The 139,178-nt window shown below is 35.3% G+C and overlaps 3 protein-coding genes and 1 long non-coding RNA gene across 16 annotated transcripts; 2 read left to right on the top strand and 2 right to left on the bottom strand.

Annotated features, from left to right (window-relative positions):
- Positions 1 to 6,654: 6,654 nt before the first annotated feature.
- On the bottom strand, positions 6,655 to 22,338 carry C3H3orf38 (chromosome 3 C3orf38 homolog). 2 transcript variants are annotated; one of them, XM_017657222.3, is made up of 3 exons: positions 22,034 to 22,338; positions 19,490 to 19,722; positions 6,655 to 18,070 (listed from the first exon to the last, which is right to left on the bottom strand). In XM_017657222.3, the coding sequence occupies exons 1-3, from the start codon at positions 22,158 to 22,160 to the stop codon at positions 17,390 to 17,392; spliced, it is 1,041 nt and encodes a 346-aa protein (XP_017512711.1). In that variant the 5' UTR covers positions 22,161 to 22,338; the 3' UTR covers positions 6,655 to 17,389. The 2 variants fall into 2 exon arrangements, with proteins under 2 accessions (XP_017512711.1, XP_017512710.1); XM_017657221.3 differs by having other exon boundaries at positions 6,655 to 18,073.
- A 9-nt stretch (positions 22,339 to 22,347) lies between these two features.
- On the top strand, positions 22,348 to 112,517 carry LOC108395164 (uncharacterized). 7 transcript variants are annotated; one of them, XR_012129249.1, is made up of 8 exons: positions 22,348 to 22,487; positions 30,869 to 30,950; positions 91,298 to 91,371; positions 91,969 to 93,555; positions 93,586 to 93,894; positions 103,301 to 103,424; positions 106,165 to 106,204; positions 107,747 to 112,517. It is a non-coding gene; the product is annotated as an uncharacterized lncRNA (long non-coding RNA). The 7 variants fall into 7 exon arrangements; XR_005056861.2 differs by having other exon boundaries at positions 91,974 to 93,894; XR_001852619.3 differs by lacking the exon at positions 91,969 to 93,555 and having other exon boundaries at positions 93,717 to 93,894.
- On the bottom strand, positions 27,983 to 112,851 carry ZNF654 (zinc finger protein 654). 4 transcript variants are annotated; one of them, XM_017657215.3, is made up of 9 exons: positions 112,528 to 112,851; positions 80,793 to 80,938; positions 60,205 to 60,286; positions 47,196 to 47,331; positions 44,350 to 44,552; positions 43,685 to 43,824; positions 36,632 to 36,773; positions 30,899 to 33,230; positions 27,983 to 30,301 (listed from the first exon to the last, which is right to left on the bottom strand). In XM_017657215.3, the coding sequence occupies exons 1-9, from the start codon at positions 112,714 to 112,716 to the stop codon at positions 30,294 to 30,296; spliced, it is 3,378 nt and encodes a 1,125-aa protein (XP_017512704.1). In that variant the 5' UTR covers positions 112,717 to 112,851; the 3' UTR covers positions 27,983 to 30,293. The 4 variants fall into 4 exon arrangements, with proteins under 4 accessions (XP_017512704.1, XP_017512702.1, XP_073087902.1 ...); XM_017657213.3 differs by lacking the exon at positions 27,983 to 30,301 and having other exon boundaries at positions 30,309 to 33,230; XM_073231801.1 differs by lacking the exons at positions 27,983 to 30,301; positions 80,793 to 80,938 and having other exon boundaries at positions 30,309 to 33,230; positions 112,528 to 112,645.
- A 135-nt stretch (positions 112,852 to 112,986) lies between these two features.
- Positions 112,987 to 120,261, top strand: CGGBP1 (CGG triplet repeat binding protein 1). Of its 3 annotated transcripts, none has more exons than XM_073231802.1 (3): positions 112,987 to 113,117; positions 113,789 to 113,988; positions 116,247 to 120,261. In XM_073231802.1, the coding sequence occupies exon 3, from the start codon at positions 116,266 to 116,268 to the stop codon at positions 116,767 to 116,769; it is 504 nt and encodes a 167-aa protein (XP_073087903.1). In that variant the 5' UTR covers positions 112,987 to 113,117; positions 113,789 to 113,988; positions 116,247 to 116,265; the 3' UTR covers positions 116,770 to 120,261. The 3 variants fall into 3 exon arrangements, with proteins under 3 accessions (XP_073087903.1, XP_017512699.1, XP_017512701.1); XM_017657210.3 differs by having other exon boundaries at positions 113,043 to 113,215; XM_017657212.3 differs by lacking the exon at positions 112,987 to 113,117 and adding an exon at positions 113,226 to 113,614.
- Positions 120,262 to 139,178: the final 18,917 nt, after the last annotated feature.

Raw genomic sequence — 139,178 nt, forward strand, 5'->3', positions numbered from 1 at the left:
GACCTGAGATGGCAGTTGGATTGTACCTTTTTTTCTAATGTCAATTGATTAGGAAAGGTGCCTGGAAAAATGTGCTCAAGAAAGCGTAACCTCCTTTGAGCTTGGTGGGAAAGACTGAGAAGACTGATTATTAGTGTCTGCTATGGTTTAGTGGTGGAGCAGGGAGGAGGAGTCTGGAATCAAGTATTTTCCAACCCTACTTAGACCACTGAACATTACAGTCTGTAGACTTGTTTTACCCTTACCTCCACCACCTTGACTAACTATAAAATTTTTACTCATTCATATTTAAATCACTAGCCATTCTTCCAGAACACATTCTCTTCCAGAATACTCCCTCCTACAGAATACAAATTAGTGGTTATTTTAGTGGACAAAATCACTTTTTTTTTTCAGATCTGCATAAGACAGAATGGCATGCCAGTACTGCATTTCAGCATATGGGCATCATCCATCAGCAGCACAGTATTAATGAAGAGGGAATGTGAAATCAACCCAGAAAACATCAATTTGAGAAAGAGAAATCAGAATGACATGAATAGCAACAGTGCAAAAAGAAGAAAAGAAAAGAAAAAGAAGAAATGCTGATAAAGCTGATGCAGTGTCCTCACCCCTGTCTCGGCGGGAGAGATTACAGCTCTCCCTGTGGCAGCCATCAGCACAGCTGACCCTCACTGCCAGCATCCACCACAGCACCGCCTGTGGTTCCTGCACAGTCAGCCCCTGCTGCCACAGATGATTCAGTCATCACACTCAGAGCTGTTCCCTGTGGTGGTCCTGTCAGTCAAAAGAGAACATTGGAAATCTGGCTCCGAAAGACAAATGGCACTTCATGGAAAGACTTATCGCCTTGCTTTAATAGATTTCCTTACTGCACTTAACAACTTATTTTATTTACTAAAATTCTAGTTATATGCAACTCATGTTGATAAAAGAGAAATCAGAAAATAAGGCAATTCTTAAATAATTGTCAAGTTTAGTGATGACTTCCAGTTGACTGATACCTCAAGGCCACTAAAGCTTTTTGTACTTAGGTAAATAAAGAATCTTTTTTTGTAAATGTCCCATTGAGCCTGTGCTATGAATTTCTTTCTTAACCTTCTTGCTCAGAGTCTAACTTGAGGATTTTGCTTTCTCTGCAGCCTCCTCAAGTAGAAGTTATTTTCTCTCCCACATTCCTCTTATCAGTCAGCATGAAGGTGACCATTCTTACTCACTCCTTCCTGGTCTCATGCCATCAAACTATACCAAAAAACCCCTCTTTGTTGCAATTAACTGTACATCCTAGGTTGCTTCCTTTCTTTAAGGATTTTAAATCCCAGTTCATTGTTGTTTTCTCCAACATTTTTTCTGTGATTTCACAGATGAGTACTCCAGTAACCAATAACCATGCAGTTCCTCACCTTCTCCTCGAATGATCTGGACCCCACCCTCCCTCCCCATCTGCTATGGACTGAATTGTGTCCCCCCCGCAAATTCATATGCTCAAGCCCTACCCCTTGGAGCCCTCATGATGGGACTAGTGCCCTTAAAAAGAAGACACCAGAAAGCTTGTTTTCTCCACCTACATACAAGGAAAACCATGTGAGGATACAGGAAGATTTAGCTATCTACATTGACCCTGCTGGCTTTTTGATCTTCGACTTCCAGTTTCTAGAACTATGAGAAATAATTCCTGTTGTTTAAGCCACCTAGTTTATAGTACTGTGTTATCGTAGTCCAGGCTAACTAAGACATCATCCATTCCCATCAGCACACCTTATATTTTATTGCCTATGACTACACCCCATTCTTATTATCAATTTTAGGTATTCTACTTTCCAACTACTATGTATTTCACTCCCTTTAATGCTGTTATTCCAAAAATTCTTAGACCTATAGTAGTTCCTGTATCTTGGGTTGATCTATCTCTATGAGATCATTCCCACAGGGGACAAATTTTCTCTCAACTTTAAAAACCCTTCCATAACCCCACATCTCTCTCAAACTACTACTTTCTTCCATTCTCTTTTGAATTCATACAATTCAGGCTTCTATCCTCTGTCACTACACCCAAGTGGTCCTTGTCAAGGTCCCCAATGATTTATCATTTAAAGCAGTTGCTCACTCCTTCCTCTTTGAAACACTTTCTTCAAGGGGCTTCCAGGATAGCATCTTCCTTTGCTTTTCTTTGTATGTAACTGGCCACTCTTTATCTCCCTTACTGACTGTTCATTTCCCTGACCTCTTAACATTGAAGGGACCCAAAAGTCACCCCTCAGACTTCTTTAGTGCCTAAATTCATATCCTAATGGTCTCAGCCACTCTCAATGTCACTAAAAAAATATCTTTATGCTAATGATTTCCAAATTTATATCATTGGTTGGAGTACTTCAAACACATGCTTTCTTGACAGTTTTCAGACACTAGTTGAGAAACTTAAGAGGTATCATTATTTCATTTCAACTGCAAATTCACTGTCTCCACTTAGTTATCAACAAAGATCTCAAATTAGTGCATTCAAAAACAAGCTCACGGCCTTTCCACATCACTCCTACCCCAACACTGTTCCTCCTAGTTGCTTCCATCTGTAGTTCATCGCAATTCCACCCTTCCAGGCGCTCAGACCAGAAACTTTGGTGTCTGATGTTTCTTCCTTTCATCTTGACATCAGAAAATTCTGTCAGCTCTCCTTTCAAAGAGTATCTTGAGTCTGACTAGTTCAACAACTAGTTCAGCAACAACCTCCACTACTACCAGCTTGATCTAAGCTACCATCATCTCTCACCTGCTTTACAGCCAACAGCTTCCTAACTGGTTCTTCCACCCACCCTTGCCCTTACTCTTTCTCATCACAAGGATCCTCTTAAAAACTCAGATTTAAAAACACACCACTTCTCTCTTCAGGATCCTTCAACGGCTTCACATAGAGAAGTCAAAGCTCTCATGACCAGTAAGACCCTGGCTTTGTGTCCCCTTGGTACTTCTCATTTTCTACTCCTCTACCTCCTGCCCACCGACTGATTCTGGTCACACCCATCCTCCTCCTTACTCCTCAAACCTGCTAACTGCACCCCCGCTCAAGACTTTTATACTTGCTGTTCTCTCTACGTGTCCAGCCACATGATTCGCTCCTGTACCACTTTCTACTCTGTTTAAATGTTGCCATAGTGAAGTTTTTCCCTCATCAGTCTCTATGAAAAATAACATTTCAAAATTATTTTCTCCCTGTACCACTTATCTTTCTTGCCTGCTATTTTTGCCCAATAGCACTTATCACCATCTAACCTATGATGTAAAAACCTGTATTTCACATGTTTATCTCTTTTCTTTCCCTACTAAAACATAAGCTCCATGAGGGTTGAATTTTTTTGTCTCTTTTTTCACTGTTCTCTCATTCATCACCAAGAACAGTGCTTAGAACACAGTAGACACAAAATAAATTTTTAGTGAATAAAGGATTTAATAGGTGAGTAAGTTAACAACATTGCATTCAAGAGGGTATTCTGTTTGGTTGGTTAATCTCACATTTGGAGTAGTGTCTTACTGTTTAAGGCTCTGTATAACAGATTTGGGTCTAATTATGTTTACTAACCCTGGGATAAAATTCATATTAAAAAGTCTTTAAATTTATATTGCTATTAATTATTAACCATAATATTATTAGTTTATGTTTTTAAACCTGTACCTTTCATTCCTAAATTACCACTGCACTCCAGATACATACTGACTCATGTTTAAGCATTGCTATAACCTTTCAACTTGCTTCTCTACCCCAGTTGTTAATACTGCATTCTAATCTATTTAACACACTGCCACCAAATTAATCTTTCTAAAAGGCACAATCATTCCCTGGCTCAGCAAATTACTGTAGCATCTCAATGCCTAGTGTAAAGTTTCTCAAGCTGGTGCTAACCAACCTCTACCAACTTTTCTTCTACTACTTGTACTTCACCACACTGCTCTCATTACTGAGCCTTTGTGGGTGTCATCAATCCTGCCTGTAAAGTCGCTCCTCTAATCAGCAAAGTTTTTGTGTGAAGATCAGGTAACAAATTTATTTTAGGCTTTGGAAACATAGAGGGAGAAAAACTTCTCCCTTCTTTCCTTGAGGTTCTTTGTTTGGTCTATTAATGAAATTGACATAAGCGAGATTAACAAAAGAAAAACAAATATAATTGGAGACCCCTAAGAGTATGAGACCTAGAGGCAGTCAGGCAATTGATGATTATATGCCATCTTGACAAGGGTGGGTATAGGGCAGGTTGAGACTTGAAAGCCGAAGAAGACAGTTTACAGCAGGGTGGGAAGAGCAAACATTCTGTAAACAAATGTTTGCCATGCCATGCAGAGACAAGGGGACACAGAGGAATTTGATCTCCAAGCCTTACAGAGCTTTCCCTCAGTTTACTGCATCTAGCTCACAGCCTTTGTAGTTATCTCTGGTGATACTTGTCTTGCTGAGCCAGGCCCTCTATCTAAATTTTTTTAGGCAAGTAAGGGAGAGGTAAAAAGGTCTTTCTGAGTTTTTTGGGCCTTGACTGACTCAGCTCAAAGTATTCCATATGCCAAAGTGGCACATTTTGGGTAGGCTTGTCCTGAACCCTTCACAAGCCATATATATATATATATATATATATATATATATATATATATATATATATATATAATCTCTGTCACAATTGCTCAACTCTACCCTATTAGAGCAAAACCAGCTCAACAGTAACTGAATGACATAGATGGGCTCCAATAATATACGAATATCACATAATTTTCATGTTATCAAATGTTATTCTTAATTTTTTTCAACCATTTAAAAACATTGAAACTATACTTGGCTCAAGGTATTATACTAAAACAGCTGCTGGGCGGACTTTGGCTCTTGGGCCATAGTTTTCCACCCTCTGTTCTATATGGATCTAAGTCCTGTTCTTTGTTTACAGTTCAATTTATCCTATGAATATTTCCAAATTGTTAGTAACAACTGTGCTGTCTTCTCCTTATTAAATTTTATTTATATAAAAAAACTGACTAGATTCTATACCTACATAGTGCCAAGTTCAATGCTCAATGTCATGCCCATAATATTCAGCATTTGTTTTCTGTCACTAATGATAACATTGATGAACATTCGTCAACATCACATTAAACCTTGCCACATTAAAAAATAAAAATAAAACCTGTTATTCCAAAACCTGTTGTGTATATGTTGTTAGTTTTTTTAATCTTAAGACATTTCCTCATACCCCCAATACACTTAATTTAACATTTCTGACATTGGATTTTTTTCATTCTATATATTCACTGAATGTGATGCTAATTTTTAGCACCAAAAAGTAACTGAATCAATGATGTAGCTTGCAATCAATGGAATCTTGCTGTGACACAAATACAAGGTATAATTCTAATCAGAAAACAAAAAAAATTTCTCCTGAAAATTTTTCTTTTGTCTGTTATAATTTCTAGCCTATGCTTCCTTGATCTAGGAATATGGTTCTGATTTATTCTACAGAGTACTCAGACTTTGTCCTAATTTTAGTTGCAGGAAGAGTTACTACATATCTAAATCACAAGTGAAAATGGTTTTCATTCCAAACATCTATCTGAGTCAATGAATGGAAGGCCAAGTTAAATAATATTAAGTCCTGCTCTTAAAACTTGTTAGCTTACATATCCCCTAAAAGAACAATTACAAATTTTATCCCTTCACAAGTTTTGAGTCAACATCTGAAATACTTCATTACATTAATAAACAGTTGGAAAAAAGTAAATTTCCATTTTTTGAAATAAAAGGGATGTAAATAACTCTTTAATGTATCCAACTTCATTGAATTCTATACTGATGTGTATCTATTCAAACATTTACAAAGAAGTTCTTTACAATTCTTTACGGTGCTCCTTAATTTGTACTTTTATTCCAATTGCCTCAATGTGATATATTTTGCGCTTAAAAGACTTATTGATCACTATACAACACTTCTCTGCAACAAAAATGTAATTCAAAAAAATTCTCCCTACAATGTTTTAAGGGCTAAACATTTCTTCTGGGTTGAATTATTATAATTTTTAGTATTATATAATTGATCAAAACAACTTAACTAGTTCACACATTTTACTGGGAATCCATAATTTAATGAGATGGTTTTATTGTTCGTATAAGTTAGAGTATGTCATCAATTCTGTTTTTCTTTTTTGATATAAGCATAAGAAGTCATACTTACATTAATAAACAGAGAGGAAATAATTGTCACCCCAGTTTTTGAACATATTCCTAGATAAGATTAATATTTTCATGTATATAAATTCTACATCAAAAGGAAAAAATCAGAGCGATTTATTGCCAAGATTTATTTTTAGTGAATTATTTATCAATTAAATTTTTTTCTTTAATTTTGTTGAAACCAAATAATTTTGTTAGCAGCCACCTGACTTGCAAAACTTTTACTGAACAATCATCGTTGTGATTCCTTTTCTTTACACCAACACCAATAATTCAAAATTCTCTATTTACCACCCAAAGGTTTTGATACCACAGAGCAATGCACTATAGTGAAGTTCAGGAGGGGTGAGAAGTAGGTTTTTCTTTTGCCAAGTGGGAGAACGTAGCTATAAAAGGAGGTTGGGGAAAAAAAGAAAGGCAATTGTATATAGTGCCTAGACATGGTTAAGTTAGTGTAGAGAACGGAAACAAAATTGAGGATAGAAAACTGATTGCCTTAAAACTCTATTTATGACCTTAAAATTTCGGAGTCTTCAGGTACTCTCAGAAGTACATGTTTTCTAGTTGAAAGCCCACTAGCACAAAGCCAATTCCTTGACAGACAGACGCTCAAAGAAAAGCCTTGGCCACAAGATGTCACTAAAATTCCACATTCTACTCTAAGGTGTTACCGCAAGCTTCTTTCCTTCAAAATAATCAGCAGAGCATTTGGATTCTAAACAAAAGGAGAATTAAAGTCTCCTTGATTCCTTCTTAATTTTGAATGAAACACATGTGATGGGGGAAAGAACAATGATAAAGAAAGGCAAGGTAGTTTTGCGACGTTACCTCATGCGGAGGCCTTTACAGATTTGTTTTTAGCAAAATGTAATGCAATAAATACATTAAAATTTAATAGCTCAAAATAAGTACTCCAAAAATGGAACTTATAAAATAAACATTTTACTAGAATCCCCAGAAAATTAATATTTTGTGAATAAAAATAAACCTATATTTTAAAGCAAATTTACCTTAGAAAATTTAATGTACAAATTCATGCATCTCCGTAGTTCTATGCAGCCCCTAAAACTTTTTATAATTCAAGTTCACTTATTCTTGAAAAAAATAAGCCAATGCTTATTCAAGAATGATGTATACTTATAGCACTCTGTAATTTTAATGTCTTCAGAACAACATTTATTACAGTTAAAAAGTAAACTCATCACTATCTAAAGTGTAGCAAATGGGAGTAGAAGTATTTTAAAGGCAACTTGTGTACAACTCTTGAGACTTCCCCCAGTGTGCAAATCCAAGGGCATCACAACTTCCACCTTACAAAGACTAACCTATAAAATGAAGACATCAGAGCATGCCATCTGAATATAGGAACAAAAATATGACGTACTTACCCACTTACTAATTATGACAATGTAAAAAAGCTTTATTTTGGCTAGGAAAGAACAACAAATACAAAAATAATTTCATGAAAATCCCCCCTCCCTCCAATATATAGTATAAAAACATGTCCTTGCTCTTGTGCTTCTGGAAAGACTTCCTACTGATAAATGATGTCATTCTTAAAATGCTAGTACTTACTATTCATAGAATGTGAACACAAGGAAATAATTTCTTTCAAAGTTTTTTCACTCCAGTACTGAAAATGTTTCAAACTTTGGGTGGAAAGTAAAAGATAGTGAAATGATCTCTGACAAATGCCAGAATTCTGGAGTTATGAGAACAGAAAGTGCATTGAATGGTTGCTGAAAAATGCAGGTGATGATTTCAGTTTGTGTGAAAAGGTGATTACTGCTTTTTTTTTTTTCTGTAAGTAAGAACAGTATATAAAGTCTGACTAGCATAAGGTTTTAGTATACAACTTGATGAGCCTCTACAGGAATAAGCAGTTTTCTTTTTTCCCATAATTCTGTTCTGTTACCATCTTCATACAGAAAGAGGAAACTTGTGATTGCTCTGATATTCTAAGAATAGGCATATGATTTACAAAACGTGTTTTTCTGATTGATCCACTTATACAATTCTTCTTCAGTTATATACTTTCTTTCACAATAATCTTCAACCTAGTCACCAAAAGAAAAATCTACATGCAGATGGTGTTAAATGGGTTCCCAATCTGTCCTTTGTTTTCAGCTCAAAGAAGTATTTTTCATGTTTTATTGCAGTATTTGGACATGATTTTAATTAAATACCCCCAATGTATTATGTTTCTGCAGTATACCAAGAAAATGAGATGGGGGATGGGAGTGGGGGTAGGGATGAAGCTCTGTAGAACTGAGCCATCTCTAACAAGAGTTGTGTAATCTTAAAATAATCTGATTAACTTGCCATTACAATTCACGTAACAGACCTGGAGGGATGTAGCTTCAAGATGGTACATAGACTGGTTGATATGCCACTCAAAGAAGGCACCTAAATCAAAGAGAAGCCTTTTACTGACATTAACAGTGTTTCAAAAAAATGTTTTTAATCTATGATCTTATCTCAAAACCATGTATGAACACCTTTCGTCTTAATAGACAGTATCAGAGGGAAAAAGTCTTCTAACTTCCTGCCCAGTTTTTCATCATTATAAAAATGGTGTAGACTTAACTGATAAAATGTAACTGTATTTTCTATTGTCTTAAACACTTGAGTCAGCATCTTAATGGTTTATTATTGATACTTAAATGCTGTCTTTTAAGAAGGGGATGAGCTGATTGACTTTTGTATAACCCTTTTATTTACCTAACAACCACCTTCACTGCTGCCCAAAAAGCTGGTGTTCCATCATTACAGATCACGACACATCCTTTTTAGTGGTCACCAAAACTTATTTCCCAGTGTAATCTTCTTTTCTATATTCACGCGTTTTGGGGGATGAACAGAACAAGACGTTGTTAAGGACTCTTCACGCATGTATGTAATACATATATGCCAAATAATGATTCAGACACCTCACATCAGTGGTTCTGTCTGCTACACAAAATACCCTCTACACATGTGATAGGAATTGCTCTTCCATGATGCAACTGAATCATGCAATTCTCTTTTTGACAGATCTTTTCTAATAGCTAGTTTTGTAATCCCTGATTTTATATTATTAATGTTGTGATTTTAGAAGCTTCTCAGCAACAGTATCTTTTTAAATTATTACTGTTACAGACTTACTGATATTTGAACCAAGTTACAAGTTCAGACTGACATGTAAGGATGCTTCTTGGTTCTGAGGCTAATGTGCATTATATCTGAAGATTACATCTGAAGACACAACGCAGATGGAAAATGGACATTATCATTAAGACGAGATGCTCAGTATGCCTAAGTCCAAGTGATGGATCTAAGGCAAGGACCCTTCTGAGGCAGGGTGACTGAACTAAAGTGAGATGGCTTCCTGCCACTATGTGCTTGGTGGGCTGTGTGCCAGGTGTATGGGATAGTAACTGGCAACAGTGTCTTATACTTGGTTTTATTTTAAGGAATGCAACTCTGTATAATGCTTCTGTAATTCTGAACTCTTTCCCACCTTGCATGACAAATTCTAAGCTGGGATATATTGGTTTACAATTATTCAGGAAAAATGAAATTATCTAAATTAATTTACCGGATAAATCAATGTGCTTTAAAAATAACGGGAAAACTTAGATGGCAACATGCAAATATTTGACAGGCCACATGTAACTGCCCTGTGGTGAATGAACTGCAGGTATTCATCATTCCCCTTCCTTATGTAATTCAGCTAATATCACACTCACAAAATCTCTTTCATAACAGATTCTAATTCTGTATTCACACTGAAGTTCTATTATTCACATTATGGCATTATTATGAATGGCATTATTTGTTACTATTTTCATCCTGTTTCAATGAGTCATATTTGTGAATTGAACCTCATATGTGAGTCAACCATAAAATACAAGCAAAAGTTAAAATTAATCAGAAAGTACACAGTGATGAGGACCATCCTGTTGACTTCATGTTGACTGAGGTAAATTGACCAATACAGTCCTTGTTACATATGCACCTAATGATAGAACATAATACTGTTAAAAACTTAATGAAATTTTCCTTACATTTAAAACTGGCAAAATATGTGTTCTGTGCATAAAATCTGCAAAATATATGGGATGTGGAAAAAAATGTTTCAGTGCATTTTTTCCCTCTGAAACTGCCAAACTATTTACCTAAGATCACCATTCTTTTAGCAGCATTGCTCTCATCCAAAAGTTAGGATTTTACCTAGAATTCAGATTAAGCACCAAAAGATACTAGTTACAGCAGTAATAAGAGGATCAATAAGAGATCACAGAGAAACACTTTCTAATAAAATAAACTTTATTAAATAGTAAATATTACTTTATACAAATAAAATGAGAAAAGCTTAAGAAACCAGAAGATATTTTATGTATCATCTTCTGTTAAAATATCTACTACATAGTAAGTGCTCAATAACTGTCTATCAAGTTGAAAGAAGAGCATTTAAGAGAAAATACTGATATATTATTAAAATCAAGTTTCTCAGTCCAAAATTCTTGTGCCATCTTAATGTTATCAGAATTTATAGCTTATTTATTCTGCAGTTACACTTAAATTCCTAGAGAGTCTTATGGATGTTTAATGATTTTATAATTGTTCTATTACTGGTTCCACAGCATTAAATCCCCTGACATGCTTACTTTCTCTATTGCAATCATTTCTGTACCCTAAGCTCATTCTACCATAAAGCTGTATTTCCAATCAGTGCAGTCAGTACAGGAAACTTTCTTGTCTTTACTAAATAAATGTTTTCCGTTTCAAACTTCCTAAGGTAACTTTCAATGACCTTATGAGCAGTAACCATACAGGGCCATACTTCCTACAGAAAAATCCTATCCCAAACCTGCCATTTGTCTCCAATGTCACTCTTATATATTTGCCAATTTCCATTACTCAGTCTTCTTGAAGGAATCAACTATATTTGATTATTCTATTATCATCTTTATTTTTACTGGAGATTACTGCATTTTATAATTTGGCCTTCTGTCAACAACTTTTGACTAAAACGTGCTGTTTAAAATTTAGTTGGGAAGAGTCACAAATTAGTAAACTAACAATAACATGCTAAGCCTCAAAAAAAGTGCTCTAACAAATATTAAGAGGAAGGTCCACTTGGTCACAGAGGACAAAACAAATTATTGAAGCCAAATCATCAAAGATGAAAATGAAGCCGCCACAAAAGAAGCTGGGGAAAGATTCTTATAGACAGATGATATACAAAAAACTCCTACTAAAGAGAAAAAAAATGCTTAACCTAGTTGAAGAAATTTCCAGTTTTTAAACTCAATTTCAACCAGTCCTTTTCTTTCTACCATATATTAACAAACCATCTGCAACATTAAAAAAATTAAAAGTCTACAATTTTTATAGATTTTCCTTGATTTAGTGAGGTCATGTCACCACAAACCCATTGTATGTTGAAAACATCCTAAATTGAAAACTCATTTAATACAACCTATTGAACATTCTAGCTTAGTGTATCCTACCTTAAAATATGCTCAGAACACTTACACTGGCCTACAGTGGGGCAAAACCATCTAACATAAAGCCAATTTCTAAGTGTTGAATATTTCACGTAATTTACTGAATACTTTACCGAAAGTGAAAAGCAGAATGGTTGTAAATGTATAGGTTGTTTTCCCTCCCGATCATGTGGCTGAATGCGAGCTGCAGATGACTGCCTCTGATCAGCATCATGGGGGAGTACTGTGTCCCTTATTCCTCGACTGGGAAAAGATCAAAATTCAAAGTATGGTTTTCACTGAACGTGTTATTTCACTTTTGCATCATTTGTAAAGTTGAAAATCAAACCATCAAATATTGGGAATGTGTGTACTTGCCAAGACAGCAGAGAACTAAGCAAGCACAGGATAAATACAAAGACTATTTAGTAGATGTTGATGGGACCAAACAATAAATGAAAATGAGGGGAATCAAACTTAGATGGTGATGAAAACCAGGGTATGAAGTCTGTGGACTTTATTTTGGAGGTAATACAACACAAGTGAAAGTTCTGAGCATGGACGATATGATGAAAGCTGTACATTTTAAGGAAATTTTAATCTGTTACAAATACATAAAAAATAGTAAAGCAAAGAAATAAATTACTAAAATAAGTCAAGGTTTAGGTAAAGAGTCCAATTACAGCAGCAACTGAAACAGAAAACAATACTGATATGCTACATGTGGGTGTGTGGTAAGATACTCAGTGTGTGAAACAAAGACTATTATGAGATTAAAGGCACATGGTGTCATAAACAGAAAGAGAAGAGGATTAGAGATCTTGGTGGGACAGTGAGTTCAAGAAATTTGAGGTTAAGTTTTAAATAGTTATATTACCTGATTATTATTTTTCACAAGTAATACCATAATTGAACATTCTGCATGTTTTCTCCAAGTGGTTTTAAATTACTACATGAATAACTTAAGAGGTGTAATTTTTTTAAGAGTATACAGTATACATTACATATACATACTGCAGATAATCAGTCAAAAGGATCCATCAAAAACCTACTATATTTAGGAGGCAATATGGAGTGGTTGGTTACAAGGTTCTCAGTTTCAATCTAGGCTCTTCCATTAAGTCTGAAAGCTTGGGAAGTTACTCAACCCTTTGTCTTGTAAAAGAGGGATGTTATCAATCTCATTAGTGGTCCACAGGACTGAATGAGTTAATACATGCAACATACACACAAAAGCAACTGGCATATAATAAGCACTCAAAATTTAGCTACTATTTATCTTGTGCGGGGCATAAGGGGGAAGAAGACTGAAAAAAAATAGAATCACCAGTTCCAGGAATTTATCAATTTAGGGAGGTAAAAGTGACTTACATGTAACAATCTGAGAACTATGATATTAGTAAAGTAAAATATGAAAGATTAATGCAAACTTATTAAACTAAGTGCTTCAAGGAAAAAGGTTTTCCTAAGTAACTGTTTTTTTGTTCAGGCAAACATCAAAATCAGACAAGTAACAGCTGGCAGTGAGCAGTAGGGGATTCCTTCAGTTCTTAAATTAATTAATTCAAATGTAACTAATTTTATACTTGAGATTTAGGGTACCTGAAAAGTGCTAACCAAAGAACCCTCAGTAAACAACTCAGTAAATAAAGGAAATAAATTTGGCAGTACTGGGAATAGAAATTAGGAGGACCAAATTCTAGGCTAGTGATTCTATTAACATTTCATGACTAAGTAATTGTAGAATTTCTAGTTGACTACTTTAGGGTACATTATAACTCATGGTAAATAGCACACTTTAGTATTAACACTTAGCTGAAAGATTACTGGAAAGGTTCAAACTAGAAAAAATAAAGCTAAGAGGATTTAATGCACTCTGAAGGATTTTCCTTCTAACTCTACAGTGGCTTATCAAACTATCCCATATTCTGCATTGATAAAATTAATATGGCTTAGCTAGAGCCATATAGCTTTTTAAAATTTCAATGAAGTGTTTTTTTTTCTGACCATATAAAAGATATAACTGAATTCCTCTGCAAAGGGTGTAAAGTAGTTCTCACCTCTAAATCCAGACAGTAAGATTTGAATTCAATGTAAGTTTATGGAAATAACCTATCGATGCATTATCTTATCTTGCACTTGATTGAGTGACTTACAAACTGAGATTCTCAAATATATGCCAAATAAACTTGAAGCAAAGAACCCAGATCCACAGAGTCATTTCCCAGCATGGCAACTATAATATCTGTACTCAAACTCACTGTATACAGTGGTAATAAACAGGCTTAAAGGAGGTAAGAGGAGTGGTGTAAAGTGACAATATCCATATAGACTCTTCAGAGGAAATGGTCCTATCTTTAAAATACTTCATCAGAATTAGCAATATACAATCATTACTAAACATCATCTAAGGATAAAGTTCTTGTAGAAGTCTTAAGAATATTTTTTCTTCATATTTACAGAGTTCCTAGAGATTACCCTTTCATTCATACAGATTTAGTGCTCTACCTTAGGAATTTTGGTATAAAAGAGTAGTAGTATGGGGAAATAAAACTATTAGAGCAGGATTTTAACTGGATCATAAGGACTCACAAATGTGCTTTAGGGAAGTCCATCAATTCACTGAAACATACAAAATTTGTAATATTTTATGCAAACATACTTTTTCTGGGAGAAAGAACATAGTTCTCAATTTTCAAAAGGTTGATGATCAGCCCCCAAAACCTAAATTAAGAATCAGTGAATAAAAGTACATTTAAATTTGGGAAAAGAGATACTAAGAAAAATTGTTAAAGTATGGTTTTTGTTTGTTTTATGATCTATTTAGACATAAGAGCTCTTTTGTTAAAACACAGTGTTTCTGATTACCTTTTTAAACATTAAACCCTATTCTTTTAATCACTTTCTGGTGTTACTAAAATTTCTTACTGGGACTAGGTATTCAGCCTTCCTTTAGTATAAAAATGTTACTTTGTGAAAACCCAGGAGTATTTTCTTGACTGAGTTTGCCATTTATAAGTTGACTAAACAGAGATGGTATTTTTTTCTGTTACTTGGTATCTTAGTTAATAAAACACATGAAATATTTTTGGCATTCTAGATACTAACAAAATATCACAATATAACCATTACTTTAAGATTTTTTAACAAAAAAGGATACTTGATGTGTACCATTACTAGGCTATAACAAATCAGCCTAGAGCAAATAAAGCCCAGGTAGTCACCGGGTTTCATGAACCAATTAAAATTGACCCTAGAACGACACAGGTTTGAACTATGTGGGTCCACTTACATGTGGACTTTTTTCACGACTTTTTGAAGTTCTGTGACAATGTGAACATTTTCTTTTCTCTAACTTGCTTTTTTGTGAGGACACAGTGTATGATACACGTGCAAAATGTTAACTGAATGTTTATGTTTATCAGTAAGGCTTCTGGTCAACAGTAGTCTATTAGTAGTTAGGTTTTTAGGTATCAAAAATTATATGTGGATTTTCAACAGAGGTCAGTGCCCCTAACTTCCACATTGTTTAAAGGTATTTGAATTATGTGTAGAGTGTTGCATTTTTTACTACTTGACTCCACAGACTTTCCAAATACCAGCTAAATGTAATGAAACAAAAGAAACATAAAGCTGGGATGTTTGACATTCCTCACATAAACAGAGCAACTGGTGTAGTAAAAATAGAGTTCAATCTGCACTGTGTTTCTGGATCTTCTCAAAGGCCTGACCAACCTTTAAGCTTCCTGAGTAAATTTCACTTCCTTCAGATCTTCTTTTCTCTGAAGTAGTAAGTATATATACTTCCCCTATAATGGTTTCTAGTTAGTAATGGGGCCCTCTAGTATATCACACTATGACCTTGGGCTTTTTAAATTAACTAAATTTCAAAGGTAAGTTACAATTTCCCCCAAATGCTCAGTTAGTTTGGGGCCTGAAAGTTTGTGGGTGTCCACATGTGAATTCAGACATTTTTTGATAGGATCAAAAAACCACTGATAGAACCAAAGATATAATCTAGATACACAAAATTCTTGTATACAGTATGTAACCTGTTTCTGCTCATTCTTCGACCCATTCAAGTTAAACATGAGGTCCTACTGTGTGCCCAAGCTATGGGGATTCACAAGAAATAAAACATAGCTCTAATCTTCAAAAGAGATTAAGTCTATCAGGAAGACTTCAAATTTGTAAAGGTGAGTAAAAGAACATGAGAGCATTTGAGCATTACACAAATTCAAACATCCAGTATTGAAGGTAACCATTGGCAATTTCTACCCATCCTGAGCATCTGTATTAGTATTTCTGCAGTACTTGACACCAACAGCACAAAAAACCAGATGTGAATAGTTTTTCATTTTACCCTTTACTTAGGATATTAATCAAGTACATGTCATAAGGATACTTGAAAATTAAGAAAAAGATATACTGGCTTTAAGTCTAAACAATACACTATTGTTAAGACAGACAAAAGGGATTTCCCTCCTTTATTAAGTTCTTATTTTAGAACATCAATTTGTACTCCTCATAAGAGGCATGACATTGAAAGAATAAAAAAGATGAATTTTTTTCCTCTTGCTTCCAAACTTCCTATCAGTCACAGTGGATGATCACAAGCAGTGTTAAAGGTAAAAACATAACAGATACAGTGCCTCATCAAAACATTTCCCAACTGAATTTGTTCCAAACTGCATTTTATAAATTAAAATTACCACCTAGATCGAGGATCAGCAAGTAGCTGCTGGATGATGAGGAATCTCACACACTTTAAGGCAAGTATGTATTATCTGGCAACTTAACTTGGTGTTAATTCAAACCTTGTAAAACAAATTAGAGGTGAAAAATCCTAATAATTTTATGATGTAGGAGTCTGTCTATAAACATGTGTATATATATATGTATGCCCATATTATAATTTGTGGTTATTTTGGTCACCTCTTCCAAGATCAATCAAGAGGAAAAACGGATTCATTTAAGAGCTAGAAACTGGGCACACCTTTTAAAAAATTTCAACAGTATGCTTCCTTTATCTGCTGTTACAATAATTGCTCTATAGAACTGTTAGCTGAACACTTAGGTAAGAATAAGGTTGGAGAACAGCACTTATCATTGCTCAAAGTAGTCCAGAAAACATTGCAGATTATATATTTAGATTGGCCTACAGTACGTGACTGAAAAAATACTCCTCAAACTTCAAAAGGCAAAGTAAATTTTTCTCCACCTGCTAAATTATTGGACTTTTTGCATAAGAATGTCATTCAAGTTTCTAAAATAAGAACTTTGAGTTTTCATTAAACACCTCTAAAATATGTTTTTAAACAATATTGTCATGAGACACCTTTGTAAAATTATCCTGATTTAGATAAAAGTAAATGAGAAACTTGAAAGGGGAAAGCCTTGAACACTATTCTTTCCCACATAAAAAGTACAGATATTAGCACACCTTGACTAAGTAAAATGAAAATATTACCTGGTTTCTAAGGCACACCGTTAGTTAGACCACCTAAAGCGGTATTTATTTGATGAACTGCATTAAGCTCTCAGATCATTTGCTGCAACTCAGGTAGAAAGAAGCAAGTATTCATGTAATGCTAGTCTGTAGTCAGGAAAGATGTTTCAACTAAAATATATCAATCCTTGCATCTGAAATCACTTAGACATTTCTGATGTAGTATTCGGAAGAATTTCTGTATAGGTTTTTTAGACAGACATATAGTGCTCAATGCTTTAGAGGATTAGGTAAAGTCAGTTCTCTCTTGTTCAGCAATGCCTCATTTCCACTACACAAAGTTTGGTCTCCAGTTCCACTATCCAATGCCTGCCTTACACTAAGTTGTACTTCGTTGGTACCACATAAGGTGGTAACATTATAAAAGGCCTCTAAATCACTTGGTTCAAATGTAATAGTTGGTTTCATTAATGTTCCAGGAGCAAGGGAACTCTCTCCAATAATTCTCAGGTTGATAAATTTAATTTTCCAAGTATTCTCCACAAAAGGGCAGCGGATGAGTCCAAAGATTTGTTCAAAAATGCCAAGACAAGTGTTCCCTCGGTGGACAGTCCCAGCAACTCCAACCATAACTAGACCATGGGGAGAAGCAGCACATTTCAGTCCGTGGGAATCTAGATTGGGACTGAGAAAAAGATATTCTTCTTTCACCAGTGACAGCAGACGAAGGCTCACAATTTCTGCTCCATGGTAGTCTATCACATTTTGTTCAGATGTACTGTAATAAAACCTAAGCTTGACATCATGCCAGAAGTGCTGTGGCCCCCATTCATCTTGAGGTGATCCCAGAAAAGGATTCTGGGAATTAAGAAGTTCAAAGAACCAGTGACAAAATTCTTCTCCCAATTGACGAAAATCAACTTTTTCAGCTTTTTTATCTTCTTTCTCATGCTGCTTAAGATAAGTGTAAAACCAAGGTTAGTTCTCATATACATGTTTTTATGTGGCCTGTTCCAAAGCTAAGTTTTAATGTACTGATTACAGCAGAAAGTAACTACATATAAACTCACTGAACCCATCACGCACAGCAAAATTTTTTAGAAAGGGGAAAAATCATTTTAGAATTTCCCAGCTTACACACCTGAAAATTCAGCTAAGAAATTAAGATTTAATAAAGCCTCTTAGAATATGAGCATAAACAACCAATAATGATCTACATAAGCATTTTCTCTTGATTGTGGCAGTGGTTTCAAACTGTCAAAACCATCAAGCTGGGTGCTTTAAATGGATGTCATTTTCTGCATATGAATTATATCACAATAAAGTCAATAATAAATAAGCATTTTCACTATCTTTAGAGAGATATTTCTAATATGACTGAAATAATTTCCTACAATTAGAATATTATTTTTTTTCCAAAGGAAATTTTACTACAAAAACATATCTGATAAGCTAGATTTTATCCATCTATGCATTCCAATTCCAGAGCACAGTTCCTCATTTAGATGGCAAGAAATCTTGTACTTAGTATCGGGGCTGCTGAATATATTAAGCACTGTGCTCAGCACTTTACTGCTATTTCCTTCTATCTTCACAAGCCTTATGACATAGATCTTATCATTATGCCCACTTTATAGATGAAGTACACAGGGCTTAAAAAGGTCAAGTTATACTTCCTCAAGTTCATGAGTTTGATGTCAATGTCTTTTTCATTACATTAAGAAAGCCCTTGGAAGATCCTTTCCTTATTTGAAGGAAAATATCTCTCACTGTAAAACATCATTAATTCAAACTATGTGGTACATGGTTAAAAAATCTGCAAATAGCCTACAGGTTTATTCAACTAATATATACTGACACAGTATCTAAAATGTACAGTGAAAATACAAAGTTATAAAACAGCCAAAGTCAATCAGAGGAAATCATTACAACAGGGTATTTTCTGCTAAAAAAAAAAGTCAAATACAAAAATTACTTCTTTCATGCAATTTTTGCAAACAAATCTTCAAAATGAGAAAGGGCTTACAACAGTATTCTTTAAAGTGGAAAAAAAAATCACAGAAAATTAGAGATTAAATTAAAATTAAATTGATCCTATAATTTATCCATTCTCTTTGAAAACCCAATAGTGCTCATCTGATAAGGTGATAAAAACATTTTCCCCCCACACAAATCAATAGAACATTTTATAAACATAATTAAATATTAGAAATATGTTTTCTTAGATGCTTTATTGGTCTTGCTTTAGGATGCAAAACAATATATAAGTAAAGCTAAAATTGTAAAAAAATTTATTAATCATGTTACCACTGATTTAGGATTAAAGAGTTTCAGACAGAATTATGCTTCAGGATATACGATCTACCTTACCTGCTGAAAGACCCTAAGGTCCTGTGTCTTAACTGGCTCTGGTACTTCCTTCAATTTCAACTGCTTTGTCCAGTATTCCTTTGCATGCTGAATAAGATTGTGTTTTTCAGTATTTGGAGGTATAATAACTCCCTGCGATGCCAAGTACTTAAATATGACTTCTCGGTGGACTTTTTTGCGTCTCAAAAGTTCTTCTACACTTTGGCTGTACACTAATATTGCATGAATGGCATCTAAAAGGAATTGCAAAGATTAACAGAAAATCATGAGTCACATGCAAATTTGTGCAGGGTCAGCAGAAATTCTATCAAGTAATATTTATAAATTCTTGTCAAGGCATTATTGCTTTGCCTAAGATAGCTGTCATCTTTAAAGACCAGGAAGAGGGTTGTCAGGTTTTATGTTTTAAAAGTTTCTTTATGCTTTACACTACCTAAATTTCTTTTTCCTTTGACTTCTCATAAAAGATGGTGACATTTTAGCATTTTCTTTTAAGAACGGTGTTTTAAGAAAAAATTTGAACCTGAGAAAAAATTTTTTCTAATAATGGACATCCAATTGACCTAAAGTCATTTACAACACTTGTAAACTCTTTTTCTAATTTAAGAAATTAAACAGACCAAAGATTATTTTTAACATGTTAGGTATACAGAACAGTAAAATGAACTTCCATATACACATCATTAGCTTAAGACATAGTAAATTACTAGTATTTTTGAGGCCCTCATTTTATAGCTCCCTACTCAACACTATTCTCTCTTCCTTCTCACCCATTGTAAAGGGAGCCACTACCTAAATGCTAACCTTTATAATAACCTTGCTTTTCTTTATAGCAGTACAGCGTAACTATGTATCCCTAAATAATATAGTTTTATATTTTTTGAACATCCTGTAACTTTAATCCATGAATATGTAGTTTTCTGTAGCCAGCTTTTCATTTAATGTTGTTTCTATGATTAGATTAAGCTATGTTACATATGCTGTTCTAAGTCATTTTCAGTGTTGTACATTGTTAATTGACATCACTGTTAATGATGTTAACAAGGTACCTTTCCGTTTATAGACTTTCATTGTGTGTGTCCAATTATAAACACTATATCTGTCGACACTCTCAAAAATGTCTCCCAGAGCAGAAGGGCAAGCAGCATGGCATGAACATCAACTGGGAGCTTGTTTGAAATGTGGAATTTCTGGGCTCACCCCCAGCTACTCAATCAAAATCTGTACTTCAACAAGATTCCAGAAGGATTGACTTATAGGCACATTCAAGTTTGAGCAGCTCAGGTCTAGAATATGAGCGTAGGCATATGTAAATCTTCCATTTTAAGAAATAATGCCAAATGTTTTCCCAAGTTCGAATTTACAGTCTTCCAGCAATTATTGTTAAGAGTTGCTTAACATGATCACCAACAGTTTACAAGTTTAGTTTTTGCCAATCTGGTAGGCAGAAAAAACAGTGTTTTTGGTTTCCATTTCACTGCTTTCTACAGAGGTTATTTTTTCATATGCTTATTGATTTTTTTCCCTGTCTGAGAAATGTCTCAACATTTTGTACCGGAAAGTTTACTTTTCTTATTTGTTTTTAGATCCACCATCAATAAATCCAGCACTTCTATTAAAAATGTTACATTCATTCAGTTAGAAGGTGATTATCATGTAAAATATATATAAATGCTGAAGAACTACATTAGATCTAATACTATTTTCAGGAGAAATTCTTAGAAATTCCTTTTAATGTTCATGGTTCGAAGTTTCAAATAAATGATTTTCTTAAATGGGAAAAATGTGAAATCGACTTTTAGTAGGCAAATAGTTTTAAAAAGCTGAATCTTTTGTAGATACTTAGGGGTATGAAATTTTCACATTTTAAAGTAAAATTCAGCAAATCTAAAATAAAACTACCTAGGTGATATATAAAACGAAGTAAGAGCGTAAACTACGCATTACATTTGCACATCGACTAGTTGCAATCAGGTTGACTATTAATAATCCTTTAAATCTACTCTACCGAAACGTTTTTGGTTCTAAAAATAATGTATTTCTACTACATCTCAGAAAAAATTTGTATCCAAAAAGACACATGGATTCAAACTATCTACTCTCGTATTACAGCGATTGTTTCACCTACGTGACTGAAGTGTTTATGACATAGTCCCTCAAGCGGGAAGAAAAATAACTGAGCCGCAGCTGAGGCTCCTCAGATAGAAACTGGAAACAGAAAGCTCCCCAGAAATGTTTTTAAAGGACTCTTCAGGTACCCTGATCCCTTCGAAACAAGCATTTGCCTATTAACACTCAACGGCTAAAACCTGGAAGCCACGCCGCTTCAGGGCCACCACCTCCCCTGCAGGGCCGCTCGAGGCTGCGTGGTGGTTCAAAGGCCTCGGAGCGGCGGCGGTGGCCGAGAACGCCGAGGGTTCCGCCTAAGCGCGGCGCGGGGCCTGCGCCCGGGAAAGCCTCGGATCTCGTCTTCTACGCTTCCGCAACCTGGGGTCTGCGTGAGGCTAGGGGCGGCCGCCCTGCGGGAGAAGGGTCAACCCTTACCTTGGCGGTCCTCAGGGTGCACCAGGCGGTTGGTGACGGTGTCGCATAGAGCCAAGATCTCGTCGTTGTCCAGCAGGTCGAGCAGGTTACGACAGCCCTCCATCTCTTCGCAGCTGAGCCCCGACATTTCGACCCCCTTCGAGAGGAGGACGCCAACACCGTCTCCCCTTCAGGCCCACCAAGCCGGCGCCTTAGCAACAAACACCGGAAGTACCTTTCCTGTTCGCCGCCAAAGGGCCTCGGGTATTCCGGACCCCTGGGCGGAAGTGATCGCCGTCGAGGTCAGTCAGGAAACGTGAAGCTCGACTTGTTCCGGGCTGGCCCACAGATCTGTTTAGGGAAGCACCACGCGCACACTAAGAACATCGACCTTCCACGAGGGAGCTGGCTGCGGAGGGTGAAGCGCTGAACTCAGGAATCCCTCCTCCAGGAGACGCCTGGAAAAGCAGTGCAGGTGCGTGGAAAGCGGATGGTATAGTCCCCGCGCTCGGCGAGCTCCCGTGATGCCGCGGGGCCGGCCAATGGAGGCGCCTTCTGCCCGCTCGCCGGCCCAGCCCCCGGGAGCTCTTGAACGTCCTCTGCGGCCGCTTCTGAGTTGGGTGCACCTGTAGTTTGATTCTTAAGTTTCATGGTATTGTGTAAAAGTACTTTCGTTTTGTTAAACATTGTATTCTTAAGAGCTACGGAAAAAAATCACCTATCTTACGCCATGCCTGCCTGCTTTTCTCTCAAACAAGCTGGGATTGGCTGCTTCTTCCATTCTGTCCTCTCTGATTTGGTCTTAGGCGAGGAGGTATCGCAAGCAGTTTAAGGTTGGGAACTCTGGAGGCTAGATTTCCCTGGTTTTACCCCGCCATTTACTACCTTATCTGTGGCGTGGACAAGCTCTATACCTTATCTGTCCCTAAGGGAAACTTAGGTCTGGATATGGGAAGTCGGGGGTTACGAGGAGGGGTGAAGGACACAGGTCCTTGGAGCCTAGAAAGAGTTCAATATATGGTAGCTGTTTTTATTATTGTTAATATAACAGCAAATCACATTCATGAGAGAGAAACGGGCTTTGCTGGACCGAGCCTGGATGAGGAATCAGACTTTTATGCACATTGTCTCTTGCCTCTTTTTCCATTTTTGAGCATGATTTTAGATTTGTTAACATTTAATTAGAGTATTGTCATTTAGTAGCTGAAATGTACATTATCTGCAGACCCATGTGAGCAAATTTAACTTTTAAAAAATGTCGCAGCTAAATATCAGTCATAAAATACACTGTAAATATAGACTTTAAAACAAGGCATTCAATATATGGCCAATTTGCCAGTGGATTTTTATTTGGGCTATTTACTCAACAGATAATTTTTCATTTTTCATTAAACATTAATGAGTGCCTACTGTGCAGAGAAATGAAAGAGACCCTGCTTCAAGGAGCTTTTGGCAGAGTTGCAAGAGATAAGTGCTCATAATGCTGGTGCGGGACCATCTGGAAGGCATGCCCAACTTTTTTATTCATTCATCCTTTCTTTTAACACGGGTTTATTGAGCATCTGACTACTTTACAGTTATATACTCTGTGTTGGGAACAAATGCAAGTTCTCGGGGGTTTGCATTCTAATGGAAAGAAACATGCTATGCCAGGAAATGCTATGGAGAAAAATTGAAAGTAGGGTGATGGAGAAGATGTTGCTATCTTATACAGGCTGTCAGAAAAGCTTCTCTAAATGACACTGAAGGAAAGACCTGAAAACTGAGAGGGTGAGTCAGAGAAAGAGTGTTCTGGGAAGAGGCAATAATAGAGGTTCTACAGAAGAAACTGCTTGGCATGTAGGGAGGAGGCCAGAAGGCTGGAGTAGCTTGTGCAGAGAAACAGCACTGAGGTTAGAGTTGCAGTCAGGATTGATCTACAGCAGGGTTTCTCAGTCATGCACTGGGGCAGGGTAGTTTGTCGTGGGGTTGTCCTCTACATTGTACTATGCTTAAGGGTGTCTCTGGCCTCTACCCATTAGATTCCTCCTTCTCAACTGTTGCTACCAAAAATACCTCCAATTTGTCAAATGTTCTCTGGGAGGCAAAATTACCCCCATTTAAGAACCACAATATGGAACCACCTGTCCAAAAGTGCTGAGATAATGAAAATGTTCCACATTTATGCTGTCCAATACAGTAACTATAAGCCAGCCACATGTGGCTACTGAGCTATTGTAATATGGCTAGTACAGCTAACGAATTGAATTTTATATTTAATAACATTTATTTTATTGGTTAGTGGTTATTGTATTGGATAGTACAGATCTAGAATCTTACAGGCCTTTATAAAGACTTTGGCTTTTCTTTTACCTCTCTGTCTTCATTTTCTGTTATTCTTTCAGTCTCTCAATTTAGACTAGTCACAGTGGTTCCCTTGCTCTTTGTTCCTTAAACTTGCCATCCAAGTCCCTGCCTCAGTCTTTGCTCTTGCTATTCTGCCTGACACATCCTTCCCTCAGATACCTGAATGCCTTTCTTTCCCTTAATTAATTCAGGTCCCTAATCAAAATCTGATCAAAGAGGCTTCCCTCATTGTCCTGTTTAAAATCATTACCAGCAATGCCATGCTTACCTTTCTCTACCCACTTAGTTTTTTTCCATAGTATTTATACTATGCTTTTGTTGTCCTCCAGTAGAATGTGAGTTCTGTGAATCAATTCTTTTTTTTTTCTTGGATTATTTCAGAGCCTGGCACATAGTAGGCATGCAGTAAATATTCCGTTGAATAAATGAGTAATTTGTGACACCATTGAAGGCTTTTAAACTGAGGAATGGCATGATATGACTTGTTTTAAACAGTATCATTTTGGATGCTGGTGTGAGGAACAGACAAGGGCATGGTGGAAACAAGGAACCCAATTAGGAGACTGCTACAGTAGTGCAGGTGAAAGAAGATGGTGGCTTGAGATAGAGTGAAGAATTAATGAGGCAGGAATGATGGCAAGGTTTTGGAGGAGGTAACTGGGGTTGTGTTTACTGAGTGGAGGAAGACTAGGAAAAGTAGGTTTCAGTAGAGAAATCAGAAATTATTAAGAGATCAAGGTTTCTGGAGAAATTGGTGATACCCAGGGATTAAGCAAAGGGAGAAGGATATGGCAGAAAGAGGATGAAGATTTGAGGTAAAAGGGAACAGCACAGATTAAGACAGCATGGCTCTTGTTTGGCTGGAGCCAAAAACAGTACGGGAGCCACAACGTGATGAGAAATAGTAAAATCATTACGGTCAGTGCTTTACAGATCTTTGATCGTCTTTCTTACAACTTTCCAAGAACCATTCTCTCCCTTTAACACAGTGCCCTTAATAGCTTAAGACTCCACAACCATAAAACTGTCATACTGGAATTTGAGTACAACTGATCCCCAAACCTCTTTGAGCTGTTCCCGTTAAATTAGGTTCTGGTAGTTTTACTTACTGAATACTTCTTGGAAAAAATAAGAAGTTCTCTAGTTAAGAGTGGGGTTTAGGATATTAGATCTTACTATTAAAATATCCATTCACACAACAGTAGTTACCGAAGTACCTATTAATAGAGGACTTCTTTAAATGTCCCGAAAACTGAGGGTTTTTAAGGTGGCTCTAAATTTAAGGGGAAATAGTTAACCTCCTAGGGAAATATGAATAAGCTTGTTGCTTTAGATCTGTCGTTTTCAAACCTTAGCATGTATCAGAATCAGCCAGACTTGGTAAAAGACAGATTGGTCGGTCCCCTATCTGACCAAAATTTAGCATTTCTAACAAGTTCTCAGGTGATGCTGATTCTGAAACTCCAGGGACCATATTTGTGTAAGAATCACTGCTAATGGAAGAGAATGAAAATGAAACATCAACCAGCTTACTACATCTGTACCACACTTCACCTGTCTCTGGTCATGATCCTCAAACAAGTCTGGGTCTTTTTGGATATATTAGATCCACTCATGTTCTACACTGATAGGGAAAATTGCATGAAAGAATGGAAACTGAATGGCATTATGGTTTTAGGAGGACACATCTGATTTTTCAATCCCACCCTCCATTTATTAACTGAGTGACTTTAGTCAAGTTATTTAACCTGAGTCTTGCTTTCTAAAAAGCAGTGTTCCTGTCTACCTTCCAGTTGTTTAACAATTATGGGTAACATGAAGTATAACTTAGAAGTCATTTCTTCTCTGGTGTGCAGCACCCATAAGTAAGGAAGGGACCTCCCTCCCATGTTTTAGTTTTTATTTCATGTAATACTGGATTGCCTCCATTTCAAATCTTGATACATAACCAAAACGTCTATCCCTCTTATCAGCTAATTCTTGAATTCACTGTGGATCTTATGCTATGAAAAGCAACCTAGTTTATCTTGGATGTATATTTTGTAATAATTTGCTTGATTCCCAGAATTCATTTCAGAAAAGAAAAATGTAAAGACTAGATAACCCTACTAACTTTATCTAAATACCTTAGTGTGTTTATTTAATAGTCTAGGATCAAAGGACTGTAAATCACAGACTAAGGATTCTAAATCTCAGCCGTAGAACACTCCAGTAATTTTTTGGGTAGTTTTCAAAACAGGCTTGTATGTGCAAATAACTGTAACACTGTGTCTGTTCTTCCATTTGCAGAGCTATCTCCTGGCATCAAAGAGACTGTTTTTCTACTTCAGCCCCCATTTTTTCCAGTTGTCAGTTACAGCAAATAATATAGATTTTCCTGTTAGTGAACCAAAAAACAAAAAGCAACTTTTAGACACAGATTGGCTTACACATTTTCCCACTGAAATGCTTCTGTAGGAAGTAATTTTCATCATTTACATCATATTTCTAAGTGACTTCAGTCTTGTTTTTTTAAGTTCCACCAGAGGCTCTTTATTTTTGAAGAGTTACCAGTATCAATAAGTCCATCCACTGTCTTGCTTTTGGAGAGCTCTGAAGTTGTATCTTCCACCCACTAAGTTTGCAGGTACAGGAATGACGGTAGTAACCAGCATTTTGTCAACCTCTAATTCCTCCATATGAGCATAAGTTAAAATTATGTCTAAAAATATCTTACTTTATGTAAGCTTTTATATCTATGTTTCTAAAAGTCATTCAACAATCTGAATATGGCAAAACTAACAAATACCTCATTCTCTTATGAAATGTAATAGAAATTTCTTACTTTATATATCTGAAGCCTAATTCCTTTAGAAGGAATGTACTACATAAAACTGAACACTTCATTACCAACAAGGACAATGTTTTATTGAACAAATCTATGTACAGTATAAAAAACTTCTTGAAATGAGACACTATTGTTGATTTATTGCAGTTCAATGGCTCAGTTTTAATTTGTACTCTTATAAAATGCAAAGTAAAATAATGTTCAACAAGGAAGCACAATTTTCCTTTCTTGCTGAATCTCTAGTATCTTTCACATATTAACAATTCCAAAATGCATATGCAGCATTTAGTCATTCTGAAAAGGTGTTTTACAGTACCAAATAAATTAAAAAATAAACACTACCATCCCTTTTACATTTTTCATCCATAAAAGTTTAAACCAAACATGAAAGGAGTACAGCTGAACCTTCAAGTGTGATTTGCAAAGAATCACAAATTCAGTGTTATAAAGTATCTACTCATTATGTAATTGATGGTTTTAAAAGAAAAAGAATATGGCTAAAGCCCAAAGTACCAGTGTCCTTTTCCACGGAGATTTCCCCGTTCTGCCTCCTCTGTATCTGAGCAGCAAAAATTCAGATCTGCTATTTTTTTGACCTTACTGAAACAGCAGAAAGTTAATACTTAATGTTTTGCAAGAAATTTTTATTTAAAAACAAAGGACTGAAACTTGGTCCATGTAAGATAAACATCCTCAAAATAGAAGGAACAGAAAGGAAAGAGAAGAATCTGAGGAATAAGAAAGCTTCATTTTCTTCTAAATCCCAAATTAGAACTGTTGGAAGTTTATGCACCCAATAAAGGCAAAATGATTAAGTTTATTTTTTATAAGACATACATAATAAAATGTACACATTCTTTCAATAGCAATTATATGAGAAGTATATAAAGAGGTTAGAACAGTGTGGTCAAATAGAATTTTATAAAACATTCCTTGATCTAGTTACGTATAAATGAATTTGATCTCAGCATTTCAGAAAGTTTTCCTTCAGCAACACAAATGTAGAAATAAAACATCAAAATTAAAAAAAAACTGGAATATGTTTAAAACATCTTGGTATGAACTACAAAATGAATAAAAATAATCTGCAGATGTGGACTTATGTCAATAGTTACAACTTACAAAAAATAAAAAGTTAAAAATATGATAAAATGTAAAGTTGTAATTTTAAAACTTCTGGAGAAAGTACAGAGCAGAAATTATAATTTTAAAAAATTCATTTTCCAAATGAACTAATTTCCAAACAGACTTTTTATTGCATGATGTATTTTAGACTGAACTGAAATAGAACTAAAGTGTTAACAAGTATGTTAAAAAAAAACTTTAAAGTTGACCTTTAAGGATTTTAAGATTGAATTGTGTTTATTTACATTATTTAAATGTAAATTCCACAGCCTAATGTAGGCTATATAATAACAGAACAAAAACAAACCTAAATTTGATTGGAATGGACTTATGACTATCAATTGCATAGTAGTGAATGCCCATGATAAATAAATAAAATAGGTAACTATTTTTTTTGGGGGGGGGGTATTTATTATGACCTAGAAATCCTAATTTAATAAAGTCCAGATGCTCCCCCAGAAAAAATGTCCCACTTCATTAGTAACTTCATTCAAGCTTTAATATCCAAAAATCTATCATAATATGGTCTGATAAGATTATCTGCTTTGAACAAAAATGTATCAGTTGGGAGTAACTGGAATATCTGATTGATGTTAGTACATTGGTAGCTCCAGTTCTGAAAAATTTACCGTTGCATTTTTGTTCATGTTAGTCCTGGTATAGATTAACACACGATTAGGTAAAAGATGGTATATAAGCTTCCTCTTTTAGAGAATGTATAAGTGGAACAAATCTGAGGGTATTTTTAATAACATTTTTGTTTTAGCAATTTATTGACTAAGGTTAAAATCCTCAGGGAAATTTCTGGTCATCAAAGAAAATAAATCAGTGTAACTTACTGTGTCTTGGTCTTCTCGTGCAAATTTGTGTAAATATTTTATATATAAAAATTACCATTCAGACCAAATTCTTCACTAATAAATAAGAAAGCATGAGTAGTATGGCTTATTTTAGACTTAACTCTCCAAACTGAATAAAATCAATGATTTCTTGACCTGATTCTTAACTGACATTTCTTTTACAGCCAGTTATTTTTATAGGACTATTCTTCGATAACTCACATTAAAGTCTAAAGGACCTTACTATGAATCATCAAGCAATGTCCTAACACTACTCTATGTACAAATAGAAATATCCCAGTGTGCTTATACCATTATTCACATTGAGGAATTGGCAATTCAGTGTTTTCCTTTAACTAGATAGCCTTTAATGGTCTTAGATTCTTCCAGTCGTTCTCCAAAGTTACTGATGGTACTTTTTCTATTTAATTGACACCGTTGCATTTTAAATATAACTCAATTACAAAAAATGGAAAACGGAAGGTTTTTATCAAGAGCTTATTAGCAAATACTGTTTTAAGCATGCTATTCTTTAAACTTTGATCTGTCTAATCAGTCATCTCTAGGAACAAGTTATAATCTTTTATGGATAACATGGTGGTAAACCAAGTTTTATTTTCATGTATCAGTTTCCAAATTATAATAAACCCAGTAGCAATGGTTCCTTAAACCATATTTGAGCAGAAGGGAGGATATAATCTGATTATGCATGACAAGAAAACAAATCCCATTTGTAGAATACTTTGTTTATTGTAAAACAACACCCCCCACCACCCCTTTTTTAAATAATGGGTTAACTTTTCCCTTTCTGTAAGGCCATAGCTGGTTTTTCTATTTGACTAGTTGCCTGAACATGTTTCTCACATAAGAACTGAGCATGCTGCTATTCATCATCAATTTTTATACAAATGTGGTTTTCTGGATAACTGGTACTTTGGGAGTTTTGTAATAACCCTTTTGGAGTCTAAACTAGCACATCTCCTCTTTGAGCTCATTTAGAAAATGTGCTTTGTCTTTATCTTTAGTAATCCAAGACCGCTCTAAAATTAAGGCCATCAGGGAAATAGCAAACTGGTGATGCATTTCTTGTAGTGCTTTTTTCACACTACTGCTTGATCGACAGATCTTTCTGAAACATTTTTTATCAGGCACCTGTAAAACAGAACATGTCTGTTAATTCAAATTTTATAAATATTCAAATGGAATTCTAAGTCAGATTTCTGTTTAATTATACCCTTACTCTTTCAAAAAATATTGTTATTTGTAGAAAGGCAACCTCTTTGCTCATTTCTGTGGTTCAGTTATTTTCTAGTTTTTACCTATGTTTTTGTAGTAGAGGCTCAACTTACTTGGTTTACATTCTGGCATGCAGATGAAAAACATTTGCATCATCATCACTTTGCTTCCAGAATTTCTATTACATGAAACTTGGAATGAAGAAAAGCCTCAGATACAGTGAAAGAGTATGGTCCAAGACTGTGTACAAGTTCTGACTCCCACAAGTTCATAAGCCTGTACCTATGCAAATTACTTAACTTGTGAATTTCAGTTGACCTATAAAACTGGAATAGCAGTATGACTTCATAGTGGTCATACAGATTAAAAGAAATAATGTATGGGATAGTGCTTTATATGCTATACAAAGTTAACATTGATTAACATTAAAAATGTTAATTTTTATAACCTCATAAAGATCTATGGCATTTTCTATTTCTCCAGATATACCTATTGAGAAGATGGAAGACTTACTTTCATCATCTGAATCAAATCCAAAGAGTGTCTGACATTTCTTTTGTGCAAGGTGAGCCTCAAGTGCTTCTGCATTACAGTAGATGGTCAGGCATTTGCCACATCTTAATCTTTTCACTGATTTTTTACAAATGTTTTCTTGTTCAGAACAGGCATCTACTCTATCAGTCAGAAATTTTCTGCGTTTTGGCATACTAAGGTACTGTTCATCAAGGTAACTGGGAGGCAGTGGTCTGACATAGGGCCTTGTTAAAATTAAGCCATATGAAGTATGTTCACTTGTCAGATTTGGTTTGGAAGGTGCCTGAGATACTGGCAGGGTATTGTGTTCTTGTGGTACAACACTGGGTAAAATAGAACCATTTTCTGTCCTGATTCTGTTTGTATCAATTTTCAAAGCAGGATCTGATGAAACTACAGGTGTCTGCTCTATTCTGTTGTGTCCATTGACTAAATCACTAATATTACAGTTATTTTCAGAATTTGGCTCTGTGTCAGGCATCTTTTGGTCTATCAAACTTGTATCAGAAACAGTGTCATCAGAATGATCATTACCATTCTGAACTAAATTGTCTGTTTTCTTTTCCATACTTTCTGTACACGTCTTTGGTTCTGTAGAATCTTTCCTTGATTTGCTAGTAGAAACTGGTGGACTAATAGTTTGTTTCTCATTACTAGATGAGTCTTTCTCCTGATGGTTAGGATTTGAGTCTGTAAGAACATCCCAAAGAATTGCTTCATTTGGTTGTACAGATGATTCTGGTGTTTTACTTAAATAGTGCTGAGCTTCATGTTCATATAGCAGAGGAAGATCTTCAAAAAGCTCATGACATTCTGGAAAACTACACTGAGCTTGAAATATCCTGTGACTTTTTGTGTGCTGAGCAAGCTGGAATGGCAGCTTAAATGACTCGTTGCAATTAAAATGCAAACAAAAATACACATTTGGATAGCTGTGTCTATTAAGATGATCTATAAAATGTTGAGAGTCTTCAAATTGCCTTTGACAAAATTTACATTTTCCTTTGCTCCACTTCATTACTGTTTGCCGCACATTTAGGTCAGTTGGATGTACAGTCCTTGCATGTTTATTTAGAAATCCAATTTTTTTAAATATCCTGACACAGCCAAGAGCAGGGCACTTAAAGTTTCCTTCTTGATCTGTAGCATATATGTCTTTTGGATGGCACACAGTTCCATTGATTTTATGAAGTACTGAAGTTTCCTGATTCAGGTCATAATCATCTTCTTCATAATCACCTTCTTCATCCTCTTCCTCCTCATAATCACCACATACAGGTAAAGGCTCCACAACATTTGAGATATTATTTAAAGAAGTATCAGGACTGCCATTTTCAATGATGTTTTCAGTAACATCTTCTGATATGGTTATGGGACTTTTAATGATTTCAGCCACATGCGAAGGGCTGGAAGCAGTAACAGTCTCTACTTCCAAATCTTTATTATCAGAATTCCCATTTTCAAATGAAATTAAAGTATCAGAACAATTTATTTCTTCCAAAGCAGGGATTTCCTGATCCTCCTGTTGAGCTGCAGCAATCTGCTGTCTCTGTATTTTCTTAACATGATTCTTTAAATGCTTCTGCATAAGTCCTCTGTTTCTAAATTTTCTACCACATATTACACATGAAAAACTGCCCTTTTTCTGATGAGCCTGGGCATGCCTTACAATGTGACCCCCTAGGAATTCCTTGTTACATAACATACACCGATGCCTTGGGACACTGTGATCTACTTTGGAAGTATTAAGAGCCGTAAGGTTTTTCTTTGTATTAATATGACCTTTAGGTTGCACTCCAGATATATCATCTGGATCAAGCTCTCCAGTGCTCTGATCTGTAAGAGAATCAAGCCCTTCATCTATACCTTGGTGTTCTACTGCTTTTTTTAGATTACCTGCACAATTTTCCAGTGTACTTTCATTTAGAAATCTAATTGCTGATTTATCACTCAGTAATGCTACACAGTTTTTCTTAATCATTACGAAGTTCCAGAATTCAGGATCAAAAAACAATCCCTTTTTCAAAATTGGAAGTAATTCAAAACGAACACGATTTTGAACACTACTTATGCCTTCATTATATTCTTCATCTGGACGTTTGTAAAGCTTTTCAACAGTATGATAAGCTTCCAAGGAGCGCTCAAGAAAAAATATTGACAGTGCGCAAATCCTGAGGATCTCTAAATCATTTGGCAAAAAGTGTGCAATTGTTTTATAAATTAAACATTTAGTCTTGGGATCATCATGAAGGTCTAGTTGTAGAGCACAACCACAAATTTCAACACAAATTTGTAAGCCTTCTTCTTCAACCTGTAAAAAGAAAAATGTTACTACTAAATATCTTTAAAATAATTACTACACTAACTACTTTTTAAAATACAACTCTAAAATAAAAGCTGAATAAACACATATTCTTCATGTACAGTTTTCCTTAATGGGTAGCCTTGTTTAACTTTTAAAAATATATATAAATAAATCTTTTTATTTGAGAGTAATAACTTGTAAAAGATAGCATTTTAGCTCCCAGTTTAATTTTCAAGTTTGACAAGTCCTACTAACCATTATACAAAATGCTTCATAACCTAATGATGGATAAATACAAAATTCTTCATAAATTTATGGTGATAAAAGTTTCTTACAAATCTGGGCCCCCATTTATTATTTTGGGTACCTATCTCATTCTGTGGCATAAGGATTAAATTATATGTATTTAAAACATCAACTTTTGATGTTGAAAAATAACTAGATTAAAAAAACTGCTTATAGAAACTTTCATAAAGCTGCACTAAGTAATATTACTTATTTTACTTACTAAAAGTAATTTTATCCAAATAAAGAGAAAACTGTGACCCCCATGAAGAGGGCAGTTGCAGTCTTTACAAATCTAACAAGGTATGAGAATAATGAGCCTAACAGAAAATACCTGAAAATTACTCAAGCTTTAAAACTTCTGATGATGACTCAGAAATAACTATCAGCTTTTACTTGGGAATTTGTTATCCACACACCTTAATTCAAGTAATAAATAATACTTCTAGTGATTTGGAATGATCTAAATGCTAGTTTGAAGAGAAAATGATACAATAATAATTCTTTAAAACTGTGTGCATGTGTGTGTATATATACATCAGACTGCCTATAGATGGCATATTATAGCTGACAGAGAGAAACACTACCTTGCCAGCCTCATCTTCTCCTAGTCCCCTACCTGTTATATAACCCTACTGAACTATTAACTTGCAGAACTCAAGTAGACCTTAACTTTGTACATCATAATCCTACTTTGTCTAGCTGATAAAGTTCTACCCATCTCCTATTCATTCTTTGAGCATCAGTTCTACTCTGAAGGGTTTTCTCCCCATTCATTTTGACCCCTGTTCTGTATTAGAGTTAAGCACTATTCTTTCCCCTTGAGAATAATTATACTTATTTCCAAAAAGCATGTACATACTGTGTTATGATTATCTGTGTATGACTATGCCTCTACCCTGTAACTTTGAATTCCTGTATCATAGGGACATTATCTCATTTTTTTGTATCCTCCTGTGGTTAGCACAGAAGTTGGCATATAGCAATTGTTTGAATAAATGTTTGCAGAATGAATGAGATCAGATCTATTCCACTGACTTTAGTTTTTTCCTATAAGTCTCTCACTTCCAGCTTGGTATCCTTTCTTTCTAGTTTGTCTGTTATAACTGGATATTCCCATCTAGATTTTCTAGGCATGGCAACTTCAAAATGCACTGCTTCAAAACAATTCCTTCTGTTTCTCCAAAGTTCTGTCTACATCCTCTATCTTGAAAGGATGAAATTATAATGTAGTCAGTTGCTCAAGTTAAAAAATTTCCGGACCATCACAAAAGAGAACAGACTACTTCCTTATCTGACATCCTTAACGATTCCAGTATATTTATGGACTGAAGTTCCAACTTTTAGTGTAGCATTTAAGTCCTTTTAGGATCTTGAGCAAACCTTCCTCACCTCAACTTCCTGCAGTCTCTCCCATTACTTTCGTCTCCCACACACTTCCTCACCTTCCTCTGCCCTATTAATGCCACTAGACAGTTGTTGAGAAACAAGACAAAAAAGTGCTGTGTTAAGTACAAAATCCTCCATAAATGTTACTATTAATGCAAAGTCCAGCTTAAAGCATCTTCCTCTGTGAAGCCTTTTCAGATATGTCATTGGTAATGTCTTATTTTGAACTCACACAGCATTCTCTGTGCTTCTTTTCCCAGCACTGAGGCACATGAATAATCTATTCAATCAAATGAAAACGTTTTTAGTGTGAGTGTAAACAATTAAAAGCACATGTTCCACATTTATTTCATCTTTGAATTTTTCCTCTTATAATGTATTCTTTGATCAGAATCAGAATTGTGAAAAGAAAAAAGGCTCTATGTTTAACTGGCTGAACTTCATCTGTATTGTAAACTTCCTGTAACAGCCTCTCAATTTTTGGTGCAAATGAGAATCATGTGTAAAAAAAACATACATGGCACCTCTATGATTAACTGGCTGAACTTCATCTGTATTGTAAACTTCCTGTTAACAGCCTCTCAATTTTTGGTGCAAATGAGAATCATGTGTAATAAAAACATACATGGCACCTCTTTATTTTTTAAAAATGGTTTATAAGGGATTCTGATACATTTCAACTATTGAAAAGTATTCTATAACATAGTTTGTTTTCTTTCCCTTTTTTGGTGGGGGGAGAGGTTAATTCTGACAATGCAGTGGAATGACATTTCATTATTTAAAAATGAAGTATTAATGCAGTCAGCAAAATAAGTAGGAAGTTAAAAGAAAAACCGTCTGATACAGTGCTACCAACTTTGTATCATGGGAATATGATCACTACATCTAATGAGTGACATGATAATGTGACATATGCATAAATAAATAAGAAAAATTAAAATATATTATTTAATGGATGCCTCTTTATATATTTAAAAGTAACCCATATAAAGATTCAGTTAAGTGGAGCTACCTAAAATATAGATTGCTTTACCTTTCCTATCTCTGTGTTCAAAGTTCTGTTAATATTTGAAAGGAAGAGTTAAAAGGATCGGCAGGATCCACTTTCATGTCTCTAACAGTCATATGTAGAATTGTACTCACTTGCAAGTGGCCCATGAAAAACTTGCTTTAGAACTATTTTTAAAAACAGGTAATGGAGTTTTCTTTTTTACTTCAAATGAACACTTTAAAAATTTGTCCGTAAGTTCCAAAAATGGCTCAGAATTCGTTGTTCCTTTTCACCTAAATACCAGACTTAAAACTATGAACTATATTGCTCTATGACAATGAACAGCTATTACCTATAGATATGCAAAAATTCACTTTCAAATTAGTTAAGATTCTAAAAACAGGACTTAGGATAGTGTTAAAAGTTTGTCAACTCTCCTTATAAAAATAAGAGCTAACAGCTCCCTATGGAAGGTATTATTCCCATATTAAATCTTAAGTAACACTATACTGGCATTTTTTTCTCATTTTTCAGTTATTTCATATATGTATATATGCTCTTTGCACCATGTTGGAATTTGAAGATGGGGAAAGGGGAGGAAGTAAGATATGGAGAATGTGGCCTTAAAATCCTCCTTCTCTTCAATTTTATAATCAAATAAATTTTATCATAAGAGATTCAAGTTTCAGTGAACTTCATTTAAATTTTGTTTAAAATGAAGGGATAAATATATCCTAATTACCTCATCTTTAATGATTTTCATGAAAGGAAATATGACTCTCACATTAGTTGCTGTTCTTAAAAGCTGGTAGCATTGATCTACAAAAACTTGTTTTGAAGGATTAGACTTAAGCTGAAGTTTACTCCATATGAAAATCAACTCCCTGTAAATGAGAAAAAAAAATCAAAGATACAGTTTATTCAAACACACACACACACACAGACATATATATCTTTTGCTAATTCTATCTATGCTATGGCTAGGATGTATACAAAGTGAGTGTAAATGTATTATTATGTTAACTCTCAAGTTATTTCTGCTACCTATATGTGACTAATAGAAGCTGGGGGAAGCACATCAGAAATTTTCATTTTGCAGTGGTATGGGATGAATTCCAATCCTGCTGACAAACCTAAGGCATCTCTAGTACTTGATGAAAACAAATTCTAACCCAGTATACCATTATTAATGATATTACTTTAAAGAAATAAACTTTGGCTTTTAATTAATGCCCTACTTATAAATTTAGAAATAAATATAAACTTTCTGCAAAGATGAAATGGTTCATATTTTCAATTTTCAATCTATTAAAATAACCAAAAGTACTACAGATTAACAATGTAAGACTATTCTGAAATTTTATATTTTAGATCTTCTCTTCCATTAAAAAAATGTAGTACTTTTAAACAAAAGTATACTTTTACATACTTAAATACTATAGAAAACTATAGTATTTCACAGGTAGGTTCTTTTCTAAAATGTGGACAGGGTTACTAGATGAACAAGGGAAGAGCACTGGGTTTTGAGGCAAAGAAAATCACTAGATATAATTGATATATTTGGATATCACATTCTAGCAAAGTAGAATTCTTTAAATTGTATCATAAAAGCTACATAAAATATCATCATTTTAAAAGTATTGATGAAAAAAAGATTTTTTAAGTGATTTGCTGAATATGTACTTTGAGCCCAGCACATACACCTAGTTAAATCTAAGGACAGCTTGACTACTATGGTGAGAGTAAGCTTATTTAGTCCACTTAGGCACAATACAGACAATGCAAACAAAATGACAGCAAGCAACATCCAAGTAAACCCAAAATTCCACCTCCATTTTGTACTTGCTTTGTGGGTGTTCGGAAGTTTCAGTCCATCACCTGCTGTTTTTGCACACATACTCCTTTATAAAGCTCACCAGGTTCACATATTCCCAATTTCCGTGCCTGGTATTTTGATTCAGATTGTTTTCTATCACCCTAACCCACTTAAAACAAAGGATATTCCTGCAAAATTGACTATCTTTTCCAATCAGTTAATGACACTAAAGATTTCTCTACCTATTTGATTCTGACCTATTTATTTTCCCCAGCCTTATATTTTGATTGTATTTTTTCTCATTCTTTCTCAATGCTACCACTGTACGCCATTTAATTTTACATATGTACTTCTGCCAGGGTGGCTAAACTTAGATCTGTTTCCAGCGTATGGGATCATTTCATTCAATGCTTATTGTACATGCTACATAACATTAATAGCAACAGAAACATGGGTTTTAGAGTCAGAAGAATCAGGATTTGAATCCTAAAGTGATAACTACTTCAGAATAGATCTTACTCTTTTTAATGATTGAATGCCTTCGATATACTTCCTTGCTAATATTTTATAGGTTCCGTTTCCCCAACTATTAATACATAGTAAATCTCAGTGACACATTTTATAGTGGAGAGAGTGCCAAGAACGTAAAAATGGGAATAAGATAGACCTAAATCTCAATGGGGCATTATACACTAACTGGTATAGTACTACCCCGTTCACAGGCATCCATTTTTCTGGGAATAGTCCTAAACACAGGTTCAGAACCCCAATGGCCATATCTCCTATGTGACCCTCTTCACCCTTTAGATTTTAATTCAGGAGTAGAAAACTGACCCCTTTCAGGCTAATCAGAGTCCCTAGAATGTTCTCCACTCTAAACTATGAAGCTGAGGAATAGTTGGCATTCCTTCTGGTCTGCACCAGGAAGACTGAAACTAACTGGAAGAAGAAACAAACTTAAAAAAACCCTAGCAATCTCAGTGTCCCTGGCAGCAGTTATCTTTGAAAACCTACTATATATTCCTGCCCTTTAGTTATTACCTTAGTTTATAGTATTCATGAAGGCTTTCACAAGAAGAGGCACTTGATACAGACTTTGAAAGATAAATTAAACTTATTTTGTAAACGAAAAAGTATTTTCCAAGTAGAATTATCAGCATAAAGAAAAGACAGACTAAATGGAGAAGAGTAACCAGTGGTGAGGAGACAAACCTAGAAGAGTACCCAGATTCAAATCCTGATCCTTCTGACTCTGAAACGCATGTTTCTGTTGTTACTAATATTACATGGCATATTGAATAAGCACTGAATGAAATGATCTGGGGAACATGAATTTAGCCACCCTGGTAGAAGTACGTATGTAAAATTACATAGCTTAAAGTGGAAGCACTGATAGATAAATAAGAATGCCCAAGTGAAATGTCTATCACATACTGATATTTAATAAATTCCTAGTTTCCTATATTCTGTCCTTACCAGTCTTCACAGTACCAAGCAGTTATAGTTTTTCAATAAATATTTATTAACAATCTGGTAAAAAATTATACTCCTAAATGCTTTCACCATTTAGAGGAAACCTCTTCAGGAAATACATTAAGGGAAATTGTAAACATGGAATGAGGTGAAAGATGATGGTGGACTTTCTAAATAAGGGGTATGTTATGAACCAAGAGCTATGGAAGAATTCAAACAGTTCATGGTGTATCTCTCCAACAGATTTTTACTCAGTATTATAGTTGAATTCAATGGTACTGTAATTCCATTCAATATTACAGAAATGAATGTCTGACATATTAGAAATGTATATATTTATTCTCTGTTCCCAAAACAACTTGAGACTTCTTACAGACATTCTTCAGTATTAATATTATCTTTTTACTTCCTTAAAGAGAGATCTTTTCTGTCTTTATTAACTCAGGAGGAAACCTGTCAAACAGTATATAATCCCAAGATCCTAATAATGTGCCAGGAGAAAGCTACCAATATGGATTTTAGCTTTCTAAAAGGCAACACATAAGTCTCAGGATATGGTTATGAAACTCCATTTTTATTGAATCCATATAGGGGTCTCAAGTTTTACTTGTACACTGGACTTTGAAGGAAAACAAAACAAAAACAAAAATCAAAACACCCTGAAAACCACTGACATTTGACTTCGTGAAGACCCAAAGAAAAGTTTAGTGAAACTTACATTTTATTTTCAATCAGGGTCCTTTAGAAAACACAGCACCAATTTGGTGCACACACATCTGCCAGGTAGCTAACTACTAATGCAATCAAGTTATCTAGTTGAAGAGAATAGTCTATGACAGGGTCTACAGCCACCCTTACAACACAGATTTTTTTTTTCATACTTGATGCATTTATAGTAAGTAATGTTTAATAGTAGAGGCTGTGAATCAGGCTGCCTGGATTTGAATCCTGACCTCATTATTGACTAGCTGAATGACTTGGCTGTAATATCTGCTCCATAAGATTGTTAGAATAAATGAAAAAATCCATATATAAAGCACACATTATAGGAAGCACTCAGCAAGTATTAGCAGCTGTGATTATTATTACTTTTATTAGTGATGGTCAGAGAAATGGGGTTGTTAGTAGCTTGCTATACTGGTTTGAGAGAGTAAAACTGCACTGTGAATGAGGTTCTATCCACAGATTGAGAGATGAAGTGTAAGCTGGTTAGTAGGGAAGGCCATGATGAAAAGACAACACAGGCCTTGTTGGCTGGAAAGAATCCTGCTTTTCAAGTTGCAATGAAAATCAACTTGTTCAGAAATAGGGAGGAGGGGCAGAAAAAGTAAGAGGGCAAGCAATCAGAATTCAGCCTACTAGAAAGAAAGACAAAGAAGCAGGCTAAAGATTCCTTTCCAATAAGGCAGTTGGAAGTTGTATACCCAATTTCTATTCTTGGCAGGTGACAGTGCCAGAAGCACAAAAGATAGGCATTATTCTATTTTCTATTTGTAGGGTACCTCCATAAAAAGTAGAAATTGGTTAACCAAGAGAAGAAAAAATGTTTTTCTAGTCTTCTTGTTTTGTTTATATGTGACTGCAATTTATTTGTGAGTATATTAAAATGAAAAAACTAAAGATATCCTGTTTAAATAGTTTAATACAGCCAAGGACAGAGAACATTCCTATCTCCATAGGAAAACATCTACTATAACAGTGATGTTTATATTCCATTTCAAAATAACTAAGTATCAGGAAATGACTAATACTTTGTGAAGTATTTAAAAGTGTATGTCTTACCACTGCCTCCTAATCCCCTCACCTCTATTTAAAATTCCAATTTACATAGTAAATATTTGAATAAAAATTGACATAATCTAACTAGAAGTATACTCCCTCAGAAGATAAGTTCCCTAATTTTTAGACTCATCTCTATTTGATTAATACTCATTAGCTGTTTGACTCTTTGAGTCTGAAGATTTTAATCTATAAAACAAGACTATTAAATGAGTTTATCTTTAAATCCCCTTTCCAGCTATTGTTTTAAATATATAAGAATTTAAAATTCAAAAGCATTGATTTTAAAATGTTTATGGTCCATGTCATTGCAGATCATTATGTTAAGCAAATAAAATTTAATTTTCCCTTAAGAATTAATGAAATGTCAAAGTGGTAGGGTTGTCTCTGTGTGTACTGTGTATTCATGTGTATGTGTATTCATAATTTCACCTAATAGCATTTGGAGGGTATGATGTACTAAAAACACTCTCATATCGCATTGTAAATTGCATGATTCACGATTGCTAGGTAGACTTGATGTTTCATATATCTGACCAATAACTTTTAAGTAGCTTTTTAAATATTATAAAAAGCTAATACTACACAATATCATTTATATTAGTGCCCCAAAAATGAAATAATTAGGTATAGATATAGCAAAATATGTATGTACAAGTTCTACATGAGGAAAACTGAAAAACTCTGATGAACGAAATCAAAGAACTAAATAAATGGCGAGATAATGTGTGTTCCTAAATAGAATCACTATGGTCAAAATGTCTGTTCTTCCAAACTTGAATCTGTAGATTCAGTGAAATCTCAGCTGATTATTTTATGGATATTGACAAACTGATTCTAGAGTTTATATGGAGAGGCAAAAGACCCAGAATGGCCAATACAGTGTTGAAGAAGAACAAAGTTGGAGGACTTACACTACCCAACTTCAAGACTTACTATAAAGCTAAAGTGATCAGAACAGTGTTGTACTGGGGGAAGAATAAATAGAGCCATGAAACAGAATAGAGAGCCCAGAAATAGGGCCATATAAATACAGTCAACTGATCTTTGATGAAGGAGTAAAGGCAACACATACAGCAAAAATAGTGTTTTTCAACAAATGGTGCTGAAACAACTGGAAATCCACATGAAAAACATGAATCTAGACAGACTTTTATACCCTTCACAAAAATTAATTCAAAATGAATCACAGATCTAAACATAAAATGCAAAACTACAAAACTCTTATAAACTAACTTAAGAGAACACCTAGGGTGACCTTAGGTATGATGATGCATTTTTAGATACAACACCAAAGACATAATCCGTGAAAGAAAGAACTGATCAGCTGAGCTTCATTCAAGTTTAAACCTCTCCTCTGTGAAAAACAGTATCAAGAGAATTAAAACATAAGCCACTAGGAGAAAATATTTGTATAAGACGTATCTGATAAAGGATTTTCCACAATATACAACAAACTTAAAACTCAATGAGAAAAAAAAAAAAAACAATAAAATATGGGCCAAAAACCTTGACAGACACCTCACCAAAGAAGATCCACAGATAGCAACTAAGCACATGAAAAGATGCTTTACATTGTATCTCATCAGGAAAATGCAAATTAAAACAACAAGGAGATACCACTACACACCTAGTAGGATGACCAGTCTGGAAAACTGACAATAAATACTGGTGAGGATGAGAAACAGGAATTCTCATGCATTGCTGCTGGAATACAGAATGGTCCAGCTACTTTGAAAGACAGTTTGATAGTTTCTTACAAAACTAATCATACTCTTAGCATACAGTCCAGCAATCACACTCCTTGGTATTTACCCAAAGGAATTGAAAACGTATGTCTACACAAAAACCTGCACACACATATTTATAGCACCTTTATTCATGTGACTGTCAAAACTTGGAAACAACCAGATGTCTTTCAGTAGGTGAATGGATAAATAAACTGTAGTAAACCCAGACAATGAGATATTATTCAGCGCTAAAAGAAATGAGCTATCAAGCCATGAAAAGACATGGAGAAACTTTTAAGTGAAAATTAGTAAGTGAAAGAAGCCAAACTGAAAAGGCTACGCTGTATAATTCCAACTTTATGATATTCTGGAAAAGCAAAACTGTGAAGATATTAAAAAGATCAGTGGTTTCCAGAGGTGGAGGTAGTGGGGAGAGATAAACAGGCAAAGCACAGAGGATTTTGGGGGTTTTGAAAATATTCTTGATATTATACTGATGTACTCCATTATCCATTTGTCCATATTCGTAGAATATATGACACCAAGAGTGAACCCTAAGGTAAACTGTACACTTACAGTGATTATGATATGTAGGTTCATCCTTGGTAAAAAACTGAACTATTCTGGTAAGAGATGTTGATAACCTGGAGCCTGGGTAAACGGAAAATGTCTGTATATACCTCTCAATTTGATTGTAAACCTGAAACTACTCAAAAAAAATAAAGTCTTAAAAAATTAACACTTCAAATTTAATTTAAAACATAACTTTCATTGTAACTCATACCTTAAACATTTACACTGTCAATTACTGGTACATGATTACTGTCCTTTTTAATATTTAGGTCTTACAACCTACTATTATTTCTTGCATGATAAAGTGGCTTAATATTTTCACATAACTTTAAAAAAGAGATACATATGAAGTCCAAACTCCACTAACCAATTTTCCTTCTGTTTCCCATCTTACCATTTTAATTTCTGTATTAGGAACACTTACCAGATATAGTACATAGCACCACTCTGGAGCTGTGAAATAAGAAAGGATTCACAGAGTTGCAAGGCTAACATAGTCTTGCCTTCTTTTTCAGTGTTACAGATGATATCAATTCCATTCTTACAGTCAGTTTTCAGTAATTGCTGTAAGAGGAAAAATCAGTTTTATATCATTAAAAATATCTGAAAAGTGGCAATAATTGTTCAAACATTCAGAAGTAGATTCTAGTTTTCTTCTACATACATAATGAATCATACAGAAATATTTTCATGGTTTCATAGTTTCTACTTTTTATCTCTTTAAGGTCCTCAACTTCTGGTAACTAGAGTCCACCTTAGGAAAATATTTTCTTTTAATTTCTTCATATTTTAGGTAAAAGGCGAAACTGTAATATTTCCCGGTTTTTATTTGATCTCCTCTGTCACACCAGAAGCTCAACATGGATAATGCTTATTAATGAACTCTGTTAATTTCATCATTTGTTAACATCAGATTCTGTCTAAGTCAACATGAGCTTAAAGAATGGCACCAAAGAGAACACATCTAAATAATGTATTCTTGAAACCTTTGGTATTAATATAAAAGCAATTTAACAAGAACAGGCTACTTTTTTTTTCTTTAATTGTAAGGTTAAAATGGTAAAAGGCAAACGTCATCTCAGACAGTACCTCCTGGAATAGCTGATCTTCTACAGGTGACATAAACAGACAGGTGAAGAGTGCTTGATGGAAGTACAAGTCTTTACTGATTTTGGGGTGATTTATACAAGATTTAATGAGAGCCATTGCTTCAGGTATGCGTTCACAAGCAATTAGGTATCTGGCACGCAGTTCAAAGAACAGTGGATTTTCAGAACTTAAGTATTTGTTCACTATATTAAAAGGAAAACAGACTCATTATATTCAAAAGATTCAAACTTTGTTGGTGGAAACATTACCACTAATGTTATATAATTAGATTAACTAGTTATTTAATTAGACATTTTCTTCAACAGTTTGTTTGTCAAAAGAATACTCAATTATATGACTGGAAAAATGGAAATAAGAGTAACACCAAAACAGTGCTCAAGAAACATCTGTTGATTTCTTCTGTCTGAAAAGTAAAAAAATAAAATTTTTTAAAGAAAAAAACATGAAATAGTCTTATTTTAGTTCACTAGTATATAAAAATGTTTCAAATAACATGAAGTCTGGAATTGCTTTCTAGTCTAAATATGTACTTTATCTCCTTACTGCCCAATATTTTCCTTAAGATTAAAAGGCTGAATCATTAAAATCATATTCAGATTAATTATAGAGAAATATAATCTGAATTAATGAAAAGGCTAAATTATATAAGAAATATATCTTACTGGTTTTCAACAAAAAACTAAGCCAAAAGAAGTCCCAAATAGGACTTCTTATTAACATATGGTCATGTCACTAAGGATAATTACTAGTTAATACTTGCTTTTATATAATTTAAAAAAATATTAAACACTTTTATCTATATAAGTTTATTTAGACCTAACAACAACCTTATGACCAGTATCATAATACTTGTTTTACAGATCACAAAACTGAGTCTCAGAGAGGTCAAATGACTTGCCCAAGGACACAGAATCACTAAGTGGCAGAGCAGGAACGAGAACTCCTATTTCATTATTTCTAATCGAAAAGTGTTTTAATTAGTTGTATATGTTTAATCAGTAGCTTCAATGCCTATAAGTAGTGTTTGATTTGGGCTTCGATATTTGCCTTGTAATTGTTTACAAAATATAATAAGCAGACACGGATTTGTGTAGTTAGTACAAAGATAAACTTCAGACTGGCCTATACCCTAATAATCACCAACTAAAGGAAAGTCATCCATATTACTGAGTCTCTAAAGCAGCTTTTCCCAAAGTGAGGTATGCTAGTGTAAGTATGAAAGGACTCTCTCCCTCTCTATCTATATAAATAAGCCATTAGCTATTTATCTATCTATCTAAATAAGCCATCCGCCCTGCACCAAACCAACAGGTTTTTCTAGCTCCCATTCAGAAGCATAAAAACTCCCCTAAAAGCCCAAACTTTCTTCTTCCCTGTTCTCACTCTTTGAAGGTATGGCTTTGTCTAGCTCTTATCCCCTCTGGCCACAACACCCAGTCTCCTTAGAGTTTCCTTCAATCTGTTACCCTTACCTTCCCTATATTTGACTCTTCATACTTTTCTTCAATAACCAACTTTTATTCCTCAGTTCCAACTGCTTCCCTCTTCAATTTTTTTTTTCCTTTCTGAAACCCTCCCATCAAGTGCCAGTCTCCTCTGTACCCTGGAGTATATATCACTATACACTATCACATATACCTTAGCTCATTCTCCCTCGTCTTATCCTATTCCCTGTCTCATTCCACCACTTTGCACACTTTCCTGGTCTTATCTCTTTCTTCACCTCTCAAAACTATTACAGTCCTCCACACTTGTATCTGGGATCGGGCTTGCTCTTAGGCCTGATTAGCATAGCCCCTTACCTGTACTCACAACCCACCCCTACTCCTTAACCTGGGACAAATCAAAAGATCCTAACCTCAGTAAAATCTGTTTGAAGTGTCTTTCTCACTACACCAAGGTCTGAATGGTACCAGAGTTGGGAGGTCTTCTCTTCCCTTTGGCCATCTTAGGCTCTCTCCGTGCTTTCAAATGTTTTCCAAACGTGGACACTTACTCTCTACCACTGAGCTTAAATTCTAAGTTTTGGTGATCCAAAATCTTCTAGGGCTCAGGAATAATAAGGCAATTTTTTTTTCTTTTTTCAAAAAGAATTAACTAGAAGTAGTTGACAGGGCCTCCTGCCTCAAATGGGAATTCTGGCCTACAGGAACCATTGTGGATCTAGGTTTGGGAGAAGGTAATGTCAATGAAGTTTACAGGTGGTTAAGGGGATGAGATAAATCTTATACTAATGGATGATGTTTGGGAAACACTGCTCTACATACAATATTTGGAATTGATACTTCTATAGTCATTCAATTAGTCACTCATTCACTTAAGCATTCATCATGTGGTCATTCATTCAATCAGCAAATACTTATATTGAGCACCTTAACTCTGTATCAGGCATTGGGCCAGGTGTAGGATATGTAGTAATGGTGACAAAAATTGAAAGAATTCCAGGCCTCACAGTTTCCTATATAGAGAAATTCCATGTGCTTAAGAAGGATGTTTATTTTTTTTTTAAAAAAAGATGTTCCTACTTAGATTTTTAAAATGTAACTGAAGTGACAAAAGCAAACTCTGTAAGAAAGTAACATCTATATAGTAAATGTGTTAATACTCTTAATTCCCACTGGAATAAATGTACCTAATCTAGTGTCAAAAATTGTTCTTGGGCCAGATTAGTATAATAAATAACTTAAACACACTTTTATATGAAAATACATTACTCTTATTCAATATTACAAAATAAAGAAAAATTACTATTACTGCTCTAGTTAAAAATGAAACTCTATTTGCTTCTCACAAATGTTAGTTTTGATTTGAGTCTCCTGAAGTACCTATCTCCTGAGATGCTGGCTGGGCTTTAAGAACAGCTTGCAACACTGGATCTTCCCATGGGCCACCATCTCTAATGATTCGAGTCACCAGTTCCAGATTCACATTTCCATATCTGCGGAGGTGATTCTGGCATTCCTAGGAGAGAAAAATCATTTTGGCTTTGTGAATTTAAAGGGGTTAAAAACTAAACTTGATCATCATTGTCAATAAAATGACTGATGGTCAATGAGGCAGTTACCAAATTATAAAAGAGAAAGAGTTGCTATAGTAACCTAACTAGGGTGTCAAAATCCCAATAGTAGACAAATAGGCTCTAAGGCCAAAGGTTACACAGTTTGTACATAACTGGACTTAGAAAATCCCATTATAAATAGGGATGAAGTGTAACCTAAGGGAAAAACTTAGGGATGCATCATTTCTAGGAAAAGAACCAGGTTGCAAAAATATAAAAATTAAAACATTCAGTTAAATTTATGTGAGGCCTCATAGTAATTATTAACAATGGCAGGTAAGAGCCTGATAATATATGGCTGAATGAGCCCCTGTCCAGCATAGACTCTGGCTGACACATAGACACAGATCCCCTGCCCTGCTCCCAAATGTATATATAATCTTAGTTGTGATAGAAGGCTAGAAGATGGAAATTCTCTTCCACTTTGTTCTATAAGTAGATTTATAGTTTGAGAATGAAGAAATGACAAGCTAAAGGAATGAATCCAGCCTATATTGTGAAGATTTTGCATTAAGTTTAAGATAAAGATGTATTCATAAGTTGGGCGTTAACTGATAATTTACATTTTCTGATATATTTTTTAAAGATATTTGAAATGTGTTTAGAGAATGTGCTATCTTAGATTTGTGATTATAATATTAATTATATAACAAGCTAAGTTTGTAAATAATATTTAATTTAGGACAACTTGGTTTACTAAATTTATAAATTTGATTTATTAGATATAAATTTACAAGATTTAATTGTTTATACTTTTTTGAATTGTTACATTCTTCAGTGTTGGTTTTAAAAAGTTTCAGGGTACTTAATTTGGTAATTTATAAAAATTACGTGAAGGCCTAGTGAAGATATGAATACATTTATTGTTTTAAGTGCAAACTGAGCTTAAAGGCTTAAGAAAAAAAAAGATATTGAAATTGGAAATGTTAAAAATTTGAATAAAATGCACATCAATTATAACATAATTGCCCCGAATTTCTTTCTGAGCTCAAATCCCTCAGATATTAAAAACTAGTAACAGTTATAAAGCAAAGCTTCAGGATAAAATAGTATATTCACAAATCTTACTTATCAGATAAATAATCAGACTATATATTCCATGTTGCAATAAACACTTTGCTTTTATTAAATTGTCATGAACTTTCATCATTTGAACATTCCAAAGTGATATCTATATGCCAGTTTTCATTCCTTGTTAAAACACACTAGAGATTTTGTTTTATAAGAGAACAAAGCAGTAGAAGAAATCAAGTTTCAAGATCAAGAAATCAGTCAAAGAAGTCCAAAGGATCATTAATTCAAAACATGAAACTAAGTATCTTCTAAATGTTATTTAGGACATTCCCAAATTAAAACCTGCAACCAAGCAAACAAAAATCCTACAAACAATGGGCAAGTTACTTCACCTCTCTGTGCTCCTTCAGTTAACTCATCTACAAAACGGATACTAAAAACACCTTCATAGGATTGTTGTGAGGATTAAATAATACACAATGTTGAAAAGAGTTCTTGGTACAGGACCTAGCACATAGTAAACACTTAATATTATTGTTTCTTCAAGTATTTTTTTTAACATTTAACATGAATATTTATTTTAGGACACTGAAGCCTTTACATAGAATTTCTATGTTTCCGTGTGTCATCATGAAAATAGCGTTCATAAAACTAAGGTATAAAGTTTTTCATCAGCCATGACTTTTTATTAACACATGGAACACAGCAACAATCTGTGGCAACAGCTTCATGGTTAAAAACAATCATCAATTTCAAACCTCAGGGTAAAACAAACTCCTAAATTACTCTAAATACACATACTGCTGTCCTTAAAATTCCACTACAATAAGCTGGCTTTTGATCCAGTCAAAGCACAAGAAATAAGGTGAGCTGGATGCAAGCCCCTGAATCACTGGCAAGCTTTAGCTCCCCTGATGAGTTCTTGGACAACCCCATCTTTCTAGCTGCCTGAGGGTAGGTGAGGCACCACAGCGATTAGCACTGTGGCATCTAGAAATGGATTGAGGCCTAAATCAAGACAGGGTGAAACAAGTCTACTGCTAATTTCCTAAACTTGGCTGGAAATAAACACTTGAAGGTCTTATTAAAAAACAGGTTCCCAGGCCCCTATTCAAACTTACTAAATCAAAATTCCTAAAGGACAGCCCTAATAATTCATTTAACATTTCCCACCCTACTGCACCTTTGGCATACTTTTTGATATACCTTCTACAGTTAGTGTGCACTTTCTTAAATGTTTATGCTATCAATTATACACTTGCACTCCTATCAAAAATTAGTAAATTAGCTTAAGCTCAGGTATCTAAGCTAAACATTATAAATGAAAGCTTTGTTTTTTGTGAGTGTGCACTTTCAGAGTCAAGTACCCCATATTTTGGAGACCACTTCTATAGGAAATAGCTCAGGATAGAAAAGAGAGATGAATAAATATTTCATTTTCGTCTCTTTGAAAAAAACACAGGATGAAAAAGAACAAAAAAGTCTGTAACTGTCTTTTGGCTCCTCCTTCCTTAAATAATATGGTGGCTTTGGGGGATGGTATTTAATTATTACAAAGTGAAAAGGGAAGCCTTTAATCACTGTAGAATTCACATTTTTTCTATAGTATAAACATACTGTATTTTTTAAGAATGTTTACTGAATTAAAAACTTGGACCTGTATTTTATCCAATACTTTACTGAGTCATCTGTGTACTATTGATATCCACTGGACTGTGCTAAATGTAATCCCTCAGAAACTTCCATTCAACCTTGTATTGTTGCCAAAGATAGAAAAAACACAACTCCTTTCCCTCACTCTTTTTTTCAGAATCCATTGTAGGGTGGGCTTCATGTTTTGTTCCTGAAAAATTTTCTTCCCTGAACCCATCACCACTTTAGAGTTGGCTATTACATGTCTGTGACGCTGTTAAATCAGTGTTCTGGCCATTGTACATACTTGGATCTGAATCCTTCAGCAGCTTACCAAAAAAAGAAAGCCATAATGCCCCAACTTCATATTTAAGGACCTCTGGCTTTACCTACCTATTACACATCATCACATCATGAGTCCTTTTATCCAGCCTCATCTCCTCATGTCTCTCTAACTCATCTTCTACTTTCTTGCCTATGTTTTTTCTCTTATCACTGTCTCTTTTCTACAACTTCGTATAAACCTCTAAGCCTTCCTATAAAGTTACCTAAATCCTTTCTTAACTATCTTTCCAAAGTTCTACCTTTCCCTGAGAAGCATCCACGGGCTACCTCAATCCATAAAAAACTTAATTCCTCTCCTGGTACTGAAAATCTATACCAGTCCACTCTTCTAGTATTTATTATATAAGAGAAGGACATTGCATTATTAAGTGCTGGTATCTTATTTCCTACATAGTTAAAAGCTTCAAATAGATCAGCAAAGGAAAGGTAGGTGTACCTTCTCTGGTACACAGAGAAGATAGCTCAATAACAAGTAACTTTTTAAATCAAAATACAGTTTTATGGACATCTGTGCAAATAGAGACACCATGCAGTATGTTGTATTTTGAATGAAATGCAGATTCTAGAGTAAAATTTTATTATACCACGTCAAATTTATCCATTAGCAAGCTATCATAGCAAATCGAATATATAAAAAGTCTTCAATGCGGTTAATTTTAAAATACTTTGACATGAGATAAGAATGATCATGGTATCTTTTATTATTACAATTTCATTGTTTATCTTATGGCAAACAAAAAAATAGTTTAAACGTTATATAATTTTCTTTTACAAAAAGACAGTTATCACAAATTTTCTGTTCATTTCTTTGGTACGTTCCTAAGGAATATTTACCAGACGTTTTTGAGAAAATGAACTTTCTGAGTTTGCCCACATAAAGAGGACATTATAATAGTGAAAACTCACTGCTTTATAAAAGAAATTTCTTAATGGAGAAAATCATTTAAAATGCATGTTTGGAAGTGTTTACATCATTAAATGATTGTTGCCAAAATTGATGTTACCTATAATGCTTATATCTATACCATTAAAAAGCTTAAGAGTTTTCTCTTGAAAAATCTTTCAAATGGAGCATTTTGACAAATTTTCAATTAATTTGTTAAAAACAGTATTTAAGAAAACACTGATTTCAGGAATAACAGAAATTTAGCAGTCAAATTTCAATGAAAGTCTATAAACTTGGTGGAAGGAACTTAAAACTGAGTATCATACTTTAGAAAAGAAAAATTTTCCATTTGGATGAAAAGTATCTTTTTCACCTATGACAGCTATTAAAAACACTTATTAAAGTAAACTGAACTTACTTACAAAGTAAACTTTACATTACTATGTGACTTAGAATGTTTAAAAAATAAAGCATATTCAAAATCACTGGTGTCATTGTTTTATACTGTTAATACATTTTAACTTTTATCAATTTCAAATGTATTTTCATGTTTCATAATGTATGTAGTATTAATAGATGTACATAAATAACAAATATACATATATTACAGATATGAGCGCGATTTCTGTTTTAAAAACCTGGATGGGTGTGATACCCAGCCGAGACTCCTGGTTTTAGGTATTAATTTGTTCTTAACTTGTGTTTGGAATCAAATATAAAGCTTGTCTTCAACTGATCGTAATGTCATGTCAGTTTCCTTTACCATCTCCTGATCTGCTTATTTCTTGCCATTTCTACAGTTTACATTCTAGTGTAGGACTTCATCTTCTAGCACTCAAGAAAACCACATTAAAGTTTCTTCTTCCCTGTCCCCAATAAGGCAGTCAAGTATTTAGAAGATTTTAAAATGTTAAACCATGAGGTCTAAGATAGTAGTATAAATAAAACATTTCTTTGAGCCTCTTATTTTGACATGCATTACTGCAAACACATGGTTACATATTTCATGTAATAGATTGGGGAATAATGGTTGAAAGAAAGACTTAGGCCCTGATTCTGCCTTTATAAACCTTAATTCCATTGGAGCTTAATTTCCTGACCTGTAAAATAAGGGCTTTTTGAATTAAACAATTTCTAAGGTGAGTCCAAGTCTCAAAATTATACAAATACATGAATGCCTATAAATTACACACATATTTAATTTTTAAAAATAACTAGAACCTTAGTCAACTAAGCTGTTCCTTTTGGGGCTTTTGAAAAAAAAATTAAAATGAGTAATTGTATCTTGTTTAATAAAAATAAAGAATAACGTTTTTAAACATTTACAGATTTTTAAGTAATAAATGTAAATGTTAATTAAGTTTATTTCAAGAGGAAGCCAGTGATAGAATAAAACCATCATAAACAGAACATAATCAAATTTTAGTATTAATTGGTAATTGCTATGCTAATGAAGGTACAATCCTATCATTAACATTTTTAAATAACTAATGAAATATGACCGACAGAAGTGCTATTGTTACAGTTCTAGCCTGTAAGACAGACCCCCAAGCAAAATTAAGGTGCACGCAAGATTTGAGCACAGGTTCCCAAATTAACATAAAACATGATTCAGCAGAAAGAGCCCCGGAGTCAGTCAAGAGAACAGGTCACAGTATTGGCAATGCTACAAACTGGGCAAGTTATTTAATCTCCAATAAATATTGCTGAGTGGATGATTGAATGAATTTTTTTAGTCTGAGTTCAGTTTCATTATTTATTAAAAATGCCCTCCACAGGTTGTTACAACTGAATTTTCTATGATCTAGTATTTTATGTGGGGTAATATAAACTACTTCAAGCACTAATATGCTGATAATTCTAGTTTTTACTAGGATACTCTCAGAATCACCTTTAAGTAAACAATGCCTCAGTGATCCTGACTTGCCTTCAGAACTAGTTTCCAGGTGTTGATCCTATCAATTTTGAGAGCACTTACATGCCTCCTCCTAACAACAAGATGGTGAGATGCTCAGAATATAAAATCTTTCTCTACCGTTGAATACTATAATGCAATTATCAATGCATAATTTTTAGTACCCTCTTTTGAGATGACTGTTGTTCCCTGTATCAGCATACTGGCCCTTCTTGAGATATACAACTTACTGATGTTGACAGCTCTCTTTGGAGGCTTGCTCTTGGTCACTTGAGCTGACCTGTCTCAAGTTTATTATATAATTTATGCTTGAAGTAACTGGCTCTTTTATCTCTTCAAGGTGATAATAACTTCAATAATTGAACAAAAGTAAGTAGTTCCTCTCACAAAAGATTATTTAAAAAAATGAAAATATTTCTCAAGTGGTGATATAAGGAATAACAATTTCAAAAACATAAATGCCAGTGGAAAAATATCAAAGCTTTACCCATTTCAATTCAAGATTTATCCAAGGAATATATCTTTACACAATGATTTCAGAATCTGAAACTTTAATTTTAACATCAGCTTTTTTCACTCTAGTCCTAAATATGTGGCACACTTGTCAAGTACGTTTCATTCAAAGACAGTGAAAACTTCTCCCTTTTCTCACAATTAAGCATTCTTCGATTTCTTTTTTTCTACACATTGTCAAAGTAGAACCCACAAGTAAATATTTGATGGTTTCATCCCATGAATACATTTATTTATCTCGCCCCTCCATTTTATAGTGGTAATCAATGGATCATGAATTTCAGACAATATGCCTGTTTCATTTTTTAGAGTTCAGCAAGTATGCATCTCTAAAAGGAATTTTTTTAAAAGAAAGAAATGGCTAGACATCAGATAAGAATGTCTGTGAACTTGTTTATCCTTCATTTGTGTTGGCAAACGTATCAGTACTAAGGCACTGAGACTACTAAGTGTTGGAGACAGGGATGAAAGCCAGCCTCTGCCCACCAGATCTAACAGCAAAGTTGAAGAAACTGTCAAACCACAGATAGGCTATAGAGGTATTAGTGTTTTAGTAGCAGTGGAAAAACTTAGGGTGGAAAAGTGATATGCAGCCAAAATGGAGTAGAGCAGAAAGAGAACTTCTATGAGTAGAAAATTTGGGAACACAGTTTGGAAACTGCTCCTCTCAAAATGTCTTGCTATAAGCTGATACGGTTGTAGTCTTCAAAAGCCTTTTAACCAGCACTACAAAGATGGTTTTGAATGCCATAATTAGGACTTTGCCCAATTAAGTCTTTGAGCAACTTCATTCTAAGTAGTCTAGGGAGTGGACATTGTCCAGAAGGTTTTAGTGGAAAGGAAATAGTTCTAAATGTCTTCACATTCGCTAAAAGTAATAAAATCTGGGAGGTGTGCTGGTTTACTATGTGGATGAGTATACACTGTGACATCTTAAAGGAGACCAACATTTTCCTCAGTGAGACAGGGTGGGCATAACAATTTATTTGAACTCCTCTCTGTCTGGTTCTTTTACTTCTGGTTATTTTTTGCTCTTCTCTTACGATGTTATTGCAGTTAAGATAGCTGTTGGCACCCTCCTGTTTGAGAGGTTATTGTCCCAACCTCCTCTTACCTCTTTCCCTGCTTCACCCAAAGAAGGACAAGAAGGTTAAAAAATAGAGTGGAGTCCCAAGATAGAAAGCTTAACTAAGGCCTACTTCTATTCTGAACAAAAAAGATCTTTGTCACTTATACACTAATTCCAAGGGGTAGGTATAGACTTTTCTCTGAGGTCAGGGCAGGCTCACTGAAACATCTGCAGAACCTTGGCAGTAAAGCTTCTAGATTACAGGCTGGCATTTTGCTGACTACCAAAGTCTCTTTTATTTCTTTCTAAATTGAAAAATAAAACAAAAAAAAACCTTTATAACATCTATTTCTCTCTTGATTTATAAAGTAATACATGTTCTAGGTTAAAAAAATAATAGGGAGATACAAATATAGACTCATGAATCCAACCATCATTGGTCTTTAGTACTTGAATCTTCCAAAGATATTTAAAACTATCATCTAGAATGGAACTTACCTTCTTTCTATATACTGCTTTTCCCTCCATAATCACCACCCACTTAGTGAATGGCACTATTCTATGTGGTTACTTCAGCTTAGATGCCCAAGAGTGTACTTGATTCTTCCGTTTTCCTCACTTCCACCTAATTAGTACCATAAATCTGAGATTTTTAGCTCCAGATTAGTATGTGTGCTTTTATTTACAACTCATATTTTCTTTTTCTGGAATCACTTTTGACATTAATAGAATTTCCATAATAGCCAAATTAACAATAGCCTACTAACTTGTTTCCTCAGGTCAGTCCTGTTTTTCTGTAACACTGCATTTGTAAATTCTTTGTTTTAACCATTTCTAAATCAGCTGGCATATTTCTTCACTTACTTTCCTGATCAAAGACATGTAATTGGATTGTTTTCCAAGTATTTGAACTGTTTATTTCTGTTGCTTTGTCTCAGAAACTATAGGGCGTGGCATCTATTTTAATTTATTAATTTATATTTTTATTATAAATTAATATATTTTATTAATAATAAAAATATTAAGTTTTTTCCCCTTGAAAAACTCCGTAGACATTTATTCTGACATTTGTTATAATGGAGAATATCATTGCCAGCCTGATTTTATTTTTTCCTTTGTGGGAATCCTGTTCTACATGAGTCCTGAATTTGCAGGAACTTCTCTTTATCCTGAAAATTGAAGACTATAGTGGGATATGGCTACAGGTAACTATGAATTAAAAATTAACTTTTAGACATTTCCTTCCCTGATTTGGTTTTTTCCTGGAGCTAATCTTCTGCTGACTACCTTCACTATACTTTTAATTTAGTAGCTTCATCGCCATATAATATTTTACCTACATATATTCTTTGGGGTTATTCCTTCTTTACAATTTCACTTCCAGTTTCATGGAAGATACCCTGATGTCAACCACAGCAAGAACATTAACTGTTTTTTTTTAACTTGACCTGACCATATAATTGATGGTAATTGGTGTTACTATATTCATCTTTACCTAGGATATCTAGAACAGTGAGCTGTTTACTAATGGGTAAGTAGGTCTCTGCCAAATCCTTCAACCCCAGACCAAGAGAGAAGGGAGAATTTATAAGTTTAATATGTTAGATCAATGACCCATGAAGCAATAAAGTGACAACCACACCTCTTTACAAAACTTTCTTACTTCTAGGTATTGGGGTAGGCTGCTTTAGTTCAGGTCATACTCTCATTCTCTTAATAGAAGGAGCATTCATATACAGAAGCATACATCCCATTTTTAATGTAGGTAAAAGTCACATCAGGATTCCTGTTCTATAGTCTCTGCTGCACACCCGGTGCACTTTCAAGAAGCCCCAGGAAGAATGAGATTGGCCAAATACCTAATGCCCCACTGTCTGCTAGTTCCCTAAATCCTGTTGTTATAAGCTAGAGGGAAGGGAGGAGTCATTATTGGATAGCACTGGAAGGTCTCTCTTCTTTCTCTCCATGCCCTTATCTTGCACTTCTCTATTTAATTACCTTCACTTAATCAAGTATTGTTGGGCCCATCCCTCATCTGGCCCCATCCCTGAGTACTTGGTCTTAATCCAAGTTCCAGCATTCATTTAGAATTTCTTTCTCATTTTATATTACTTTTGTCATTTTATTGGGAATTTAGAAGATTAAATTAATGGGTTTTAGAGACCCAGTGCATGAATTCAATCACAAGCCTATGGAAAGCTCAACAATGAACAGATAAAAAATAATCATCAAATAGGTACATCATATAAGAAATGTGTCATCTTTTTGTGTTGAGGTAAAGAACATTATTGGAAGCCAAGGGCTAAGAAAGCAAGTTTATAGAAACCAGTAAATGGAACATCTAGTTCTAGAAATGAAGTTTCCTCTTATTCTGCTTTCAATGGATAAGAAGACTTAAAAATTTGAACAGCTCAGGTTTTAGGAAATAAAAAATTCATGGAAGAATAGAATAAACGTAAGGGCTAGATCTTGGTCTTATTGTGAAAACAGAAATCCAGGTAGTATGATTAAGAGCCCACAACCCTTTATACATAGACTATAAGGCTTACCTTAAGCCAGATCATTGTGCCAAGAATAATGCCAAGCTGATGCCCCTATGCAACAGTACAATACCTGCCCCTGTCTAATAGATGAGGAAGCTTATGCAGAAATTATGTGACTTGTCCAAAGTGACAGAGAGTGAGTGGCATAGCTGGGATACTCACACTTGGAAAACTGGAGATGGAGGGGTGGGGGATACGTGGAACACAGAAGGAATAATTAACTCAAATCCAGCAAAGAAAGTGTGGTCCAGGGACCAGCACCATAGACATCACCTCAGAGCAGTTAGAAATGCAGACTATCAGGCCCTACCCCAGAACTACTGAATCATAATCTGCATTTTAGTAAGATCCCCAGGTACATTAAAGTATGAGCAGTACTGTTTGTCCTACTTATGGTGGAGAAAGAGCATGATCTTAAGCTGATAGGAATCTGTATGAAAGATGGATCAAACTGAACCACTTGGGAAAACAGAGGTTTATACTAGTAGAAAATGGGTGACACTAAGATTGTCATTAGATTATCAAAGGTCAGTCAAAAACCTGGAGAATTCACAAAACTTAGCAATGCAAGGCTTAGGGGAGTGTATAGGATGGACTACATACTGGCCTTTCCTGGGTCCCTGAGGACACAGGCCTGCTTAGAACCAAGAACAGCAGCTCGGTTCAGGCAACAAAGGATGATTCTCCAGGAAAAGCTAAACTAGGAGCAAAAGGTGAAATCTCTCCTAGGTGGCAGGAGTTAGAGGCTCAAAAATTCAAAGTTAAAAAAAAAAAAAAAAGCCACAGCATAAAAATGGCAGAAAGATTTCAAAACAAAGCCAAAGGAGAAGGGGTGGGCTTTAGAATTTGAGCAGGAGAAAGAAAAGGGCATAAAACCATGAATTCTTTCTTGTGAAATTGGTTGTTTTGATAATGGAACAGAAACCCTGCTCATAATAAAAGGTAAATAAAGGATATATCCCTTCAGAAATGTGATGTCACACATTTAAAACAAATGAGAGACAATGTCTCTCATCTACTCTTTAAATATATCAGTGGCTCCAATTGTCAATGTTCAGCTGACATCTCCATGAGGCATTTTCGGACCCATCCCATTTAAAACTGAAATTTCCTTCCCTAATACCACCATGCCAGCATTCAGTAGCTCCCTCACCTGCTTCATTTTTCTCTAAGTCATTTGTTGCTCTCTAAAATACTCTTAATTTACAAAGACTTAATGATTGTCTTTTTCTCTACACTAGAATGAAACTCCACAATAGCAGGGTTTTTACTGTTTTTGTTTACTACTGTTTTTCCCAGAGCTTAGTATCTAGCACATAGCAGGGATTTAATAAATATTTGCTGAGTAAAAGTTAAAGAATGGATTGCCAAGAAGAATACATGTGCCAAAGGAAAAATGGATTGGAAAATTGTTTTAAATACATGAATATAGACTAATTAGAATGTAAGTACCATGAGAACAGGTATTTTTTTTTTTTACTTCTTTTGCTGATTGTAAGAATGGTTAAAGTAAAATGTTCAATATAGTGTACCTAATTTCACTGATTATAAGATGTACTTTTTTTTCGTATTTTTACATGTTTTATATTCAGTGCTATTGTAGAATCCATGTCAGCCTGGTAATGGTCATGACACAGTTGTCATTCAGCATGCACAGACACGCAAAAGGATGTATTGGTGGTTCAGAATGAAATCCAAGAGACTAGCAGAACACTTTTTTAAATCTTGGGAACCAAATGGTGAGGGTAGGGTGCAAGGTGATTAATCTAACACCCCTCAAGCAGGAGTCAAAGTTGGCTGATTAAAAAGAACCGTAAAGCCAGATTAAGCTTTAATACCAATGGATTTTTCTTTCATTAATTATTTTAGGAAATACTACATCACCAACACTTTTGATATACCACTGAAGACAAAATGGTGTAGGAAAACTGATACTGACACTGATGACTCAGTGGAAAAGCAAATCTAGAGTCAGACTGTGAATGTGGAGAAGTTTTAGATATACCTCAGCCAATTAAGTTTGCTTATAATCTTCCTAGTTTGCTTATAATTTTCCTAGTTATGTAGTCCATAAAAAGATTTTATAAAAATCTATTTTAATTCAGTCTAAAAGCTCTCTTTCAATAAATATGAAATAATTTTTTGAGAGAGAGCACTACATGGTTTTTCTGCTGATCTCCTTCCTTAAGGTAGATAGCAGTACTCCTGGTTAACATTTAACAGTATTTGTTAACACTATAGGAATGAATATAAATTATGTGGTCAGAACACTCTACCCCTAGGGGGAGCTCAAAGTACATCTTCCTTTATTTCACCCGAGAGCCTTGCTATGAAATAATGACAAGGACACTTAATAGCCACAGTACTAGGTATTGATTCCCAAACAGTACGGTCAATATTCTTGCACCTATAGGATGGGTCTTGGATCTTGTGTCACTATTGAAATAGATGAGATAATCAGGGTACAGCCAAGAGAAAAAGTGGCATTGGACACCTAGTCTAGGCAACAAGAGTACTTTTCCCTAGGGCTGAGTTCTACATGGGGCCTTGAAACCAAAGCCTTAGCAATAAAAAGTTATTCAGTTATGTCCAGGATGTGCTTAAGAATCTACAAAGGGTGGTAGCAGCAGGTTCTGGTCTAGGAAATGTGGAATTGGAATTCTATCTATGAACTGTTTAGAAATACAACCAAAAGTTAATTTTAAGAATTTTCTTTATCTCCCAGTGTAACAGGATCCTAAACATTGCAATCTTAGTAAATACAAAAACTTACTAGTCATAAATAACCAATATTTTTTCTTAGGGGAGAATAAAGGCATGTTTTAAATGTAGAAAAAATGAAATAATAAACTGTTTTACCTGGAATGATCCAAGAATATCCTTTAAGGGCTCTTCATAAAACTCATCTCTTCCAAAAAACAGCAGCAACTCAAAGAAACTCCTAGAAGAATAAGTGAACGATGACTTTCATTGCTTTTCGACTTTTTTTTTGCCCCAATTTTAAAGATTCTCAAGAGATAACAGCTATGTAGTATCAGGTATTTAGTTTTAAAGTAGTTGGTTTTGAAAAATTTTACTGATCATTTAGGATTCATGTTATTTTTTCAGTAAAATTTTAATGGAAATGTCTTCAAGGAAAATACAAAGAAATACACTGAAGTTCTTGGATCATACAATGAACAATTACATTACTCATGCCTGTCAGTGTTCACTGTGCAAAAAAATGCAATGGAATGCCAGGTGGCAAAAATGTGGCTATGTATATGTCAAGATGATCTAAAAGAATAGAAACATACTAAATATTTACCACTGAGAAAAGGGTGAATTAATTACAATATACCCATATAAAATATAATGCAAGTATTCATGAGAATATTAGATAGAGTATTTACATCTATATGGATAAGGAAAAATTCCAAGATCTATTGTTAAGCCAAGATGTAGAAATACATTCATTACATTATTTGTGCACACATAAACACCAATGCATATTGTCAGCGATATATAACAAATTGTTAAAAGCAGTTGGCTTTAATACACAGGGGAAACACAAACTAGGGGTCAAGGATGAAAAAGAGGATTAACCCTTTTGCAATTATTTTATTATCAGTTAAGTATGAAAATAGTCCCATCAGTATACCTCTGGAATCTTCTCTGTCTCTATTAACAAAGCATTACTTATCTTCTGAGAGACCCTTCCATCTCTAGTCTCCCTATTCTGCACTTACCAAAATTCCATGTTCAACACACAGCTGCCACTGTTACCTTCATAAAACACAATAATCTGACTACTTACAGATTTTACAAACTGCTGTTTAGACTGTACCATCTAAAGCAGAGACTTTCAGCTAACACACTTGTGTATCAACAAAGTATAGTTTTAAAATATTTTCGTTCCTACAATAGTCAATACTTATAAACTTGTAATATTTCAAATTAAATCTAAGTTTCTCTGAGCTTTTGAAAAACAGGAACCTCTGTAACACAGGGCTTACATCTCTCCATGGCAAAATAAGCTGAGCAGCTACTGCCATTAGCCAGAGCATGAACCTCCTCTCCAATTTGCCACTCTCCATCTACTGCTCTTATTTCTCCGACATACTGTCTGCTTGATTTATTTATTACTTACATTCTCTTTTTATTCTATTTAAGTATTTAAGATCACTGATCTAAAGTAGTAAATTCAAATTCTTTATCTTAAGAACCTTTATGTCTGATCCAAGACTACTCTTACACACAGCTTTTATTACAAATTACATATTCTCCAATCAAAGCAAACTTCTTCCCATTCCCTAAAATTCCTATATGCTTACAGTCTTTGGACCTGTTGCTTCCTTAAACCCTATTTTCACAATTTCACCTAGAAACTTGGTTTAATTCTCCCTTCTTTATCTCCAAATCTATAGCTGATTCTTCTGGACTATTATAGTACTATACTTGCATCTATCTCTATTATAACATACTGAAACATGGAGGTATTACATTTGTACTAGTCAGAATGGAGTGAGATTGCATCCTTACATTGAGTAAATAATATTGATTGGTAGGGCAATTAGCTGTACTGAAGGAGGGAGAGGTAACAAAGGTCATAAATTGAAATAAATGTGTTATGGTAGTAAATTTAGAGATGAGTATGCAGAGCAACATGACCTTGTATAAAATCCAACAAAGTATGCAGAATTACATAATGTCTGCATTATGTGAACATGAAGGGGAGCCAACATTATGAAAGAAAGATCTGTGCATGCTCCATGATTTAACTAACTAACTCAGCAAGGTCCAACTCTATGATAATGATATTAAAATGAGGGAAAAAATATGCAAAATAAGAAGTAATAAAGACAAAAAAACACAGTCTAGTTAGCTCTGCCTTAGTGTAAGATTCAGAGGAGTCAACAAATTATTTATGTAGTAGTGAAATGACTAGGGGGAAAAACCTAGATTATATGTAGAAGTAGGAATTCCATGTTTCAAGCTGGCTGTATTTCCTATTGACTAGTAAAGGATTAATTAAATATTTAGAGATCAAGTTGTCTAGCTCTCATGGAAGAAAACTACAAGATGCAAGGTAAGTAAGTCCAAAATAGAACACAATATGGCCCCAAAATATACACAGCAGTCTAAAACAGGGCTAGCAAACTACTGCCCATGAGCCAAATCTGGCCCAAGGATGGCCTTTTTTTGTATAATGCACTAGATAAGACTAGTTAGCCATATTTAAATTATTAAAAAGAGAATAATATTTTCTGACAAAAATTAAATGAAACTGAAATATCTCTCAATAAATAAGGTATTATTGGAAAACAACCACACATACTTACATATTAACTACAGCTGCTTGCATGCTACAATGACAGAACTGAGAATTGGCAACAGAGACCTTACAGCCTAGGCCTAGAATACCTACTCTCAGGCCCTTTACTCATCCATTGTCTAAGGCACAATGGGTTTGAATCAGCTTTACCACTTGATACCAACTCTAGGCAAATCACTTAATATCTCTATGCCTAAAATCCTTTATTTTTAAGAAGAAACAGTAATAGCAGCTACCTCTTATTAAGCACTTAGAACAATCCCCGTAGTGCTATAGGTGTTTGCTAATACATATATAGTATTACTATTCTTATAAACATTGTCACCTTTAATAATCTAAGAGGACACATGAGATATTCACAAATTTGTTCTCAGCTGTGTAATGTGTCAATTTTGTTGAACTATAAAACATAAATTTTATTTCAAACTATGAAGATTTCTAAGATACCTGACTAAATTAGTTTATTAAATAGTAATTATTCAAAATAGAATTACCTACATACACACAATGGAATACTATTCAGCCATAAGAAAGAAACAAATCCTACCATTTGCAGCAACATGGATGGAGCTGGAGGATATTATGCTCAGTGAAATAAGCCAGGCATAGAAAGACAAGTGCCAAATAATTTCCCTCATTTGTGGAGTATAAAAACGAAGCAAAACTGAAGGAACAAAATAGCAACAGACTCAGAGACTCCAAGAAGGGACTAGTGGTTACCAAAGGGGAGGTGGGTGAGGAGGGAGGGAGAAGGGGATTGAGGGGTATTATGTTTAGTACACATGGTGTGGGAGATAACAAGGAAAACAGTGTAGCACAGAGAAGGCAAATAGTGAATCTGTGGCATCTTATTACACTGATGGACAGTGACTGCATTGGGGTATGCATGGGGACTGGATAATATGGGTAAATGTAATAACCACATTGTTTTTTCATGTGAAACATTCGTAAGAGTGTATATCAACAATACCTTAATGAAAAATTTAAAAAAATAGAATTACCTAAACCAAGTTATTTATATAAATATATAAATTATTTGTAGTGGGACAAGTACATTATAGATGATGTCTTTTGAATTCAAAAAATTTTACCATATATAATCTTATTTATTTGACATTCATCTATCAGTATATTCACTCCTGTTAGCCTCACAAGCTTAACTAGAGTACCGCTACAATCTATATATGAAGCAAACTATACTGTCACTGGGCTATTTGGAAGTCAGACCATATTTCCCCATATATTATAAATGGTAATAAGGTAGCAGTCTTCCTTAAAATACACACAGATACACATATGTAGGTTGTTTGGTAGTTATAACCAGAATTACAATCCTTTTTCGGGTCTCTGTAGCATATAAGTAATTTTCACTAAAATACAAGAATGTGGATTTGTGCATTTTTCTGCCATAGGAAATTTCAAATTATGGTTTTTACCCAAATATAGGAAACCTACTTATTAATATAGAGTGCAGTATAGAGATACAAAGAAATGGAAAAATACAAGCAAGAGCAAGAGACAAGGGGAATGTGGTGTACATGTCTAACATGTTTTATCATACTTTCACAAAAAAAAAAGAGAGAGAATGAGGCAAACACAAAAACTGGCTTAAGAATTTTTCATAACTGATGAAAAGATACCAATCTTCAGGTCTAAAAAGCCCAGGACATCCCTGTAAGGATTAATAAAACTAAATTCATACCTAGCTAATCATAGTAAACCATAAAATATAAAATATGAAGAGCAATGTATAAATGCCAGAGTATAGACTGTTTACAAAGAAATGGTAAATTAAATTAACAAGAATCGCACATCAGTAAATATACAGGCTATAAAATTTGACAGTGTGAATCAACAATAATAATCCCATCTGGGTTTCAAAAAATACAGCAATAATATATAACATCAATAGCATTTAAGTTAAGAAGGATAAGTTTCAGCATTAGGAGGACTGTAAAGAGCATAGAAAATATATACTTTAGTAAGTTAAGCATTAAATTCTCCTTAACTAATAAAAAAAATTTACATACAGTAAAAGGACCTTCAAGTTTTTCTGAAGGTAGACAAGTTGATTACAAAGTTGCATGCCTTTGAAAGCTGTGAAACAGCAAGAGCAATAGAAAGGAACTTGCCAATATTAAAACATTTTGTAAAGCCTCTATAATTGAAGCAGCACTGTACAGCCATAAGGACAAACAGTCTAATGAAATGAAATAGAAAATCCAAAACTAGGCCAATCGCATGAGAAAAGTGAGTATGACAAAAGCAACATCTCAAATCAGCAGGGAAAAAGTGGACTTCTTCATACTGGGTAGCCAAATATTAAAAGGTAAATTGATGCATTCCAACTTCCAAACAAAGGAAAAAAAACTAAAATGGATCAAAAACTTACATATAAAAAAACTGAACAATACAAAAATCAGGGAAAAAATCCCCTGTAAACTGATCAGAAAGAAATCTTTCTTATGATTCAAAACTCAGAAACAATAGAGGAATACTAAGTTTTAACTATATTTTAAGTCAAAAAACACCATAAGCAAAGCAAAAGATAAATGAAAAAATATACACTTGCAACTAGCATTGCAGGAAGAGGTTTATATCCCTAATGCCTAAAAAGCTTATAAAAATTGAGAAGAAGTCTAATTTATAGAAAATGGGCTTGAGATATAAAGGTAGCTCATAGAAAATGAAATAAAAATGGTCTTTAAGGACATGCAAGAAGATGTTCAACCTCACAATAAGAAAAATACAAATTAAACATACAATGAGATACCATTTTCTTCTATTAAATTTGCAAAACATCAAAAGTTGGACAACACAAAACTATGGGAGGTCTGAAGTAAACAAGGCCTCATCTTGTGCGTGAGAATGCAAAATGGTACGATCTGTGTACAGGGAACTTAGGGATACTTAGCAAAATTATGTAACTATTCATACTTTGACACAGATTTTAGGAACCTACCCCAGAAATCTACTGGCAGAAATACAAAAATAGGTTTGCAGAAGGAGATTAATCGTAGTCTAAGAGGCTCTAACAAAGCCTAACTCACTCCATTTTGAACCATTCCAAGGCAAAGAAGTTCCCTCCATGCTGCCCTCTAACTGGACTTTTCTGAGTTTCAGGAGTTTTGCCCAGAGTAACCCGAGACCACAGATAGGACCTTCTATTCTTAAGGCAGTTTCAGAGAACACAGCTTCCTTGGTACCAGCAAGTGTGCCTGAGAGCAAATGATTAACTGTTGATTCTGTACATAGTCCCCTCCAGTCTCCTTGAAGTTCCCCTTTAAAACACTCTCAGTCTGAACAGCACTTTGGAAGTTGTCCCGGGACACTAGGCCACAATCTTCCCAGGTTGCTGGCTTCCTAAATGAAACCTCTCCTTTTCACCAACACTTGTTTCAAGTTTTGGCCTTTCTGGCAACAAGTAGCCAAAGTTGGGTTGGGAACTGGGCTAAGGCCCAGTAACAATAGCACTATTATAATTAGGAAAAGAATGGAAACAATCTAAATACTATCATTATAAGACATAATGAATATACTATGGTACATCTACACAACAGAATACTGTAAGTTGAAAAAAAAAAGCTGGACTGTCTGTATCACTATGCAGTGATCTCCAAGATACAATATTAAGTAAAAACACAGTAGAGAAAAGTACCTGTTTAGCTTAAAAAGGGCTTAAGTATTAAAGAATATATGTTAGTTGGATCTTGTTTTTCTATCCAACCAAATAATTTGTCTTTTTAAGTAGGTTTAGACCATTTACGTGTAATGTGATTTTTGGATGCTTGGATTAAAACCTGTATTTACAGTTGCTTCCTATTTGTTCTGTTCATTGTTGCACATAACCTCTTCTTCCACCTTCTCTTGGATTGAATAATTTTGATTTCATGTTATCTCTGCTCTGGTTTATATATCCAGCTCTGTATTCAATTTTTAGTGATTAGACTAGGATTTTCAATATACATTTTTAGTAAGTCTAACCTTACCTTCAAATAATATGCTGCTTTAAGTTTAACGTTTATGCTATTTTTGTCATCACTTTTATTTTAATTACAATATAAACCAGTAATACTTCACCGTAATTTTTTTTCCTTAATCACAGCATTTAGAAAATATGACCCACAGTCTGGTTGCCACTTTTTATAAAAGTTTTAATGGAACATAGATATAGGCATGCATTTATGTACTGTCTATGGCTGCTTTGGTGCTATTAAGGGCAGAGTTGTGTTCTTACAACAGACACTCTATGGTCTACAAGGCTAAAATATCAGACACCACCTGTTCTAGAAATTACGTTTCACAGAACAAATAAGAAAAATTCAATTTTGCATTTACCTTTACCTTTTACCATTTCCATCTCTCATTTCTTTGGGTAAAATTACTGTCTGGCATCATATTTATGCTACATTTTTTTTCATAGTTCAAGTCTTCTAGGAATAATTTTCTTCAGTTTTTGCTTTCCTGAAAACATACTTAATTCTTCTTGAATTTAGAGTTAAAAGATTTTTTTTTCTTTCAGCATTTTTAAGGTGTCATTTCATTGTGTTTTGGTGGTGTAGTTTGAGATGCCTGCTGTATTTCTTACCTTTAGTCTTCTAAATTAGGTAATGCTGTTTTACGCTAGTAGCCTTCAAGATTTCCTCTGCAAATTTCAGAACCTGAATGTGATACATGTAGATGATCCAGGTAGTAGGCCAGCATTTGGGGTATGTATTTGAAATTATCCTGCTTGTTGTTGGTTCTCTTGAGTTTCTTGGGTTTGTGGTTTTATGTCTTTCATTATAACTGGAAAATTCATGGCCACTATTTTGTCAATATTATTTCCACCTCAGTTTTCTTCTCCTGGGATTCTAGCAGATATATGTTAAACAGTTTCATATTTTCCCAAAGCTCCTAGGTGTCCTATTCTGTTTTCTTCTTTTTTCTCTTTGTCTTTTAGTTTGGGTAATTTCAGTTGACCTATTTTCAAGTTCATTCATTCTTTCCTCAGGTTTGCACACTCCACTGATGAACCCATCAAAGGCATTCTTCATCTGTTACTGTTTTTTATTTCTAGCATTTCCATTTGAATTTTTCTTAAGTGTCCCATCTCTTTGCTAAAAATCCCCAAAATGTTCAATCATATTATCCACCTTTACCACCAGAGCTTTCATGTCTGAATTCGGTCCCACTAATTGCTTTGTCTCCTGACAGTTCATTTTTTTCTTGCTTTTTTTTTTATGTGTCTATAACCTTTTTGTTGAAACCTGGACTTCATGATGTATGAATGTAGACTGAGGTCAGTACTTATGCCTGGAGATAGACATGCCTTTTTTTTCTGATAAGCTAATAATGAGTCATTTAAATCTAGTCATGAATTAAGTGGGTTTGTGTTATGTTGTTGCTATGATGACCTTTAGTGTACTACTGGCTTCAAATTCCTGTGTTATATTGTGTTTAAAGTCAGGGCTGGGTTGCCAGATAATATTTTAGGCTATTTGGGCCATATACAGTCTCTGTCACACACACACACACACATATATATATATATATATTTAATACCACTGTTAAAAATGTGATTACTATTCTTAGCTTGGAAGCCATATTTACAACAAAAGAACATGCCATAAGCAGCATCTGAATCATGGGCATAGTCTGCCAACTCCTGAGGTAAAGAATTACCATATTATTAAATAGAGAAATAAAAGGTATAACATAACCAAATAGAAATTTTTTAAATAATATCTGAGATGAAAATACATTGTATGGTATTAGCATCAAATTAGACACTGCAGAAGATATTATCAGTGAACACAAGACACGGCATTATTAAAATAAAACATGCCAGAAAGACTGATGCAAATGAACAGCAAGCTGTGGGTTAATTGTGTATTCTCTTCAAGTAGCATCCCTAAAGAAAAGATGGTAATTTCTAAAACACACAAACAAAACTATTTTGAAGAAGTTTCCCGAATTTGGTGAAATCATAAAACCAAAGACCCAAGAAGTTTTATGACCAAGAAACATGAGGGAGACTACACAAGATAAATTACAATCAGATTTTTAAAACCAGCAATAACCTTCAAAAGACACCAATAAAAAAATTAAAAGACAAGCCACAGAGTGGGAGAGAGCATATATGAACCTCATATCTGATAAAGAATGTGTAACTAGAAGGTATAGAAAACTTTTACAACTCAATAAGAAGGCAAACAGTAGAATTTAAAACTGGGCAAGATTTGAATAGACATTTTACCAAAAGATATGCTATAGCAAATAAGTTATATGAAATGATTTTTGCCACCAACAGCACTGAGGAAATGCAAATTAAAATTAAAATGAAATACCACTACATAACTATCAGAATGGCTATTATGAAAAAGACAAGAAGTATTAGTGAAGATATGGAGAAATTGAAATCCCCATAGATAGCTATTAGAATTTAAAATAGTGTAGTCACTTTGGACACCATTTGGCAGTTCAATGTTAAATAAATGTTAAACATAAATTCATCATAACATCCATCAGTTCCATTCTTGGATGTGGAGAGGTACTTCTCTCTTCAAGAGAAATAAAAACATTTGTCCATACAAGATTTGTACACACATATTTATAGCCAGAAACTGAGAAGAGTCCAAATATCTGTCAATTGCTGAATGCATAACAAAATATACTATATCCATACAATGGAATATTATTCAACAAAAAAAGTAATGAGCAATGGGTAAGTGAAACAACATGGATGAACTTTAAAAAACATTATAAATGAATATAGTCATATGTAAAAATCATATGTGTCATACTGTTTATATGAAACATTTAGAAATAGCAACTCTATTGAGATAGCAAACAGATCAGTGGTTACCTTGGGCTGGTGAGGGACTAGGGATTGCCTGCAAATGAGCAAGAAGGAGCTTTCTGGTATGAGGAAAATGCAAAACTAGATGTGGTAATAGCTGCACAACTCTATAAATTTACTAAAAGTTATTGGATTATACACTTACAATTTGTGAATTTAATGATATGGAAATTACACCTCAATAAATTTAGAAATAAATAAAAAAGCAATCAGTAAGTAGTGGGGAGGTACAGATGAAACAAGATTGGTAATATACTGATAATTGTTGAAATTGATGATGGGTAAGACAGTTCATTTTATCATCCCTTCTACTTTGAACAAGTTTGAAACTGACAAAATTAAAAATTCTTTAAAAACAATGTTGACAAAGGTGTGAGATAACAGCTACTCTCTTACACTGCAGTATTATAAATTGATTCAACATGTACAGAGGAAACAGCATTACCTATTAAAATGACAAATCTCATACTCTTTAATTTAGCAATTCTATTTCTATTCTGAATATAGCTACAATATACAAATATCCTTACACATATTCTAAGGACCACTCATAATAAGGTAATGCATTAAAGGATTGTTTATAATAGCAACAGACTGGAACAAAAACAAATACCCATTAGATTAGTAGGGTACTAGTTAATCCATGAGAGTGAAATGCTCTGCAGCCATTTTAATGACTGGTGAAGCTCTTCCTATATTGATGGGGAAAGATATTCTAGTGAAAAAAGTATGAAACAGTGTTTACTATACTAGCATTTTTTTTTAAATGGGGGAAAAAGTAAGATTTTTTTACTTATATATGCATAAAATATCTTAGGAAGGAAACCCAAGTAAATAGTTACATTGGAAGAAAATAATTATATTGGTTGCCTACAGAAATGGAAACTAGGGGGCAGGGAAGCATAAATTGCAGGATATCTCATTGTATATTCACCATACCTTTTGAACTTCGAACCATGAGTTTGAATTATCTATTCAAAACTTAAAAGAAAAGGTGATAAAGAGAAAATCTGAAAAGCAGCCTCCCAAAAGTGTATATTGTATAGTGAAACAAAAATAACAATGACAGCAGAGTATTTGTCTGAAAACAGAAATGCAAGCCAAACACTGTAGATAGATAACTCTGAAGTATTAGGGGGAAAAATTGTCAACTTAGAATTCAATAATCAGTGGAAGTATCTTTCAAAAACAAAGGTCTCTGTCAGTTATACAGAAGCTAACTGGCTTCTGGTTAGGCTTGGCCAGAGGGAAGCAACTGTGGAAATAAAAGTCAAGAGGAAGGGAGGAATAAGGTTTTTTCCCCAGCCGTTCTTCCTCTTAATGTTCTTTAATTATACTTATTCTGAGGTCCCCTCTAAATCAGCTCAGAGCTTCTTCCTCTCATTAGCCATCTCCAGTCACAACTCTAGCAATACTTCCTCCTCCTCCCTCCTTTGTCCTTTCATTTCTAGAGCTAACAGCAACTTAACCTTAGTTGTTAACTCTGGGTTCATCAACTTTTCAATGTCTCTTTTAGATCTTCTAGCAACACTGAAAGTGAGTCTATGAATTGAATTCCCTCTACTGAATTATCTAGCATGACATATTTCCCTACCTAGATCTTGACTGAAGTAATCTCAATATCTTAATAAAAAAGCAAACAAAAATAAATTTATTGATTATCCTCTACAAGAGCAGCAAATTATTTTCTACCCAACCCCCACAGTTCTAAAATTAGAATGGAAAACTTTCAAAATAGTGTGGGTTAAGAAAATGTGGCTATAACCAATGGCTACAGCAAACATGAGTCATATTTATTTTTATTAAATACTAAAAAAATGTCCTGGCACCTTGATCCTGGTCCAATTTTTTTTCTATTGAGATAATGACACATACAACATTAGATGCATTTCATATGCAAAACATGATTCAACATTTGCATATATTGCAAAATGATCAACAGGTTAAAATCCATCACCATACTTAGATACACATTTTTCTTTCCTATAACAATTTTTATAATCTATTCTTCATAATTCTCAAATACGCAATACAATATTATTAACTATAGTCACATGCTATACTCTACACCTCCATGACCTATTTATTTCATAACCTGAAGTTTGTTCCTTTTGACCGCCTTAACCAATTTGGCTCAACCCCTAACCCCCATCTAATGACAACCATGAACCGGTTCTCTGTATTATGAGTTTAGGGGGCTTTTTGTTTTGGATTCCACATATTAAGTGAGATCATATGATATTTTTCTTTCACTGACTCATTTAACTTAGCATAATGCCCTTAAGGTCCATCCATGTTGACACACATATGTCATAAAATACCTATTTTTAAAGTATATAAAAATATACATATACATTATATATATATTCCCCACATTTTCTTTATCCATTCATCTATTAATGAACCCTTGGTCACATCCATTATCCATGTCTTGGCTGTTATAAATAATGCTGCAATGAACATAGGGGTGCAGATATCTTTTCACGTGAGTGTTTTCATTTCCTTCAGATAAACACCTGAAGTGGAATTGCTGGATCACATGCTAGTTCTATTTTTAATTCTTTGAGGAACTGTCACACTGTTTTTCATAGTGGTGTACCAAATTAGATTTCCATCAAGAGTGCACAAGGGTACCCTTTTCTCATATCCTTGCCAAGACTTGTTATTTCTGTTTGATATTTCTGTTATTTGATAACAGCTATCCTAACAGGTGTGAGGTGATAGCTCGTGGGTTTCATTTGCATTTCTCTGATTATTATAGATGTTGAGGACCTATTCACGAACCTGTTGGACAACTGTATATCTTCTTTGAGAATATGTCTACTCAGATCCTCTGGCCATATTTATTTGGATTTTGTTTTTCTACTACTAAGTTGTATGAATTCTTTATGTATTTTGGATTTTAACCTTTCATCAGAAACACGATTTGTAATATTTTCTCCCATTCAGTGGGTTCCTTTTCACTTTGTTGATAGTTTCCTTTGCTGTGCAGGAGTTTTTTAGTTTGGTATAGGCCTATAAGTTTTTTTCTTTTGTTGCCTTTGCTTTTGGGGTCAAATCCAAAAAATCATTGCCAAGACCAATATAAAGGAGCTTACTGCCTATGTTTTCCTCTAGGAGTTTTATGGTTTCAGGTCTTACATTCAAGTCTTTGATCCACTTTCAGTTGATTTTGTGTAAAATTTTAAGATACTGGTCTATTTTTCATTCTTCTGCATGTAGCTGTATAATTTGCCCAACATTAATTGAAAAGACTGTCCATTCCCCACTGTATATTCCTGGCTCCTTTGATATAAATTAATTGAGCATGTATGTGTGTGGGTTTTCTACTTCTGTTCCATTTATTTATGTGTCTGTTTTTATGCCCATATCACACTGTTTTCATTACTATACTTTGATATAGTATAGTGGTATAGTTTGAGATCAGGAGCATGATGCTTTGTTCTTCCTTATCAGTATTGCTTTGGCTATTTGGGGTCTTTTGTGTTTACTACACATTTTACCAGTTGTTTGTTCTGTGAAAAATGCTACTGGATTTTTGAGAGAGATTGCACTGAATCTGTATATTTCTTTGAGTAGTCTGAACATTTAAACAGTATTAATTCTTCCAATCCATGAACATGGAATATCTTTTCATTTATCTGTATCATCTTCTATTTCTTTCATCAGTGTCTACAGTTTTCAGTGTACAGGTCTTTCAACTCCTTGGTGGAATTTATTCATAGATATTTTATTCTTTTTGATGTGATTGTAAATAGGAATGTTTTCTTAATGTCTGTTATTAGCTTATAGAAACAACAGATTTTTGTACATTGGTTTGGAATCCTACAATTTTATTGAACCACTTACTAGTTCTAACAGTTCTTTTTGTGGAGTCATAATGGTTTTCTATACATAACATCATGTCATCTGCAAAAAAAAAGACAATTTTGGTTCTTTTCTGATCTGGGTAGCTTTTACTTCTTTTTCTTGCCTAACTGCTCTGGCTAGGACTTTCAGTACTCTGTCATATAAAGGCTGGCAAGAGTAGGCATCCTTTTCTCGTTCTTGATCTTGGAATACTTTTAGCTTTTCACCATTGAGTATGTTAGACGTGGGTTTGTTATATATGATGCTGAAGTATGTTCCCACACTTGTTGAGAGTTTTTGTCATAAAAGGATGTTGAATTTTGTTAAATGCTTTTTCTGTGTCCATTAAGATGAAAATTTGATTTTTATTCTTCATTTTGTTAGTGTAGTATATCAAGTTGATTGATTTTTTGGGCTATTGAATCATCTTGCATCCCTGGAATTAATCCCACTTTATTAATGTATTATTGCATTTAATTTGAAATATTTTCTTGGGGATTTTTGCATCTGTGTTCATCAGGGATACTGACCTGTCATTTTTTTTTCTTCTTGTGTCCTTGTCTGGTTTGGGTAGGGTGATGGTGGCCTTGTAAAATGAGTTTGGAAGCATCCTGTCTTCAACTTTTATGGAATCTGAGAAGGATTCATATTCATTCTTCTTTGAGAGTTTGGTAGAATTCACCAGTGAAAGTTTCTGGTACTTGAATTTTTTTCCTGGGAAGTTTTTGATTAAGTCTCCTTACTATTGATTGCTCTATTCTGATTTTCTATTTTTTCACAGTTCAGTCTTCGTAGGTTGTATGTTTCTAGGAATTTATCCATTTCTTCTAGAATATCAAATTTGTTGGTGTATACTGTTCACAGTCATCTCTTATCATCCTTGGTATTTCTGTTTTTCAGCTGTGACATCTCTTTCATTTCTGATTTTGAGTCCTCTCTTTTTGCCTTGGTGAATCTAGCTATATGTTTGTTGATTCTGTTTACCTTTTCAAAGAACCAGCTCTTAGTTTCTATTGTCTTTTAGTTCAACTTCATTTATTTCCACTCTGATCTTTGTTATTTCTCTCCTTCTAATATTAACTTTGGGGTTCATTTTTTCTTCTTCTTCTAGGTCCTTGAGCTGTAAAGTTAGGTTGTTTGAGTTCTTTCTTGTTTCTTGATGAGGTATTTATCACTATGAACTTTCATCTAATAATTGCTTTTGCTGCATCCCATAAATTTCTGTGTGTCCCATCCACTTTCATTTGTCTCAAGATATTTTTTTATTTATTTTTCATTTCTTCTCCAACCCATTTGTTGTTCAGTAGCATGTTGTTTAATTCACAAGTAGCTGTAGTTTCCAGTTTCTTCTTGTAATTGATTTCTATTTTCATATCATCATGGGTCAGAAAAGATGCTTAATGATTTCAATCTTAAACTTATTAAGACTGTTTTGTGACTTACTGAACATATCTACTCTATGCACTTGGGAAGAATGTGTATTCTACTGCTTTTTGATGGAACATTCTGTATATGTCTGTTAAGTCCATCTGGTGTAATGTGTTGAAGGTCAGTGTTTCCTCTCTGATTTTGTTTGTATAATCTAATCACTGATGAAAGTGGGCTATAGTCCCCTACTGTTATTAAATTGTTGACTCCTTTCAGATCTCTTAAAATTTGCTTTATGTAAAATTTAGATGCACCTGGGGGAATTTCTTATGAGATTTCTATATAAGGAACAATGAGCAAAATTTTGTTACCTTTGCAGCAATTACAGAGGTATTACATATTTGTTCTTTGGGTTCTTCTCTCTCTCTTTTTTTTTAAACTTCATTCCACAGTGAAAGCTGATAGTATGATGTTTTGGTCTAGTTCTATGAAACAAAGCTATTAGGGGTGAGGAAGTAGAAGTTAACAGGTTCAGCTCTGCAGTTTTTGAGGAATCTAACTTAGTACAAAATTTAAAAATGCAAATATGAGTAAAATTCAAACATATATTTACACCTTTCATAGTGACTATATACATCTTCTTCTAAAGTATAACTGATCTTCCTAACAGTAGAAATTGTAATAGCTTTTAGTCTACTGCTTTTTCACTTTAGGTTTCGTATATCCACAGTGACCAAGAGAATGATTACGCTTTCCTTCCTTTCATTATATTGTAAAAACAATAAATACCATTTTCTAAAAACACACATGTACATCCCTTTAGATTCTGATATATACCAATATAGGTGGGAAAAGAGAATTTCATCACCTGATCACTTTTCATCTCTGCCAATACATATATATACCAGTTAATAATCCCTCTGTCTCTTTGCTTATAAAATGACTACAGTCTAACCTGCTTCACTCCAAATTAGAAAAATGATCAATGAAAACCAAAGTTACAAGAAAAAAAATTCTACTCACAACTAGCTCTAAATGAAATATTGTTTATAAACACGGTCAATATAAGCAAATACAGGTTTATCTCTAATGCTGACTTCAGCTACTACAAATCCTGAAAACAATATATACTAATGTAACAATAAAGAAAAACAAAACAATGTTGAGAAATGGAATTGAATTAAGACCATCAGTTGCCTCAAAAAGGAATATATGTCTTCCTCCCAGAGAGAAAACAAAGAAACAGAAAGCTAGACAGCCTACACTGCTCTATAAAATAAATAAGGTCAACTGCCACAAATGATTAGTAAAGAGAATGGATACAAACTTGGAGAATGTAATGAGTAAGTGTGGATCAAAATAATTAAAGAGTCAAAAAGCAGTAAGAGTGCTACATATAAAGGACATATGGATTGGGGCCCTAAGACAAACACCTTTTTGGGGACTGGAACCCCAAAAAAACAAATGGCCCTTTATAATTAGCCTTTCTTCCTTTGATTTCAAGGCTGTTTCCAAAATTAGTTGAAGCCTAGGCCCAAGTTATAAACAATAGAGACTGAAGTTAAGACACAAATTCTGTTTGAAATACAGTACAATTTAGCAACATAATCAGAAAGGATCACTGATCTATCGTTACATATGTAGCCTAGCACATGAATATCTAGCCACTCTAAATAAGAGGCTGATTATACCCACTTTGTTCCATGAAAGAGAAGGCTCTTTGGTTTTCCGTCTGAGGCAACTTGGCATATTAGAGTATATATTTTTACATTTGCCACTGCACATACAAAATACTATTAGCTGAGTTCCTTCCTCCGGTACACCATGTAGATCATTGTGAACCTAGAAGCTTCCAGGTTAATATCTACATCCATCACTGAACCCTGCCTGGAAGGCTGAAATCTATGAACATCTATTTTCCATTGGGCTACTCCCACTGGGAAGGTAACATTAAAGTTTGCTTTTATTTTATGTAAAACTGGTAAAGTCTATATTCTCTGCCACTAAGGTCCACTTAGTTTCAGGGTGTTTGACTTCACTCTATCTGTAAAACGTGGGAGTCACTGTTTAATATGACTTGTGAATTATAATGAAATCCAGTAATATCCTGGCATCTAGGTCCAGGCACCTGGATACACTTCAACATTCTGTTTCCCATTCCAGGGAGGCTCTTCTGCAACTTCCAATTTATCACTATTATTTTTTCAGAGCTCAGCTCAAGTGTTAGCTCACCCAGCAAATTTTCCTTGACTTCTCAGACCAAATCGAGTACCCTCTTATACTCTCATTATACCCTGTAACTCTTTCATAATTATAATTACATAATAGTGTGACTGCTTATTTAATATCTTTTAGCTCTGTAAGGTCTTTGAGAAAACAAGGACTTGTCTATCTTCCCTATAACCAAGAACAGAGATTTACAGAATGAGTGAACAAATACTATGTAGCAATTGTTAGAAGAATTTTCTGGCTTATGTATTTACTTAAATAACATAGAATACTATTACAAAATTACTACTATTAATAGTACCACCATGTTGTTATTTCCCTATTTTTCTTCTGGTATTAAAAAATATAGTTAATTTTTCTATTAAAATAAATTCACATAAGGAAGGAAGTTTTCCTTACAAGAAGCAATACTATTGACAAACCACTAAGATAATTTACTTTCTTTTGCCTAGACTATCTTGGATAATATTTGCTTCTGCCCAGCACATTATTCTTTTCATGACAATAGTAAAAAGGCTAGCAAGCAATGAAACACAAGTCAATAAATTAGTTAAAAATTTTCAAACTTTTCCTTGAAAGCCTTAAAAGCATTTTCACATTGTAATGCTAAAGTTAAAGATTATATGGGTGAAAGCAAAAAAAATCCAAATAGGTACTGAAAGAAGAATATGTCTTCTTTATAATCATGTATTTCTTTTGGAAATCAGAGAGAGAATTACTGAACTCTTGGTAGTCTTCAAAAGAATGTATAAAATTACTCCTTGTAGTGGACCTATCTTATGTTTGCCAACCTAGCCAGCTCTCTTTCACACTACCTCATTCACTTCTTGAGGGAACTGCTTATTCCTCCTACATTTTCATGGTTTGGGTGGGCTGCCAATATAGCACCTTCATTTTCCCTAGCCGTGGGTTGGGGGCCTGTCATCGGACTGACCCAAAAATCTTACCACTGACTCCTCAACACAGTAACTAGTCCAAGTAGTGGGCACTAACCTCAGATGGTCCTGAGTTCCCAAAATATTTTGGGGATTAGAAATGGGGAGAAGGGAGTCTTCTCCCTGAGTCAATAAACTAAGCTTAATCCCATAACTATTAGCAGCCCTGAGACAATGAAACCGAGAAAGGAAAGATGGAAAGGGAGAGAATAGTTCTAGATGATACTTTATTCTCTGGATATAGAAAATCCTGGAACTTGTTCTAGTCCTTGCTTTTCCATGGTTTTAGTCATCTAGTAAATCTGTTCCCCTCTTCTTTTTTGGCTTAAAATAGCCTGAGTAAGATGATTTGTCAATTATAATAAGTCCTAATACATTTCCCTTATTCACTTAGGAATAATAAAATACAAACAAAACAATATTTTTTTAAATAATGTTTTTAACGTACTCTTACAAATCTAATATTGTAAACTCTTCTTCCCTCCTATCATTTTTTTCAGCATAATTAACAGAAATTGTATTCAGTGCACATGTAAGCAGTTTGCAACGATTCTGTGCCCTTTCCTGTTCAGATTATTTTTAATTTTCCTGGAGTATTTAATTCCCTTTTTATGTTCTTTGCCTTGTCTACTTTAATCACTACTTAAAATGGTCCCAAATTCTCAAGGTTAGTTTCAAATCTCCATTTTTACTGGAAATTTCCTTCTGGGTGATGACATATCTATAATATCTACTACTCAGCAATGATTCTGGGACTTTCCTTCAGCTTAAGTAAAAGCCAGTTTTAGATCCTTTATCATCTCATCTTTTTATATTACACCCTCATTTTCCTGCCACATATTCTCTAGTAACTTCCCCAGAAAGGGTGTGTGGACAAGTCAATCTTCTTGGTCCTCACATGCTTGAAAATGTTCTTCCTACTCTCACACTTCACTAACCATTTGGATGAGTATAAAATTCTACAGTAAAAATAATTTTCCATCAAATCTATAGGACACTAATTCATTATACTTCACTACCCACTGTTAGTTATACAAAGACTGATAGTTATTCCTTTGTAGGTAGGTATACTAGTTTTTACTCTCTAGAAGGTAGTCAAATCTGTGTTTTCATTCTTGGTATTTTCAAATTGCAAAATGATGCATTTAGCTGAGTATCTTTTATATTTACTGTGCTGATCACTTCTTGAGGCCTTTCAGTCTTCAAGTTCATGACTTTTAGTTCTGTTAAATTCTTTTATTATTAAATCTTTGAAAATTTCCTCCAATGTACTTGTCTCTAAGTTCTTTTTCTGGAACTCCAGTTAGCCAAATAACAAATCTACATTGAGCCATTTCATTTGTTTTCTGACACACTGCTTTGGGTTTTGTTTTACATTCTGGATTATCTCTTCAACTTTACCTTCCAAACTTCCTATAGAACTTTAAATTTCAACCATCACATTTTCTTAATTACCATGAATTCATTTTTGGTATTAATTACTCCTTTCACACATGCTATGTCAATATTGTAATGTTGTACATATCTTCTCAACTCTCTCTGTAAATACTTAAAGGTTTTATAATTTTGTTAAATTTTTTTTTTCAGTATTAACACTATTTGTTCCAGATTTTTTTCCAGTTTGTTTTTACTGTATTTTTTCCTGTGAAGGCATTCCTCAAGTGTCTGATGATTCTTAAACACATATTAATATTTAAGAATAAAGCCATAATTGGGACTCCTATAAGCATATGTCTAGAATTTGGTAACTGATGAGTTTTTCTTTAGGTAATTAAGTGATTAACAAAGCATCTCAAAGAGGAATCCTAAATGCCCAGGTCATTGATCCAAACTCATTTAATTTCTTTAGAGAAATAAAAAGCAATACTGTTTCCCTCCTCTAGCCCTAAGGCCTGATGATTGGCCTAAACGGAAAAATGCAATTAACCCCTTTATCTGCATTCTCTCAAAGTATCTCATTTTCTACTCTCTATTTCATACCTTGCCTGTTCAAATTTTACACCTCTCCAGGATTCTAGGGGAAGAGAGGCAAGAGACTGTCTTCCTCATATATTATAAGGCAGAGGATAATTGTGTTTTAACTGCTACCCAGTTTCAAAAAATGTTTTATAAACTTTATAAATACTCAAATATACACATATATAAAAATACATGAAAGTTTCACAAAATAATACTTATCCCTTGAGATGTACTGTGATATTTTTCTATTATATTTTGTGATGTTGAGAAATGATCTCACATACCATTTATTGTGATATGAGTGCAGTTTGAGTATACCCCTCCCCAAACACAAATATTGTAACTTGTTCTGCCATGTTTCAATGGCCACTCCTGTTTTCTATCCCCCAGAAAACTACTGAAATCTTTTCATTCAGTGATGACTCTTTTCTGTTTTCCTTTCATTGTATTTCTCCCTTTTATTTCTTTACTATAATTTTAATAGGATCTAGGAGGGCAAAAAGGATAAACACAAATGCTCAGTTTGTGATCTTTAACTTGAAGTCCTCTTTAAGTATTTTTAAAAACCACAAGTTTTTAAAAACCACATTTTAAAAACCACAAGTCCTTACCTCTTTCTGGCCTGATTTAAGATCCCTCTGCTAACTATGATGGCCTCAATTGCTGTATTCTGGGACTTACCATTAGAGTCAACGTAATCTAGGGAATTAAAAAGTAAAGTGCTCATAGTGACCTTAAGAATCTATACAATAATTTCATTTAACTCTAAACCAAAAGTAAAACTATGGGTAAATGTTCAAAATTATTCCTAAATATTTAAATGAAAAAAATCAAAGTTTCTTTTTGAGAAAACACTTTAGGAAAGAGTCCTTTCACAGAGAAAATAATCAAAATCCAGCCCTCGAGTACATCAAGAAAAACAATACTTTCATAACAATTAAAGAATACTTACAAAGCAAGACTACTCAAAACATATTGTACGTGCTCACATTCATCTGGGAATGACACACTGGCTGATGTAAAACAGCAGAGTGCAGTCTGAAGAACCTGAAGCTGTGGCAAAGGGACCTGCCATCTTCCAGCATAATCCTCAACCACCTAGTAGGGAAGCAATTCAAGAAGTACATTATTATAGAAGATGTTCTCAACATCTTAGAGTTTAAAAATCTGGGTAAAACTTACTAGATAAATTAAAACATTAATGAACACAAATGATTTGGGGGGAGATGGTCTTTATTGTTTATTTCTATAGCATACACCTGAAAATAAAATTAACGAGTATCTTTGAAAGTGTGGGAAAAAATATAGCATATGAATGACTTTACTGTCTGAGTGCCAAATCTTTACCAAACTTTACAACAAATGCCCTTCACTTCCCATATCTAGCTTCTGACAAAATACCATTTATCAAATATTAAAATAGCAAGAGAGGTGAATGTAGTCATAAAGAAAATCAGAAATAAGCATGTATCATTATCATTATTATGTATAAGACTGAACTCTAAGCATTCTGGCAACAAGTTAGTATTAAAGACACTAATGCTCCATATTATGGAGGAAAGAATCCAGAATATAATCAGTGTTGGCTCTGTCACTGAACTAGTTTGATGAATTTGGGTAGGTCATCTCCCTTCTCTAATGTCTTAATTTCCTCACCATAAAATAATAATACTAATGCCTATCTTTCAAGTTTACTCTGAAGCTAAATTGGGATAATAACTTATGAGCAAACACTTTAGAACTATCAGTTGCTACAAAATGTTAATTATATTTCTCATATGCAAGACTGCTATATTAAAACAACATATTTTAAAAATTCATCATATAAAACCTTTTGGTGAATTATGGCCTACAGGCCAAATTTGCCATACCGCCCATTTTTGTATGATCCAAACTAAAGAATGGATGTTAGGTTTATAAAAGGTTGAAAAATCTATTTTCCTGTGTGAAAATCATATGAAGTTCAAATTTCAATGCCAGAAAGTTTTATTGGAATATAGCCAAGTTCATCCATTTACATATTATCTATGGCTGCCTTCCTGCTACAACTGCCAAGTTGAGTAGTCATGACAGGATCACATGGCTCACAAAACATAAAATAGAATTTAACATTTATCCCTTTACAGAAAAAGTTTGCCAACTCCTGATTTAAAAGCTGGGAAAACCAGAGTACAAAAGCTAAGAACACTCAGGGCTCAAGGACTTTTCATATTAAAGCACTTAGAATTAGGAGATAATTTTCCATGAGTCTCTTGTATTTCTACAGTTTCCAAAAAGAGGCTTGACTGTCATCTTTTCAAAGTTACTTCTAGGAAACAGCCTTGAGAAACAGAGATAACTGTCTCCCTCCAGAGCAGTGAGCCTGTTTACCATCCAGTATATCATGATGTTATATCCCTCTGGAGCAAAGGTCAGGCAGATAGCTTGTAGACTATTATAAAATATTAAGGTTCCCTAAGTTTGGGGTTCCTCAGCTGTGATTAAAAAAACCTACTGTGAGTGCAGATCCACCTGGGCCACTCATATCACCTTTATGAGAATTGTGGGGCTAGAAGAACCATCCTGAACATGAAATTCAAGCAGCTTGCTGTGCCATGAATAATTAAGTCCTTTATCTCTGACCCATGAGTTTCATGTCTTCTGCCAGCATTCGTGAGACTGTGGTTAAAATCTCAGACCCTTCACACTTCTTTGACAATTCCAAATTCCAACAGAAGGTAACTAGCAAATGTCTCCAATGTTTCTAAGAACATGTGCAGATAAAAAAGCTCAAAGTTTTTATCTCTGTGAACTTGTATCCCTTCCTAATCTTGTAGTAATTACCATTTGGGAAGTAAAACCAGTAACAATGATGACCCCAAGTTAAGACAGACTTTTCTAAACACTGCAAGCCAAATAATAATAATAATAAAAATAATAATAAAAATAATAATAATAATAATGTTAGATAAAACAGTGGTTCTCTGGCTTTAAATTTTCTCTTCGCCAGAGTGTTTGACAAGCTTTACTGCCCCTATTTGGCCATGACACCACCATTTTGGTGCCACATAAAAAAAATAGGTACCTGACAATCTCACATTTGTCCTGTCCTCAGTCCCAATAGTTTTCCCTAATCCATATCTATTTACAGCCTTATTCACTTCCTATTTATGGGTTGGGTTTGTCTCTGTAGAAGAGAAGCTTTCTACTTTCTCAGCTTCTATTCTCATTATAGCTTCCCTTATTCACCAAGATGCAACTGCTAATACCCTGCTGGATCTTCCTGTGACTAAACCCAACACAAAAGATGTCCTTGTGGGAAACACCTCTAACAGGTTTGGTGCAATACCCTTGAAGGGACATAAACAAAAATGGCTGAAATTTACCTATCTTCATATACTATTATGTCATGCCAGACATAACTAATTCCCTGTAACATTAACATAACATATACTGTAACACTATTTCTCTTTTAATCATTTTCCTTAAAATATGTAAAACTATAACCATTAACCTTGAAATTTTTCTCCTGTGCTACAACTGCTATCACAAACACTGAGCTAATGAGAGCTGATACCATGACATCGTAATCTGAAGGTGCTCTACCAGGACACAGTGCAGAATGCAACACTTCTTCCATTTTTCTTTTTCTTTTTAGAAAAATGCTGAAGTTGCTGCAAACAGAGGAATAGAATTTATCTGGATCTTTAATATCAATTATTACTACAGTTCTAAATTCTTTAAGAAAATGGTTTAAGAAACAGAATCAAAATCAACAGTCCATTGGTGATTAGAAGAAATCTTTTTCTTCATTTCCAAGGGTAGAACAACATTACTTCAATGCAATTTACTAGAATTTACAAAAACTATATGAAAACTGCTGAAAGAAGTTATAGTCAAGGCTAAAATAAGGCCATGCTATATGGAGAGTTGACTAGAAGGCAGAGGACAATGTTAGAATATAGTCCAATGATCCTACAGCACTTTCTCAGTACTCTCCATTTACAAGAGCATATTTCCTGCTCTAAAAGCAATAGTGTATACTATATATTGTCATATCTCAATTTACCATGGCAAATTATCTTGAGAATGAGCACAGTTTTATCCTCTGTCAAAACAAAGACCTAATATAAACCTATTAAGTTAAAATATAGGAACACAAAAAATACATCATCCAAATTACTATGGAGTAAAGTAAATTCCTCTTAAAATTCATGTGTTAACGTCTTAACCCCCCAATGGGACTGTATTTGGAGATAGGACTTTTAGGAGTTAATTAGGGTTAACTGACATCAAAAGGAAGGAGTCCTAAATGGATAGGATTGGTGGCCTTTTAAGAAGAAGAGAGAGATCTCTCTCCACACTTATGCACTGAGGAAAGGCCACAGTGTGACCACAAAAAGAAGGCAGCTGTCCATAAACCAGGAAGAGTCTGCACCAGAATTTGACCATGCTAGATAGAACCCTATCTCAGACCTGCAGCCTCCAGAATTGTGAGAAAATAAATACCTGTTGCTTAAGCCATCAAGTGTGGTATTCTGTTATGGCAGCTGGAACTAATACACAAACGTATAAAAATAATACAAGTTAACTTATATAACAAAAAATAAGCAAAATGATCGACTAAAATATGGTTATCTATTTCTTAACTGAGCTCTCCTGTTTTCTTAACAACAAAGACAAACACTGAGTAAACAATCCTCCTGATTTCTAAATCTAGGTAATAACAGACTAGATCATAATGCATTATCAATCGTGACTTTTTTTCTACTTTTGGCCATTCACAGTCCTGTCCTCTTCCTCCCTGAAATCTCCCACTGTCATTAACTTTCATTACTTCAAACACCTCACAGTTCATATGTGTCAAACTGTTCACTGTTAACTTCATCGCCTTTTTAGTTAATCCCTCTACTTTTTAAATGCAATTAACAAACTAGAAGACACATTACAATTACCTTCCATTCTAAGATCTTCAAAAAATAGCCGTAATACATGCCTGTATTAATACAATCTATGCATTGAATAAATTTACTAGTTTTATAAATACCTAAAATAAACATTTTAATAAACATTAAGTTAATCTTTAACCTCCCCATTCAGTATGATTATTATTCATTTGTAATGTAGTTACTATTTATGTAAAAATTTCCACCAAGAGGGCCTAGGAGCAATGACATCTTAGTAACAATATAAACATTTGGGCCCAAATCTTGCTTTCTAACCACTATTCTCTAGTAAAAGGAACTTGGGCTCCTCAAGCCCTCCTCCAGCAAGGCTGTAGTAGTGAAAATACAAGATGCCACAGAACATTTTGTGTTGCCCGAAAGTAATGAAATGCTGAAAAAATGATGGGATATAAGAATACAGGAAGGAACCAACCTATAGGAGCTCCTAACAACTAAAGCTGGAATAATTTGAGAACAAAATGAACAATGATAAATACTTTTGGACTTTAATCCATGGGACCAGATAAATATTCATGATTTCATACTAATACAAATAATTAAATAAGTAAATGTTAGAGATGAGACAGTTCTTCCTCAAGTTTGAATCTCAATCAAATAAACATAAGAAAAGAGAAACGCCATTAGGCAAATACACAATAATGAATGTTGCAGATAAGAGCCATGAATCAATGTTATGAGTGGGCAAAAGTCTGAGGAGATGAAAGATTTGCAGTCTCAAAGTATCTCCCTGAAACATTTATCAACTGCAAATCAAAAGGTAGTAACTTTCATGTGTAGAAACTCCACAGGCACAAACAACCAAGCCACCAAAGTAAATACCACCAGTCAGTAGTAACACATATCATTATCATAAATCTCCTGATACGCACAAAGAAAAACATAGTGGCATTTTTGTGTTGCTTTGGCCAAAAATACTAAACTCATTCCAATCATGAGAAATCATAAGACGAACCCGAACTAAGGGATATTCAACAAAAAAACTGATCAGTACTCTTCAAACGTTTCAAGGTCATGAAAAGCAAGGAAAAATTAAAGAACTGTTATAGATTGGAAGAGATTAAAGTAAAATAAAAACTAAATGTGAGATCAGAAATAACATCCTGAAACAGAAAATGCACTGGTGGCAAAACTGGTAAATTTCTAATGAAGTCTGTGATTTAGTGAATATTACACCAATGTTACTTTCCTGTCTTCTTGATAACTGTGTTGTTTTCTATAACTATAAAATTAGTTCGATTTTTTAAAGTTTAAAAGCAAACTACTTGTTCCAACCTTTCCCCTCAAATTTCAGTGATCTAACTTATTTTCTAAAGATTACTTAAAATAAGCACTGATCTAACAGTTAACTTCCCTATTTTGTTACCTAACTACATATCAAGATTTACCCTTGCCTAAAAGTACTTTTTTTAGTATTAGATGGAAAAATAAAGCAGGTAGATTGGCAGCAATGGAAAGGAAAGGATTTTGGAATCAGGCAGACCTGGCTTTATCATTTATTAGCTATGTAACCTTAGCGAAGTTATTATACTTCTCAAAGTTTCCTGTCAAATTAATTTAATATCACCTTAATCACACTGCTATTGAAGAACTAAATAACACAATGTATTAAAATCTAGGATAATTCCTGACAGATTACAAACAAGAGCTATTATTACGAGTACCCTTTGTTTTAAGAAAATGACATGGTTAAGCTTATATCAGTGACGATTTCATTGCATCTGTATAAACTGGTTGTTTCCAAATGTGATTAATTACAAGTTTTACTCACTTTTAGCAAGCAGATAGGCCATTTCCAAATAAAATCTATCCAAAAGCTACTGCTGAGTTTCAACTATTTAGTTCAGTACTCAGACAAACAAAGCATATCCTAGATAAGCAATACAAATAAATGCTTCATGCCTGAACAGACAACTGAGGATTTTTTTTTTTACAATTTTCCACTGAGAATGAAGGCAAAGAAAAGCTTTGCTCAAAAAAAGAAGAGTTGCTTGTCATTTGACTTTTTCTATCAGGTAATTATGTAAAGAAAACCTAAAATTAAAATCATATTTAAAATCAAAATGGTTTAGAAAGATTCTAGTAAAAAATTTTTTGGAATCTGCAAAGGACAATCATTAGTAGAAAGCAACATGAACTCCAGTTCTCTCATGGGCTTAATAAAGCATATTGTTTCTTCAGCTCGCTACTCCATAAGGCATTGTAACTCTGGAGGGAAAACCCAAGGGCAAAATACCTTTGAAACGGAAATCAGTCAAAGGAAGAAACAGAGTGCGAGGTTGATTGCTTACAAGTAGTCTACTTCTTCTCCTCTGTGTCTCTCTGAACTGGCTGCAGAAGAGACCCCCACGCAACCTCTCTAGTCAAATAAACCCTCTTTCACCCTTGTAATTACCTATTGATATAGAGATGGACTAATTCTCTCCACCCCTTGGAAACACCTATTAATATGGACATGCACTAAAGGGATTGAGGCTAGAGATTGTGGAAATACTTCAGTTTCACCAAAAAGCCCACCCATCCAAAAATCTCGCCTCACAATCTACTCATTCCCCAATTCCACAGTGGCCCCTGTGCGAGAAAACTAGAGCATTGTAACCAGGCTAATAACATAAAATAGCAAAAACAATAAAGTCATGATAATCCTTAAGCTGGAAGATTCAACTAGGTTCAAAGTCCTATGCAGATTAAGTCCATAGCTGGCCCATTCCACAGGCAGTCAGTAGCTGAACAGGTAGGGAGTTCAGAACAATCATCATGCTGTGGCAATTGCAGCCAGGGGACAGGTCCAGGCCACAGGGGCTGTAGAAGAAAATAACCTTAAGGGCAACAAGAAACATGTTTTAATGACACCAGCATACGCAAATTTTGTCTATCTGGTAGGAATGCCTGCAAGAGAGTGGTCCTGTGATATGACAGTGGCAGGAATGGAATCTCATCCTGGTGTAGTACACCAGACTTTCACATCCTCCCTGTGAGAGTTACAGATGGGTCAGTATATTGGGCTATGGGAGGTACATGCACTGGCCATAAAGATAGAACAAAACTTCCCCAGTAAGATGCTCTTACCTCCCGGACATTTTCAATATACTACCATAATCTCTGGGGGGCACTCTGCTGTTACTCCAGGAATACACAAGAGGCCAGCTTGCAGGCCTTTTCCCCAGCCATCACTAGTCCATTTGTCAAAATTTCCAGGGCCACATCCACTAAACAGTCTCCAGGGTTTAATGCAGTTGGGACTGACAGCAGGATGTTGCTTGCTGGCCATATCCTAGCTTCAGTGATTCCTCTTTGGTTTGCATATACAGTTGTATAGGAGAGGTAGCAATGTGTGTTAGCATCTCCACAGGGCTCAAGGCTCCTTTTTGGGGCTTCTAATTTAAATGCCATAGCACAGTCGATAAATGGCCTGACCAACCCCGTCGACTATTAGTGCCTGACTTTAGGCCAGATTTCAACAAACCACTGTACTTCTCTATCATGCCTGCCCCAGTAGGGTTATATAGTACATGAAATTTCCATTTTATTCCTAATTGCTGCACCCAATGTAATGCATGTCCAGTAACGTGGGTGCCTTGATTGCTCTCAATCACCTGCGGCTGGCCATAGGCCGCAGAGAGATTCTGTAGGCCCCTCTTGGTGGTTTGCTGACCTGCATGACATGCAGGAAAAGCAACTAACAAACAGGCCAGTAGCCACGTCCACACAAATCATAGCATACTGATAGCCTTCTGCTATAGGCAGAGGCCTGATACAGTCTAACTGCCACTGTCTAGGGGTATCAGCTCTTTTACTATTGCCCCATGTTGTTGCAGGACTTGGTGTTAAGTCCCTCTAAGAGCACACAAGGCACTCCTTCCAGGCTCTGCTGACTTTTTCAAACCCCACCGAAGGGCTACAGCCCACATTCTCTTTTGCTCCAACCCTGATGTAACTACTGGGCCACATCGGAGGCAGGCTTTCCTTCTAGCCAACGCACCTGGGCCAATTTGTCTGCTTCATCATTCCCTGGGGATGCCAAAGGCAAATGGCCAGCCACATGATATACAGTAACTGTCTTAGTCTGACTAGAGGCCCATAGATCTTGCCACAACTCTTGCCACCAAAGAGGCCAGTGACCAACCATCCAGTCGACATGGTACCATGTCAGTAGCCACAGGGTCAAGCCCCAATAGAGGACCCAGCTGTCAGTGCAGACAACTATCGGGGAGGGCTCCTGGGTGATCACAAGCCATACTGACTGCAACTCAGCCCAGTGGCTGTTCTTCCCCTCTCCATCCTCCATCCATATTGTCTCACTCTTAGAACGGAAAGCCACAAGCCTCCACTTCAGGGGCTGCCCATGACTGGAGCCATCTGTATATGAAGCATCTTCAGGTATAGGGGTTTTTTCCTCCCGATAAGTATTCTCGGCTACCAATGGTTCAAAAGCAAGTTCTTCCTGCTTTCCACTGGTATGGTCACCTGCCCCAATAAGCACTGGAGTTCTCCACTTAAGGTGCTAGTAGACAGGGCACTATGCTGCTGTAAATATGCACTCCATTTGGCCAGTGTATGTGTCAGTGCCACGCTATTGCGTGGCCTTTGGGTCCAGTCTACACCCATCCCGTGATGGGATAGGTAGTTATTACTTGGTCTGGGCTCTTCCAGTAATGGGCTCCATAGTCAGCAAGATGTGGTACACAGCCAGCATTGGCTTCTCTATCAAGGTGTACTGTACCTCTGCTCCTTTCCATAGTTGTGACCAGAATCCAATAGCTTGGCACATCCATTCAAGCCACTGCTGAAGGCCCCCATCCATAACTATCTTTGGCTACATGAACATCTAGCTCACAGGGCCTTGATGAGCCCATTACTCAAGGCCTGTATGGCGTTGACTGCTCACTTAACAGCAGTAAAAGCAGCTGCACATGTTTCATCCCAGTCTCACCTGATGCCATTTCATACCAACCAGTATAAGGGCTTCAGAATTTGTTTCAAGTTCAGGATAAATACTCTCCAGGTGCCCATAACATAAAATAACATAAAATATGACTGTTTCTGGGATAACTTTTGTTTTACCTGACCAGACAACCCCTAAGAATTTTACAAACAGATCCCTGAATCTTGGTGCTGTTCACAGCCCATCCTTTCTCCTGTAGATGGTGCAGCAGTCTAGGAACTGCCCCTTCTAAATCTGCAAGAGAATCAGACGTGAGCATGATACCATCAATGTAGTGATACAGCCGCACAATTTGCAGTTTCTTCCATGTGTCCAAGTGCTGAGCTACAAGTCCATGACAAATGGTAGGGCTGTGGAGGACAGTGATTGTACACTGCTGGCCTTCCCACGTGAAGACAAACTGTTGCTGGTGTCTCCTCCCTCACTGCTAATGTATCTTGCAGGAGCACAACCTGTCTTCTCGATAACTGTCTCTCTTTCTTAAGGGCATCCCACAGGTCATCACCCAGCTCCGCCAAGCCATGCTGAAGTGTGTCTCTCTCCTGCTGAAGTCTCTCTCTCCTCAATAACACTTTCCACTATCTCGAGAAAAAGATATCCCACAATCCCAGCTGCTACATGGCCATTCAGGGTCTCTAAGCAGTCTTCTGTCTCACGGAGGGCTAATTCCACAGCTTCCAGTGTCTGTACCCTTCCCTAATTCTGGGGAAGGCCCCACCCATCTAGGAGGTGCTTTAGCCTAGATCAATTCCTCACTACAGCTCCCTAATTGGTAGTCCCACATACAGGGGGCTCCCAAGTGAAGCTGCACTCTTTACTGCTGCAGCCACTGATGCCTCCCCACCATCCACAAGGGGGTGTTCTCATCATCTCCCCACCACTTCTAGGGGCAGCCCGCCCAGTGGTTGCAGCTATGTAGACAGATTTCAGATTGAGCAGTCCTGCCAACTACCCTACCACCAGATGTATCTCCAGGGGGAAATCCTGGGGCAAAATACCTTTGAAACCTGAATCAGTCCAAGGGAGAAATAAAGTGGGAGAAATCCATTTATTTCTTATAAACAGTCATCCACTTCTGCTCTCCTGTATCTCCTGCAACCTGGCTACAGAAGAAGGGACCCTGTCCAACCTCTCCAGTCCAGATATGCCCTTCTTGTCCTTGTAATTACCTATTGATATGGATATGGACTACTTCTCTCCACCCTTTGGAAATACCTGCTGATATGGAGATGCACTAAAGCCAGGCAAGAGATTCTGGAAATATTGCAATTTTACAATAATTTCCAAAACATTCAGTCTCTAATAGGTTTTCTGAATGTATTTAAGACAACCTTTTACAAAGTGGCAAATGGAGTACCTGTAAATTTATTTTTAGCCTATAAATTAGTTCTTTCCAGTATCTATTTTTTTAATTTAATTTTATTTTGTAATTTTTAATATTCCATACAATCTTAGTTTTAAAAGGAATTTTCATGTATCTAGTTGAAGCTAATAACCATAGCACAAATATCCACCAGACTGTAACTCATCTCCTCCTTGCATTTTCTGCATCCATGTGGTATGACACAGGCCAAGGTCTTCCATGGGGCTACCTGAGGATCTGCTGAAAGACCCAATTTTCCTCTTAAGTTGGTCCAAAGAAGGTAAGTAGTAAGCTCATTTTAAAGGCTTTGATAAAGTTCGATCCCTTTCAACTTTTCATTTGATTCTAGTCTCACTGGGGAGAGTAGGATATTAAATGTTTCCATCATATATTAATATTGGCACATAGACAAGGGAATCCCAAAATATATATGCACAAGGAAATGTATGTGAAAATGTGGGTGAAGACATTTTTGTGTCCTTTTGTGCCTGCAGCTGGTGGTGTATTTGTATGTATAGACATGGTAATAATGTCTTTAACCAGCCCGGGCTAAGCAGAACTTTGCATCTGAGTTTAAGTTAGCATGGCCTGCCCACAGGGTACTGCAGGAATGGCAGAGGCATTCATTAAATTATTGAATTTTTTTAAATGTCTTTTAGTTTTTTAGGTTTTTGTAGACATTAATTAGTAGGGAGAATTTGTGGTGGTTGTTTCTTCTGTCTGGTTTCTCAACAAAGACTACAAGCCAGAGAATTCAACTGAAAAGTGGTTGAGTTCTGAATAGGTCTTAAAACATTAGTGTGTGCATATCTAGCCATTAAGTTGTTATATCACTCTTAGATCAACTGACCTAATTCTCTCTCTCTCCCTTTCAAAGAGCAGCTCTAAGAGTCACATGACTTGTTCAAAGGCATCTAGAGTCACAGTCATAATATGACCTCAAGCAGCGTCTGGGATTGAGAAGTACATAAATCTAATTAAAGCTATCTATAGATGTCAAAGTTTTATCTGAGTTCAAAAAGGATGGCCAGTGGATTTTATCAAGTAAACAGATAAAGAAGAGTCAAGCTTCTCATTATTTTGGGCATAAATCACTTTTTAGAATGAGACAGAAGAAAAACTCAATGGGATTATTACAAATCCAAAGGCCTAAAGGGATTTAAAAGGCCTATTCCTCAAACACTTTGTTCATGCTCAAGAAGAACTAAATTGGTTTTAAAAAGATGATATACTTACAATTAAACTAACAGTGGGAGAATTAAAAATAAATAAAAAGAGATCATGTAGTGAAGATGGAAGAAGAAAGGGACTTCCTTAAGTTCACTCTTAGAAGCTAGACTAGACAGATATGAAAAAAGAAAAAGGAAATCTATATACTAGAACTATGTGCTTTGAAAGATGGAATTAACAGGGAAAGGTACTTTAGTTGTTACTCATTAGAAAGGAAGGGTGACTTGTTCCAAACATACCTAACAGAGGGAGGAGGTAAGTGTAGGATGGAAATTTTGGAGTGAACCAAACTGGAGAGCCACCCATGGCAAGATACTCTTTTAAAGCAATAGTCTATAATAAGAACATGTGAAAAACACACTTTGAATATACAGTAACATAAAATCTGTACAGATTTGAAAGGTAAAAAAAATATCTGAAGGATTCAGGTGCATTTCAAATTACTCGTTATTACAAAGGCCAATATATGGTATGGTATGGTACAACAAAGGGAAGTGCCCCAGGAACTCAAAGACAGGACTCAGAGAGTGAAAAAGGAAAAGCAATACTGCAGAAAAACAAAATAAGAGAACAGTACTACATTTGATGTTGAGCTGTTAAGATTTTAAGTCAGGGAAATGAGAGTGGACAAAATCTGTCTGATGATGCTTTTTGATGAACTAAGAATTCCTTGACTTTCATCTCTGACATCATAGGAGAGCTTACAAGAGACAATCAAAGAATATTGAAACGAGGGCCCAAAAACAGAAAGGAAGAAAGGAGAGGCCAACTCAAGAGTAGGTTAAAATATAAACAAAAACAAAAACTAGCTGTGTTTATCTGAAATAGCATATCCTACTATTGCAGAAAGAAATGTGACAAAAAGGAACGTTTATATTGTCAGTGAAGCAGAACAAATTTCTCAAGGCCTAAAACAGTTAAAAGCAGAGTATTACAAGAGGTCTAGAGAAGCAAGTGGCAGAAGAGATACTGAGTTCACTGGGCTCCTGAGTACAGACATCAAAAAGATCAAAAGCAGCTTCATTTCAGGAACCCATTTATTTTTATTACCCAAATAACACAAATATGGAGCACAGGAGTGCTTTTATAAAAGATTTTAGTCCAACAGGCCTAAGAATTTCATGGGGAGTGGCAATAGCCAAGGTAGCACAGGACTAAAAATGTCCTGGCACAAGACTGGGGACAGAGAAATCCAGAGGCATGAGCAGAACATTGGGGCTGTGGAGACTGCAAGGTTAGGTTCATGGGCTGTGGAGACTGCAAGGTTAGGTTCGTGGAGACTGCAAGGTTAGGTTCATGGAGATTGCGCTTTGAGCTTTACACAGAACAAATGGTACACTCTTTACAAGAGGCAGTAAAGATGCTGTGCCACTAAATAAAATCCAATTACTGCAGCAAAGGAATGACCCAGGACAACACAAAGGAAATGGAAATTAAAAGCTTTTAATATGAAAGAAATCTAAAGGAAGAGACATAAAGTACAACCTGGTACCTGGGGCTGCCATCCATGGAAATCTGTAAACATTACAAGGCAGAAATTCAAATACAACTTTCAATGAAGTAGAATGTTCAGGTAAGTGCTCCCACTCCCACCACCCCCACTTCCCCAAATGGTAAACATACAGTGGAACAATTAACCACTTGATGAATTTTCTCAGTAAAACTTAAGTACAAGTTATTGACTGAAAGTTTGCAGAAATGATTGGCAGTCTGGTGCAGTTGAAACCAGGATTGACTTGGTAACCTGTCTTCTGTGCAGCCACCTTCCCTCTAATATCACTAAATCCTACTGGCAAAAGTAATGTGACTCAACTGTATACATTAAGTTCAAGGAATTATTAGTGATTCTAAATGTAATGAGTGTTGGGCTGTGCAGAGTAATATATGTTTGCCCTTCTGACCTGTATTCTTAAAAAAGGAAGACACAAAAGAGATTTGAGGTTAAATAATTCTCCTCCAAGAGGCTAAAGAAGCCACTCCAAATCAGATGAAGACAAACCAAGCTACAGCTCCTGAAAAAAATCCCAGTCTAACCATAGAGGCACACAAGAAATCCACTGGCTCTGATTAATCAATATCCCCTGGAAGGAATGAATTTGGGATCTTAATCTCTTTGGGATCTAGACTCTAATTTCTCTTTGTGAAACTGATAATGAGAGGCAGTTCCTTTGATCACACTTGATATATTATTGTTTTTCTTGACATTTGGTCCCCTGTCCCCAAATTAAAACCTGAAAGGAAATTTGAAACTTAAAAACTACCATAAGTAATTAACCCTAGGCACAAAAGCAGCCTTTACTTAAAAGCTTTAGACTTTTAAGTGCTGAAGCATTGCTAAAAAAAAAAAAAGTGGTGGGTTCTTTATTTCAAAAAACTTTTATCATCAGCTAACTGAAAAGGCATTGTTCTTAAATGGAGGATGAGTATCCTCAAGACTAATAAAAATGTCCATTATGGCTAATGATTAACAATTTCTGTTCTTATTCATTTTTTTTTCTTAAGAATGCACAATTCTTCAAACCCAATAGTCAAACCCTACTGCTAATTTAGATTCCTTAATTTTTCCTTCTACCATGTACTGTTAATACTACCACCATATACCCATTTAGGCTAGAAACCCAATGAAATTCCTAAAATTCTTTACACCTTGCCTGCACATTCAACTCTGTCTTAAATACTTTATTTCCATATTTCTTGAAACTGTTCTTGTCTCTCCGTTTTCATTGCTACTACCTAGCTAGGTCTGCAATCACTCCTTTTCTGAAATACGCCAACAGCTTCCCTTTTTGTCTAGGCCTTCATTATCTCCTCTCAGTCTAAAAACAGTATTTTTAGATTATTGATGACATTGCTTTGCCCATAAATCTACAGATCTTCCTACAAAATTCCAACTCATAAGCCAAGATCTGAACCAATCCATTTTTCAGTCTTAATACTTACCTTAGTATATGTTCTAGTCCAGTGGTACTCAACTATTAGTAAGTAATCATCTCTAAGGCTTGTAAAACACAAATTGCTGGGCCCCAACCCAAATTTCAGATTCTTGTAGGTCTGGGATGAGGCTGAGAATTTGCATTGCTAATTCAGGTAACCAGTTCACACTATGCTCTCACTGCTGGTCTGGGAAATCAAACTTTTAAGAACCACAGCTCTAGAGGAGGAGAACCAAGATGGCTGTGTGAGTAGAGCAGCAGAAATCTCCTCCCAAAACCATATATATTTTTGAAAATATAACAATCCAACTAATCCTAAAAGAGAGACCAGAAGACACAGGATAACAGCCAGACTACATCCACACCCACAAGAACCCAGCGCCTCGCAAAGGGGGTAAGATACAAGCTGCAGCCTGGTGGGACTCGAGTGCCCTTCACCCCAGCTCCTGGCAGGAGGAGATGAGTTGGAGTGGGGAAGGAGAGAGAGCCCAGGACTGCTAAACACCCAGCCATAGCCATCCACACCAGAGCGCAGACACAGTGCGTGCGTGGGGTGCTGGAAACTAGGGAAACAGGACACTAAGACCTGTGAGTGGGTCCCGCAGCTGGCACCCGCAGGACAAAGAAAAGCGAGTGCTTTTTGGAAGTCTTAAAGGGACAGGGACCCCACAACTGGACGGAAGTGCCCCCAGAGCACACAGCCCAACAGCTGGGAATCACGGGGAACTCTGGGCACCCGAACCCCCACAGCACAGCGCAGAGGCCCCTCACTGGATAAACAGCCTCCCGCTTGTTCCCCCTCCAACGCAGCTCCACCATATTGGAGAAGCAGCCTGAGGCAGGTCACGCCCACAGCAACTGCAGCACTAAACTCCATTAGCGGCCAGGCAAGATCAGTAGCCCCGTCTGCAGGCAGCTGCCCAGCACAAGCCGCTAGAGGCCGCTGTTCTCCCAGGAGAGGAAGGCCATAAACTGGCAAGAAGGGACTTTCTCTTACCCAGCACATGCGCCATCTCCCCACAAATATATCTACGCCATGAAAAGGCAGAAGAAATTGATAAAGACCAAGATCACTGAGGCAAACCCTGAGAAGGAGATAGACCTAACCAGTCTTCCTGAAAAAGAATTAAAAATAAAGCTCATAACCATGCTGATGGAGCTGCAGAGAAATATGCAAGAGCTAAGGGATGATGTCCGGAAGGAGATTACAGAAATGAAACAATCTCTGGAAGGATTTATAAATAGAATGGATAAGATGCAAGAGGCCATTGATGGAATAGAAACCAGAGAACAGGAATGCATAGAAGCTGACACAGAGAGAGATAAAAGGATCTCCAGGAATGAAACAATATTAAGAGAACTGTGTGACCAATCCAAAAGGAACAATATCCACATTATAGGGGTACCAGAAGAAGAAGAGAGAGAGAAAGGGATAGAAAGTGTATTTGAAGAAATAATTGCTGAAAACTTCCCCAAACTGGGGGAGGAAATAATCAATTATACCACGGAAGTGTACAGAACTCCCAACAGAAAGGACCCAAGGAGGACAACACCAAGACACATGATAATTAAAATGGCAAAGATCAAGGACAAGGACAGAGTTTTAAAGGCAGCTAGAGAGAGAAAAAAGGTCACCTACAAAGGAAAACCCATCAGGCTACCATCAGACTTATCAACAGAAACATTACAGGCCAGAAGAGAATGGCATGATATATTTAATGCAATGAAAGAGAAGGGCCTTGAACCAAGAATACTGTATCCAGCACGACTATTATTTAAATATGAAGGAGGGGTTAAAAAATTCCCAGACAAGCAAAAGTTGAAGGAATTTGCCTCCCACAAACCACCTCTACAGGGTATTTTAGAGGGACTGCCCTAGATGGGAGCACTCCTAAGACTAAATAGATGTCACCAGAGAAAATAAAATCACAGCAAAGAAAGCAGACCAACCAAATACTAACTAAAGGCAAAAAATAAAATCAACTACCCACAAAAGCAGTTAAAGTAAGCACAAAAGAGCACAGAATTAAACAACCAACATATAAAGAATGGAGGAGGAGGAATAAGAAGGGAGAAAAACAAAGAATGACCAGACAGTGTTTAAAATAGCTCAATAAGCAAGTTAAGTTAGACAGTAAGATACTAAAAAACCTAACCTTGAACCTTTGGCAACCACGTATCTAAAGCCTGCAATGGCAGTAAGTACATATCTTTCAATAATCACCCTAAATGTAAATAGACTGAATGCACCAATCAAAAGACACAGAATAACAGAATGGATAAAAAAGCAAGACCCATCTCTATGCTGCTTACAAGAGACCTACCTCAAACCCAAAAACTGTAGGAACAAAGAAAGACTGAAGGAACAAAACAGCAGCAGAATCACAGAACCTAAGAATGGACTAACGGTTACCAAAGGGAAAGGGACCGGGGAGAACGGGAGGGAAGGGAGGGGTAAGGGTGGGGAAAAAGAAAGGGGGCATTACGATTAGCATGTATAATGTGGGGGGGGGGGGGCACAGGGAGGGCTGCGCAACACAGAGAAGACAAGTAGTGATTCTACAGCATCTTACTACACTGATGAACAGTACTGTAATGGGGTTTGTGGGGGGGATTTGGTGAAGGGGGGACCCTAGTAAACATAATATTCTTCATGTAATTTTAGATTAATGACAACAAAATAAATTAATTTAAAAAAAAAGAACCACAGCTCTAGAGAACTACCTACCACACTGATAAATAATCCATGTATTCTACCTTTTCACAAATTACCTGCTTTACTTATAATGTGCTCCTACTCGTACCATTTCCTTTTTCATGCCTATATTTTAATAGTAACAATTCTCTAAGACTCAATTCAAATGTTACCTCATCCACTATAACTTTCCCAAATTATCTGTTTTATTAAAAGTAGTCTACTACTATTAGAGGTAATCTCTCCATGTGAATTTGCATAAGACTTAATATACATTGTATTAGTGGACCTAATCACTGTTTCCTGTTTTAGGGTTTATTTGTATTTATTTACACATTCACTTATTCAAACCTAGTGAGTATTTACTACATACCAAGTACCCTGATACTTTCATTTTTAGTGGAAAGAAAATAAATAAGAAAATGTATGTTAGATGGTGTTAAGTACCTTAGAAAACAGTAACACATGAGGTAAAAGAGAATACCAGAGGTGGGATGCTACTTTATACTTTATCTGGGGTGTTCAGAGAAAGCCTACATCTCTCTTATAAAAGGATAGCTGAGCAGAATCCTGGAGCAAACCATACAGATAGCCAAACAAAAAGTGTTTCTGGCAGACAAAACAAAGGTCAAGTACAAAGGCCAAGAAAAGAGCATATTCAAGTTGAAGGACGGCAAAAATTCTAGTGTAGCTGAAGTTGTAGTGGAGGAAAAGAGGAATATGAGACAAAGAGCTAGATGGGGGCCTGATGAGCAATCCCTGCAGTCCATTTTAAGGATTTTGGCTTTCACTCTGAGAAAAAAGCATGAAAGATTTAGAAGAGATCTCACTCTTTCGCCCGTAAAAGGGTCACTTCATGTGGTAAATAAACTGAAGAATTGGAAGCAGGAAGGTAAAATAATCCAAGAAAAAGGTGACTGTAGTTTGGATCCAGGTCACAACAGTGGAAGCATTATCAGCTATGTGTGTTCTTCTTGACTAGATAGAAAATTCAATTCCTTGAGGTCAGGAGTTATGACCTGTTCCTCTTTAAATCCCCTATAATAATCATTAGAATTAAGCTTTTCATATGGTACACAGCCAATTTTTTTCTTTCAGGGACACCTTCTACAACACCTTTACTTACAATACTTTATATACCTAGATCTATGCCTAAAAATGAAAGATAATTCAATTAATTGATATTAAGAAAAAGTTACTTATGTACTGTTAGACACAACTCTATTCTACACCTGACTTTCTTTTACAATTTTCTCCCTTCTTGATTGTAAGTTACATACACTCACTGTAGTAAATTCAGATAGTAAATGAAAAAAAATCATCCATCATTGTACTGCCCACATATAACCACAATTAACATCTTGGTTTTATTTCCCTTTTCCACCTGTGTGACTTGGGTTAGTTGCTTAACCTCTCTGAGTTTTGCTGCATCTTTCATAAAATGAAGATAAAAATAGTTCCTATCTCATAGGGTTGTGGCAAAGAAATGAGAATCTAGGACAGGGGCTGACACATTTTTTCTTAAAGGGCCTGAAAGCAGCTTATGGGCCATACATTCTCTATCCCAATTACTCAACCCTGCTATTGTACCATTAAAGCAGCTACAGAAAATATAGAAATAAATGGGCATACTCCAATAAAGTTTTATTCATAAAATAAACATTGGTGCTTGTGTTAACAATAGTTTACAGCAGAGATTCATAACTTTTTCATGTGTTTGGATTGTTGTTGTGTTCATTTTTTAACAAGTTTTGAAATCCTTAAAAGAACTGATTAAAACAAACAAAAAAACCTTACACCTGCTCACTAAGGAAATGCAAATGCAACTTTTGGCAAATAATTTCAGAGTTCACAGATTTCCTAAAGTATATGAACAGCCCCTATGAATTACCATCAAGAAATCCTGTTTCCAAGTAGCTCATTTGATTTTTCTTTATAGCACTGTCCTCTAAAATCCATGAGTACAGTGAGAATTGATTAGCATACATTCAAATTATGTAATCCTGCTACAAACAAAGCTTTCTAATTTATCATTTTATTTTCCTAGGTCATTACATAGTCAATGAAAACATTTTTTAAGGCTGTATAATATTTTAGTTTATGAGGATTGAAAAGTTTTCAACTGTTTTAGATTTTCTGGTTGCCTTTCCATTTTTAATTCATTCTTTTCATTAATTAATGCTATGATGAATAGCTTTATGCCCAAATTTACATTTCCTCAGAAATTAATGCTATAAGGAAAATAACTAAGTCAAAAGGTACAAGCTATTTTTAACATATCTAATATATGTTGACTAACTGTGGCCCAGAAAGGCCATGGTGATATTTATTCCCACCAGCTAAAGCTGTGATATCCATTTCACCATAAGCATACAATACAAATTCTAGAATTTATTAATGAGTTCTACCACCTGAGAAATCTTTGGCAAGAGCTATCAAAGCATGGTAAAAAGACAGTCAATAAAGTCTAAAAATGCACATCCATTGTGCTCTGGATTAATAAGACTTCTATATATTCAAGGTCAAATTTAAGTAAAAGGAGAGACTGAAACTTTAAACTCTAATCATTTAAGATAAATATCTAAAACATATTCCATTCCCTCTTGCCTTCAAAACACAAGGCTAAAAAAAAAAAACACAAGACTATAACATAAAATAACTTCTACTGGTTTGTAATCATCATAACTCTTGCATTTTAAGAATAACCACTACAGTAAGCCACTGCTTTTGAGAAAAATATATCCCATTCAGGTGGATTAAAGAGAAAAAAACAGTTGAAAATCACTTCTTTCATGGAACTTCTGATAGTTTAAGCTTGACTTTTTTTCTCTTTTATATTCATAAACATCTTTAGTTTCTACTGCCTTGAGTCTTTTTTAATCACTTTTTCTACTCAGTCAATAGCTGCCTTACTGTGCTATAGTATGTATCAAATACATACCCCACAGATGCTATAACAAATACCAAATGTGTACTGCTAGATAGAAAAATAATGTATGTATACTCTGGAACGGCTAAGTATCCAGGCTCTTGACAGACTGGCCAGATTCTAATCTGACTATCAAATACCACCTACAGTGACTTAGTCAAGCTATTTAATCTCTCTCTGGGGTCTTAGTTTTCTGATCTGTAAAATTAGAACAATCCCACACAGCCTGTAAGAGTACTGGATTAGTGATAAAGCAGATAAGGACTTATCACAGTACCTGACACATGGAAAGCTCTCAAAATACGAGTTATTTACATACACAGGGCATTCTAATAAAACAAGTAAATCTCCCAGATATTAAAAACATAGCACAGATATACTAATTCATTGCGAACAGTGCTGAGTATTTAAAACATTTCAAATTTAAGGTGACCAAAACAGATACTAGTTAATTTTAGTAAACTCTATTCATACAAAGATGTATTAATAACACTGTGTACACATTTTAATGGGAAATTACATACACCCACATATTTTCACAATACATGTTGCAATGTTGGACACCTAGCTATTAATATCTAAAGTTGTGCCCCTTTATCTTCAGTGGATACATTCTGAGACCTGCAGTGGATGCCTGAATCCTCTGATAATACTGAATCCTATACATTTCATTATTTTTTTCCTATACATAAATACCTGTGATAAAACTTAGGCACAGTAAGAGATTAAAAATAACTAATAATAAAACAGAACAATTATAACAATATACTGTAATAGATGTTACATGATATGGTCTCTTAAAATATTGTATTGTACTCACCCTTCTTATAATGATGTGAAATGGTAAAATGCCTAGGTGATTAGATGAAATAAGGTGAATGACACAGGCATCATGACATAGCATTAGTCTACTCCTGACCTTCTGACCAGTGGGAGGACCATCTGCTTCCCACAGTGGTTGACAGCAGCTAACTGAACAATGGATAAAGAGGTACTACTGTATGGCTATATGGCTTCCTTCTCTATCTTTTTCTCCTTTCACTTTTCTGTACTTTGTTTTTACCACAAATAGAGTCAAAAAATGAGCTTGTCACCTTCTTTCTCAAAGTTAATTCACTGATCAATTACAGTACATAACAACCCTGAATGAATATAACTCATTACATTCTCCATACCTTCACCTATACAGATATACACTGCTGTACAAAAGTATAGACTAGTGGCCATTCTACATTTATAATAAGCAAGCTCAAATGGCTCTGTAGATCAATTCAATCCACTGCTCTAAGAAACCACCATTTTAGACTTCTACTTCCCTTTAAATCTCCAACCAAAGCTCCTTTATTTGTGCTTTGAATCTTGTCCTTCCTTCTCTTCTCAGAATCTTATTTTATAAATTGAACCTCTTTCTTTTGTAGATTTACCTCTTACTTTCAAATGAATCATTCTCATCAGATTTTAAACATGCCTAATTTTCATCAATTTTTTTTAAATCCTCACCTTCAATCCACAACCTCTCCAGCTTCTACCTATCTTCCCTTCTCCTTTATAATTTATCTTTAATTATTGTCTATATTTCTTTTCCTCCCACACTGAAACTACTCCAGTCTGACTTCTGCTCCCATCACCAGATCAAAATAGCTCTGCTTAAAGTCACCAAAAACCTCCATTTAATTCAATGGTTGGATCGCAACAGCTTTCAATGCCAGTCACCATTCAGTCCATCCTGAAACATTGTCCTCTTGTCTTCTATATCAGTTTCTTGGTTTTCTCCAACCTCTTTTATCCTACTTAACTTCATTCTCAACCTTTTCCCACCACTATTTAACTGTGAAGTTCCTGAAGCTTCACTTCTAAGTCCTCTTGTTTTCCCACTCTGTATTATAATCTCCCTTATGCAAGCTCATTCATACACATGGCTTTGAAGCATTTGGATGGTATTTAATACCATCCACAGGGCTACAATCAGACCTCACTTCTGAACTCTGGATTCTGTAAATACAGTTATTTTTAAGATCTCTCCTTGGGTAAGAAAAGGCACCTTAAATTCAACATGTTCAAACTAAACCAAAGAATCTCAGCAGAGTTCAACTTGCTCAGGAGTCCAAAAATAGGCAAGCCTCCCTATTAGCCCCCATTTTATAGTATTATATTCCTTTTCTTCATACAACTTATCAAAGTTATAACTGTACACACTGTTTAATTACCACTATATGCCCAGTGCCTTATAAAACCAAGCTCCAACACTAACATCAATGACTTTTTTCTACTGCTTGGATGGAAAGTCTTTCAACTGTTTTCATATTCACTACTGCTTTGAAGAGTGGGGGGTATTGAATGCTTGGTACAGAGTTAATGTACTGTAGTGCACTTTAGGATCTTATATAACACGTTATACAGGTCACCTTCTCCTCCTATTTAGTTTGCCACCAGCGTTCCACTATGGCTCTAACCAGATGATGCTGATGGGGTCTCATACCAGAGAACATATCCATACTGAATGGAGGACACTGCTGAAATGATGAGCTGACCTGTCAGAGAAATAGGTAGCTAAGAAATCAATGTGATATATATTACATAAAAGCTCAAGGTTTCTTTGTGTTATTTTTTCTGAAATTACAAAACTTAAAAATACTCCCCAATTTAAGACTAGGTACTACTCTAACCGATTTACAATAGAACAAAAATTAATATTTAGTTAAATAATTACCTTATATTTTAAATGGGCTGATATCTTTACCACTACATATTAATATACATTTAAAATGATGTATCAATTGGTCATATTTTATTTTCCAAATACCTCACCAGACACATACTTTATCATAGCTTTCTTAAATTTAACTTAACCCAAAAATGGACTAACAGAAGATCAAGGCCTAGCTTGGATACCCAGAAAATGAACTAAGATACGATATGAGGAGGAGCTTCCGGCATCAGCACTCTCTGGAGGACTCGTGCCGGGGGATGATCATCAAAAAGCCTCCACAGGGATCCGGACGATGCTGCGGTTGTGGCTGCATCCAGCCCACCATCTCCTGGACTTGCCATAAGAAGGAGGAGGGAGATGTCTAGGCTGGCATGTGCATACAGTGAGACAACGAATTTGACTGGATCTGTACTGTTGGAACTCAACCAGGAGTTGGGAGGGGTGCAAGTTGTAGCACCCCAAAATCTCATGACTATAGACTATCTATGGTTAAAAGAACATATGGGATGTGAACAGATCCCAGAAATGGGCTGCTTTAATTTGTCTGATGGTTCAAGTACAGTTGGAAAATATCCATCATATCATAGATAAATTTTCACAAATGCCTAGGGTGCCTAAATGGTTTTCTTGGCTTCACTGGAGATGGCTGGTAATTATAGATTTGCTTTGTTTATGTCACCGTATTCCTATTATGTCAATATGTGTGTGCAAATTAGTTAGTAGTTTAAAACCTATACATACTTAAGGTACTATACAAGAAGATATGTCAAAGAAATAATCAATCCTCCCAAGTTTCCTTCATATGCTACATCTATAGCTTTTCTTCTTCCTTCCTAATTACAAACTTTAAATAGAATTCGTGCCTCATATCGAATTTACCGAGTATCATAATTCCTCCAGGTGGTAAAGATACCTCGAGACAAGTGCTGGGCATAGAAGCCACAGGGCATAAATCTGCAAAGAAGTAAAAAGCTAACCTTTGCAAACAATATGGCTTCTCTCTCACTTACCAACTTTACATTTCCCTGTATGGCCCCGGAAGATGACTGGTTAGCCAGAGACGGGTAAGATTCCTCAAGGGAGGAACAACCTAAGACAGGCACAGTCGCAGGGGGGCCATCAGGTGAGAATTTGGGGATCAACAGAGGTGAGGCTCAGAACCTCACCCCCCCTGCTTTGAGAGAAATCTTCTGCATCCGTGGATGTCTTGCTGCCCTTGTCTAGCCTGGATTAATACTTAGTCCATAGGCACACACCTGATCATCTGATCATCTACATTTGCCTTCTTACAGCACTAAACTATGTTTTCTACCTTTATCTTGCATCTACCTACCACTTCAGCATTTTATTAAAAATAAAAATAATAATAATAATAGGAGAAATGTGGGATCAACATATAAATCAAGTACAAAAATCAAATGAATATTCATATTTGACCTGATGGTTTATAGGTCATATTGCATGATCAAAACCGAAAGTTTCTGTGATGACTGCCCTTGTACTGTTCACCATGTAAGAATTTATTCACTCTGTAAGAATTCGTTCACCATGTAAGAACTTGTTCGTTATGCTTCAGAAGATTGGAGACTGACGAGAATTAGGCTTGAGATGGATTAATGATTGTACATTGAGCATTGACCCCCCTATACTGAATTTTATTGTTGTTAACAACCATTTGATCAATAAATATGAGAGATGCCCTCTCAAAAAAAAAAAAAAAAAAAATAATTATGTATGCAAAAAACTGTCATTACTGCATCACTAGTGATGTTCTAGGCAAACCTTAGGAGAAAAAGACTGTAGGAAACGTAATATGATTCTGAAACTGATTATGCCACCAATCACTGCTTTCCATCAAAAGCCATTAGAATCTAATTTTTTCTAAAAAATGAGACTCACATTAACTCTACCAGTTCATGTATTCAAATATATATTGTCTTTCATATCAGTCTCCTCTCTAGAGATGGCTCTACTGAAGCCATTATAGCTTTAAAAATACGGGGACTTCTCTTTACAAAAGCCTTCAAAGTTAACTTAGAAGCCACAGAAGAAAAATGAACCTTATGATTGCTTCTTCTTTTTAAATAAAACCACTTTATCTTGCTAAAAAAAAAAAAAATTTAACTTAAAGTTCTCTTTTTTGCTTTTATTTGTAATTGTTAATGTATAGCTTTTTGGCAGGAAAATCAAAGTTTCAGTGCCAATAATAACAGTACAACTGGTGACTTATGTTTGGCAGATTGCAAAATGATAGTATCATTAAAACACTTAAAAGCAATTAACCACATTTAAAAATATTTTCTCCTAACATGTTATCTACAAAATTAAAATTGAGAGAAGTTTTTTTTAAGCTAAATGTGATGGATGGTTATTAGAATGCAATAATGGACATGTATCTGATGCAAGATGGTGTATAAAGAAGTTCCATAAGTTTAGAATTTCATTGGTTAACTTAAAAAGGCCTTTGTTAAGTTCACTTAAGCAATTCATTTTCTTTTTAAAGCATTTCACGTATTTTTGGGGAAACAAGGAGTTAAATGTCATTATACTCAAAATAATTTTGCATTTATTCACAGGAAATAAGCAATCTGAGGTAAAGAGAGAAAAAAATAAAAGGTATTTTTTACACTTCCTTTTCCTATGACTCTAAAGGTAGTAGGGTTAATAAAATATAATAAAATTAAAAAGTAAAAAAATAAATTTCAGCTATAAACATATCACTTAGAAATTACTTACTGTTAGTAACTGGTATACTTTTTTGTCTTTTTTATTTACAAAAGTGAAATCATATGTCTCCTGTGTCTTCTCAGTAGTCATACTATGAACAGCTTCTCATATGAATAAATGTTCTTTAAGAATTTGACTGTTAGGAGGAGAACATAGGATTCCATTATGTGTAGTAATTCCCTGAACTTTGGTCATTAAGGTTATTTTCAATGATTTGCTATTACGAATAACATCAGTATGATTCAATTCTGAAAGTCAACATAAAAAAGCACTAAACAATAACAACAACAAATTCAGCTCCCTTTCAAATATAGCCATCAAGATACAGGGTTCATTTTGTTGTTTTTCCTGATAAATAAGTTAATACCTTCCCAGAGAATTCACCTTTTATGAACACTGGAAATGTACCAAATGTGTCAAATTTAGAAAACTGTTTTTAAAAAGGTAAAATTTGAATTTGCAATTTAGTACTAAAAATAATTTTTCCAAAAGGAACACATAAATTCATATGATGAAATTAAATCTAGTGCTGTATATTTAGAATACACCAGGAAGTAGGATACTCTTTTTCAAAAGTAAATAAATCACTATGACTTAGCTCCAAATACTTTCCTTTCAATCATCTTTCATATTTATTATTCTTTATGAGCTGAAAAACTAATTTGAGACTTCTACTTAAATGTGACAGATTGAACATACATTTAACTTCTGCTCCCATTAGAAAGCTCCATTAATGTTAACAGTAAAAATATTTTTTATTTTAAAAAAGCCTAAATCCCACAAGAAGGAAAACAGTGAAAGAGGGCAGATGACATTTGAATAGCTGTTATTTAGAAAGGAGGAAAGGAGTTCAGGAACAACTGATTTGTGCTCAAAAACCCCAGAAAATCTTAAGAATCTGAAACACCTCATACCTCTAAAAGGGGGGGTGAAAGCAGAGTCAAACACAGAAAGGTAATTAAAACTATCCTGCGGATTCCCTCCCCTACTAGATCAGTGAAACTCCTAATTCCTGGAGAGGCTGAACTATAAGACTCAGATAGAACAGGCGAGGAAGGGAATATAGGTAAAACATTGGGTAGAATCAAAGTGTACACACTGAAGAGTGAGATGGTAGTTCTGTACCTCCTCCCTCAACTAATCTTGTCTGATCATATTTTCAACTAGGAAAATAAACTTATTATAAACTTATTAATATTATGGAGGTAAATATAAGAGCTAAAATAGTTGCAAATTATTTCCTCTGGGGAATATTCAGGGAAGGAATCGGACAGATTATGATTGCTAATCTTTATTATAAGCTATGGGAAAATAAACTGGTTGCCTCTATAACATCTATTCTTGTTTTATTCCTTCCTTAGCTAACAGTCAAATGTGTCTATCAGGGAAAAAATAGTTAAAAAAAAAAAATTCTCAACATTTGTTTTTCAGATGGGGATAGCTAACAAGATGAAAGTGGAAGTTATCGAGTAGGATTTAGGACAAGATGTTTTTGGCATACCCCAGAGATACCCTGACCCTGTTCCTGCTACTTGGAACTCAGATGTGGCTGGAACTCCACCAACCATCTTGGACCATGAGGCAACATTGAGATAAGACAAGGACGACTGATAAGAATGAGTAGGCAATGATGGTACAATTATGATAAAGCCATCATATCATCCCTACACTCTCCATTCAAGACTTTTCACATAAGAAATAAATGACTACTACTGTTTAAGCTATTTAAGTCAGGTCTCTATTTAGCAGCAAAATACAATTACTGATATTTTAAGTCTTGTAAGACTTTTTTTAGTTTTACTTTATTTATTTATTTTAAAGGTATTATTGATATATATACTCTTATGAAGGTTTCACATGAAAAACAATGTGGTTACTACATTCACCCATATTATCAAGTCCCCTCCCATACAACATTGCAGTCACTGTCCATCAGTGTAAGACTTTTTAAACTTAAGTGCATGTAAAAATTTATAAAAATTTAAGTAAATTAAAAAATAATTCCAATTAATAGGAGGAATTGTTAGAAATGTATTCTTATACCATAATGAACTACTCAAAGCACCATAAATACTATGTAAATTCTATACCAAGACTAAGCGACAAGGATTATATTTTCCTAAAAAAAATTTTTATCTCTCAAAGTAAGAGATATTAAAGCAAACTTGTTTTTCTGTTAGATTGTCTCTTCAGTGCCTATTAAGATACCTAGTACACATTAGTTGTTTAAATATATTTGAGGACCAACAAATACTTTTTTGCCATTTGCATGAGCATTACAAAGTATCCACTACAAGTTCCAAAGTGACAGTACAGTGGAATGTCTCAACTTCTGCACTACTAATATTGTGGTCCAGATAATTCTTTGTTGTTGGGGCTGCCCTATGTACTGTAGGATGTTCAGCAGTATCCCTAGCCTCTTTTCACTAGATGCCAGTAGCAGCATCTGCCCCTCCTCCATTAAAATAATCAAAAACAACTCTAGATATCACCATATGTCCCCTACAGGAAACAAAATCTCTGAGAAAATGTCGTATTTTGGTACATCATTTAGTAATTAATCAAGAGCAAAATGACAGAGTTTTAGAACTGTAACATTTCTAAGTTTTCTCTAAAGTTTACTGTGGGATACAAACTGTAAGTGACCTACAGATTAGATTATCTCTAATATCCCACTTAAACCTTCAGAGGATTTTACATGAGAGACATATTAATAGCTTCCATTTAAGCCTACCTATGTACTAGGTATAGTACTGAGCACTTCATGCTCATTTCCTCATTTTATACTCATGACATCCTCATGGGATGGCTATAAAACCCACTGCAGGAAGAAACCATTTTATATTTTAATCAACATATCAAAGTGTTTCCAGATATACTTATTTATCTATAGTACTATATTCATTCTGGCACTGAACTAAGAAGAAAATACCTTAACTTGCTTAATTTAATCAATTTATTATCACAACATTTCAATTTATCTAAGAACAAAATAAGTTGAATTATTACAACGTTCAAGATTTGGGAAATGTTTGTAGCAACTAGAAAGTGTAAAAAATAATAATTATCTGCTTCTTGAAATACTTTTTACACTGTGGCATAATGAAAGAGGACTTTTAAAATTTTTCATCCATGATTCCCTGAGTACTTCCAGTAACTTTGTTTTTCCCTTTCCACAATTTGCCAAAAAACATAAACACCTCACTTTATAATATTTGAGGATTATTTGTAATTTCAATCTTTCAGTAGAAATTAGTAGGAAAAAGCTGGGCTCAAATCCTAGCTTGTCCACCACCAAAACTGAAGACAATTTAACTTGTTCAAACATCTATTTCAATAATGTAACTTAGATAAGACTTATCTGAAGGCCTTAAGAGTTAGTAGACTCTCAATAAAAATTACTTCCCCTTCCTTTTATCCTTAAAGCAAATTAAATATAATTTAAGAGCCAATTCTACTTAAGCATTTGTTGAGAGTCTACCAATAAGAGCCAATGGAGATGTGAAGGGGCAGTAGACCAATGTTACACCATACAACTGTTTGGAAATCAGCACTTCCAATCTCCCAAATCCATCAACTCAAAAATCAACTGAAGCTTAAGAGACTATTCTCTTAGTTTAAGATTCTATAATTACCGGTATCATTTCTCAAACAGAAAAGTTTATCATCAAATGCATTGAGTGTATGCATAATTTATCACATTATCTATTATCTTCTGCTTTACTTTTCCTTATGGTAAAAGGACCTCTCTTAAAAAGAAGTATTTCTTCCTCTCCCCCTTCACCCACACAACTAACTGCCAAGAAATTTTATTTCATATTTCTCTCTACAATGAGGAAGATAAATTGGAGTCTTTCTTCTTAATGCCACAAGCCTCTATATATAATTCGTATTATTTAGTTAACTGCCACCCACCCAAGTGCATATTACCCATTTCATGGATTCCTCATGATTAAAAAGAAACAATCTTTGAGAATTAGATTATATAATCCACTGCTTCCCTTGCTGATATATAAAACTGAACTACTATACAGAATTTTATTAGTCAATGAATAAAATTCCAATTAATACAATCTTTTATTCCATCTTAAAAGTTTTAACACACAAAAAAAAGACTTCTCAAAGCTCACCTGCAAGGTGGAACCAGGACAGGAACCCTAAGAACAAGATCTATTATTCATCTAGAGTATATAAAATATGTAATGAGGTTTCAGGTAAAAGTTGGAAACATGAAAGTATGGTAATGTAACAACTAATAATATAGCAATATAAAATATAAGTTCATGAAGTTCTTCCTGTTTCCTTTTATCTTGGAGAGTTTGGTAGTAGTTTTATGAAAGTCAACTTCATTTGTTCTTTACATAACTTAGAAGTGTATTTAACACAAAATTTATTCATTTGTTCTTAAAACTGATTTCAAGAAATAGAGTAAGAATAGTTCTCCAAAAATACTCTGGTCCTCAAATAAAATGTCCAAGTCTACAGCAATTAAGGGTTATCTGATCAAATAAATTAACAAAGCTAAATGTAACCAAAACCAAGTTGCTCATTAATGATATAAAAGCAAAACACACACACACACACAAACTTTCTGCCTATAAACATATTAAAACAATCAACTGTAACCTGATTTTCAGAAGTTTAAAATTCCTGAAGATACAAAGTGCACCAGTAACATAGTTCAAGTATATAGTTAGAAGTACTGTAAAGATACTGAACCTCTAAGCAATGAATGCTAAATTAAGAAGACATTTTCAATAAAGTCTCTCAACAGCAGTGCCAAGGAAAACTGGCACACTCTTTATACCAAGGCAATTTCCAACCTTCCAATCAACTTATCTTTGTGGGTTGGGGGTGGGGTATGAAATCAAAAGACAGTTTAAAGTACTAAAAACTTACCTGAAAATGTCAACACCACCTTTTTTCTCTCAATGTTTGTAAAGGCATAAAATTAAATTTCAGCAAACATGATGCCCACTTTTTGTTAACTTTATATCCTTTTTACCAGAATAAAATGAACAGCATATTTTAATTAACATTAAAGGATCCAAACCCTTTGCATATTCACTCACTTAATTACTATCCCTATTTGACAGAATAGGAAACTAAGGCACACAAGGAGATTAACTTGTCCAAATTAACACAATAGGAAGGAGCAGAGCCATGATCTGAACCTTACATATTCAGGATAATAAATAAAGGAATGGGGTGGAAATGAAATAAAAATTTTCCGAAACAGCTTGCAAAACAAGAATGTTATGAATGAGAACAAAATGTTTAAACTAAAAATATATGTAGATGTAAAAACAGATTACAGAAATTTTATCCCTAGACAAGTACTTTGGCGCTATAATATTTCATTATGGTCAGACACTAAACTACATCAAATAGTAGTGGCAGTCGACCAAGTAAAGGATTTACTGTTACTATTCGGACACTGTATTTTACAGGCTAAATAAAATACAATGAAATCTAAAAGATGAGGGGGGTGGTGATGTAACCGAAGCAGTAGTTTAAGGAAAACTACTTTCTCTTTTAGCAGTTAATTATAAAACTGTGTGTGTGTCCAGAAAAGGGGATAAGAAAAGGAAAGATGACAATCACATTGCCTTAACCCCACCTCCCCAAAAAAGTAACTAAATCACCTCGGGCCAACGCCTAAGCCAACCTGAGAACTGACCCAGCGGGATCTCGTGAGGGGATGACAGGAGACCCTAGCAGAGGAGGAGGGGTGGCGATGACAGGAGAGGGGGCGGTAGAGAGATCGCCTGCCTCCCGTACCCGAAAAAGGGGAGAACACAGGGGGCAAGGGGCGGAGAAGAGAAGGCAGGAAATGTTGCCAGAGATTCCAAATGAGGTGAGCAGGGACAGGGTAGGAAACACAAGAAGGCGGGACCCTCCGGCAAAGAAGGGTCTGTTCGGGGCAAGGAAGGCATGTCAGTACAGAGCTTCCCGGCCGGCTGACCTTCCTTCCCTCCACCCCCGACAAACTCTCACTTTCTCAGCAACCCTAAACCCGTGGGTCCCGCTCCCCGCCCCCCACCCCCCACCCAAAGCAGGATGGATGGAGGGGGCAGCTTCACCCTCACTCTCCCTGTGGGGCTGCTGCAGCGAGCAACGGACACAGCCTTGATTCGAGGACCAGAAGGGCAAGAGACGCAGGGAGGCCCAGGTCCAGGGTGACAAGTCCGGGCGGCCGACAGGCGCCTCACCTGACAGAAGCGTCGGCAGTAATCCCGACTGCTGATCCCAAAGCCGCCGATACCGCAGCTGCCACCGCCAGCGCCGCCTCTGCCGTGGTCCGCAGCTCCAAGCCCCGCAGAGCCTGGAGGGGACTCCACAATGGCCCCGAGCTCTTCTCCGAGGCGTTCGGCCTCTTGGTCGCTCTCTTCCTCCGCCATGAGGCTCTCGCCGCCCAGCGCGTACCAGCCCCTGCGCCGCCGCCGCTGTAGCTGCCTTGGCTAACCTCCTCCTCCTCTAGTTCCCTCCCCCTTCCCTCCACCCCAGCCGAAGAGGGGCCTCTCTGCTGGCTCTACTTCCGGCTCCGCCCACCCACGCCCCCAGTTTTCGTTGGAAAGCTCTAGCCGCCAATCATACACATACCCGCCCTTCCACTTCCATTGGTTAAATTGGCTGTCTCTTAAAGAGACCCGAAGTCTGTTGGCTAAAGCTGCTCGGCGGTTGCTGGGAACGCCTACGAGTCTTGCCGTAGGCGGTGCAGAAGGACGGGGCGCGGCGGGGGACACGGCGGCCGCCGCGGGGCTCAATCGGGCGACTGCGGCGACGGCGGCGACGGCGACCGGTTCTCCCACTCCTTCACTCTCTTGCTGCTCCTTTTTTTCCTCCTTTCCTTTCCGGCCGGGTCTCGTCCACTTCCCTAGCTGCGGCCCCGATCCTACGGTACCGAGGAGCTAGGGAAGCCAAGGGTGGGCCCGGCCGTTGGTGTGGGCTTTGGGCCCGGGCCTTCCGTCCCGAAGCGGGCTCCGGGGGCGGGGCCGGGGTGCAGTAGTCTACGGGAGGAAGAGGGAGGAGACGGGAAGCCTGACAGCGGCCGCCTCCTCCCCTGAGACTGCCGCCAACTCGGCTGTTGAGTTCCCGGGGCCGGCTGCGGGTCTCGGCCCTGCCCAGTTAGCGGGGCAGAGGCGGTGGGGCGCCGGCGTGCTGGGCTCAGCGCGGGAGGAGGGAGTCTAGACGCCGGAACGTCCTGCGCCCCGCCTTTCCCTCCTCCCGAACCTTGGGGCCTGGGTCGCGGGAGAAGGTTCAAAGCGGGGCGGACAGCTGAGAAGGGACTGGATTAAGGTGTGCTGGGGTGAAGGTTGGGATACAGATTTTGTGGGTAGTTACCAAAAGAGAGCGGATTTGAAGACACCTGTGTGGTGGCTGTTGATGTTCTTGTGCATTTTTTTACCCACCCTTCTCTCTCTCTCCCCCTCCCCCATTTTTTTCTTTCCATTTGTTTTTCGTGTTTCACAGTAAAGGCATGACTTCCTGGCACCGCAGGGAAAACAGGGTGCAAGCCCAGAAGCTATTTCTCCACCACCACTTGTTGAAAAACTGATTTGAAGGCATCTCGGGGCTTGAACAAACGAAAAGTGCCAACATTTCCTGCGTCTCTGTTTTTGCGCTGGAGACCTTTCTAAGTATCATAACGAAAAAAACTGGAAACTAATCCGGTAAACATTTAAACTTGAAAAATTCTAATGAGTTTTATTTTAATCTAGTAAATGATTTGCTCCTCTTCTGTTGACTAATTCCTGCTCCTGACTTTTGAAGTTCATCCTTTAAAATATCTTTACCCTCTATTGAAAACACTTTTGTTCTTGTCTGTAAATTTGAGCATCCTCTACTGGGGAAATATTTGCCTCTGCTGTAACACAAACAGACTTTTGAAAGTTACAAGACGTAGGGGTGTTTAGGCCTTTCACATTACCACAAGTGATTGAGCATTTTATGTTTCAAAGAATAACGAACAAGTTTATTATTTTAAAGTTTGAAATCCAAATATTTAAAGAAGAAAACTTCAAATAGAAATATTTGGGCAGTACTGGACACATATTTAATGTTTTTAATAACTAGCTTAGAACCATTAATCATAACTGGGACCAATAAGCTATAGGAGTATAAAACAGCAGTAAGTTGAAGTACAATCATGTGTAATGGTAATTACTTACTAAGCAAGAATCCTATCTGCTCTGCCATTGAAAACCTATAACCTAACAAAATATTTGACACATGAGAGCCATGCATGAAAGAAATTTTTAATGGAAAAGTAATAGTGTTAAACCTAAACCTTATTCTACTTTATAGAATTTCTGTGAAATGTTAAACCCTTCTCTGAGTTTTTGTCCATAGGTGTCTCAGTGTCTCACACATTGGCAGTTTAAAGTTGTTTTGAGAGAGACTTCATATTATCCAGCTATGAATTCTTTAGTATGGATTAACTCCGTTGTTTCTCATTACACTTGAAAAGCATATTTCTTCTACATTTGGCAATTTTTCTCTAACATATTTATCCAAACAAAATTCCATCTCGAATTCTATCAAATTCAGTTTAATTTCTTATATCTAAGTTAGTGTTAAAAGCTTAGCCCAACAACACGGCCTCAAATTTTCAGTGCACATTACATCATGATTTGGCAGTGATCATTGAAGTTTGTTATAAGGATAAATTGAGAAAATTATTAAGCTGCTTCTGAGTTAACTATTTGGAAAAATAACAAAGACGCTCACATCAACAAATTGTGATGAGTATCTGTCAAATACTAGCACTGTGATCTTATTTTTCTAACTTAAAAGTTAAGTGAAAAATATTAACAAATGTATGAGTCTTTTAATTGAAAAAAGAAAAGTTAGAAAAAAATACTGAATATCTTGTCACCTTTTGGAAAACTTTAACAGGTATGTATGCATTAAAAAATGATTTTGAGCTCTATATTTCGGCTTTAAAATTTAGTGTCATAGCTGCTGTTAATTGCCTTTTGGTCTGTGTTCTTTCTTGATTTTTACTTTTATTCTTCTCAGAACAATTTTGGAAATTATATATATCTTCATTTAGAATTATGCCAGTTTAGTGGCCCACCTGTTTGAACAAACTTTGCATACAATTCCCTACAATTGTGTTCCTAAAATAAGTTGCCCCAGAAATGTGAATGGAAGGAAACTCTTTTTAAACTTACATATGTGCCTAAATTGGATGAGATTAAAATAATTAGTACCATAAATATTGCCCTGTGATTAGGTTTTCCTAAAAGATAGTGACATCAGGGATAGTTGGAGTTCTTTTTATCATAGTTATAATTTATTTGAATTTCATCAGTCAAGGAGTGGACCTAGTTACTAGTGAGTTGCTGTGGTTTTGCCTTCCCTTACATATTTCAGGTAAGTTGGCTTAATGGACGCATAGTCTATTGATTTGAATTAAGTTTTCAATCTTAAAATGTTTATACCTGCCTTTTATTTTATTTTATTGTTTGTTTGTTTGTTTGTTTGTTTTGAAGAACATTATGTTTACTAGGTTCCCCCCTTCACCAAGTCCCCCCCACAAACCCCATTACAGTCACTGTCCATCCAGCACAGTAAGATGCTGTAGAATCACTACTTGTCTTCTCTGTGTTGCACAGCCCTCCCCGTGCCTTCCCACCCATCCTCCCCAGTCCCTTTCCCTTTGGTAACTATTAGGCCATTCTTGGGTTCTGTGATTCTGCTGCTGTTTTGTTCCTTCAGTTTTTTTTGTTCTTATACTACACACATGAGTGAAATCATTTGGTTCTTATCTTTCTCCGCCTTGGCTTATTTCACTGAGCATAGTACCCTCTAGCTTCTTCCATGTTGTTGCAAATGGTAGGATTTGTTTTCACCTGCCTTTTTTATTGTCAATTACTTCCTGATGAACTGTCCTTATAACACTTACTTTGTTTCTCTTTCTTGAAAGAACCTTATTCAAAGTCAGAATGGAAAGATTTGTAGTGACAGCACCACCTGCTCGAAACCGTTCTAAGACTGCTTTGTATGTGACTCCTCTGGATCGAGTCACTGAGTTTGGAGGTGAGCTGCACGAAGACGGAGGAAAACTCTTCTGCACTTCTTGCAATGTGGTTCTGAATCATGTTCGCAAGTCTGCCATTAGTGACCACCTCAAATCAAAAACTCATACCAAGAGGAAGGCAGAATTTGAGGAGCAGAATGTGAGAAAGAAGCAGAGGCCTCTAACTGCATCGCTTCAGTGCAACAGTACTGCGCAAACAGAGAAAGTCAGTGTTATCCAGGACTTTGTGAAAATGTGCCTGGAAGCTAACATCCCGCTTGAGAAGGCTGATCACCCAGCAGTCCGTGCTTTCCTGTCTCGTCATGTGAAGAATGGAGGCTCCATACCTAAGTCAGACCAGCTGAGAAGAGCTTATCTGCCTGATGGATATGAGAATGAGAATCAACTCCTCAACTCACAAGATTGTTGACAAGGAGGTCACCACCACTGTGATCAAGATAAATGTGGAGTATTAAAGTTGTGTGTTGATTGTGTGGTTCATTTTTATATTTATTTCATTTAAAATCATGTGATGCAGAATAGTTTTGCAATGTGTATATAGTTGCAGGCAAAACAAAAAAAACCTCACTGCAAAACTTACTAATTGTAGTCACCAGTGGTGTAAAGCAAAACTTAGGGTTCGGAGTGTGCTAGGATACCTGAAACCTGGTGGTTATCTTTAGAATTGATGGTTTTCTCATGAAATGTTTGTGCATGGAAGAACTGCCCTGCTTTTTTACCCTGTTACCATGTATGATTATTCCTTGTGAGACTACTTAATACTGGATTGAACACTAGCCTAGGAAATTGAAGCTGCTGCCAAGCAACACCACTCACAGTAACTTAAAGGAATTATTTCTGATTAGAAGATCCTTTTCAGAAAGGAAGGGATGGTGGGAAACTGTTCTTATGTCTTTGGATCCCTTGCAGAAAATGACTGGTTATTTCAAACTATGTTTTACTTGTATATGATGTAGTTATCTTAATGATCACTCAGTTCCTCACTGTCTTTTCCCCTCTTTTTTAAAGGCTTATTGTTGTATTTAGTAGCAGCTTCAAGTGACCAAAAGACTCAAATCTTTTTTTTTAATGTCAGTGCCAAAGCCATGGAAGTATTGCAGTGACATGATACTAGTCTCTTATAAATACAAATTTTTGAACTATAGCTTTCATTTCAAGCACTTCACATTGAATTTGCAAGCTTTTCTTTTATGTCTTGATGTTAAAGCTTTCACGACTGGCATTTTAATTTAAACAGGTATACATTTTATGATTGAGTTTTCTGTTTTTATAAAAAATTGTAATTACATTTGGGCTGACAGATGAGCTAATAAGTTACTTTCTTTAGTCTTTCCATATGATTTTATGAAATTAGGTAGACTAGAAACAAGTTTACTTTTATGTGCTTTGTCTCTGATGATACAAGGTTTTTAAATATAGATGGTAAATAATTGTCTAGAATACTGGCATGATGTTTTTAGTAGAGATCTGGCAGTATCCTGCATAACTATTTGGGTGAGGAAATAATCAGTTCTATTAAGGGTCAGCCATGTTCAGGAAATGATCTCTGTCTGAACCTCAGTGTCCTGTAAGGTCATCAGAGCAGCTTAGCCCAGTTAATGTCCTCTCTGTTGGAGACCCAAGTTATATTTTTTAAAAACTGAACAGCTGAAAACTTGGACTAGAGCTTAAAAAATCTTAAAGTCCTTGAAAACATTCAAGCTAAAAATAATTATAAAATATATTTCTGTTGCAAAGCACTGACAAATAATGCCCTATGTGACCTGGAGTTTGAGGTCATTTCACCACAAATCTTCATTTTGAGAAAAAGCCAAAGTGAAAGGAAAAGGTTATATTTTTCAGAAACAGCTTTCAATGTCTGAGTTTCTTTTACAGACTTAAATTCCTAGGTCAGATTGTCAAAGTGCCTGTCTGATTTTAGCTTTTATGTGGGTATTTTGTCTTCATTTTAAAATAAGCCTGCCACCAAAAAAGAAAAATAACTTAATCAAAATTTGAAGTACAAGTTTTTTTCATGTTCAGTTACATGTTTAAGTAGCAAAACAAATGCCTAGAGTAGTGCTCTCATTGATAAAGCACACACGTGAAGAGTCCAGCAGCAAAATGTGCTTTGCTTTTACTTCCTCTAGTAAGGAATTTGTAGGCAACCACGTTTAATTTGAATTATCTAAGATCTAAAGAGTTAGAAAATGGGTTTTTACAGCACTATTCAGAATACAAAAATAGGGTTAGATATACAATCACTCTAATTTTTCAAACTTGTACATGATTGAGACCATTCCCTATTGTTTGGATATCAATCTGCACTAACAGCAAATATGTAGTGGCAAAACAGTTTTGAGTAGTCCTAAACCATAAACTGGATGACATTGCACTAGAAAAACACCAGTAATTCACATTTGAGTTTCTACTTATTACTGACTTGATCATTTACGTCCCATATATTTTAATGAATTTATCTTAGGATCCTAAATATCCCCACATACACTGTAACTAGGGGCATAATCTATCCTCCTGTTAGGATTATACTGATTCCATCATGTCCTTAGAAATGTTTTCCATCCTGTTGTGGAGGTTTAATATGTTTATTGATTATGAAACCTGTTACCTGAAACTGGTCAACTTTGTCTCAAAGTTAAATGGATAATGCAGAATTAATTGTTTTAGCCTGCTCAAACTGGTACAAATCCGTGAAACCATGGTTGGCATATGTTAGATAATGAGAATGTCGTAGAGGCATATGCTGCTGTGGCAGTGTAGTGGATGTGTGTACAGAAGATTTCAAACTTAACTATATAGTAGTAGTGTGATGCTATACTATTGGAAAAATAGGTTTTTTTCTATTTTATAAGTTGTATGCATAAACAAGATTTGTAATGTTTCATTTATAAAATGCCTTCTTCAACACATGCTTACCTGTTAATAGTGTTTTCTCGAAGTATGATAGTGTGTCTTCCAGAATTTCACTATATGCTTAGAGTAAATAGTTCCTAGCTTGTTGAAATGTTAAAATTCTTTGTTGGTTTGTTTTGGTTCCTATGGGGCATTTAGCAAGCTTGAAGGACATTATAATCATTTAATTACAGAGTGAAAATTTAGAAAGATTGTGTATGAGAACCTAGTTATTTTATTCATTATCATCTATAAGTGAGACTTTAAAAAAAAAAAAAACAAATGTTACTTCCAATTAATGCATTTGGCCCTACTGAATTTTCAGGGACCAGAGAACTTTATAAGGAGAAAGTTCTGCATCTTACAATTGTAACCAATTAAGTATCGGCTTGGGCTTGGGATTATTCTGAAGTATTCATTGCATAAAAACTATTATAACAGTTGGCAAGGTCTCCAAGCAGAAAGTTCTATGTTAAAACTTTTGCCTGAAAGAATTTGTATGTGAATGTTAATGGAAAACACATTTAAACAAAATAAAATTTTAAGGTGGCCCAAAACGAAAGTCACAATTCATTTGGTGCTTAGTCTTTTGAAGGCCTCTGTGGTTTGACTTGCCCCGACTGCTTTTAAATGTAAGTACAAATCACCCTAAAATTCATTCATCGAATAGAAGGTTTGTTCTATAATTTCATTGAAAATCTTAACCTGAAATAAATTGCTTTAGCTTCTGATCAGAATTGATTAAAATGTGAATAGCAAAGTGGCTTTCCTAATCCTTGCTTTATCTGAATCCATCCTATCATAGACTTCTGAGGTAAATACAGTTCTTATCTAGTGGTATTCTACGTGTAACCAGAATACTGTATTCATTAAAATTTTTACTATGTTCATTTTTGTATTCCCGTGCTTTTCTTCTTTTTTTATTGCTCACACATGTATTCTTAGTATAAATGTGTCACTTTTAAAAGTTTTGTTTCTGTGACTTTTAGAAATAAATTTCAAAAAATTGTTTCAGTTTTGAAAGCACATTTTGTTTTGTAAGTCAGTAACATAATTGCAAAAGAGCAACAGAATTTTACTAATTGTTTTATTTTTCAACTAGTTAATATCTGTAAGATTATTGGTCCTGATGCCCAATGTAAAAGCATATATTTTTCAAATCAGATTCACATATCTACAGGTAGTCCTTTCCCCAAACTATTATATAGGTACATATTTCAAATATGATGGAAGCATCATAATTTTCCACTTTTAGAAATATTAATTACGAAAGACAATGGCCTAATTTGTATCTCATACACTTTTATTGGGTTTTTTAGAGATTAGCTATATTTTCATTTGCCACTGGGTGCAAAAAAAATAAAAATGCCTAGGAGTTGAAAATTGTCTTTTAGTTGTGCATAGTTTTAAGGACAGGAATTCCTCCTATTCACTAGAATTCTAGTTGGCAAAAAAAAAAAAAAAAAAGGATTGGATTTTTTTAAATGTTGCCTAGCATCAAAAGTGTAGAAAGGACCTTAAGAAATCAGTCAGTACTCCTGTTTCCAGGCTAATGTCTCTAAACCATCAGAGACCTGCTTTCATTATTCCTAAAGAATCACACCATAATGTTTATTAAATGTAAACTAATTTTATGTGACTGGTCTCAATAGTATTTTTTTCTGTCTGTGTAAATTGGGTTGTGTGATGTACCTGTGATAGGATATATATAATGCAAAGATGCTCCTGGGACCAGACTAGCTAGCTTAGCCCTGTGAAAGCTAAAAAAGAGAAAGTAGAATAGGACTGACTTGTGATCTGATGCGTTTGTTGTAAATGGTATGACTCAGATTGCCCCTCCAGTATGTTATCTTGATTTCAATTGTTTCATGTGCTTATTATCTACAGTGAATGCGTTTTAGTTCTCTCGTTTAAATGCTGGAATTAGATTATTTAGAAGTCTATGTCTTCAAGTTCTTGGTTAAATTTGGATAATAATCAGCTAATAGTGTTGAGTTCTTATCGTGCCTGATACTGCTCAAGCCCCTGGGGACACATCAGAGAAAATTTAAAAAATCCCTGCCTTCAAAGAGCATACATTCTAGTGATAATTCATTGTTATAATACAGTGCCGGAGGTGGGGGAGCAGCCGACACATACTGTCTTTTCTCGGCAACTACTTTAGGGATTCCTCGTAAGTCCAGTTAGTTTCCTGCCAAATAGCACTGGTTTCATCTTGACTCTTAAAGTCTTATTTTACAAGAAGAGCAATAAAAATGGAAATTCGCAGATTAAAGGGTCTGCATATCCTTTGAAAATCTGGTAGTTTATGTAATCCATGAAATAAAAATTGCCAGATTAAAATATATTAAGCAATGGGACTGACCAATTTAAATGATTGTAAAATAAGAACTTGCCACACATTTTAATGCAACGTCCATGGTAAATCAAGAGCTTCACGGAATATTGGGTATCACTGAATACTGGATAGTCACTGTGTACTAAATTATACATTAATTAATGATTATCATAATCTAGCTCCCCGGACAGGTATGTATATTACATGACAGACTCTCCAAACATAAAGGAATCAGTGTGTAATGGAAAACATTGTTTTTCTATGCCTTCTTCCCCTTTAATTTTTTTTCTTACCATGCTCATGTAGTACCTATTCAATAGTAATAATTTTACATATTATTTTTAATCTAATAAATTCCACTTTTATGACTATTTCCTACAGAACAAAATAGCCAATATATAAAAGTACATGTGAAAGGACATTCATTTTAATAACATGATAGTAAACAACTGCAAATATTATGAACGTTCAACAACAGAGGAAAGGTCCAAATCATATGGGTCTATATTAGGGAGCTATTCAAGTGATCTAGAAGTGGATCAGAAGAGAGGTTGACACTACTGCTAAGTTAAAAACAACACACAGTGCATTTTCTCACTTCTGAGAGAGAACAATGCTGTATGAGTGCACTCTGTTGGTAAGAGGTAACTGATGCACACCATATGTTAAGATTAGTGACAAGTGATATTACTGGGGCAGGGAAGAATATTTGCCTTTTTTTGACACACCATTGTATATTGGCTTATTTACAACAAGCACATGTTATCTTTGTCACACACAAGATATGAAGTAGACTTTTATTGAAACCAGCTTGCACAATAGTTATATCCAAACTGTAAAGAACAGCAGTGTCACATAGTCCATCTCCATTATTAATTAGAATATTAAAGAATTTTAATTGAAGAACAAATATTTTAAAACATCTTTTTTGAATTCTTTAGAATTTACTTTTATAAAATTTAGTTGCACATTAACAAAGCAAAGTCATCTTTTTCCCAGTTTATTCATTATTAAGTATGTAATAGGGAGTCAATTTCAAAACTATGACTATAATATCCTTGTAGTTTTCTTCTGTAAATAGCCTAAACTTTCTTGTCTGCAGTAGTTGTATACATCACTGTGCTTCAATAATGCATATAATGCACAAGTTTAATCACTACTAAAATCCTGTAAACTTTCAAAATCTGTCAGTTCATGGGAACAAAATGAATGTATTTCACAAAATATCCGTATCACAACTTTAAAATCGTAATCTCCTATTTCAGAAAACCAGCATTAGATCAAGATTAGAATTCTATGTCTGGTACTCATTTGTCACCTAACTCTTCCTCTCCATGAAGGTTGCTATTTTGGAATTTATAGTCTTTTCAATATTCTTTTTCTACTAGGGGATCACTTAGTATCTCCTTGCTCACTGACATGACAGTAATTTCTTTACTAAGCATAGCAGCAACATAGAACGATCAAGGTGCAATCTTTCCCTATGCCAATGGTCATCTGTTCTTAAACTTTCTTTCCTATCTGATTTGCTTCTTTCCCCTATAATGCTTCTTCATCTCTTCACCTTGTTCTTAATACTGTATCTTTTGCTCACACAAAATATTGTCAACTCACTGTGAGATCACAAGAGCTGTAAGCAAATTCATGTCTAGAATCCATGTAGCCATTAATCCACATTTCTAGGCATATCCATAAAATAGAGCAGATTTTTGTAATTTAAATTGCAAATACTGTCAGAATGCCACATCTAGTATCTCACAGGAGCTATAAGTAGCAAATTCATGTCTAGAATCCATGTAGTCATTAATCCACATTTCTAGGCATATCCATAAAATAGATTTTTGTAATTCAAACTACAAATACTGTCAGAATGCTGCAGCTAGTATCTTTACTAAGTTACATATGCACACGACTGGATTCTAAATTTGCTTAGAAATAGATTTTATAATACAATTACTTCCCTGCCACAGCAATTAAACTTCAATTAACCTTAAATTCATTAGTGTATGTTACATTAGTGTCTGTCACATGGACTTTTGTGTTTGTTAACCAGTATCGGCAATAAAATTAATACTATAAATATCTGATAGACTAATTGTTTTCTTAAGGCTTTATATAGTATCAATCATCATACTACATTTAAGAAAGAAATAACATTTATGGACATGTTTTCAAATTATATTCAGCACATTTTGGTATAATTTTATTTGCGTCTGCATTCTTTTTTAAGTTTGCTATTTTTGTAAATAATATATGCACATAGTTTAAAGATCAGATTCATAATCAATAATCCCTGGTTCATCCTCAACTTTCCCTATTCTCAATTCCCCCATCACCTATTTAAAACGCTTTCACCTATTTTCTTCTACTTTCATATTTCTAAATAATATGCTTATACAGTTGATATTTGAACAATGTGGGGCTGGGGATGCTGACACCATTCCTACCCCTGCACATTTAAAATCCTCATGTAACTTTTGACTCCCCCAAAACTTAACTACTAATAGCCCACTGTTGACCAGAAGCCTTACAGGTAACATGAACAGTGGATTAACACATGTTTTGTATATTACATGTATTACATTCTGTATTTTTACAATAAAGTAAGCTAGAGAAAAGAAAATTTTTTCAAATTTTTGAATATCTTCAAAAATCTTCTCAATATACTTACTGAAAAATATCTACATATAAGTGGATCCACACAGTTCAAACCCATGTTATAGGAGGTCCAACTAAACTACAATTGTGATTCATTGGTGTTAGACATGAGGCCTAAAAATGGAAGATTTTGTTTTTTTTCCTTTCATCATCCCATTCTTTCCTTCACCATACTTTTACATCATTAAAATCAATAGAAAATGCTTACATTGTTATGACCATGTAAATGATTATCCACCACTGAACCAAATATGTACAATGATTATGTCCTTCCTTACATAATTTTTCATTTTTTCTTAAAGTTTTATCATTTTTTTCATTTGGTTATGTGCTCTTTATTCCAAATGTACCAAAAGATATGGCAAATACCTAAATACCTATAATGGAAAATACCATTTACATGCTTAAATGTATCAAATAAACTATCAATTCCATTTATTTTCCCAGAGACCTTGCTTCCCTGACTTCTTTTCTCCTGCTCAAATCAAATCTGAACCTGTTTTTCTCCAGGTCCAAAACAGCAGTCATCCTGGGATACCTCTTTGCCACTTTTCTGGTTAGATGCGTCCTTTTCTTGTAGTCCACACCCTATGCCCTGCTTAATCCATTATTTGGCTTAAGCATATCCCCCAAAAACTTCCTAAGAAATTATGTATGGGAGGTTTATCTCTTGACATCTTTCATGACTGAAAATAACCTCATTATTCCCTCGTAATTAATTGAAACTTTGGTAAGTATGTTAAAAATAATTTTCTTTGATAATTTGAAGGCATTGCTCCATTGTCTTCTGGTACATAGTATTGTATTAAGAAGCCCAGAGTTTCTCTCAATCTTGTTCCTTAGTCTATAAAGTGGTTTTATATTATTTTTATATTGCATTTATAATATAAGTAATTACTGCAAAAAAAAAGCAGCAAAGCACATACATCCCAGGATGACCATGATATTGGACCCAGAGAAAAACAGGTTCAGATTTGAGCAGGAGGAAAGATGTTTGGGAAGGAAGGGCTCCAGGGAAATAAGTAGAATTTATATTATTTTGTATTATATTTATAATACTTCTTTGATAATTGACTTCCCTTAATTTATTCTATCCTGCTTTTGACTTCTAAGACCTCTTTTTTCTTTTCTGAACATTTCCTTTTCATAACATACCATTTTAGGTTTATGATTACAGTGTTTTCTTTTATCTCTCTGTGACTGTTAATTATAATTTTTAAAAGTTTTCTTATATTCCTGCATTGTCTCTTGTTTCTTCCAGGCCACTCTATTTCTGCCTGCTTATTTCAGTCTGTCTCTTCCCTACTGGAAACATTATTTAAGTATCTAGTGATTCTTGAATGCTCATTCATATTTGAGAACTAAATAGCTGATTGGGTTCCCTGTGTGCATGGTTGGCACTTGGCAAACGTAGAAGAATCAGAACCAAAACACAATCTCTAATGAGCTCCAAATGTCAGTTTTTGAAAATTTTGTATCTAAGTGCTTTCAGTTTCTTCAAATTCACAGGAAAAGAGGTGACACAGATGTGTATAATATTCCTAGTTACTGTAATTCTGAGAACAAAATAAGTAAGAGAGCTAGCTAGCTAGTATGGTTAACTTGTGCCCCTCCACAAATTCATATAATGAAGTCCTAACCCCCAGCACCTCAGAATCTTACCTAATTTGGACATAGGGTCATTGCGAATGCTACTAGTGAAGATGAGGTCATACTGCAGTAGGATGTGCCCCTAATCGAATACGACTGATTCCTTGTGAAAAAGGGAAATTTGGACACAGATACACATACACAGGGAGAATGCCTTATGGAGATAAGGGCAAAGATTGATGTGATGCACCAGAAGCCAACCAATGTCAAGGATGGCCTGCAAAGCACACAGGCTAAGAGAGAAACATGGAACAGACTGCCCTTCACAGCCCTCAGAAGGAACCAGTCCTGCCAGCACCTTTGGCTTAGACTTAGAGCCCCACAGAACAGTGAGACAATGCATGTCTGCTGTTTAAGCCACTGAGTTTGTGGCTTGTAAGTACTCTGTTACAGCAGCATGAGGAAACTAATATAAGAGTTTATGGTTCAATATATAATCTCTCTTTTCACCCTATGTTATTAGCTCCTTTCCTCATTACAACCCTCTGACTCGCTTTCCTGAACCTAGAGCTTCTCTGGTTCAAATTTTCCAGAGAATAATATCCAGAATTATCTGGACTTTCTGGTTCCTTGAATGTTGAGGCATTTGGATATGTGAGTGGAGAAATAGCACCTACTTGTGTGGCCCCCTTGCAGCCGGCAAGGCTGAACCTCTGAGGGGGGTTATGCAGGGCAAGCCTATGTGGGGCACTTCCTCCTTTCAGCTAGTTCCTTATTACCCACTCTATCTCTTGACACTTGAGGAAATTTCTCATACATTATGTGTCCTTTTCCATTTTATTAATCCTTGCATTTTTTTACACATACACACACAATTTTTAATTCATGTATATTTATTTCAGTGAAGCTATATGACAGAAAGGAAATACAAATATTTTATCCAGGAGTCCTTTGCTTCTGGCCTCAGGATGTTACATTTGAACATCAAAGCCAGAGAATGGATAGATACAACAAGCCAAACACTTTGCTTTCCTCTGTGCCTCAAATCTCCTAAAATCTAAGAAGAAATTCATAGTGTCATGATAAAATAAGAAATGAGTCCATGAACAGATAAAACATCTTCAGGGATTTGTGGATGATGGAAAGATTGTCTGAGACGATTAATTGTATGCACAATGGAAAGGAGGTTGTATTAGATTGATTGAAAAGTGAGAGAGTAAGAAAAACCAAAGCCCAAATGCTTTGAACAAAACCACATCCTGAAGAAAACCACTTCCGAATTCAGAGCAGATCCAGAAAAACGGCCAGCTCAAGTGAGCAAATATGCAGGGCAGGAGATGTTGTCCCTGTGTCAGGGTAAATGGCTAATAAGGCTAGGTAGGTGGCGGTACCTTGCAGAGCTGCAGTAAGCTTCTCCAGAAGGCTGTAGATACCCTGAAACAGCACCTAATATATAGTTCTGTTTCTCCTACAGCTAGTGTAGGAACCAAGGTGTAGAAACAGGGCGGCACTATTATCCCTAGTGGCCCACTCGCAAAATGTTTGCTTCTTGTTCTCACAACTTTTCGCTCTGCTGGCCTAGAGGTCTTAGTTCCAATGGGAGGAACACCTCCATCATGAGACATAACCATGATTTTCTATTGAACTGGAAGTTCAGACTGCCACCCAGCCACTTGGGGATCCTCGTGTCTGTGCACCAATAGAAAAAAAGGCAGTTACTGTGCTGGCTGGGGTGACTGATCCTGACTTCCAAGGGGAAACTGGACTATTACTCCACAATGGAGGTAAGGAAGAGTGTGTAAAGTACAGAGATCTTTTAAGGTGCCTGTTAGTATTACCATGCCCTTAGTGAGTCAGGTCAGTGGAAAAGTACAGCTTAATTCAGGCAAGACTACTAATTGCCCAGACCCTTCAGGGATGAAGGTTTGGGTCACCCCACTAAGAAAATAATCACGACCAGTTGGGGTGCTTGCTTCAGGGAAAGGGAATATAGAGTGTACAGTGGAAAAGGTAGTTATGAATACCATTTATGACCACATGACCAATTACAGAAATGAAGATGTAATTGTCATTGAGTATTTTCTCTTCATTTTGCTCTGAATACATTTGTGTATTTATATAGCTGCATCTATGCCTATTTCTGTCTTTGTCTTCTTTCTTCTCCTAGTCCCTTAGTATGGAATAAAAGTGTATTGACTTCATTTCATAATATTTAAGTATTGTTAATTATACATCATAGTATTTAAATTACATAGTATCAAGGAGAAAAGTGAATATCACTTAAGGACTTTATTCCTCTTCTGGGGAAGGGATTACTGTGTTTTCAGTTGTACAAAGAACAGTTGTATCATATTAGGTGGAATTTGACCTTATTATTGACTTTATTTGAAGGTTTAACATGTATGGTTTAACATGATGTGTATGTGTGCCAAATGGACATAGGGCAGACTTGTGATGGTCAGTTTTATGTGTCAATTTGACTGGCTACAGAATGCCCACATATTTAGTTAAACATTATTCTCTTTGTGTTTGTGAGGGTGTTTTTGGAGATTAACTTTTGAATCGGTAGACTGAATAAAACAGATTGTCCTCCCATCCAATCAGCTGAATGCCTGAGTAGAACAAAAAGGCTAATACTCCCTCCAGTGAGAGGGAGACTTCCTCTTGCCTGACTGCCTTGACCTGGAGCATCAGTTTTTCCTGGGTCTCAAACCTGCCAATATTCAGACTAGAACTACAACATTAATTGTCTTTGGGTCTCCGTTTGCTGACTACAGTTCTTGGGACTTGTGAGCCTCCATAATCACACACACACACACACACACACACACACACACACACACACACACACACACACACTTTACATAAATATATAATATATATATTCCCTCCTGATTCTGTTTCTTTGCATAACTCTCATATATCACCCAAGTAAAGCCATCTGGCAGTTAGGGGGACATACCCTAGTTCTTCTGTTTGCCCTTGGCCCACATCTGCTTTCACATACTGCCTCACTCAGGGAGAGAACCCTGTGAAGAAAAGGATCCTCCAAATGAAACCCAGGAGATCAACACATATCAGTTTCCCAGAGCTGCTGTAAGAGAATCCCACAAACTGGGTGTCATAAAACAACAGAATGTATTCTCTCATAGTTCTGAAGGCTACACATATGAAATCAAGCTTGTCAGCCAGGCCATACTCCCTCTGAAACCTCTAAATCCTTCCTTCCCTTTGTGTAGCTTCTGGGGCTTGCAGGCATCTCTGATTTGCGGCTGCAGCACTTCAGTCTCTGCCTCTATAGTCATATTCTGGCATTCTCCTGGTGGAATTCTATCCAATTTCCCTCTTATAAGAACAACAGTCATACTGGGTTAGGGTACACCCTAATGGTGGCTTACCTTAACTACATCTGCAAAGATCCCATTTCCAAATAAAGTCACATTCACAGGTCCTGGGGTGAGGACCCTCGTTTATTTGGAGGATATGATTCAACCCATAATACCATCTTAACTCATCAATGTAATGTATCAGTCAAAAAGTTTACCGGGTTTCTAACAAAACCAAAGATTGAGATGGCCAATCAGGTGACCCAAGGAACCAAAAGAGAACTTTTAAAAAATGAATTAACTATCTTCACTTTGGATATCATATACAAGACTACCGTAACCATAAAACAAGAACAGGCTGTAACTAAAAGATTGTAATCAGAGGAAAATGCAGTTCCTACAAATTAAAAATAATTTAAATTTGATAAATGACAATTAATGCTAAATGATTGATTTGGAAGATAAAGTTAAAGAACTCCCCACAATTGAAGAACAAAAAGCAAAGAAATAGTATGTGAGGAAATAAAGTTAAGAAACATGAAGGACTAACTCAGCATGTATGTTGTCTAACAAATAAAAGTTACAGGAAGGCAGAAAAAGAGAAAATGAAGGACAAATAATCAAATATGTAACAGAAGAAGATTTTCTGTAAGGTCCAAAACCACAAATGTTGCAGTTTACAAGAGTACTACAAATGTCAAGACAATAAAAATCCTTGCTTTAGACAATAGTTGGTGAAATTTCAGAACTCTAAGGGCTCAAAGAAATTGCCAGTTTCCCCAAAGGAAAAAATATCCATACAGGAACTGATGCATAGCAAACTCTAGGCGGCACTGTTCGCATGGCATTCCCTAGGATTGTATCCCAGTCAGAAAATGCCTCCAGGAGCTGGATAGTGCTGGATGGGTATTAGAAGGCAGGAGATCAATACTTTGGTATACTAAGAAATATGGTTGGTCTTTATTCCTGCTTTATAGCACAGAGCTCCTAAAATTCTTGTAATTTTCTAAGTGATAGGAGTGTCTTTTGTTGTTCTTGACAAGCCCGTTTGAACACACCTGTGGTCTATGTTAATGAGGTGATTTTGGGTGGGGTTCCTATATAGCTTTAGATTGGGGCTGGTCACCAGAAATACCAAGTGATTAGAAGGCTGGAAAGTTCAATCACCCACTGCCCTCTGGCTCCTTAAAAACTGAACAAGTAGATTTGGCAAGCTTATCAGGTGGTGAACGCATCCATGTGCCATGTGCACCACCTTTCCATGGGGACAGAAGCTCCAGCCCTTGGCACCCTACCAAACCTTGCTTGTGTACCTCTGCATCTGATTGTTAATCTATATGTTTTATAATATCCCTTATAATAAACTAGTAAATGTAAGTATATGTTCCCCTGAGTTTTGTGAGCTCCTCTAGCAAATTAATAGAACCTAGGAGGGGGTTGTGGGAACCTCTGATTTATAGCCAGTTGGTCAGAAGCACAAGTGACAACCTGGAGTTGTGATTGGCATCTGATGTGGGGTCCAGCCTTATGGGACTGAACTCTTAACAGGCAGGATCTAATGCTATCTCCAAGTAGATAGTGTAACTTGTCAGACACCTGTTGGTGTCCACTGAGAATTGGAGAATTGCTTGGGGTCACTGGAAAACACCCCAGAAATGTTTCAAATGCTAAGTATAAATTATGTTGAAGACACATGTATATATTTATCCAAACTAGAATTCAAATGTGAGATCAAAATAAATAAATGTCCTGACCTGCAAAGTGAGTTATCACTCAGAGAAACTCTCTGAAATAATTACAAGAGAATATATAATAGAAAAATTTCAAATGAATACAACAAAGCAGAAGATGTGACATATCAAGAAGGAGCAGCACACAAATGCACAGTTAAGTCTTAATATTGTTAATGCATAATGCTTAAACACATCGAAAAAATATGGTCATAAAATTCCTGACAATAAGAGTAGAGAGAGGGATGAGGGGGTGGGGGCAAAACCAACGTAAATAAAACTGAAAAATGTGCTAAGATTCATCCTAGATGTTGCTAAAATCATAATGTTAAACGTTGCTATAATTAACTACAGATATTACTAAAAATGTAAATCTGTATATAAATGAAAAGAATAAGCACTGATGTATAATTTCCAATTCCCATTAATGGAAAAGAAACTTGGAAGAGAAAATCAATCAAACAAATTGAGGAAAGAATAGAAGAAGAAGAAAAGAGAACAAAAGACAGAACATGAGATGGCAGGGATAAGTCCAAGCACACCTATATTATCATATATGAAAGTCTTCGATTAAAATATTAGATATTTTTTAAAGTGACTCTATGTATGATCGAAAAGAATTGTATTTACAACAATACTGCACTGAAAGTTTGAAAATGATATATTAATCAAAGGCTAAGAAAACAACAATTTTGACAATATTATAATCAAGAACAAATAGAATTCACAACTAAAAAATGAAAAAGACTACTTTTTTGATATTGATAAAATACACACTATGACTCTTTCTGTTCCTTGCTAATCTCCTTTTTCAATTAAAAAAGAGCCAGTCTCAGCTTTAGAGGCTTGTGCAGGCACCAATAAAGCCTTATTATTTATCATATTGTTTTGTTTCTAGCACATTTGTTTTTACAGTTAAGTTCTATTCATGGATATTTAATTTTGGTCTTCCAATTATAGTGTTGATAGTTATATTTTTAAATAAATCTGGAAGTATAAAAAGCAAGTGAGTGTAAAACATTCCAAGTAAATAACAGCATATATGAGACTTGGTAGAGCAAAATACTCGGAGGTACCAGGTGACACTATAAAGATGTGACAACTGACAAAAGTGACGAGGCACAGAACGGCTAGCTGCTCACCGAACCTGCACAGCTGAACTGCACTCCCTGGGCTCCTTTACAGGTGAGGGAGTTCTGGCCAGTGGTGAGTGGAAGTCACATGACCTCTTTTATGCAATCTTCCATCCTCTTTCCCCTCCACTGGCTGAACCTCAAGCTCTAGTGACAAAGGAAAAATGACAACACAGCAGGAGCTTGGGGGTTGTGTGTGTTCCCATAGAGGTAAGAGCAAATATTGATAATGCTTTGTCATCAAGGAAGATTTCCCTCTGGAAGGGCTTCAGAGCAGTGAACTTTTTCTTGCCTTCAATTGGCTGGTAGCATCATGGAAACACACAGACACTACCCACTCACTCCACATAATTATGCCTGTATTCTGCAAGTTTGAATTATATTCCTTGATCTAATTTTTTTATTATATGATACATGATTATATTATATATCATAGATATATAATTACTAGGTCTTTTTTCTTTTATCAGCATTTTGATGATCAACAGAATTTATCATATTACTTAAGAGAACATACTTTTTTGAGGTTTTAGCAATGAATTTAATAAGGCAAGGGGAAGCTCTAATTTTATAAGCATCTTATCTGTTCATTGCAGCAGGCCCATAAATACACATAGAAAAGATTTGGAAGCTCTTGCTTCAAGTTGTGGGGATATATTCATAAATTAGTAAAACCATTTTTAAAAATTCCAAAGTTAAGAATTCTATGTTAGAATTATCTTTTACCAAATAAAATTCTTATTATTTATGTGTGTATTGTTCTATTGTATATTTTTGTGTGTATATGTGTGTGTAACCAATTATTAATTATGGATGCAATCTTCTATACACTATCTATTAATTTTCTGGTTTAGTTTCTTCTGATGTGAACTTCATTTATTCAACAAGTGTTACTGGGTGCAAACTCTAGACTGAGTGTTGTGACAGACACCCCTTGCTGTACACTAGAGGGACACAAGACTAGGTTCCTGTCCTCAAGAAGCTCTAATAGGGGGAAATATTGAGAAAAAAATTAATATAATAACTTTATTCTACTTAAATAAATGAAAACTGAAAAAGCAGTGAGATAACTTATTTTTGGCTAGTAAAGATAACTTATTTTTTAATTTTAGTGTATGGGAAAAATGAATATCACATACAATTCTAAAGGGAAAAAAAATGGGTCTGAACACAATTTGGGAACATGAAGTAAAAGCCTTGAAATGTGTGCAGATCTTTCAGCCCAAAGATTTCACTTCTTTGATTCTACCATGAAGAAATAGTCATGAATGTATGCAATGAATATGCTTCTAGGATATTCATGGCAGCATTTTTTCTTATTAGCAGTGAATTGGAATTAAATGGCCAATAAGCAGTATATTTTTATGAGTCAGCCATATGGTAGAATGCAACCTAGGTCTTAGAAAAAGATGCTTTAAAGAGGACTTAAGATATAAAAAATTGTTTTCATGTGATATTTTTACATTAAATGAAAAAATTAATTACAAATAAATTCATCCTTACATATTCACATTTATATCTGATAATAGAATCTCAGGAGTTTTTATATTCCTGTATATACAGATTCACATTTTCTAACCTGGAAATGAGGGGAGTTAGTGCCCCTTGACAAAAAGATGACAAGTGGAAAATGGGAGCCTATAATCCATTCCAAACAGACTGTGTTATGCATGTGATGCTTTTATGAATGTGAGAGGGCTCCAAGATATGTTGGTCACATTAATTTAGAATTAAAATCTTTAGGATCTGTGTAGAAGATGTCAGTTGTTTCAGTGTATGACACTCTGTTAATTTAGGAGTTACTGATAACATTTTGGCATTCTCCTCTTGATTCAGCTGCTACTACAACACGTTACCATGTGTATGGTGCTCAACAGCCCTGGCAAGTAAAGTGGTATGTTTGTTGAGGTAAAGAACTTTGTCTATACTTTCACAATTACAACAGCTATAGCTTAAATGATAGTGATCACATAAAGTAGGTGTTCTTTCTTCAGTGAGGAGAATGGGCTATAGGAAAAGTAGTACTAAACAATTTTCAACTTGCTTGTGTAGTATGAGAAGGTTGATGTCACTTTAACTGAATGAGATTTGTATTTTTCTTGGAGTGAGATTTTTTTTCAATGACTGAATTTCTTTCATCTATAAAATCAACAAAATGAATAAATGAATTCATTAAAGATGTTAACATTATAATTTTATCTACTGAAGTGCTATTTATCACCTGTATCCTTGGTACCAGGCAGGCAGTCTGAGGAAGTTTAGGAAAACTGCTTCCCAATAGGTGAAGATGGAAGCTGAAGGTGATTTGCCTTTTTTAGGTTTTCTTCTGGATATCTAAGATAGGGACTAATTATGTTAGTTCATTCCTATGAGGGGAAAATGTATTCTGTTTTCTATGAGAAATTATCTTGTAAATAATTAACAGCCAGTGGTCCCATTAGGTTAAAGTGATCAGAACTATCTTGGAGACAGGAAGGACCTAAGAGGGTAAACAGAGGAAGGACAAAGGACTGGAAAGATGCCTTTGAAGAAGGGGAAGGAGAAGGAGACAGGGCTGAGGAAGGGAAAGTTAGTTTAAAAATATATATATATAGAGAGAGAGGCATGAATACCATTTGAACTGAGCCATAGTATACTTATTGACTAATGATGAATAGTTTTAGCTAGTTTTTTTTTAAAAAAACCTGCCTTTAATAAATTCAGTTATTTTTATGATTTGGTATGATTTAGTATTCTTGGTTAATATGGCATACAAAAATATTAGTTCTGGCTGACCTATAAATTATTTGCATTATTTGGACTAGTTAAAATAAACTTTTCTGAACCTCAGCTTTTACCTCTATGAAATGTCAGATTTGGTCTATATGGTCCCCAAAATACTTTATGGCTTTATATGCTACTATTTAATGATAGTAGAAAAATTCTGTGCACACTGAGATGCTGGTAATGGCAGCACACTCAACCTGTTCTTGGAAGACCAAAAAGTCTGGAGGTATGCAAACAGCTGGAGGCCAAGAGGTAAAGAGTGGGAACAACAATAAGCATTGTGAAATTTCTGTTTGAACTCTTCATTCATATTAGGATATAAGTAACTTGGGCATAAATGTAAAAATGTCTTAGTGTAAACTTCAGAAGTGATGATAAAATACATACAGCAGCCGTAATAAGGCTGAATGTGCTATGGCTAATAGACGCAGTGATTTGAGAACAGGGAGGGATGAAAAGGTTTCTTTCCTTTTGGTTTTGAAAAAAATACATTGAAGGATATCATTTGTAAGCAAGTACTGCTGAAGGTTAATTGGGTTGTGAGGTGGATTAAAAATGGTCTCTTTTTAAAAATGGTGAGGGTCTATGTCCCCTTCACCCTAAATCTTAATGGGTTTTATGCCTGTTTTGACCTACTTTGAAATTATGGCAGAACTAACAGTGGGCCAGCAGGACCAGACTTCAAGAAACTGGAAGCTTCTACTTTCTGTTTCTTGAAAAATTCTTTCTGGGCCCCCTGGACTATTATGTAAGAACTCTGACTACCTTGCAACCATCATTCTAGAAAGGTCATAAATTGGTGTTCTGGTCAATAGTTTCAGCTGAACTCAGCCTTCTAGACTTTCCCACCAAGGTACTAGTCATGTTGGGGAAAGGTCTTAGACCTTTCAGGTTGTCCAATATACCTTTATGCAACCAGATGATCTCAATCCCACATGGGGCAGAAGAGTCCCTGAGATGAGACCTGTTCAACTTCCTAACCCACAAAATTAAAGATACAGTGAAATTGTTGTTTGATACTGCTAAATCTTGGGGTAATTTGTTATGCAGCAATTGGTAACTGAAACAATATGATAAAAGAGTGTTAGAAATAGGTCTTTTTCCCTGAAATTTTATTTGGTTTGTGGTAATATTAGGGAGACAGTTTACAAAATCAGGTCTTCTCTCTTGAGTCTTTTTCAATGACTTCTTGAATGTTATATCTAGACAGACGGTTGCATTATTCATTCACTCCTTTTTTGTTCCTTCTCCTTTCTGTTTTTGGGTGGCTGCATGCCAGTTAGAGGACCAGAATTCCTTTAGGTCTGTTGAATGGTAACCCAAGCTCCATTACGTTACCATTCCAAGTAGAAACCAACAACCTCTTGCTCTAAACAGGCAATTTCCCCCAAAATAGCCCTGACTTCCATGATTAACACCATGTTCGGACTGAGAGTAATTTGTATCTATTTTTTATTACCTGGATTTAGATGAAACAGCTGAGACTTTGAAAAAGAATTTTTTACCACTTACACTAATCTTGTTTTAACTTAGACAAGTTACTCAAACTCTCTGAGGACTAGATTTGCTATTTGTTTTTTAAATAAAATGAGGATAATAATCCCTACTTTGTTGTGAGGTTGGTAGCAAGTATATATATAAATCACTTACCATAAGATAATTTCACCATATAATACGACATATATAATGACTTTGATTATTAGAATAAATTTCTCCCAGATTCATATCCTACTTCTCATTCTGTTCACTTCAGTAATTACTGAGTACCTGCCAGAGTTCAGCCTCTGTTCCTGACACTGGAGATACAAAGATGGGTAAGTCCCAGCTTCTGGTCTTGAGGAAGTCAGAAATCAAGGAAGAATTTGGAAATTAAATCATATGTGTAAAACCATATCGCTCACACCTGAAGAAATGTGTTTATTTACATATCACAGCAGCTAAAAGAACTGAACACAAAATGCAGCAATAGAGATTCTCTACAAGTACCAAATGAGGCAGGAGACAAATCATGTTTTCAAAATCACAGAGAAGTTGAGAACAAGAAAAATATTGTTAAATAAAATCTGGGCAACAAAGCCCCAATTTTTGTTGAATTAAGTGCAGAATTATATAAACCTATGAATGCATTTTATAAAAGGTTTGGTATAGAATGCTGTCTTTGTTAAAGAGTTTTAAAGGAAGGTAAGTTTGAACAGTTGGTACCAGTAGTATAACACACATTGCCAAACCAGACCATTACACCTTGAGAAACTGAAAGTGAAATGAACAGGATTAAATTTGCAGTAGCCTACCTACTATCACGAATGCATACACAGATGTGTATTTTATACCTGAAATACAACAGCTCTAAAAAGCAGCTAGTCTGTACACTGAGGGCAAACAACACCTACTGATACATACTCACCCAGAGGCCTATGATAGTCAACATGAGGAACAGTAGTAGGGAAAATTTAAAAAGTGCAGGCAAAACTCTTACCCAGCCCTAACTGCACCATCCTCCAGCCCTGTTTCCTGCCTCCTGAACCTTCCTATTACTTCTCCAGTTAGAAGATTTCAATAGAGAGTATTTAATAGGAAATGATAATGCTGTGTTAATATATGTTGGTGCATCATTCATTCAGAAGTATTCACTGAGTACCAGCTATATTCACACAGTACTAAATCATGCAAATTTTAACACCAATGATTTTGTTAAGCCACGGTTTTCACGAACTATATTAAGACCCCTTCCAGCCTTAATACTCCTTGATCCTGGAGCCAAGATTTCTTTGGGACAATTATTTTTGCCTAAAGGAAGATTTTATTCTATCTTCACTCCAAAACTTATCATCAAACTTAGTTTTGGTACTATGTTTGGCTTAGGACAAACCTATGGTCAGTATTAAGAGCAATGGAAAACACATGAATTTGGCTAAGTTCCAAAAGTCTCCAAAACAGAGAGAAATTAATATCTCTGTTAAAGATCCTTAGGTATAAAATGTGTCTTTAAGACATGTAAAAATGTATATTTTATAACATAAGTAAGTTAATATTTAGATCTGACCTAAAAATGTCATAAGGGTACACTGACTTTAAAAATCATTAAGATATTTTAAGGTAAAAAAAGGATAATTAAAACATTAAAAATGTAGACCTAAAACTAGGGCTTTAGGATCATTTAATGTAGTTCATTAATGATTTTTAGGAAATTTTGATATTTAGTATGTTTTTATATTTTTCCATGATTTCAACTTTCCTAGTTAACTGAAATATTTTTTAAAATGCATAATGATACAATTGATTTCGATTTTATTTAAGGAGTGTTTTATTCAGCTGATTAGAGTTTCATTTTGATGTTTACTAGAGAAACATTTCCTCTCAGACTATGTGAACAAATGTTGAAAATTCAGAAATTTAAGAATTTCTGCCTAGAACATTTGATACAATGGAAGAAATATATTTTGTGAGATACCTTTAAGTAGAAGATATTTTCTGAATTCTCTACTTATGAATGGACCTTTTTTCAATGAATATTATTTATCGTTTTCATTAACTCACTTAGAATCACAATATTGTATGAACTTTTATGTTGGATAAATACTGAATTCCTCAGAGATTGAGAATCTGATGGCCAGTTCGGCAACAGAAAAAAGCAAAAAGGTTTCCCGAGGGAAACCTGAATCAGAAATCAAATCTTAAAATCTTTCAAAGAGAGGTACCTATTTACTGTGATCTCTACATTATATATAATACAATTTCCATGTCATGTAATTAGTAGCTATAGTGACACAATTATTTTTAAGCTCAGGTGAAAACAATTGCCAGTCCCACTTTTTGGTTCATGTTACACTATCATTATTAACACAGCCCTTCTCTTGTTTAACTTTGTCTTATTTAATTTTAGTATATTTCCTCTGCAGATCCTATTCCAACTCATATCTGCCCCTCCCCCCAGGGTATATGCTAATATGTTTTATGTCCTAGAAAATTTTTCTCTCTCTCAAACAGTGTTTCTTTTGTCCTCATGTGTTTTTAATTTGTACAAATGATATTTTATTATGTATTTTGTACACTGAGCATATTTTCAAGATCTATCCATGTGGGTCTGATTACATCTAGTTCAATTTATGATTACTTCAGAGCATTCTAACATGCATCACCACATTTTATCTATGGATAACTAAGGTATCTTCAAATGCCCACTTTCATAAATGCTGCTGAGATACCAAAGAACCAGATTTTGGTTTTGTTCATCTCTCCCTTTACTTTAGTATTTTTTTTTCATTCTCTATTTTATTGATTCTGCTTCTATCTTTATTACTTCCTTTTTTTTCCCCACCAGCTTTACTCTGTTGTTCCTTTTCTGTCTCCTTGGGTTAAATTCCTAGATCATTTGTTTTTCATGT

Source organism: Manis javanica, chromosome 3, assembly GCF_040802235.1.
Source record: "Manis javanica isolate MJ-LG chromosome 3, MJ_LKY, whole genome shotgun sequence".
In the NCBI taxonomy this organism is placed as follows: domain Eukaryota; kingdom Metazoa; phylum Chordata; class Mammalia; order Pholidota; family Manidae; genus Manis; species Manis javanica.

Excerpts from the sequence above, each read along its gene's own strand:
- ZNF654 (XM_017657213.3), bottom strand. The coding sequence starts at position 112,716 with ATGGCGGAGGAAGAGAGCGACCAAGAGGCCGAACGCCTCGGAGAAGAG. Across the intron at positions 80,939-112,527 it reads ACTGCCGACGCTTCTGTCAG|GTGGTTGAGGATTATGCTGG; the intron begins GTGAGGCGCCTG and ends CTTCCCTACTAG. Across the intron at positions 33,231-36,631 it reads TGAAAATCATTAAAGATGAG|GTTGAAGAAGAAGGCTTACA; the intron begins GTAATTAGGATA and ends TTCTTTTTACAG.
- CGGBP1 (XM_073231802.1), top strand. The coding sequence starts at position 116,266 with ATGGAAAGATTTGTAGTGACAGCACCACCTGCTCGAAACCGTTCTAAG.
- C3H3orf38 (XM_017657221.3), bottom strand. The coding sequence starts at position 22,160 with ATGTCGGGGCTCAGCTGCGAAGAGATGGAGGGCTGTCGTAACCTGCTC. Across the intron at positions 19,723-22,033 it reads GCACCCTGAGGACCGCCAAG|ATGCCATTCATGCAATATTA; the intron begins GTAAGGGTTGAC and ends AATTCCTTTTAG. Across the intron at positions 18,074-19,489 it reads ACCTTAGGGTCTTTCAGCAG|CAGCATGAGAAAGAAGATAA; the intron begins GTAAGGTAGATC and ends ACTTATCTTAAG.